Genomic DNA, 143,007 nt, shown 5'->3' with positions numbered 1-143,007 from the left:
CACTTTGGTGAAATGGACCTGCTTGGCTTACGCAGCCATCTACTTGCTGACCAAGGCATGAAGGCACTGCTGACATGATCATCGCAGAGGAGGAAAGAACCCTTCGCGTTCACAACGCGACTGTAAAGGAATCTGTCTTGGCCTCTGCAGAAATATAGCTCCCTCTCTAAACTGGTTTGAGTCACAGCCTGGTTTTTTCGATTTTTCCAGAACGCCAAGTAGCCCAGCCAAAAATACGAGGGACCTATTACGACAGAGGAAGTTCAAAAGGCACATACTTGTTTGATTCTTCAAGTAAAATTCGAGGCTTTCCAAGTGACTCCAGTGTCTTTGCCGCTCGACACGCATGCCAAGCTATTCCTCGATACGTGATCTCAACGTCATCTACGACGACGATGGAGTGCTGAGTGGGAGGAAGGCTCAGTGCAGCGGAGTTGTCCTACAACGTGAAGCATCCTGTTATCCTACCGTCGAGACATCCCTCCACAGAGCTAACGATCAGCGCAGCCCACCACCGTCTCCTCCATGCCGGCGCACTGGAGACTCGTACCGAACTGAGGGAAATGTACTGGATCGTGCGGGGCAGGCAAATGATGAAAAAGGTGCTTAAGAAATATCTGACTTGGAACAGTTTCAACAGCCCAGCTGCTACTTAGCCAGTCGCTTCTCTGTCTCGTGAGAGGGTGACACAAGCTCCATCCTTTGATGTTACCGGTGTAGATTTTGCTGGCCCGCTGAACACAAAGGATCAAGGAAAAAACTGGAAGTCCTACATCGTTATTGTCACGTCTGTAGTGACTCGAGCAATACACCTTGAATTGGTGACCGACATGTCCACCTCAAACTTCCTGCTGGCGTTCCGAAGATTTACCTCGAGAAGAGGAGTTTGTCGAGTGATCTTTTCTGACAACGCCAGAACATTCCAGCGCACTTCTAAGGATCTAAGGCGACTATGGACAACAATAAGAGGAGACGAAATTCACAACTTCTTCACAAGCCACCAGATCCGCTGGAAATTTATAGCTAAGAAAGCTGCTTGGTGGGGATGATTCTGGGAAAGAATGGTTCAGTCCGTGAAAACATTGTTGAAGAAGGTCTTGGGAAACAGCTACTGCAACTTGGAGTAACTCACAACAATCCTAATTGAAATCGAAGCTGTCATCAACTCTAGACCCTTGACCTATGTCTACACTAAGGCGAGCAAACCCGAACCTCTAGCACCATCGTACTTTCTAGTGGGAAAGCGACTGACCACTCTTCCTCACAGTGGTTCCGCTACAGAGTTGGCTCAGCCTCTTGGTCAACTCACTCGTCGCTGGCAATACCGACAAAGGATGGTCGACCAATTTTGGCGTCGCTGGCAAAAGGAGTACCGTACGAGTCTCCTGTCAGCACATGTCCCTGTGCCAAATTCGTCAAGCGCACTGAAGAAAGGAACTCTCGTTTTAGTCCATGAACATTATCTACCGAGGAAACTCTGGAAAACGGGAAAAGTGGCAGAAGTTCTTCTCGGACGAGATGGAAGAATCAGAGCTTGCATGGTGCGCATTCCTAGTGGAACCACATTGAGAAGAGCGATTCAACTGTTTTACCCCATGGAATACATGAACGAATGACCTGAAGCTCATTCCGAGGGGAGTATGAAGAAACTGCCAACTTTAGCCTCATTCTTTTCGTCAACGGACAACCCTGTGCTCCTCCGAACTCGCTCGGCAAAGGGCATCACTATCGAAGTAAAGATAGTTGTTTTGTTCACCTCAAACAGAGCAGTCGGTTCTTCTTTGACCTGCCATAATTTCCTCAACATAATCGTACTGGTGAGTAGGAGGTAGGTGGTCATTGTAGGGGACAGAAAATTTTGCATAAATAAGTCATTAAGATCGGCAGTGCACTGTTCCTTAGGTATAAGGATGCCTAGTGAGTCTTACAGAGTTAGGTGCTTATCATGTAAGGGGTAGATTACACCCTAAAACTTTTTAACCTTAGTCTTTATCATTGATGGACGTACGTTAGACAGAAAGTTAGATTTAGCATTTTTAGTGCTGTTACGTACGTGTCGAATGCCCACTTATAAGCAGACCAGTGTGTGGCAGTTGATGAGTACTGTGCGGAGCGATATAGGCATTTTTTGCAGTTACATAGGTACTTGAGATGGCATTTGTACTAAGGAGCATCAGAATTGGAAGTAATAATGCAGGGTGGAATGTACGTTTCAGTTAGTTCCTGAACTGCAGCGGTGAACATGACCCAATTGTGCTGAAGCGAACAATTTTCGAAATTCGGTCGGTAAGTGTTGAGAAATGCAGTTAATTCGTTATTTATAATGGTAAAGTTAGCATTTCTGTAAATATGTATAGTTTTTATTTTATTTGGTTTGGGGGTTGACGCGTTAATTGAAAATAGCAAGTAGGCAGTGATCGCTTGTACATGATAGGAGTGAAATCTCCAAGCTTGTATCAGAGTAGGATGTCAAAACCAGGTCAAGGGTACTTGGGGAATTAGAAGCTACATGTGTAGGTGTGTTACTAGTTGTGACAATGAAAAAAAAGCACAAATCTAAAAGCTTAGCTTGTGCCAAAAAGGAAGAGAGTAAAGAAGGTTGATCATTTCAGGTTATATTTGGAAGATTAAAATTGCCCAGCAGTTGGATGGGATATGAAGGAAATCGCGTGCGAACACAGTTTGTACTGTCATGTAGGCCATGGAAGAAACGTAGGTTGGCAGAGTGTGAGCGATAGCCCACACCTATGATGAATTTTTTGTGACAAAGAGTTACAGAAACCCAGACAGCCTCTAGATTGTCGCTCGTACAGACAAGTGAAGATGGAATGTCATTTGAAATTGCCGAAAGGACACCACCTCCTCTGTGTGCAGTACGATCGCAGCAGTAAACATGAAATTGCACAGCACCGTGAAACACTTCTGTGTCAGTGACATGCGCAGGCAACCATGTTTCAGTAAGTGCAATGATTTTTGCAGAACATGTGTCAATTGCAGAAGGTAAAGAATCATATTTGTTGGTGGTGCTTCTGACGTTAGAACATAAAACTGAAACTTGAGTAAATGAAGGAAATGAACCACTGCCCCTCGCGCTTTCCTAGATTGGAGGACGTGGCGGAACATAATATGTACGCACTACGTTATCACTATGTTCCTTGAGTTGTTTAATGTAATCTGAATTGGCGTTGTACATATATAATTTTGCATTCAGGATCAACATATTGCAATTTGAAAGGTTCAGAAAAGGCTAGGCTCTTACCGAATACTCTCAGTTTTCTTCGCACAGTGTGTGTAGCAAAAAAAAAATCATCACTTAGATTCATGTTATTATGCTTGAATTGAGCTGCACAAAGATAGTAGTTTTTCTTTGCTTTTGAAGTTTGCGAACTTCAAAAACAGGACGGGATTTATTAGGCGTATACGAACCTAGGCAGTGTGCACGTTGGATTGTGTCTGCAGGAAGTGGGTCAGTAATACTGCTAATTAATGTGGTTATATACGATTCTGTTTGTCGCTATGTCTCATTGTTTGAAGGAAGACCATGTAAAATTACATTGTCGCGGTGCGACCGATCTTCCGTCTCCTTTAAACGAGACTAAAAAAGAATATTGCGAATGCTAACTTCTTCAGTTGCTTTCGTTATGCTGGAAACTTTCAGGCAGACATTATCAACGTTTTGCGACTTTTCCTCTAGTGCGTCTAGCCTTTTCATAATACCAGAAACTTTTGATTCAAGTGATTATTGTCCACTTCTTATGGCCTTAACATCAGCAGAAATGTCAGCCTGGCCGTCGCAACGCACATACAATATATATATATATATATATATATATATATATATATATATATATATATATATATATATATATATATATATATATATATATATATATATATATATATATAGGAGGCATGGAGAGCTGAAAGCTACGTTTAGCTCTGAATTGGTTAAATTGATGATATAGCCATGGTCGAGGTAACCTTTCCTTGAATCTACTGTGTGTAAAGCACACTCACAATTGTTGACAGTTGCAATCAGCAGAGACCTAATCTCGGCCTACACAGCTATGTACTAAAGTGCTCAGAATGCATATTCAACATTCCACCATCTCGTTTTCTTGAAAGTGGTGAGCTGTCGGGCTACATTTTCAAGAACCATTGTTACTCATCAGCCTTGACTTCAAAAGGTGTTTGCCCCTGCTGCATCATCACCATCGCCCTTTCGTGGTTAGAGAAAGCTCCATTATAACTGTTGATGACATCTGGGCATTCTTTATAAACCTTGGTATTTAGAGGCATAGTTGATCAAGTATGTCTCTAAATACAAGAGGTTACAAAGAAAGCCCAGATGTCATCAACATTTCTAATGGAGCTTTCCTTGTCACTTTTACACAAAGTGTATGTGAACCTCGTTCACATTTGCATGGATGATTTGGTCGCGTCCACTGATTTAATGGTCACTGTTGTTGCTGCCCGATCAGAGCTAAATCCAAAATGTTGCATATCACCATGTCTACAAGATCAGAACTTGCTGCCCTTCATGCTGCTGTTGAATATATTGAACAGAAATCGCCCATGTAAATGGACAGAGGTCATGAATTCCAAAACAGCTGTTGAAAGCCTGCAAGGTGGCACTTCACCATGAGAATTATGAACAGTTAATTATGCCCGAGATCTATGATCGCAATGTTGGAAAAGGATGTGATGTTATTATCCAGTGGATGCCATGGTCATTGCAGCATTTTCGGCAAGCCTTTTATTGATGAAGCTGCAAGATCATCCCACACGATAACACACAGACCATGCTCATTTCACTATCAAGAATGGAGACAGGGAACTTTAATTAATTGCTAGTGACATATATGCAGGCTCTTTGAAATACTTAGGAGTATTCAACCATAGTTTGTGTAAGCTTGCTCTATCACTCAAGCTGTGATTACCATATCGAACATCTCCTGGTGTGACAATACACTGCTGTGCCACCTATGATTGGGTGTAGTCTTCACAAATTCACTGTCCTTCCTTATTGAATGTGACCACTGTAACTTCGAAAACACCATTGACCACTTCCACTGTCAGTGAAACCACTTTAATGTCCAATGTCAGCCCTTTAGAGTGTACCCAGCCAACTGGATAGTTGGCCTTTCACAGACGCTAGGATCCTGGGTGCTTAGCCATATCAACAAAGAAAGCTATACATGCTCTAATAACTTTCTAAAATAAACGAATCTGAAAAGACACTTATAGACACCCTCTGTCTTCTGTGCAACTGAACTGTCTCCACTTGCCTTCTTTTTTTTCTTTTAACCCCTCACACCTTCACCGTATGCTGGGTAGTCAACTGTATGTAAGCCTGGTTAACCTACCCGGCTTTCCTTGTTCCTTTCTCTCTCTCTCTCTCTCTCTCTCTCTCTCGCTCAAATGTAAAGTCCCATTGAGGAAAACTAAAAACCACAAAAAATCTAGTCAGCCATACCAGTTGAAACTAAGATGCGACATGCTTAAACTATTTTAGACGTGTAAATGGACCTAAAATACAAGGACGAAAGAAAGGACAAGACGCACGTACCACATGCACTACTAATTCTTGTCCTTTCTTTTGTCCTTGTATCTTACGTGCTTTTACAAGCCTGCAATGCTGAACCAACTCGCCCAACTAGCTGCATTGCTTAAACCAATTCAAATATTCTTTTGGTTAATGTATACTCAGGAGTCCGTGCGATGATTAGGCAGATTCTTCTCTTGGAGAACTTCATCCGACCAAACGACAGAGAAAGGAGGGATGCTGATACGGACACACAAGCTTTGTTGGCAGTGGAATACATTAGCTGGACACATTGCTGCAAGCGTTGCATAGCGACATGCATTAAAGCTGGTGAGCAAGTTGAAATGCCTGACCTGCAAATTTTCTGCCAATAATTTGCCCTGTCAGACATCTGTGACGAAGATGAAGAAAGGACTGCTGGCATCTGGAGCAGGTTCTTGCTAAGTTCGTAGCAACTGCTATTACATTGGTGGACAAAATAAAACAACCACTTTGCCTCCTGAAGCAGTGTTCTCGCTTGTTGCCTAATCCAGGAATTAAGGACAGAAAAAGAGTGGCGAATGCTGCCGTCCAAGCTCAATTACAAGCAATGCGAAAGCAACCTTGGAAATCGAATCAACTGCATCATTTTGTGCAGAAATGGGAGAAGTAAAAACGTATGATGACACACAGGAGTGCAGAAATGTCTACACACTGGCGGAGCACCTATTAACTTCATATTATTGCTGCAACTGAAGGAAGCTGTGCTAAATAATAATAATATTAGGGGTTTTACGTGCCAAAACCACTTTCTGATTATGAGGCACGCCGTAGTGGAGGACTCCGGAAATTTTGACCACCTGAGGTTCTTTAACGTGCACCTAAATCTAAACACAAGGGTGTTTTCGCATTTCGCCCCCATCGAAATGCGGCCGCTGTGGCCGGGATTCGATCCCGCGACCTCGTGCTCAGCAGCCCAACACCATAGCCACTGAGCAACCACGGCGGGTGAAGCTATGCTAAAGAGAAAAGCAGCAGGGCTTGGAGCTGAGAAACTGCATGCCATAATCATAATCAAATCAGCTTCTGCTGTGACTGGCAGGAGTTATGTCAACATGTACAAGCGTCAATGACCAGGAAATTAAACTCCGCCAAAAAGGAAATGGACTGAACGAGACATTTGCTTGAGCTTTAGCAAAGTGTTATCAGGCATTTAAGCTTTCATGGCCTCAGCAATACAATATTGCTTATGCTGTAATGGGCTTTTTGTTGTGTATTTTCTTGTGTTAGTATGGGATTTTTATGTAGTTTTATAGGTGCAACAAAGCACTATCTTTTTGTTATAGTTTGTATTGAAAGTTTTCAATAATGGGAGTTGTTACTCTTATCCTAGCTGTATTGGGCGTGCCACGTTATCATAGAATCCTGCCAACCTTTCATTCACCTTTCCGGTGCAACATGTCCTAATAAAGCCATATGTTTACATTTGGTTAATACATGTAGGTATGCTTTTTCAGCTTCATATCAGCCGAGCTATGTCAACAGCAGATGCACTAATGCTGCACACTCTTGCTAACTACTTTGCATCTTGTAAGGGAATAAAGAAAGGAAACACAGGTCTGAACATAAAGCTTTTAAAGAGTGTATTTAAATATTTGTGCAACCTTCTTTTCGGAAGGACCACGTGGTGCCTACTGGTGTAGAGATGTAGCTTGGCAAGTAAGAAACTGACGTTCTTTCATCTAGAAGTAGAATTCATTGGTGTTTTGTGGGACAAGGTGCCTGTGTCTCAGTGAGCACCCTTTATGGCTGAGAATATTTTGCCATTACGTCAGCTTTGAAAACTTGTCAGAATCTTTAATATTGGTGCATTAGGAAATACCCCGACACAATATGAATGTAACGCTCAATGTCATTGAAAGAAAGGTGCTGAAAATAATTCGGTGAATACAGCAGAATGAAATGCAGGCCCTTAGATAGAAAATCAGGTAAGCAATTTACCAACCTTGTTATGAATGCAAGCAGCTGACATTTAATAGAATAAGAAAGGCCTGGAGCAAGTCTCTGGCTTGCAGTGCAAGACCTATGCACACCTATGATGATATTGCAGTATTCATGGCAGAGACAGGACCGTTCAACCTTGCACACTCTAACACTCTGTACATCTCTTTCAAATCGTCTTGCACCAACATGTACAAACTGCATGTTGCAAACAATAAAATCATTGTGATTGTCCTTCAGACAGTTTCCATGTTTATTGGATTCTCATTTTAACAACCGACATTAGACTTCCTCACTGAGAGCTGGGCGAGTTAGTGCATTTTTGAGAGTAGAAACAGTGCCCAAAGTATGAAGGACAATGAAAACGCAACAGGAGTACTGGCTTGCAACTGAATTTTTTATTCAGGTATATATACAAGAACAATACACACACACCAGGCAATGTGAAAAAGCAAGCAAATGGAGTGCAGGCTATTACTAATGACTGACATTGCTAGGAATTCTAGAAAACACAAGCAGAGTGACGTCGTGAGTGAATTCCATAAACTGCGACATGGTACTAAATCCATGCAGAAAGCCATGATAAAATGTAGATGGGCATTATGTTATTCAACGAATTCAACTATATGCTTACAAACTATGTATTCTAACATTTTACTTGAATAAGGTGCTAAGAAGATCAATCTATTTATAGCTACCAATGCCTTAGTCACCAGATTTAGAAAAGGGGGGTCTTTCGTTTGTTTCAAAGATGAAGGAACAATACTTGTTGTGAGACAATGCTGAGAAATAACATCGATACTGAGGAGTCCATTAGGAATAATATAATGTACCAAAATGCATTAGGAATTACATCAGGGACTCCAAATTTCTTAAATTTGCAGGCACACTTCTATATTTGAACAATATCATTAAGGAATACAACTTTTAAAAAAAACGCCACTACGTTACTATTTGCCATAGGAAATGCACAATGGACACCAATTGATAACTGTACCAGTAAAGTTCTACCACATGTATTTGATCCCTGTTGATTGCTTCAAGTCTAGCTGAGTTGCACAAGCCTTAGTGAAACTCAAGGAAACTTGGCCTTCTTTGTAGAGCAACGACAGTGGCCAAAAATGAAGCACACAAAGGTAGAGAGGATTTGGTCTAGCTTATACAGTGGGAGATCCACTGAAGATCCAGGTGCTGAACCATATTTTCAGAAGATAAACCATTTATCTAAACACATGCACAGGGAGGAAACGATTGCATTCCCATGCATGCGCTACATTATGACAATCACAACAAAACGCCATCGCATTACTATTGCGTCCACAGGTAATTTTCATTGCTGCTATGGAATGACTGTCTCACTGCACCACAATCTATAGCAACTAATACACTGCGCATTTCAAGTGGTTCATGAAAGCGGGTTGGGCACTAGCCAGACTGAAGCAGCGGCAGTCCACACTGTTCAACGCCCAGCCTCGTGTGAGTCACTTCAAATTCGTCACGGACACTTGCTGACATTGCCTTCAGGCGGGAACATGCCTTTCTGTTAGATTCCCGTTTCACGTCCAGGCTTTCGTTACTAAGCTTTTGCGTACGTAAGGCGACGCGAAACGTGTGAAGGAACTTTGTTCATCGACAAAAGACGCCCTTACATTGCAAAGTGATTTAGAAATGTTTATGCACCCTACATCGATCGTCAATGCCGGCGTGCGTCACTTCTGCGTTTTCGAGCTCGTGAGCAGTGTCTCAACGTGGTGTTCAAGGCCAAACGGGCATCCGGCTTTACCAGAAGGCGTAAACCCTACTAAAGATAGCGCTACATATGACACACCCTGCAATATACATTATCCGTATCGGCACCATATGCAGTCGGCGCTATGTTACCACGACTCTTCGAAACAGACAGTCCGAATCTGGCGACATGTGGTGCTGTTTCGCGGATGCAGTACAGTTCGGTCAAAGCTTCTGTAGCTTCGTAACGGCAACATTATTAGACACACACACCACAAAGCCACAAGGAACCATAGCGACCGGATGAATGGATGAATGGATGTTATGAGCGTCCACTTTGGAACGGGGTGGTGAGTTGCGCCACCAAGCTCTTGCTATTATACTGCTTAATGTCCTACCTAAGTTAAACAATAAAAAATAAACACTATAATCTTCCACACCCAAATTTTCTGATCCCCTATTGCTAACTGTGCTTTTGTACGTCTCCGTTTTTTGTCGTTTCCCTACTTTTCGTCCACCAATCCTCGTGCTTGCCTAGAGATGTCGGCCAGGGGGCTCTCAGACGTCTAGGGGCCCAACCACATTCAAATAGATCCAATAAAGTTTTATCCATCCATCCATCCATCCTCCAATCGCATCTTGCTAATGCCTATTGCGGACATGTTTACTTTTCCACTGCTCCCGCGGAACCCAAGGGCTTCAAGGAGGTCAGTGGTGCCTGTAGCAAGCGTGTGACGCCCCCTCAGGTATAATGTTCGTTCGCCGCCAGGCTCGGTGGCCTGCTAAAGTTCGGCAGGCAACATTGGTCACCGCACCGCAATAAACGCTGACGAGCACGGCTGCTCGGCGGTCAGTCATCGTTCAGCACCACTACGCTGCGGAACGTCCGTCTATCGCAGGCTGCCTCGAGCCCTCCCTTGTTCACGAACCCGTGTGGATCGTGACACTGGCGACGAGGATGGCGACGAGTACCCACGGAGCGTCCCACGCCGCCGCGAGTGGCGAAACACGCCCCCCGTTGCTGCCGCCACGCCGCTGTACGGAAGGCTCGAGCCGCTTGAGGGAGATGGGTCCGCCTGGCAAATTTACGAGGAGCAAGTCCACTTGTTCTTCCGGGCAAACGACACACCCGAGGCCAAACAGCGGGACATTTTCCTGGCCAGCTGCGGGACCCGCGTCTTCAGCCTCTTGCTCGACCTTCTCAAGCCAGCCACGCCGCACGTCAAGACGCTGGGTGAGCTGCTCGGCATACTGCGCTTGCATTTTAACCCAGCACCGTCCACATTAATGGAGCGTTTCCGCTTCAACAACTGGCGCCGCCGGGAAGAAGAGACCGTCGGCCATTTCGTTGCTGTGCTACGAGGGTTAGCGAGTGCCTGCGCCTTCGGGGATTAACTGGACTCGCTGCTCCGGGACCGTTTCGTCTGCGGAATCAACAACCCCGCATGCAGACGCGACTCCTGGAGCTTCCCGACCCCTCTCTGGACGATGCCGTGAAGGCAGCGCTGGCAATGGAAGCTGCCGCGAAGGACGTCGACGAGATTGCCCGTGCGACTGGCTCACCGTCGGCAGAAGCGGCGGTCAACGAGTTGGCGACAAAGGGCAGTACTTGCGGTCGCTGTGGTGGTGCCCACTCCCCCTCACAGTGCCAGTTCTCTCAAGCACAATGCTTTACGTGCGGGAAAACTGGGCACCTCGCACGTGTATGCCGGAGGGGGAGGACGAACAGCAAACAGCGGCAGCAGGCTGATTCAAGCCCACGTACCTCAGAAGCCCGCGGCCAGGGTAGCCGTCGCAAGGGTATGCGGCGAGGGCGTGTGGCAGCAGGTTCAAGTTCTTCCGCGGCCAGGCTCCACGTCGTGGCCGAGAACCCGCCGATTTTCGACATGTGGCACACCGGCTTTGTGCCGTCGTCGGTGCCGCCGTACATGCTGACCGTCGAAATCTGCGGGCATCCCATTTCCATGGAGCTGGACACAGGGGCCAGCGTGTCAGTAACGGCTGGGAAACTCTTCAAGCGTACTTTCCCCGGCGTGTCCGTCGACGCTTTGGGCGTGATTCTACGCAGCTACTCCGGGCAACTCTCCCAGGTCCAGGGTTAGGCACAGGTCAGCGTTCGCTTTGGCGACAGGGAGGCAACCCTTCCCCTTTATTTAACGAAGGGGTCGTCGCCGACGCTGCTGGGCCGAAACTGGATTCATACTGGGCGTTCGTCTGCCAGAGTACCAAGAAGCCAGCCTGCACGTGGTGCAAGACGTCCCCAACCTCCTGACCGAGTTCAAGTCCCTGTTCCAGCCAGGGGTGGGCACATTTGCCGGCACGGCCGCTGGCATCCATGTACCTGAGGGAGCCCGGCCACGTTTTTTCAAGCCTCGCCCACTGCCGTTCGCCCTGAAGGGCGGGGTCACCCAGCAACTGCAGCGGTTACAGCGAGAGGACATCCTGGTACCTGTCAAGACATCTGAATCGTACCATCGTACCAGTCCTCAAGCGAGACGGCAGTGTCAGGATCTGCGGGGATTTTAACGTTACCATCAACCACGTCGCTACCGTCGAGAAGTACTCGCTGCCCCGTATTGAAGATCTCTGGTCAGCATTGTCCGGTGGACAGAAGTTTACCAAGCTCGACCTCAGAGATGCTTACCAACAGCTGGTGCTCCAAGATGCCTCCCGGAAGTATGTCACAATATCGACAACTTTGGGACTCTTTCAGTACACGCGCTTACCGTTTCGCGTGACCTCGGCCTCAGCCATATTCCAGAGGGAGATGGACAACCTCTTCAGGGGCATGAGGCACGTGGCGGTGTACTTGAACGACATCCTGGTTACTGGCAGCGACGACGGGGACCACCTGCAGAACCTGCACAACGTCCTGGCACGACTGCAGGACGCCGGCCTCAAGCTCAAGCTGGAAAAGTGCGTTTTCCTAGCCCCCAGCGTTCAGTACTTGGGACATGTCATTTCCCAGGCAGGCCTAGCGCCGGCTCCCCGCAAAGTTGATGCTGTGCTCAAGGCGCCAAAGCCCCAGAACAAGGAGCTTCAGAGCTACATGGGCCTCATAAACTTCTACAGGAGTTTTCTAACGAACCTCTCGCAGCATCTACAGGCGCTTCATCTTCTGCTTCGACATGGTCAACAATGGGTCTGGAAGAAGGAGCAGGACCAGGCCTTCCAACGCAGCAAGGAGCTAATCACCAAAGCTCCAGTGCTGGTGCACTTAGATCCTCCTAAGCCTGTTGTCCTTGCCGTAGATGTATCACCGTACGGTGTGGGAGCCGTCCTGGCACACCGGGACAAAGATGGCCAGGAACGCCCTGTGTCGTTTGCTTCTCGCCGTCTTCATGCTGCAGAGCAATGTTACAGCCAGCTAGACAAGGAAGGTTTGGCCCTCATGTTCGGTGTCGAACGCTTCCACCAGTATTTGTGGGGCCGGAAGTTCGAGGCAGTCACGGACCACAAGCCGCTGTTGGGGCTGCTGGGGCCTGACAAGGCAGTTCCTGTGCAGGCATCACCTCGAGTGGTACGCTAGGCCTTGAGGCTGGCAGCTTAGTTACCAGCTGGTTTACCGTCCTGGAAAATACCTGGGACCTGCTGATGCCCTGATCCGCCTGCCCCTGCCAGAGATGCCTGATGCTGCTCCAGAACCTGCTGAAGTGTTCAGGCTGGAACACGCGTACCCGGAGGTGCTCTCCAGATCTGCGATATCTCAAGCGACCAGCCGGGACCCAGTCCTGTCTTAGATGGTCAAGGCGGTGTCCCGTGGAGAGGAATTGGTGCAGCAGGCCTATAGCCACAAGACCGCTGAGCTGAGCTTGCAGCAGGGCTGCCTACTGTGGGGTTCGAGGGTGGTGATCCCACAGTCTCCGGTCCAGGCTTCTGGAGTTGCTGCACGCGGGTCATCCAGGGATAGAAAAGACCAAGATGGTGGCCCCGTCCCATGTTTGGTCGCCTGGGCTGGACCAAGACATCGCTCACTTGGTGCAGAGCTGCCAAATCTGCCAGGAGAATCGGCGAGCCTCTCGTCGTGTGGAAATCACCCCCTGGCCGTTCCAACAGAGACCCTGGTCCCGCCTACATGTGGATTTCGGGGGACCCTTCAAGGGCCATTACTTCCTGGTGGTGGTGGACGCCTTTTCGAAGTGGGTGGAGAATCTACCTGTCACCACTCCATCAGCAGGCGCAACCATTGCAGCGCTACGACAGGTCTTCGCCCCCCAGGGGTTGCAGGATGTCATCGTGTCCGACAATGGTCCCGTTTTCGCCAGCACAAAGTACCTGGCCTGGCTGACGAAAAACGGAATCCGCCGGATGATGGTTCCGCCATACCATCATCATCATCAGCCTGGTTACGCCCACTGCAGGGCAAAGGCCTCTCCTACACTTCTCCAACTACCCCGGTCATGTACTCCCCGCCGGGGCGTCTGCGCAAGCAGGCGTTTGGTGTGTTGCGACACCACGTACCCGAGCACACGAGGGTTGGACCCTCCCGTGTGTAGCCGTGCGCGGCTTAGCCGTGTCTGGGGAAAAGGCGATCCTGGGGGTTGAGTCGATGCTGGGTGTTTGGACCTTTAAGGCCCCCCGGCGGAGGCAACACACTTCTTCGGCCTCAGCTTCACATAGACGGCACCTCCAGACTGACCCACCTGGAGGAAATCGGCAGTCGCCTTTTCCTGTCTCTCTCTTCCTACTACCTTCGTCTTTCCCTTACTTTCCACCTTTCCTGTCTCCTTCTCTCTTCTATTCACTTCCTTCTTCTTGGCGGCAAGGGTTAACCCTGTGTGGCTATCCAACCTTGGGTACACCATATTTGGTTATAGTGGCGGCGTACGACTGGCGTCGTGCAGACTTGCATGCAAGCTCTGCCGCGTCCCCTCGTTGGGCTCCGTGGTGGGCGGTCGGCGCTGTCGCCGAATGTATACATTTTTTCATTGAAACTTCTTTCCCCTCCCTTGCTGATCGCCCTCAAAAACGAGGGCGCACCGAAGATGTTTTCAAGTTTTTTGGACGCCAAACCCAGAATTTTCCTCACTTCCACGTTATTCATTCCGAAAAGTCAAACAAAGCAGTGCGAAACATTTCACCATTCCTTGTTTCAAAGTCCCTGACTGATGTTTTTGGTCCAGGATACAAGGTGTCGAGGATGGCAAGCGGCGACCTCCTCTTGCAGCTCCGCGATGTAAAACAATATGAAAAACTACAGCAACTAGTGTCATTTGGAGAGACCCCCATAACAGTAACCCCGTACCGTACAATGAACACCACCCGCGGCGTTGTGTCAGACGATGACTTGCTGGAGCTCACTGAGGCTGAACTCTTGGAGGGCTTCAGCAAGCAAAATGTTATCAATGTCAAAAGAATAAAGATGAGGCGAGATGGTAAAGACATCCAAACGAAGCACCTAATAATCACCATTGGTTCAAGCGTCCTGCCCGAGTAAACCGAGGCCGGGTACATCAAGCTTCGTGTCAGGCCATACGTGCCCAATCCACTGCGATGTTTCAAATGCCAGCGCTTCGGCCACAGTTCGCAGAGCTGCCGAGGCCGCCAAACATGTGCGAAGTGCAGTGCCCACGAACACACCTCTGAAGCTTGTGACAATGCTCTCCACTGTGTAAACTGTGATGGGGAGCACGCCGCGTACTCGCGATCGTGCCCATCCTGGAAAAAAGAAAAGGAAATAGTAACAGTTAAAGTAAAAGAAAATATAAGTTTCAAAGAGGCACGCAGGCGGGTATCTTACCTGCCCAAGAAAACATTTGCCGATGGGGCGCGTAAGGGGGCAGCGTCACTACGGCCTCCGGCGGCTGTCCGACCCACAGGCAGTGAGTAGGCAGTTACGCCATCTGCCCCCGCGGCGGTTGCAGCTAGCGCTGCTCCGCCAACCGAGGAGAAGGGACCATCGACCCCGAAGGTGGGCGCCGCCGAGGCTGCCTCAACCTCCCAGGTCCCTTCCAGCGCTGGCAACGGCCGGCGCAGCCAAATTCCCCAGGGAGCCCCATCGACCTCCGGGCTGGTGGGCGCAGGGGTCTTGCCCTCCAAGGCGGGACCCTCGCTGGTAACTTCCCGCTCGCAAGAGCACGTGTCCGGCGCCTCGCAAGAGGCAATGGACACTACACATGTCCTCAAGGCGCAACAAACGCCTAAGGAGCGGCGAGGCTCCCTCGAACGCTCCAGAAAGGCCAGAACCCCCGTTACAGGGCCTCGAAAGAGCTCTGTAACCTAAATCATCACCTCCCTTTCCGTACACACAGCACTTATTTACTTTCAACATGGATACACAAATCATTCAATGGAATGTCAGAGGTCTTCTTAGGAACCTTGATGATGTGCAAGAGATTATACACAAACACAATCCAAAAGTGCTGTGTCTACAAGAAACACACCTAAAAACACAACACACAAGCTTTCTCCGACAACATGTTACTTTTCGCAAAGATCGCGATGACGCAATCGCATCATCGGGAGGTGTTCCAATTGTAATCCAAAAGAGCATAGCATGTCAACATTTACAGCTACGAACGGCCCTTGAAGCAGTGGCGGTTCGAATAGTTTTGCTTAACAAACTTATCACTATTTGCTCGATTTATATACCCCCACACTACAAACTAAACAAACATGAATTTCAGTCCTTCATAGATGAATTGCCAGAACCCTATGTTGTTCTTGGCGATTTCAATGCACACAGCACCTTGTGGGGAGACTCTCGTATCGATGCGCGAGGGCGTCTCGTTGAACAGTTCCTTTACTCTTCTGGAGCGTGCCTTCTAAATAAGAAAGAACCCACATATTACTCTCTTGCAAACAGAACCTTTTCGTCAATAGATCTTAGTATAGTTTCCGCCTCTTTACTGCTCGAACTCGAATGGGAAGTTACGGGCAATCCTTACGGGAGCGATCACTTCCCCGTATTGCTAAGAACATCTAAAGAAAATGAATTTCCTCCACAAGCTCCTAGGTGGAAGATTGATACAGCAGACTGGGAGAAATTCCGAACTTTAAGTAGTATTTCATGGGATGACGTGTCCTCGTTAGGAATTGATGCTGCCGTGGAATATTTTACAGCCTTCATAATAGATGCCGCAGCTAAATGTATATCACAAGTAAATGGATTGGCATGCAAACGGCGTGTCCCGTGGTGGAACGACGATTGTAGGATCGCTCGTAAGAAACAAAACAGAGCGTGGGGGTTGCTGCGCGCCTCCCCCACTGCGGAGAATCTTATCAGTTTTAAAAAAGTAAAATCCCAAGGCAGGCGCATCCGCCGACAGGCCAGAAGAGAGAGTTGGCAGAAGTTTTTATCCGGTATCAACTCCTATACAGATGAGGCCAAAGCCTGGAACAGGGTTAATAGGATAAAAGGGCGACAAACATATTCACTTCCTTTGGTGAACACACAAGGTGAAACACTGAAAGATCAGGCAGACTCACTTGGAGAACACTTTGAGAACGTGTCGAGTTCAAACCATTATTCGCAATCCTTTTCGAAATACAAGCAAATAGAAGAATGCAAGCCAATAATACGAAAATCCAGACAGAATGAACCTTATAACCGGCCGTTCAGTATTGCTGAGTTGAGAGCTGCCTTGACCACATGCAAAAGCTCTGCACCGGGACCTGATAGAGTCATGTACGAAATGATCAGAAACTTACACACTGACACCAAACTTGCACTACTCACGCTTTTCAACGCTATTTGGGCTACGGGATACCTCCCATCCACATGGAAAGATGCGATTGTGGTCCCTGTTCTTAAGCAGAGTAAGGACCCTTCCTTGGCTGCAAGTTACCGTCCGATAGCTCTTACAAATTGTCTTTGTAAGCTTTTTGAAAAAATGGTTAACCGCAGACTTGTGCATTTCCTTGAACTCAAGAATATCCTCGATCCCTTTCAGTGTGGCTTCAGAGAAGGGCGGTCCACAACCGATCACCTTGTGCGCATTGAGGGAAACATTCGCGACGCCTTTCTACATAAACAATATTTCCTATCCGTATTCCTCGATATGGTGAAGGCGTACGACACTACGTGGCGCAATGGAATCTTGAGAGACTTGTCGGGAATTGGCATCTGTGGCAATATGCTCGTCCTAATAGAAAGATATTTGTCCAACCGTACATTCCGCGTGAAAGTCGGCAATTCATTGTCGCGACCTTTTATACTGGAAACTGGTGTACCTCAAGGTGGTGTACTTAGCTGCACGCTCTTCATCGTGAAAATGAACTCCCTTCGTGCTTCATTACCGCCAGCCATTTTTTATTCTGTTTGCGTAGACGACATACAGATAGGCTTCAAATCCTGCAACCTTACTGTATGTGAGAGGCAAGTTCAACAGGGCTTGAACAAAGTGTCCAAATGGGCAGAAGAAAACGGTTTTAAAGTTAACCCCAACAAAAGTTCTTGTGTGCTTTTCACAAGAAAGAGAGGGCTCATTGCAGAACCCAGTATCGAAATGAATGGTCAGCGAATTCCTGTGAACAAAGAACACAAATTCTTAGGCATCATACTTGATTCGAAATTAACTTTTATTCCACACATAAAGTACCTCAAGGTCAAATGTTTAAAAACAATGAACTTACTCAAAGTGTTATCCCACACAACATGGGGCAGCGACAGGAAATGTTTACTGAATCTTTACAAGAGCCTCATCCGATCACGGTTGGACTACGGTGCCGTGATCTATCATTCTGCAGCCCCGAGCGCGCTAAAGATGCTAGATCCGGTCCACCATCTAGGAATCCGGCTGGCCACTGGAGCTTTCAGAACAAGTCCTATTGAAAGCTTATATGGAGAATCGAATGAGTGGTCACTTCATATCCAGAGAACATACATCAGCCAAACATATTTTTTGAAAGTCCACTCTAATCCTGAACATCCCTATTTTAACACCATTAATGATATGACATATGCGACACTGTTTCATAATCGTCCCTCCGTAAGACAGCCTTTCTCGCTGCGTGTGAGGGAGCTTAGTCATGAAATGCGTGTTCCACTCCTCGAACTTCGCCTAATGCATCCAGCTAAGCTGCTACCTCCTTGGGAGTGGCAGCTCATACAATGCGACATATCTTTCATGCAAGTTACGAAACACGCTTCAGACATTGAAATCCAAATGCATTTCCGGGAACTCCAGCACAAACACTCCTGCACGGAGTTCTACACAGACGCATCGAAGTCACACGACGGGGTGTCCTACGCAGCCGTCGGGCCATCCTTCTCGGAAACCGATGTACTACATGCGGAAACTAGTATCTTTACGGCTGAGGCCTACGCACTATTGTCGGCTGTGACACATATCAGAAAATCAAAACTCCAGAAAGCAGTCATATATACGGATTCCCTTAGTGTTCTGAAGGCCTTGATGGCATTCTCTAACCACAAAAATCCGGTAATTAACGAACTCTATTCTGCTCTGTGTAAAGCGTATATAGGTAATCAGCATGTCATTATATGCTGGGTGCCAGGTCATAGGGGCATCGAAAGTAACGTTGTGGCGGACCAGATGGCCACGTCAGTTGCATCACATTCTGCTAATCACACCGCTGCAGTTCCTGTCACAGACCTGAAGCCCCTCTTACGGAGGAAACTACGGAACCAGTGGCAACGCCTATGGGACACGAAAACAAATAATAAGCTCCACGTGATAAAGCCACAGTTAGGATTCTGGCCTTCCGTAACAAAATCACGCCGGACAGATGTCCTATTCTGTCGTCTAAGAATAGGACACACATTTGGCACACATAACTTTTTACTCACCGGAAACGAGCCTCCAACCTGCGGTAGATGCGGGGAGAGGCTCACCGTCCTCCACGTCCTTCTGGAGTGTCGGAAAGCCGAATATGAAAGAAAGAAACATTTTCCCATAGCATACCGGCAGCAGATCCCCCTTCATCCACTAATGTTACTCGGCCCAGAACCGCTATTTGACACCAACGCGGTCCTAAGTTATCTGAAAGATGTTGTGTTTCATGTTTTTAGCCCCACATGTTCGTAGCGTCTCCTCTCTTCAGAGGATGGCGCTGTGATAACTATTTTGAATAGCACATGCCTCTAGGCCCTTGTGGTTCAAGGGCTCTGGCGAGGCAGCAGTGCTCCAAGAAATTTTACCATCTTATATATTATATATTTTGCATCATCCTTCTACGATGGATGTTAATGTTCATAGTACTCGTCATTACTCATCGCCATAATTTTATAGCACATAGATTTTACGCACTTTACAGCGACTATTTTTAGGCCACTTTACAGCCAAGTCACATCTTCGTCACAGAACTCATCATTCCACCGCGAAATCACTAACACTGTCTTGGCGCTCTTTGGCCATATCTGGCCCTTGCGCCACTAAACCACATACATTCCGGTCATGTACTAATTGTGGCCATGTTGTCCCTGCAAACTTCTTAATCTCATCCACCCACCTAACTTTCTGCCGCCCTCTGCTACGCTTCCCTTCCCTTAGAATCCATTCCGTAACTCTTAATGACCATCGGTTATCTTCCCTCCTCATTACGTGTCCTGCCCATGCCCATTTCTTTTTCTTGATTTCAACTAAGATATCATTAACTCGCGTTTCTCCCCTCACCCAATCAGCTCTTTTCTTATCCCTTAACGTTACACCTATCATTCTTCTTTGCATAGCGCGCTGTGTCGTCCTCAATTTAAGTAGAACCCTTTTCGTAAGCCTCCAGGTTTCTGCCCCGTACGTGAGTACTGGTAAGACACAGCTGTTATAAACTTTTCTCTTAAGGGATAATGGCAACCTGCTGTTCATGATCTGAGAATGCTTGCCAAACGCATCCCAGCCCATTCTAATTTTTCTGATTATTTCAGTCTCATGATCCGGATCCGCAGTCCTAAGTAGATGTATTAGTAAGTAGTCCTAAGTAGCTGTAGATGTACCTGTCCTAAGTAGATGTATTCCCTTACCACTTCCAGTGCCTCACTACCTATCGTAAACAGCTGTTCTCTTCCGAGACTGTTAAACATTACTTTAGTTTTCTGCGGATGAATTTTTATACCCACCCTTCTGCTGTGCCTCTGCAGGTCAGTGAGCATGCATTCCACTTGGTCCCCTGGGTTACTAAGCAAGGCGATATCATCAGCGAATCGCAAGTTACTAAGGTATTCTCCATTAACTCTTATCCCCAATTCTTCCCAATCCAGGTCTCTGAATACTTCCTGTAAACACGCTGTGAATAGCATTGGAGAGATCGTATCTCCCTGCCTGACGCCTTTCTTTATTGGGATATTGTTGCTTTCATTATGGAGGACTGCGGTGGCTGTGGAGCCGCTTTAAATATCTTTCAGTATTTTTACATACGGCTCGTCTACACCCTGATTCCGTAATGTCTCTATATGACTGTTGAGGTTTCGACTGAATCAAATGCTTTCTCGTAATCAATGAAGCTATATATAAGGGTTGGTTATATTCCGCAGATTTCTCTATCACCTGATTGATAGAATGAATATGGTCTATTGTTGAGTAGCCTTTACGGAATCCTGCCTGGTCCTTTGGTTGGCAGAAGTCTAAGGTGTTCCTGATTATATTTGCAATTACCTTAGTAAATACTTTGTAGGCAACGGGCAGTAAGCTGATCGGTCTATAATTTTTCAACCCTTTGGCGTCCCCTTTCTTATGGATTAGAATTATGTTAGCGTTTTTCCAAGGTTCCGGTACGCTCGAAGTCATGAGGCATTGCGTATACAGAGTGGCCAGTTTCTCTAGAACAATCTGCCCACCATCCTTCAACAAATCTGCTGTTACCTGATCCTCCCCAGCTGCCTTCCCCCTTTGCATAGCTCCCAAGGCTTTCTTTACTTCTTCCGGCGTTACCTGTGGGATTTCGAATTCCTCTGGACTATTCTCTCTTACATTATCGTCGTTGGTGCCACTGGTACTGTATAAATCTCTATAGAACTCCTCAGCCACTTGAACTATCTCATCCATATTAGTAATGATGTTGCCGGCTTTCTCTTAACGCATACATCTGATTCTTGCCAATTCCTAGTTTTTTCTTCGCTGCTTTTAGGCTTCTTCCGTTCCTGAGAGCATGTTCAATTCTATCGATATTATACTTCCTTATGTCAGCTGTCTTACGCTTTTTGATTAACTTCGAAAGTTCTGCCAGTTCTATTCTAGCTGTAGGGTTAGAGGCTTTCATACATTGAAGTTTCTTGGCCAGATCCTTCGTCTCCTGCGATAGCTTACTGGTATCCTGTCTAACGCAGTTACCACCGACTTCTATTGCACACTCCTTAATGATGCTCACAAGATTGTCGTTCATTGCTTCAACAGTAAGGTCCTCTTCCTGAGTTAGAGCCGAATACCTGTTCTGTAGCTTGATCTGGAATTCCTCTATTTTCCCTCTTCCCCTAACTCATTGATCGGCTTCTTATGTACCAGTTTCTCCCGTTCCCTCCTCAGGTCTAGGCTAATTCGAGTCCTTACCATCCTATGGTCACTGCAGCGCACCTTGCTGAGCACGTCCACATCTTGTATGATGCCAGGGTTAGCGCAGAGTATGAAGTCTATTTCATTTCTAGTCTCGCCGTTCGCGCTCCTCCTCGTCCACTTTCGGCTATCCCGCTTGCGGAAGAAGGTATTCATTATCCGCATATTATTCTGTTCCGCAAACTCTACTAATAACTCTCCCCTGCTATTCCTAGTGCCTATGCCATGTTCCCTCACTGCCTTGTCTCCAGCCTGCTTCTTGCCTACCTTGGCATTGAAGTCGCCCATCAGTATAGTGTATTTTGTTTTTACTTTACCCATCGCCGATTCCACGTCTTCATTGAAGCTTTCGACTTCCTGGTCATCATGATTGGATGTAGGGGCGTAAACCTGTACAACCTTCATTTTGTACCTCTTATTAAGTTTCCCAACAACACCTGCCACCCTCTCGTTAATGCTATAGAATCCCTGTATGTTACCAGCTATATTCTTATTAATCATGAATCCAACTCCTAGTTCTCGCCTCTTCGCTAAGCCCCGGTAGCAAAGGACGTGCCCGTTCTTTAGCACTGTATATGCTTCTTTTGGCCTCCTAACTTCACTGAGCCCTATTATATCCCATTTACTGCCCTGTAATTCCTCCAATAGCACTGCTAGACTCGCCTCACTAGATAACGTTCTAGCGTTAAACGTTGCCAGGTTCATGTTCCAATGGCGGCCTGTCCGAAGCCAGGGATTCTTAGCACCCTCTGCTGCGTCACAGGTCTGACCGCCGCCGGGGTCAGTTGCTTCGCAGCTGCTGGAGACTGAGGGCCGGGGTTTGATTGTTGTGTTCATATAGGAGGTTGTGGCCAAGTATTGCACCAGGGTGGCCAATCCTGCTCTACCCCTACCGCCCTGCTTCAAATGGCGCAGCCGAGCGGGTGGTGCAAACTATCAAAGACAAGCTCAAGAAGTGCCACACTGGGGATTTCCAGACGCAGATTGCCCGGATACTATTTCAGTACCGGACCACGCCCCACGATGTCACTAGCCGTGCCCCCTGTGAGCTCCTTGGGTCAGATGGTCAAGACACCCTTGGACGTCTTGCTTCCGGACCTCCGATCCACGGTGCTCTTGAAGCAGCTGAAGCAGAAGCTGGCTGCTGGCTGAATTCGCCCGCTGGGTAGACGTCTTCACATTCTAATAAAATATGCTCCGTCGTTTCCCTAGCTTTACTGCAGCAAGCACATGCTTCTTCTTCCTTCTTATATTTCACTTTATAGGTGCGTGTTCTAAGGCATCCCGATCTCGCTTCGAAAAGTAATGAGCTTCCCTTTGAGTTATCATAAATTGTTTCTTTCCTGATTTCGTTTTTCCTCTTAAGTAGTTACTCATGGCAGGTTTACTTTCCATTGCCGCCACCCATGAGATTGTTTCAGCCTTTCTGACTTTCCGCTTGACAGTCTTTGTTGCTGCGTTGCCCACCCTACAGGCCACATACTTGTTGGTAAGCTTCCTAGTTCGTTTCCTCCACTGTGAATCAATGTTTTTCCTGTACAGATACCTGAACACTCTCCCAGCCCATTTAATTTCTTCCATATTCCTCAGGCGTTCTTCATACTCAATTTTACTGCGAGCTCCCTCACTTAAAAACTAGTCCAGTCTATATCACCCTGCACAGCTTCATTTGTAGTCTTCCCGTGAGCGCCCAATGCGAGGCGACCCACTGACCTCTGGTTCCCGTCGAGTCCTGATTGTACCACTGATTTAAAGCAAACAACCGCATTTCCAAAAGTAAGTCCTGGAACCATTACCCCTTTCCACATAACTCGGAGGACCTTGTACCTATTGTATCCCCACAGCGCTCTGTGCTTCATTATGGCTGCATTTCTCTTCCCCTTGACTGTTATGGTTTTTTCCTGTGTTTCCATATATCCATTGCCTTCGTTTATCCATATACCAAGGTATTTATATTCTGTTACCCGAGGTATTTCTTGGCCCTGTATCTCCACTGTCTCTTCACTGTTTTCACTAAATACCATAACACCTTATTTTCTAACACTAAATTTAAAACCTAAATTATTGCCTTCCTGTTCACAGATATTAGCCAGACGTTGCAAATCACTTTGCTTGTTAGCTAGCAACACAATGTCATCCACATAAAATAAACCTGGGAGCTGCTGCTCAACTACTGTACCCGCCTGTTTGTATGAGAGATTAAACCCGATATTACTTCCTTCTAGCGCCCTCTCTAACCCCACCATGTACATCATAAACAGCAGCGGTGATAAAGGACACCCCCCTGTCTCAGTCCCTTGTTGACATGAACTTTCTCCTCGCTTCTCATCCCTTCCCATCCAACGCAAACGGTATTTTCTAGGTAAATCTCTCTCAAAAGCTGTAGACAATCGTCACCTAAGCCTTCCCCTTTCGGAATATCCCACAAGATGTTGCGGTCTACGTTGTCATAGGCTCCTGTAATGTCTAAAAAGGCCACATATAACGATCTGCTTTCTACTTTTAATATTTCAGTACACTGAGTAGGAACAAATAAGTTATCATCTAAACGCCTACCTATTCTGAAGCCATTGTGAAGTTCTTCCAAAATGCCATTATTCTCTGCCCAAGTTTGAAGCTTTAATTTGATTGCCTGCATTGCTAACCTGTATATTACCTATGTAATGGTCAACGGTCTATACGAGTGAATTCTATCTTTCTACCCCTTGCCTTCATAAATTAAATTCATTCTAATTTGTCGCCAACTGTCTGGTATTCGTCTATCTTTTAAAGTTTGTTCCACTGCTTACCACCCCCGGACCTTCCCACTGCGTCCACGCGCGACGCGTGTAGGCGGCGGCGGTGGTCATTTTCGGTTTTAAAACCCAGCAATAAACAAATGGTTTATCTATTTAGGCGCAGTATATTTAACAACAAAATGATATTGTTAGCATTTTATGTATTTTCTATGAAATTTTTTGTGTGACGTCATGATGCGTGCAGCAGCGGACTCCACTTGGGGTCGTCTGCTACCACGTGTGTGCACGCAGCCTCGGCCTTGTTTTTATGTAGCTCTATGACTACTAGCCTTCCCGCCATGCATTCCACAATATGGCGCGCAGAGTGGAGTTTTTGTAGTGGAGCATTTGTCGTGTCGTGCCATGAAGAAAGTTCAAAAGTCGTCATGGTCCTGATGCTGCCGGACGGCTTCATTTCACAGAAATATCACGCGTAGATGTTTCTTTTTTTTTTCATCCTGTACAACTGCGCCGAACACGCGCCTGTGACGCGCAGAAACTTTTCAGTAAGTCTGAATCGTCCTGCTAGTTACCGTGTATACACGTGTGGACACACAACGCTGAAGCAGAAGTAACTGATTCAGCGGGCCCGTCTCCTCAGCGACAGGCTGGCGCGCACTCGGAAAGTATACCCTGGTGAGTGATGTTCATCAGAGATCGTACGGCGCAACAGTAGGTAAGTTTTTATTTCAATTTTTTCTTCCTTCTTTTCCCGCCTGCTTAGCCTAGCGAGGGATTTCGTTAAGTACTGTAACCCTGCTCACTCTTTAGTACAAGCTGTTATGCATAGCCTTGTGCGGTTGCCCGGCGTTTCATCGACCAACCTTTCTAATTATTGTTGTCTCATCGTTGCGCACTTCTTGCGCGTACTACGCCGAAGTGAAAATAGCGTGAAGCAGCCGACCAGCATCGCTGCAGCCGCTGAGAAGCCGAGCGGCGGTGAAACTGATTTTTTATTGTACGTGCCTTCCGCGCCGACGAGGCCGGCTCTGCAAACAAAACATCCGCTCGTTGCACAAACGTTCACGGCCGTGGCGCTGAAATCGGATCCTCTAGTGCAGTGCGACGAGTGCCTGCGATGGTGCTTCCTCGACGAGACTAAATTCCAGAATTTAGCAGACGCGGAGGGGTCTAGCTTCACGTGCAGGTCATGCGAGGGCGTCAGGGAAGCCGTCCAAAAACTGGAAGGGAATTGGGCGGCTAAGTCAAAGCAAGCGGTCGCCAGCTCGCCGCCGGTGAATCGGCGTAGCTTTAGTGAAGCAGCGCAACACGCCCCGAGTGAGGCGACGCTGCAGCCACAGGAAGCTGGAAAGAGCGGCACCCACCTTGAGGCCGCCACGCGGAAAAAGCAGGAGCCCAGGGGACAATGCCAATTGTCGAGTCCGAATCACGCGGAAAAGGACACAGGGAAGCAGGGAAAGGTACGAGAGAGTGAAAGGGTGATTATCGCTGTCGACTCAAACATGGCTGGGTGCTCAAAAGCAATTGTGGAGAGGGTGAAAGGCGACAAAAGAGTGGCGGTAGGGACAATTCCAGGGCGGACACTGAGTTCTGTCATGGAGCAAGCAAAAGAAAAGCTCACGGAAAATGCCCACGTGCGCAACCTTGTCGTAGTAGCAGGTGGGCTAAATGACGTCCTAAACGGGAAAGGGCCAGGACTAGCCCAGCGCTTGGCGAAGGGGGTGGACGACTTGCACGAGCTATGCCCTCAAGTGCAGATCATGGTGTGCACGGTGCCGGAGGTGCCTGTGCATGACAGTCACGTACATAGAGCCGTAATGGCTGCCAATGAGGCAATATGGAAAATGAGCCGAGAGAAGGGCTTCGTGGTTGTCGAAGTAAACAGGGAAGTGAGAAGTTGTGGTTTTAAACGAGATAGAATCCACTTCAATTACAGGCTAGCACGAAAAGTGGGCTGGCGACTTGGGGGTCGCGCTGTTGCTTTTTTAGGGGGCCCGCGGGCACTCAGGAGGTCAGAGTAGGTAGTAATGAAGGTCCCCTAAGGGAACCTCAGAAGAGCATCACCTTCGATAACAGAAAAAGGAGGAAAGCAAGAACAAGAGCTCGCCATGCAATAGGCTACATAAACATGCAGGGCGGCAGAAGAAAGGAAAAGTGGGCAGAGATTGAGGAGCAGTTACATAGAGAACAAATAGGGGTGTATGCGGTTACACAAACGCACCTTAGAAACTCAGAAGAGCCGCCAGTTATTGAGAATTATGTATGAGAAGGGGGGGGGGCGCAACAGAACTCAGCCGGAAAGAAAGGGAGGGGGAGTCGGAATGCTCATCCATCAGGGAGCCAAATGGGAAAGAGTAAATTCATCATGTCAAGAGCATCTTTGGTTACCAGGTACAATGAATGGGAAAGAAACTTGGCTGGGAGTTACGTATTTGTAAACCGGAAAAAATTGCACAGAGAAGAATAAAGAGTTAGTGGAATGCATGAACACTGATATTAAGGGTTTCGGGAATGGTGCTGAGATTGTCCTATTAGGTAACATGAATGCCCACGTACAGGATTTAGATGGCTATACCGACAATAACGGGAAGTCACTGCTAGACCTTTGCGAGCAACATAACCTCGTGATCGTGAATACAGGGCCTAAGTGTGAAGGACAGATCACGTGGGAAGTGGGAAACCGGCAATCGACTATTGATTACTGTCTGATGACAGAAGGAATTCATGATAAGTTGAAAGAAATGGTCATCGATGAGGAAGGGTTTAGCAGCATAGGGAGTGACCATATACGCATCATTTTGAAAATGGGATATGTAGTTAGGAAAGAGAGCAAGGAGCGCAAAATGGCCAGTCCAAATTTGAACGCTGAACAAATAGCAAATATAGTCACTAGAGTTGAGGAAGAACTTGGCAAGTGGCCAAGTAAGGAGTGGGAATATGGTGAGCTTCTAAGTGTAATAACGACAGAGATGCGGAAAGAGAAACAACATGTTCGTTGGAAAGGAAAAAAGAAACCGAAAAGCTGGTCGAACAAGGAGATACGAGAAGCGATCGCCGAATGACAGAAAGCATCTCGAGAGCACAGGCAGGCAAAGAAGGCGCAGTTGCCACAGGATGAAGTAACCAGTAAATGGGAAATATACCGGGAGAAAAAGTCTATGGTTCAAATACTGGTGCAAGCAAAATCAAAAGGTGAAAGTGAACGTTGGTTGTCAGAAATACGTGAGAAAAAGAAGGCCGCACATAGAATATATTGGAATCACATAACATTATTAGGCAGGAAGTCAACAACAATACAACAACATATCCTAGACGAAGATGAAAACAGACTGGAAGGAGAAGCAGCAATAAATTAAATCCAAAAAGTAACAGCCAAATCTTTCCAAGGCAAGGACGAGGTTGTATTTGAAGAAAAAAAGAGCATGAAAGAGACCCAAGTGGAAAAGGAGCTGGTGCTGCCAAATTTAGACTGGAAGAAAGCGGAAGAGAAAATTCCTAAGTGCACAGCCACAGGGCTAGACGAGGTTCCCGTTAGGCTGATAAATGAACTGGAACCAAAAAGTAAGGAAGCTCTGGTGAAAGCAGTGGAAAAAACTTTAAAAGATAGACGAATACCTGACAGTTGGCGACAAAGTAGAATGAACTTAATTTATAAAGGTAAGGGGGAGAAAGACAGAATTCACTCGTTTAGACTGTTGACCATTACATCAGTAATATATGGGCTAGCAATGCAGGCAATCAAATTAAAGCTTCAAGCATGGACAGAGAATAATGACATTTTGGGAGAGCTTCAGAATGGCTTTAGAATAGGTAGGCATTTGGATGATAACTTGTTTGTTCTTACTCAGTGTATTAAAATATCAAAAGCAGGAAGCAGACCGTTGTATGTGGCCTTTTTGGACATTACAGGAGCCTACGACAACGTAGACCGCAACATTTTTTGGGATATTCTGGAAGGGGAAGGCTTAGGTAACGATTGTCTACAGCTTTTGAGAGAGATTTACCTAGAAAATACCGTTTGCGTTGAATGGGAATGGATGAGGAGCGCGGAGAAAGTTCATATCAACAAGGGACTGAGGCAGGGGTGCCCTTTATACCCGGTGCTGTTTATGATGTACATGGTGAGGATGGAGAGGGCGCTAGAAGGAAGTGATATCAGGTTTAATCTCTCATACAAGCAAGCAGGTACAGTAATAGAGCAGTAACTGCCAGGTTTATTTTATGCGGATGACATTGTGTTGCTCGCTAACAAGCAATATGATTTGCAACATCTGGCTAATATCTGTGAACAGGAAGGCAATAATTTAGGTTTTAAATTTAGTCTTAGAAAATAAGGTGTTATGGTATTCAATGAAAACAGTGAAGAGACAGTGGAGATACAGGGCCAAGAAATACCTCGGGTAACAGAATATAAATACCTTGGTATATGGATAAACGAAGGCAATGGATATATGGAAACACAGGAAAAAATCATAACAGTCAAGGGGAAGAGAAATGCAGCCATAATGAAGCACAGAGCGCTGTGGGGATACAGTAGGTACAAGGTCCTCCGAGTTATGTGGAAAGGGGTAATGGCTCCAGGACTTACTTTTGGAAATGCGGTTGTTTGCTTTAAATCAGGGGTACAATCAGGACTCGACGGGAACCAGAGGTCAGTGGGTCGCCTCGCATTGGGCGCTCACGGGAAGACTACAAATGAAGCTGTGCAGGGTGATATGGACTGGACTAGTTTTTAAGTGAGGGAGCTCGCAGTAAAATTGAGTATGAAGAACGCCTGAGGAATATGGAAGAAATTAAATGGGCTGGGAGAGTGTTCAGGTATCTGTACAGGAAAAACATTGATTCACAGTGGAGGAAACGAACTAGGAAGCTTACCAGCAAGTATGTGGCCTGTAGGGTGGGCAACGCAGCAACAAAGACTGTCAAGCGGAAAGTCAGAATGGCTGAAACAATCTCATGGGTGGCGGCAATGGAAAGTAAACCTGCCATGAGTAACTACTTAAGAGGAAAAACGAAATCAGGAAAGAAACAATTTATGATAACTCAAAGGGAAGCTCATTACTTTTCGAAGCGAGATCGGGATGCCTTAGAACACGCACCTATAAAGTGAAATATCAGAAGGAAGAAGAAGCATGTGCTTGCTGCAGTAAAGCTAGGGAAACAACGGAGCATATTTTATTAGAATGTGAAGACGTCTACCCAGCGGTCGATTCAGGCACAACTGGCCTCCTTGAAGCCCTTGGGTTCAGCGGGAGCAGTGGTAAAGCAAAAATGTCCGCAATAGACATTAGTAAGAGGCATTTGGAGGATTGGTGGAAGAAAAGTAGGGAAACGACAAAAGACGGAGACGTACAAAAGCACAGCTCACAATAGGTGATCAGAAAATTTGGACGTGGTAGTTCATAGCGTTCTTTTTTATTCTTTTTTCATTGTTTAACCTAGGTAGGATATTAGGCAGCATAGTAGCAAGACCTTGGTGGCGCAACCTACCGCCCCGTTCCAAAGGGGACGCTCATAACATCCATCCATCCATCCTACAATAATCTATAATCTGTCGTACAGATTAGGCGGAAAGGTTATTGAGCAACGACTACCGGGTTTAATGTATGCGGACGATATTGTACTGTTAGCAGATAGCCAGGAAGATTTGCAAACTCCAGTTAATTACTGTGGAGACAAAGGAGACAGTTTAGGTCTCAGTTTCAGTGCAGCAGATAAATCCAGTGGGATGTTTTTCAATGATACAACTGATCAGGAGCTTACAATAAAAGGCCATGAAATACCCCGAGTGGCCGATTACAAATATCTCGTGGTATGGATAAACAAAGGGCAGATGTGCATGGAAAAGCACGAACAGTCTTTCATAGCAAAAGGGCGAAGAGATGCCGGAATAATGAAACAGGGCATTGTGGGGGTGCAACAGGTAGGAGGTACTGAGAGGTATTTGGAAGGGAGTAATGTTGCCGGGGCTTACTTTCGGGAATGCGGTACTGTGTTTAAGGTCAGAGGTTCAGTCGAGACTAGAAGTAAATCAGAGAGCTGTGGGAAGATTAGCACTAGGTGCCCACGGTATAACCACAAACGAAGCACTACAGGGGAATATGGGCTGGGCATCGTTCGAAGCACGGGAAGCTCAGAGTAAAATCCGATACGAAAAACGTCTGAGGAAATTGGACGATAATAGGTGGGCAGCTAAGGTATTTAAATACCTATACAGAAAGAGTGTTGACTCATAATGGCGGAAAAGAACTAGGAAGCTAACCAGTAAGTACGCCAGACACGAGGACGAAGAAAGACAGAGCATTAAACGACAGGTTAAAAATGTGGAAGGTCAAAATTGTACAAATGCAATGGAAAAGAAGCATAGTGTGGAACTATATCGATACTGGAAACAGCAGATCAGAAAGGAAGCGTTTTATGATAACTCAAGAGGCAGTGCCCTACTCTTTGAAGCTAGGTCACTATGTCTTAGAACGTGGAGCTATAAAAAGAAATTTAACGAAGAAGACACATGTACTGTGTGTGGTAAATATGTAGAAACAATGGAACACCTCATACTAAAATGTGATGCCGATGTCGATGCGGCCACAGTCACGCATCCTGAGGCCCTAGGGTTCAGAGATAACAATAGTCATGTAAATAAACATGCGGTGGAAATTAGCAAAAGGCGATTGGAGGATTGGTGGCTCAAAAGCAGAGAGGTGACATAAGGGTAAAAGGGTAGGAAGATGTATTTAAAGAAAATCGGAAATTTTAATAATGCACAACACAGGTAAACAAAAGTAAAAGGCAAAATAAAAAGCTGAGCATGGTGGCAACTGCCGTCACCCCGTTTCAAAGGGGATGCTCCTACTTTCCATCCATCCATCCTACAGGGCTCCCCATTCCGCTGAAATTGCTGCAGAACTGCACCAAACGGCACTGGAGGAAGCATTGGTGATGATCCGCATAGGTGCGTCCTTAGGGGATGCTCTAGGAGGGTGGCATGTGCCAGGACATTCTTGGCTTCTTGGAGGGCTGCATCTGCTTCGGATGTCCACTCCAAGATTGCAGATGGTGCCTTTGGAGCCTTCAGCATGTCAGTCAGAAGTAGAATGATGCTGGCTATATTAAGCAGGAACTGACGGTGGAGCTTCAGAAGCCCGAGAAATTCGTGGAGCTTGCGAAGCAGCGTTGGGCGTGGAAAATCCCGCAAAGCTTGAACCTTTCTGTCCAATGGCTTGATTCCCTCAGGTGTGACAAGGTGTCCAAGCAATACGACGTTGTGAACACCAGACACATCTGTCTGTGTTGATACTCCAGCCAGGTTCCTGGAGCTGCGAACACAGCAACCACAGATGGCCAGTGTGCTGCTCTGGTGAAGAACTTGCCACCAGCAGATCATCAAGATAGGCAACAACGAAGTGCAGACCATGTGTGACTTCATTAAGGAAGTGTTTAAAATTTTGGCCAGCATTCCGTAACCCGAAAGGCATGCGGACGTACTCGAATGGGCCAAAAGGTGTCGTGATGGCAGTCTTTGCTATGTCCGCTGGTTCCACAGGAATTTGATGATATGCCTTGACTAGGTCAATCTTGCTAAATGTGGTTGTTCCAGCAAGAGTGGTAGCAAAGTCGTGAATGTGTGGAAGCGGGTACCGGTTGGGGGTGGTGCGAGCATTCAACGCACGGTAGTCTCCACAAAGGCACCAATCTTCGAGGTCATGCTTGGGCACCATGTGCAGGGCAGATGATGCCTAACTGGAGCATGTGGTCAAATTCTCTGCGAGCTGTGGCGAGGCGCTCTCCAGCAAGGTGTTGTGGCTTGCAGGACATTGGAGGACCAGAGGTGACAGTGTGGTCCGTCACAGTGTGTTGCACCAGAAGTTCCAGGTTGCTAGGTTTGCTAAGTTCAGGAAATTCACTGAGGATTGAGGCAAATTTAGGTGTTGGAGAATGCAGAGCTGCTTGCGTTGAAGCAGACAGAGGTGTGAGGATACCTTGCATTGGAGACGCTGGTCGTACAGACCACAAATTGACGAGAGCGGAGATTCACATTCAAACCGAAATTGATAAGAACGTTCGCACCTAGTATGGCGAAGCACACGTCCGCGAGAATGAAAATCCACCGAAATATGTGACGCAGGCCCAAGTAAATTGTCAGCGAGTGTTAGCCATATGTTGCGATTGTGGATGTATTCACAGCTTGCAAAGGCGCAGCCCTTGGACAATGTTGCCAGTCGAGGCGGAAGGCAGCAATGACACCTCTGCACCAGTGTCCACTAGAAAGTGATGACCTGTGGTCCTGTTTGTGATGTAGAAGAGGCGGCTTCACGTAGTGGTTGAGCCACGTGCCGGCATTAGTGACTTGTTTCTATGTTTCCCTGCCAGCAACAAGGCTGTCAACATTTGGCAGCGCTGACGCTGAAACTGGTATGGTACCAGCAGCAGCCATCGAAAGTGTGTCTCGGGCAGGAATGGGAATGCAAACATGAGCCACCCTTAGCCAATCGAGAGCGACTAGGTGTGCCCATCTGCATTGCTGTCATGGTGTCCATCAGCCGGTCAATTTTCTTCTTGTGGCGAGATTGTCGGGCCTTGAGGTCTGATGTAACAGTGGTTGAGGACACCGTGGAGCTTGTGCCAGAGTAGTCATTGACAGTTTTTCAAAAGGCATATCATCCACAGCTACCAAAACCACGATGTGTCTGAGGCAAGCGTTGCAGAAAAAGCTCACTCAATATAGGGCTCTCGGAGTCTTGGGTACGGTCGCCGAGTAGCTGTTGCATCTGATGTAATAGCTGCGACGGTCAGCGATCGCCAAGTTCTTCCGTGTTGAGGAGTTGCTGCAAACGGCTTCTCTCCAACATGGTTTTGTGTGGGAGCACTGAGGCCTTGAAATGGTCGTACGGTGCGACCAGATGTGGGGCTCTCAGGGCGTTGAATTCATGAGCCAGCTTGGAGGAAAGTGCTGAGACGGCGTGCAGGTACATCACGCGTTGCGATGTGATGCGTCGCAGATCGAACAGGGTTTCTTCTTGCATGAACCACATGGCAGGATTCTTCGGCCAAAACGGTGGCAGCTGCACTTGGGCATTGGAAGTGGCATCCATGGCTGCGACGGGGCAGGGATGTAAGCTACGACTGTTGACTGGGGCTGAGGAGCTGGGGCGTCATTGATGGACGCTGTAGTGTTCGTTTCGTCTTCCATTGCGTGTGCTTGCTACATTCGAGTCACGAAGCTATACGGGCGTGAAATGTGTCCGCTGTAGAGACGCATGCAGAGAGAAGTAGAGCGAGGTTTTGGGTGCAACCGCCGAGCAGCCGAGCTGCGGTGAAACTGATCCTGTATTGTGCTGAGGAGGCCAGCGCTGCAAACGTAAACATCCGCTTATGCAGACGTTCACGGTGGCAGCACCGGAATCAAATCCTTTACATGGATACTGCACAAAGGCTGTGTCCTGGTCCAGTTCTTATATCTCGATAGACCTGGTTGTCGTTTAACCTTAGAATATAACCTTAGAATGATGCAGTGCATACTATGGAGTATGCCCCTGCCGAAAGTAAGGTCCTTCGATAAAAGTTTATAACCCCCTCACTAGAGCTTGCTCTCTCTTTTCTACTTCATTCAAGTCTGTGATTGGTGCATTGCTTGCATGTGATGTGCTAAATGGCTAGAGGTCATATTTAATATATTGCAAAAGGTTCAAAACTATTGTGCATGCACTAATCATCTATTCAGATTCTTGCCGATGCCGGTGTTGCGCGCACCCGGTCGCTCGAGTGGGTGCGTTGCATTCAGTAGGTTGCTGTAACACCCTCGCTGTGTTCACCCAAATAGCCAACTAGTGCTCATTTGGCTTGGCTCCCATTGGGATTTTTAAAAGACGGCACTAGTGCACTTTGGACATTACTTGTGAGCGACTGTAAAACACGGAGAAATTTTTTCGAGGTGTTTCTGCATTATATGTTCCATATAAGTGGTCTTAATCACAGACGGGGTTAGTTTGTTTGGCTGGTTAGTACATGTGCAAGCAGTCTTTGTGATTGTGATGTTCTAGAGTTATGGAAGGTCGTCGCCCCATTTGCAAGTAGTACTTGTGTTGATGGGACGTCACTCAAACACTATACGATCAGAGCAGAAACAAGTGCTATAATCTCCCCTGGTGGTCGCATAAGTGTCATCTCGAAGTATTGGCCAGCGCATGCTGGGAGCGCGTGTTCTCTACGGATGCGTGCTTGCACCAACTTTGACGATACTCTGAGTTGGGACCTATGAAAGCAGTGCTGTGTTGTTTTTGTACCCTGCTTAGTTCGCCTGTTTATATACTCGCCTGAATGTGTGCTATTGTGATTTGTAAGTTCCCCCTTCTGTCTGTACCAGATACCTCACATTCAGCCGCTTGTCGCCTGTGGTAATTTTATAACTGTTGCAGAATTTTGTCCCGAAGTTGAATACACTTAGGAAGGAAATAGTGAAGTTTTACTCCCGAAACATGCTTGGAAGTCCATAGAATTTATAGTTTAAATACAACACATATGCTTATTTAAATATTAGAAGAATTTATGATTTCATTAAATTGAAATTGCAGGTAAACAGAATTCAATGAATTGAAGATTTCATTCTATATGCACACCAAATGAGTTCTGCAAAGTAAAACAATTTGTTACATTAAAGTTCAATATATCGAGGTCTAATTGTACTTACATGAAATTGATTGAAATAGGGGTTGATTGGATACAGGGTGTGCATATTCACACACCTGCTGCTTCCTTGGTCAGTCGTTACATTCTAGTCTACTCAGGCAATAAACCAAGCAACATTGTTACTGTTTTCGAGCAATCCATATATCAGAAGCACACCAAGAAGGTGATCTAACACCTCCAGGCGTATGGTGACTTTCTCTTTCAAAAGGAAAAAAAAAAGTAATAGTAATAACGTATACAGTGGCATAGCAGAATAAACAAAAACAGGCAAAAAAGCAGTCTCTTTAGGACAGTGCTACTTTTTTTTTCTTAATGCGGCAGTCATGCAAGGTGTTCTAGGTCACTTACAATATTTGAAATTCATTATGTGACTGGCCAGTCTGTTTACCCTAGCGTTATAATGGCCTCATATTCTTGTAAAGTTAGTCATATTACTTCGGTATCCTTATTACATAGAACTCCTGAAATGTTTTATCCTAGCCACTGCTCTTCCTCATCCACCAAGCTTTTTCTGCTTAAAAGTTCTCCTCAAGGCAATTATAATTGCCCCATTATTCAGGCAGAGAAACTGTGAGACCCACATGCCCATCACAAACTAATTTTCACTTGAACATGGCCTGACATTCAAAACATTGCAGTTGAGAATAAGGGAAGCTAGAATCGGCACTGGTGAAATGTGAAGGTTGTTGGCAAAGGTGCCCGCAGTGTGTGAGGCCGCAGTTTATGCAAAGATAAAAAGAAAATGTATTGAGAAAAATTATATAAATTTTACATTCAATATTGTTGTTTTATTAATGCTGTTCTTGCTTTAGTTATCCTTCATTTTTTTTTAGTCGCAATATGTGTTAAATGTCACAGCATTGGATACAGCATTGACAATGTATCGCGGGTGGGGGGGTGTCCTCATCTGGATAGTTCATATTTAATTCATACAATTTGCATGGCTTGTTCGCGTTGCCAACACCTACCTACTATATTACTTTGCCATTAAAACCTTCACAATTGCTTTTCTTGAAGAAAAAAACAAGCAGTCTAAAAAAGTTCCTTTTTATCATGCAATATAGTTCTGTCGCCTAAAGCTGTGTGTTCTCGAGACACAAGTAAACAGCTAGACGTTAGCTGCATAACCTCTTACATTTGCAGCAATTTCGAATCTGTTGTGACAAAAAGATATCTTGGTGAACATATTACTGTGGATGCAGAGCAGCACGAGTAGGGCTTCTTTTATTACACAAACATTTAATCGCCTTGCAGAGAATGTGTACCACCTAGATCAAAATCATTTTATTGAGATATTTCTGTATCACATGCACGTGGCAGGAGCAGGAAATGCAAGTTGACTCTGCCCTAAAGCAAACATGTGCATGAGAGAGTGCTTAAAGCATTACTTGTTCAAACCGAAATGTTGGTCTCCAGACTTCACGACGATGAGAGTAAAATGTGCGGTCACTTACCCTGTATTCTGAAACCATCTGTGGCTGGAAGCTCCACCCCACCAAGCTGAGCACAGTGACACCCCTCAACTGTAGATGACACTGTGCTTCACAGTGATTGACATGACGTTTGATTAAAGCTGAGCAACCGCTTCTGTTGTGGAGCGGTGCTGCTAAGAACTTTCTTGAGTCCAGGTGGGGTGTTCAGTCAAGAATACGGGAGTTTAGTCATCTTTACCTATCCTCGAGCCCCTTAAGAGATTTCATGCAACATTTAAGTTCAGCCTATCTATTTTCTTACAGCATAGTTATTAGAGGTGGTACAAAACATTCCATTGTACAGTTTGTATAATTCTTTGGGGACAAATCCATCACCATTCTAAACAGGAATAGGCTCAATAGGTTCAGAGATATCATCTATAGTGTTTCTGTTCCAAGACCTACTGCTATCACAAGGCACTACAGACATTTATTGGTGTAGCCATAAATTTATCTCAGGGGGGGGGGGGTTCCCCACTGGCCAGTACCACTTCCTCTTTCCCACCATCTCTCTCTCACTCACTATATATATATATATATATATATATATATATATATATATGCGTGTGTGTGGCTGTGTGTGTGGCTGTGTGTGTGTGCAGGTTTCACATCACGCCAAGGCAAACTCCTAGCAGTCCCCGGACAGGAATGCTTTAGTAACGAGGATGCACATTTTTACCTTGCCAAAACAATTTTGCTTAACTTCTGACAAAAGTTTTTCATTGCCAATGCATGCAGCCACTGCACTTCAAATTATGCTATCATGCTCATTTTGTTTTTAAACCTGATTATATTTAAAAGATATAACATCTTGTTTACAAATAGATGCATTTATATAATATGTGTTATGACCTAGTAGGTTCATTACTTGGGAAAAAGCGAACTGTGCTAAAAACGGGACCTAACAAAAGCATGACAGTGCTCTGTCTTGTGTCTTCTTGTTTGCAGTCCAGACTTGTTGCAGCCCAAGTAACAGGGGAGATCAGCATTATTTTCCTACCAGATTTGCTAGTGAGTGGCTCAGCCATGGCTATGTATGGAAGAGAGCGGGCTTTATTTTGCAAGTCGCCTATCACTCAATTGCAGGCATTATGGGCATGCTGCCCTGACACCTGGTTATTCTAAAGACTGCAAAGCAGCAAGCAGCACATGCTATGACAGGGCAGGTGAGCCTCAGCTAGGGCAACTGGCCACGGCCGTCTGGTGTTGAGCGATCGAGCAGTGATGAGATGATCCCCCTACGTCAATAATTTTTCACTAACTTCATTCTTGGTGCCCTTAATGCGCATCACCACCCTGGCCCCCCCTCATCATATCCATCTCCCTACTCCCAGGAGCTCCTTGAAACTCTCTTCAGCCAGTCACTGTTGCACTCTTCAACATTCACGGGGTTGTTGAGCAATGCGGCGGCCTCTAACATTCCTATATTTCTGTTCCTGTGTGGACATCAAAGCCATTCATCTAGCTCCTTTCCCGCCTGTTTGTTGTGGCGGCTTCTTAGTTTCCCTGGCCCAGCATCCCCGTCCTTGAAATAAATTGCTGTGCACAAATCGACTTTCTGTAGGCCTTTCTTTCTTGTCCAGTCTTTTTTCCATGTTTTCATTCTTAGCACAGTGTACAAACTAGCCTGAGAGCAAGCTCTTCTGAAGTTGATTAACAGAATGAAAGTCAGAGTCAAGGGAAAGTAAAAGAAGAAAAAGGGGAGGGGGGGGTGCTTAGTATGAGTTTCCTAAACAAGCAAGTTGCAATATTTCCGGAATGCTTTTCTTCTGCACACTGTGGTCGATGATTCGGGGAAGTACCAGAAATTAAAAGCTCTTCGATGACGCAAAGGCCTGGTCCAAGTTTTAAGCATGTGCTTGTCGCATTTTTGTCTGTGTGGAATTTTTCTGTGTGGAATTTTAACTCTCATCCCCCTCAGTAGTTGTGGTCAACAGAATCTGAAATGAGGTAGAGATGCACCATGGGTGGGGCCACAATAGTCTGCCTGCTACAGGCACTGGGCAAACCCTTTCTCCTACTTTTCTCTCCAAAAGTGATGCACTCCTTGTGCCCATCTGGTGCAATGAGTGTAGTCCTAGACATAGCGGTCCTAAACATTGGATTCAGGGGAGGGGGTTCTACAGCTCAATTTTTTTTTCATTGCCTCTGTGTTTGCACCTCAAATATTCTTGCAAGCAGCAATGTCAGGCTATGCATCTCCTATCCACTGAGTGTCTCATCAGTGGGGCATTTTGTGTGTGCAACCAGCGATTGGCACAAAGCAATGGCTGGTTGTTCTTCGGAGAATGATAAAGTCATCATTCTTTCAACAAAGAAAAATGTGCAGTTGCTTGAGACAGCGTTTTGCATGCTTGTCGATTTTCCCTTCAATAAAGCATTTCCCTGCTCCCGTAATCACTATGTGCCTGACATAGGCACGCATGCCTGGTGTGAGCAGCGATGTGGTTGAACTTGTGTGTTCACTTCAAAAACACCTTGACACTGGCCGTGAACGAAGCTAAGGCCCCCAGAATTTACTGGAATCTTACATGTACAATATACGATAGCCCGTAGGGTTACACCTCTTGAAATGGGCTTTCTTAATTGCCTACTAGCCAGTATATCCCCTGCATGGGAGGCAAAATGTCGGAGTAAATTGCCCTAAGATTCCCTATTGTAAGTACTGTAATTATTGTAAATACATTGTCTGTGCTTTTTTTGCTCCCCACTCCATGTTTTTTCCAGTTCGGTTCCCTCATCATTGCACCATCCCCCTTTCTGGCCAATGTTCAGGCATCAGCTATCGCCAGTACAACCAGCAAAATTGTCTTTCTTTCTTCCAACAAGCACAAATGCTTTTTCACAATCAGATGCGAGCTGATGCAGATGCTTAGTAAGCTAAACATTTAGCCTATTTGTTCTTGGTGGGACAGCAAAGACATTTTGTGCATGTACTTGGGAGAGGGGATCCCCCCCCCCCCTAGCTTCGGACCGACACTAGCCCTCGGCTAGCTTTCACATTCAACCTATCCCTTTCATTGATGTCGCTCTTTCTGAGCCCGTCTCCTGAAACTTTCAATTCCATAGGAAAGGAGGTACGGGGTAGGGATTCAACACCTCAAACCTCCCCCCCCCCCCCCTAGCTAAGCCAATGCAGACATTATTTAAATGAACTTAAAAGGTCAATTTCTCCACTAACATTTTCTAAAATTGTATTTTAGCAATATGCTCATTCCATAAGTCAGGTATGTCACGACAGAACACTTCATCTTTTCTGACAGACATTGCTATAGGGTTGCTTTCAGGACCACTATGTGATGTATGTAGAGTAAAACTGGTGAAAGGCCCCAACAATCTCTGACTAATCGCAAAAAGTGCCGCAAGTCTCATTTTAGGCTTAACTGTCCTCTTTTATGGGGTAAATAGTAATAGTTGCTAAGGATGCTGGTTGCTCTCTGATATAACCTTGGCCAACATGCATCTTGGCTTTCAGTGAGAAAGGACAGCTAAGGAGGAAGACTTGCCCCATAAGTTAAATATACCGCTCCAAGTGCACTCGAGCTTAATGTCCCATCTGCTTCCACTGCCCAGAAGTAACCTTTCTGCTGGTAGATTGCAAGTGTTACACTTTTTTTCCTTTCATATAGGCAGTTCCCACACATGGATGTTATTTCGCATATTGTATGGATATCACATTTAGTCCGTGCATTTTACGTTCATGCTTAGTCACGGCCACCACAGTCTGTCCGTTTACCACTTCTTGTTCTTCATGTTTATAATCTTTTGCCTCCATCAACTTTCTGCATCACTATTACGCACCATCTTAGAAAATCAAGTACTTTGAGACTAGGTCATGCAAACTTTGTGGAACTTGTAGTGTGGCTACGGCGGCCGCATTTCGATGGGGGCGAAATGCGAAAACACCCGTGGGGCTTAGATTTGGGTGCACGTTAAAGCACCCCAGGTGGTCGAAATTTCCGGAGTCCTCCACTACGGCGAGCCTCATGATCAGAAAGTGGTTTTGGCACGTAAAACCGCATAATTTTTTTTGTAGTGTGGCTGAAGGGTGCAAGTATGACATTATAGCATTTATGCTAAGATTCTCAGCACTGACATGCATGCATTTATATGTTTAACTTTATCTGGCTAACCTGAGCAATGCATCATGAAAGCATTCATTATGTTCTTATGCATCTTGGTAGAACCAGTTAAAATTGGGTGACACAATAATTGGTTCTGTGTTCATCTACTGCTTCCTTGAGCATTGGTGTATGATATCCTCAACTACGTTTCTGTATTTTCTGTATCATCATGCTCAAGTACAGTACACATGCACATCAGTATTGCACTAGTGGAAAGGCTTCAAGGCTTCTCCTAGGCATTCATTAGCGACTCTATGTATCCCTACAAACCTAAATGAGGAAGCAAATAAAGCTTAATTCAAGCTTGCAATATAAAAACAACCACACATTTTGGCAGGAAATGTTTATTTTCAGCATTTATGTTCTTGCTGGCGTAGAAATGATGCTGGCCCACTCATTGATCAAAGCATGTGCTTGCTGTATGCTGCTGAACACTCCACATAGTGTCAGATGATGACTGCCTGGATCAAAAGATGAAATGGAAATGAGGCACTTTGTTTTAGCTTAAAAGAGAGCAAGATTGAGGCATTAACCTGTAAAGAAACATGCCGACAGAAAAGGCTAGTTGCAAGCAAACTCACTAAATGAGGAAATACTTTTTGAGAGAGACTTTGAGTCATAGTGTTGATGGTGTTCTGTTCTGTGTAAGTATTACCTAATGCAAGAATATTGCATCCTACAAAATTATTTGGTACATCTAATCAACTGAAAATGGGTAGCTGTTGCCATCATACGGGTCACAACTCCATTTATTTTCATTGTGGCAGAAAAATATGTGAACTCATTTACCCTCATCACCATATTTCACTTGCACAAAGCTTTATAACCATGAATGCTTTTATGTTTCATAAAAACTGCCCTAGGACTGTGAGAGATGCCATAGTTATAGACTCCGGATTTTCACCACTGAGTCACCCTCCTCCTATCTCCCCCAAACCATAGCTAAGAATGAAATATGCGACCATGTGCTCAGCAGCAGAGTGCTACAATCATGGCATCATTGCAGGAGGTATCAGCAGTGGCTTCATTCAAAAATTGTTAAAAGCAAAGGCCACAAAAGCAACAGCAAACATGAACATTGTTGTGAACCACTATTAGTGCCTATTGGTCCATGGGAATAAATGCCTGCCCCATAAAGTAAAGAAGCTTTGTATACCTTCATATTATGGAACGTTTCTCTATCCGCCACCTGAGAATGCGCACTCTAGCGGTCAGGCTTCGCCGAGAGGCTTTCAGTACTGTGAAAGTAATGCAGGCTGTGTTAAACAGCTGATTGCAATTGATGAGAGTCTCGTATAATTGAATTAGTCCAATCTATTTCCCTGTAAGGATGGATATTTTTCTTGATAAAAATTAGCAAATGTAATTTTTGTGTTAATTTATCTCTGCCAGTAACAGCAGTTGGCATGCTGACCTGCCTGCTTTAGCTTTCAAAATACTGAGAGCAGCAAGTACCACTTTGTACTTGCTAAGGGAGTGGAGTTAAAATATGTAAAAGAACAAAACTGCTTATAAAACCTTGAAGACATTGGCAGAAAACTGCAAGAGGCAGTGCTTCTACCACATCACATTGTTATCACAGCTAGAAAATGAGCAAACCAAAATATTTGAGATAAACAACAAAATGTCAGCTGAGATAAAGGTTGCACCCTGAAAGACTACTATTCTTGAAATTTTTTCAACACCCACCATGGTTGCTTCAGTGGCTATGGTGTTGGGCTGCTGAGCACGCGGTCGCGGGATCGAATCTCGGCCACGGCGGTTGCATTCCGATGGGGCCGAAATGTGAAAACGCCCGTGTACTTACATTTAGGTGCACATTAAAGAACCCCGTGTGGTCAAAATTTCCAGAGTACTCCACTACAGCATGCCTCATAATTAGAAAGTGGTTTTGGCACGTCAAACCCCATAATTAAAATTTTTTAAATATACTTTTGAATGTATAGCTTCAGTGTTCAGCTTAATTGTTGTGCACAACTTATCACAATATGCTATACATTTAGCAACACCTTCCAGTTATATTTAATACATCACCTCATTCATAATAATTGTATTGAAGCATGTTAGCTTATCGGAATAATGAACATGGCTGAATTAAGATACATTTGAAACAAAGAAAGGCCAACTGTATGTTTTCTTCAGTGCCTCCAGTGTAAAGGAGAGGCACTGTTTGGGCTAGTGCATTCATAAAGTGCTGACAAATCTTTAAGTGAGGCTTGAACATCAGAAAAATACAGTCACATTGTCAATGTAATGCAGAGGCTGTTTTGCTAGATGTGAACCATCCTTTTCTTAGATGTTTGCTTGATGTTCGTGCTTGAACACAATCGGTTTAAAACATGAACATCTAGCACTCATCTAATTCTAATGTCCCTGTTTAATTACAAGTGAAATGCAGAAAGGGTCTTTAACCCCCATTAGGGACCAAGAAAAATCTACGCAACCAATTCTGTTTATTTTTGGTGTACGATGTCTCTTTAGTGGATAGAAAAAATTCCTTCAGTATCGAGAAAATATCTTTATTCCTTCAAAACTTACAGAGGTGTACTTTTACAGTACGCTGGGTTGTTCCCATTGCAAACAAACACTTGCTCCATGCTGTTACTTAGGTGCATGAAACTTGTTGAAGCACTCGTGTTTCAAAGTGTTACATTGCACTTCACACATGCCCACATCGACCTTTTGTGGCAATATTGGCACCGCAGCTGCTTTTCTAATTTATCTGGAAAGTGGCCTCCCTTGTCAAGTACAATGTCTCCTGCAATGGAAGCTGGCTGTTTGCGAGTGGCATTATGTTTTGTGCTTAGACGCAGGTAATACCGCGTGACATTCCTTTGAAACGCAAGGAGGTTGTCTAGCTCATCTGCAACCGCTTGGTAAAGTTTCCATGCATTCACCACGGCTACGTTAAGCATTTGCATAAACAAAAGCCACCATCACTTCTTGCCATGAATGCCAACTCTATAGTTGTTTATGGCTTGATCTAAGAGGTCTACGCCTCCCATGCCGTGGTTATAGCTGCTAAACAACTTCGGTTGCGGAACATTCACCCTTTCGTGAACTGCAGACAACCACCGCTTTACAAAGGACGTGAGTTCAATACCGTCGTAGTTTGTAGCCATTGTTACAACACTGCTGTCCTTCCACTTTACGAGAAGAACCTCACCGACGGGGTCGAAACAATTTAAAAAATTCTCCTCTTTGCTTTTTTTCCATTTCTTTTTTAGCTGGAAGAGGGGACTTCATATGCCGGTTCTCGCGAAGAGTGCCTGTTGCTTTAAACCCCTTTTCATGCAGATTTAAAAGGAGATTCTGACTGGTAAAAAAAATTGCAGAAACAGACTATGTGGTCACTAGAATCAGAGATTGTCTCAAGCAGAGAGAGAACAACGCGAGTTCCCAGCGGATTCTTATCAGAGTTGAGAGATTTTCCACAGTAGGTATCAAAACCATAACAGTAGCCGTTAGAACTGCATACCATCCAGTTCTTGTACCCAAAGCGAATTGGCTTGCCACACATAAATTGTTTGGCAGGATGGTGTCCAAAATATTTTACCATAGATTCATCTATAGAAAGGTTTCGGTGGAAGATACCATGCTGCTGAAAACTCTCGTTCAGTAGGTTCATGAGGGGTCGTATTTTGAACATCCGATCAGTCGTCTCCCCAATCACGTCATTGTTGGCTAGGTGCAAAAATTTTTTTATCTCAAGAAATCTATTTCGGCTCATGCACTTAGCTACGTAAGGCACTCCAACATCTTCATCAACACACCAGTAATGTTTCTGACGAGGGAGCCTATGGTAGCCAGACAGCAAAAGAATACCGATTAACTGCTTCAGATCATCCAAATCGAGAGCAAAACCGTGTTCATTTTTCTGCTTTGCATACTTGCCAGTCTGTATATGAGTGAGTATTTGATCATCAAGAATGGTGCTGAATACTTGACTCGGAGAATAGCCGTTGTAGAGAGACCGCAACATGGCTTCGCACTCCGCTGCCCTGTCAGTTGAATTCTCCCAGGTATATTCAGGTTGATTCCTGGTCCAGTTCACGGCAGGAACCATTGCATGCTTCAATGCAAGGGTGCACTCGTCATCTTCTTCGTCATTTCGATACCACTGAACTTCGAGTTTCTCTGCAAAAGATAGTTTGATGTAAAGGACTTGCACGATTTCGAAGGCTATGTCTCATAGTCTGTTTCGCTGAAAACAGGAAGCCGTGACATCGGTAAGAACCTGCTCCCACGCAGGGTGAACTGCACCTCGAAGGTGCATCGGAGTACACTCGGAGACATCTGCGCAAACTGATGCAAATATTCACAGTGCACACTGCTTCCCCTCCCACACTGAATCACCAACCTTCGTGTATTCCAAGCCCTGTCCTATTCTCCCCGCTTCAGCCCCGCTATATACCGTAGAGGCTACTATGGATGAAAATAACGAAGAAAAATAGTCTTTGTTGGTGTCGCGGTCATTGACGCCAAACAAGGAGAATATGCAAAGTGCCTAACTAGGCGCTACCGTACTAAACAGAAAAAAAGTTCTTACCAGAAACATCATTCACTGGCATAGTACTCATGCAGTCTTCGTCGCCTTCCTCTTCATCTATTTCTGCTGATAGGTCTGTAGGGATTATGACCACATCAACATCATCCCCAGCATTCTGAGCAATATCTGCTGCAGCCTCGAGTGCTTTGCTGAGCCGACAGAACGGTTTCTTGCCGAAGAAAACACCCGGATCCATAGTATCGGCTGCCTGCAAGAGCGACTGCCATTGTGCACACACGAAGTCCCGCTGTACTATATATATAGTGCAGCAAGGTTTTTTCTTATATAACACAAAAAGCGTGAAAGATATAAAAGCTTCACAGCACTCACTGTTTACTACTGCTCTTCTTGAAGCTATCTACAAAAAGGTTTCATGAAATATTGATTATTCTAGCCAGGAGAACAAGTTTACGAAGCGCTTACCTGTTCGGTTGGCAGGAATGAAGATTGGCGATAGTTGATCGTAGACATATACTCCTAGGAGCGCTACGAACACGCTTGCTTGATTTGGGAGTGTTGCCTGTCCCCATGCCGGCGGAATGGCAAACTACTCAAAACGAAATACTCGTATTCCAATTAAAAAGAAATGGAATTGTAGCTGCACTTTTAAAAGCACAACGGTCCCAAATGGCTTAAATAAGCGTTGAACTGATTCAAAGAAAATGTTAGAATTAGATCTACGCTAAATGTTCATGCTTGAACACGATGGGGTTCATACCCATGGGATCATGTTTGTGGGTGTTACTTTCCTAGGTCTAAGAAACCACTGCTTGATTTTTATTCTAATCATTCAAAAGTCTCAAAACAAGGGATAGCATACTCAGCTCTCAGTTGAGCTGAATCAGTCATGTGCACATAAGCCATACAGCCAAGTTTCTTGCAGAAGATTGAGAGGCTAAAGCAAGCTGGTTTTCCCAGTCAAGTTCCATCCAGAACTTGTGAGGAGTTTTCAAAAGGGCTAAAGAATCGGGCTAGTACAAGTAAACAGGAAAGTAAACAAAAAAGGAAGGTTTGCTGTGGTGCCTTGCATTCATGAGTTGTCGCATTGTTTGAGGAATGTTGCCAATAGATATGGGGTAAGCACAGTGTTCTCAGCTCCAGAGAAGCTGTCAAGGATTTTCCCACTCACTAGTAGGAAACTCAAGTTGTGCGATAATAGACAATGTGGTTGCGACATAAGCGTTTGTCAATGTTTGTACTTTGTGAGACTGGGAGTGTTCATCAAATTTCAATCACCTGTGGAAAATCATGTGGGACAGAGTGGGCAGGTGCCTCAATATCTGATTAAAAGAGCGCAATAAATATTTAAAGAAGTCTAGTGCATCACACATGCAGCTGTGCATCTATGTTGAGATACAGACGTCCTTCTTAGACATAGATACCAAACTCTCAAAATAATCGAAACTTTTCATTTTAAAAGAATAGGAGATGCATGCATGAGCCAAGCTTCAGTTCTGCTGTCAGACAATGAATATGCATATCTGCTTAGTACGTGTGCTCACCCTACTTAATCTGTTATATAAAATTTTTTTGCCTTTCTGTTCTTTTTTCTGGAAGATTTTGATGCTTGAATTTTGCTTTCTTTTAACTTTGATGCTTTGTTAACCATGATATTTTTTTCCTCACCATGTGTTCCTTTGGATTCTGTGCATCTCACAATCGCTTATATACAATATTTTTCAATAATACCTTCAATTGAGAGTCAGCGCTCAATCATCCTGTGTATGTTGTCTACGTCTTCGTCCTTTCGTGCTTCAACAATTATGTTATCATGCCAACTCGCCCAACTATCAGTCCTATTGCTCTAGATGTTTCTCGTTTGAGGCTGATTTTCACTTTTTACCAGAGTGACTCCGCTTTGGCTTCACTCTTGGAACTGGCAATGTAGTTGAAGGGAAAGGCGGCATTTGACCATCAGCTAGACTTGTTATAATGTGCCCACGCCTTAGGCACTTCTCAAAACTAACTGAGCATGGTTCAGCACCAGATGCAATAGTGTATGCATTTGCAACAGCAAGAATGCCACAGTCATAGCCATTCCCTTGGCATTGTGCTGCTTTTGCATCCACATCTAGATAGCTTGAAGAGAGATTCATTATAGTCATTACCTGTTGCACCACGCTAAGTAAACTGTTCTGATCAAGTGAAGCATACAGGAAGATGGTGTCTTTCGGGGCTACATAATATTGTTACGGGGCTGTTGCGAGTCTATAAAAACTACATTTACAATATATATACAGGATGAGTCAGAATAGCCAAGATGGCTGACCACTAACAACATGCAGCAGCCAGCGTTGCCGATCTTCTTCTTCCTCTCTCTTCTCTCTTCTTTCCATAACAATATGTCACTGTGATCCAGTGCCCAGGATTTGGAATGTGTAGAATTTGGACAAAGGTAGCCTGCTTCATGAATTTCAGCTTCTGCACAAGCAGAACATCCTGAAATTTACATGTGTTTGGAAATTGTTGAGAAATAAAGAATTGTGCTGCATTCACGATTTGCATCTGACAACCACAATGTGCTGTGCAAGGCATTTAGTTCGGAGGGAGTGATTTTGTAAGGGTTGCAAGTAGAACCACAGATAGCCTGTGTAATTGCATCGTTGCATGAGAACACTGTTTTACATTTGACATGTGGCAGTGAGGCTGCACTAGAGCTGTTTGTAACACCTGGACATCTCTTTTTTTCTGACTGCTTTGTATTAAATGCTGTCCTTTTCTTACGTGGTCGGCCACGAGCCAATTTTACAAGAAGAATGGTTAGCACTCACATATTGCATGATCATTTGAAACTATTAGCAAATATACTTTTTGTTGACTTTCTAATTCATCAGCACAGTAATCTTGCTGTTATGTGTATCTGCAGATGACAGTGGAGTGCTATCATCTCTTTCTGCGTCGCTCTGCAAAATGGTTACCCCTTTATCACTTTCCAAGCTTTTTACTTCTTGTTCGCTGCTCTGTACTGTTTCAGTGAAACTGGAAAGTTGTTTCTTATTTGTGCCATAGGTTGTAAGATTGTGAAAAAAGTCCTCGCACTCAGCTAGTTTTTCTCTCCAGCTCATTTTTGCTATACTGCGCCATTGTATTTGCAGCCCCTTTCGAGATTTCCATGAGACATGCATGTCCACGTTTATATTTGGATTCTAATGTATCACGCTTTGACTCTGCTTTTTTCACTGCACTCAGTTAAAATGTTTACTCCATCTTGTGGCTTATCCATTTTAGTCTCCACAAAGTCAGATTTCAGCCAGTGTTGTGGAATACATTCTTTGTCAAAAAATTTTTCGTTTTGCTTTGACCTGGCTACAAGAATATGCCTGCAAGGCTGCCCATACTGCATGTTAAATGTACATGTGCACATTGTCAATCTCTTTGTGACTACATAACATTTATTGTTCACAGAAACAAAATGCTGATCACCAGACATTGAACAAGTTGCAGGATTTTGTATGAATGTTTCATATTTCTTACAAACCAATCCCCGAGCATACTACGTACATATTGTAAATACTTCCATGTGAAATTCGCTCACCTTACTTGGTTGCAAAACTTGGTTTCTTTATATTGCGCATGACTGACTGCAAGGGCACTGTGAGTTGCTAGTCTATGAGAGCTTTCACAGCTTCAACTAAGTGCATTTGTCGTCTTAAATATTTCTTTAGCTTTTGGTTGTGGCTTTCCATCCTATTATTAGCATTATTTCCTAAACTGTACACATCTGAACGATAAGCATAAGCCCACATATTTTTGCAGCTGTGTCAGTTTTTATAAAAATAGTTCAGTAGCGTGCTGTCATTCTTTAGGGCTTCTTTCAAATTCAGTAAGTGTTGTTGATATATGTCAACACTATGTACAAACACTAGTTTGACAATTGTATCTTTTATGTTAATCTTGTCAGGCTACTTGAACTGTTGTGCAGCTTTGTAGTGGAGATATTTTAGCACATGCCACAAACATAATAGAATCCTACAGTCAGGCAAGAGTTGTGTAATTATGTTCATTTCCTTTAAGTCCTTATCCGTCACAGCAACTTTACACTTAGCCTTTATAACGGTTTAAATTCAGAAATGTTTTGAGGATGGGATTTCAGAATTCCAGATGTTTCTTGCTGGATAAATGTATAACATATAGGTCTGCCATGATTAATTCCATCTTCACGCAAAGCAACACATCCCCTTCTCTGTTAACATTATAGGTTCCATCAAAGAACAATATGTCTGGATACTTTTCTGCTAATTGAGCCATATGTTGCAACTGTAACATTATGCACAGATCATTCTGTGAATTTTTTTTTTTTTCAACATGGAGTTGCCATCCTGCTGTTTCAGAAAAATATTTGTCTATTATCTGCGGAAGCACTTCATGATGTGTGCTGTTTTCATCTTTTGAACTGTTACAGGCTTTAGGTTTCTGACGTCCTGTGAAATAATGTGCTGTCCCGTTATTTTTAGAATGACTTCCCTTATATCTTCGGGATTTGCATTATAAGAAATCATTTCTCTTTGTTGGTCTTTCTCTGATGAAGTTAATGCACAATTAATTATGTACCACAGGAAAACTTCGGGGCCTTTATTATGGTTATGAGCCTCTGTCATGTTCACAATTTCATAGAATGGTTGAGGCATAGAGCATAGTACAAGTTTCAGGTCAACTTTGCAATCTGTTCCATTGAAGTGTTGGTTTTGGGCAAATACTCTGACCTCTAGAACTTGGGTACCCTGCATGGCAATAGGCAAAAGTAACGTCAGTGTACGGAAATTCTGCTTCGTTAATACCTTTGTCAAAGAAAATGGATTCTTACCTGACCTTGAGATACGCATGGGAAGGAACCCTTTATTTTTCCATTTCTAATAGCTAGCTGAAAACTCTTTGTAGTTGCTGAACTTGTTACCTATGGAAAAACTTCCTTCCCCTATGAGAGTACAGCCCTGTGTCAATCTCACGAGCTTACATTTTTTCCTGCGGTGACCTTTAGCTTTTTTGCTGCAGTCCAATGGAGGGCTATCCGGTATGGTCACTTCTACAGTTGCCTCCACAAAGCTTCCATAAGGCATGGAGTAGCGGTAATACCTACTACTCCCCTGCTTTCAACTAAAATTTCAGCTGTTGACTGCATGCTTATTTGTTTTTCTGCAGTTTGTTTGGCCAGTGATTCAGCATTGGAATGTTCAAGCATCCCACAGACAGAATCTTCTGTGGACTAAAACTGTACCTGTGGCATTCTTGTAGACCTTGTTACGGTTTTTAACAGTGCCAACTTCAGAACATTGGGCCATGACCTCAACATCTGCTATGTTATCCATTGACAGTGCAGCTTGGCCTTTAAGGCCAAAGCTATTTTTCTGTCTCTCAGGTGTCTCTAGGTTACCTTGTCTTAATTACAGCATCATAGTTTTCTGTTTGCTCTTCAGCTTTCGATTTCAGCAGGATTTTTTCACTTGCCAAATGGCACTGCTCTGAGGGCAGAGATTCTGAGAGCTGTGCCACACTGCAACGTTGAAGTCTCGTGTAACTGGTAACTAGGGTACATTTAGAAGCAGCAGCAACAACTGGAGTCTTGCACACTTTCTTGTGTACCCAAACACCACCAACAAGTGCAGGAGCACGTGGAGTGCATTTTTTTTTATTCTCCTTCTTGGTGGCATGTCGTGCTGAAGTGACACCCGTTTTTTTTTCATTCTTCAGTGCATCTTGACAAACCTGCGAACTTGCGCAGTTTTGTTCAACCTGATTTGTTGTGTGAAGTTTGTGCTGCAATTTCACTGCTCTCCCCAAGTTTTTTAGCTTCTGACTTGACGATCACTTTATGTGCCTTGCAGCGCTGCTCTGCAGCTGCCATCTCTGGTGACTGCACCATGCTGTGAGCCTTGAGTACCCTGCAGCTAGAATCTGGGCCCTGTTTACCAGCAGCTGAGGGGTGTGGCACAGTAGCGGGCACAACCTTTTGCACCTTGTGGTGTACACCCACAGAATGCCTGTTTGCTGGTCGCTGAGCTGCAGCACTCACCGAGGGTCTGATGTATGCACTTGCGCACGTCGAGAGGGCAGGGTATGCGATCGCAGCGTTCGACTCTGCCACCCTTGGTGCCACTTCAGTTTCCTTACTCTGGTGGATGTTGGCAGAAACTAACCTCTGTACAACTGCGGCCCAGATGTCACTGGCATTGCATTTTTGGGTGACCACATTAGCTACTGAGCTTCCAAGAACAGGAACGTTCTTACTTTTCCAGTATTCAGATAGTGCACTGGCCTGGTCACCATAGAAGTGCCGCAGCTTTTCATGCTCCTTCTTCACCTGATGCTGCCACCATACCTCCTCATGGCTTTTGTTGGTGCCGTTGACCATGGTCGGTTGGTATCACACTGCGAGTACCCCAGCTGCTGAATATACAACTACTTGTTCACTTTACTGCCACATGCATTATTTGAAAGTGAGTGTGTAAATCTGTGTATGCAAGTAAAATAAAGCTAACCATAAAAAACTATATATCAGTCACCTTTAAGGGAAAAAAAGAAATTTGCTGTTGTTAAGCTTCAGTATTTCTTTTACTGATTATTTGTTTTATGTATCACTTTTTTATGTTATTTTTGAACAATAAAATGACAGAGCATTGAATGAGTAACACAATGTAGAAATAGTGGGCACTAAAAGGCAGCATGCCTTGCACACAACTTTATCATTGGTGTCACTTGGCTCATTCAACAGATGCCTTCCTGCAATCCACAACACCTCCACCATTTTTTTTATGCCTTATGCAAGTAGCAGTACTTAATTTTATCTTAGCAGTAGTTAACTTGATTTAGAGAAAAAAAAATGTATGATGAACTGGGCCTCTCAGTCCAGGAGCCCGCTGGTCACCTGTACCAATGCAGAGTTGATGTAGGCAGCTAGGATCGCTTAGTTATTGTGTGAGGTGGCTTTCGTGACTAACTCGGCTGTAGGGGGTAGGGCTGCTGCAGTGTTGTTGATAACAGCATCGGTGAACAGGTATTTGTGGGGGTTGGTTTGTTGAATGCACTTGCTGCAGTACATGATGCACTGTTCTCTGCATACAGTACTTTGTTTCATTGGGGTTCCATTTGCCGTAGTAGGGGGGCTATTGTGAGCAATGCTCAGGCATTTTTGCCAAGCAGCTTGTAGCAGGCAGTGGTGTGCCGCAGGGTTCGAACGCCGGTGTTTGCAGGATTCTTCTGTCTGATGTTGTTCAGTCTAATTTTCTGCCTGTGTTTGTATGTGCTGATAAACTTTTCTAGGATGTTGTGGTTACTTGCCTTGTCTAGCAGCGTACTCGTGTTAGTCATTTCTGTGACTGCAAGTTTGGTGGTTTTGCAATGAGAGTGTTGAGCTTGTCGTGCTGCGCCTTTGTGAAGTTATTGTATGGTGCATGATAGTGAAGTTGAGACAAGGGTAAATCATCACGCAGCCGCAGCATGTCTGTCCCGTGAGGTCCTCGGTGTCGATTGAAAATACGCTACATCATGTTCCAAGACTTGTTCACCTTGCTTAAGCAAACGTTGGAAAGTGGCCACACCTACTCCACCTTGCTGCATGCGTAGGCCCAGTACTTTGATATTATGTATTTGAGGAATGTATTGTTCTTTGTTGTGTAGGGTGATGGGTGGGGGCCTCCAGCGCGTGCTGTGCACAACCAGCAGCAGACAGACTGACAATGAACTTTTATTGAGGTCCTGAGGGACTAGCCGGTGGAGACCCGTTGGGGCCCCCAGCTCGCCGCTGGCTGCTCCCATGTCGGAATCAGGAGGCCAAGCCTCTCCGCTCTTACACGGGCCCTCTGGACGGCCATGGACTGGATCCATATGGTTATGTAGTCGGCGTGCAGTGTCTAATGTATGCCTGGCATGTGGAGTAGAGATCCGAGTGTGTGACACCTTGCCATGTTGAACAGTGTTTGGGAGAGCACTCACTGCTCCTTGTGGTGTGCCCCTCTGCGGATGTGGGTAGGGGTGAGATGTCATGAAACCAATTTTGAGGGCGCACGTACGGCGTCAGTAGAAGACCCGCATGTAGTTGTATGTCTTTGTGCTGCAGTTGGTGAAAGAGAGCTCAACAAGCATGGCATTCCGGGCCGCGTTGTCAGGGGCTTTCTTCAAATCTATGGCTAACATTGCTTTAAGTTGGGAGTTGCTGGGATGTTTCATGCATCTGAAGGAGATCTTATGCAAGCTGTGAAGTATTTACAGGGTTTCCTCTCTGAATGAGAGATTTTGGTGCAACTCCTTTGCTCATCTATTCTCGCCCAGTACGATCAAACCACTTGCTTCCAAAAAGCTGCCTTTGCAATTCACATACCATCGGACGGTTCCAGCGACTCCACTTGCACAGGTTGGAGCAGTGAGACGACACTCGAGGAGACTTGCGATCCAACAGTTAACACGTGGCGCCCACGGTCACTGTTGAACAGGTTGTGCACCCGCATCGACATATGCAGTGCGGCAGCTCCAGCTCGCTCCAATTTGTCCGTCAGTTGTCTCGTTGGCGCGCTGCCACCTCCTGATAAGACAGCACGACTTTGCATTATGCCCCAATCATTTCTGAATTAACTGCACATGGCTAGCGTCATCCTAAGCATGAAAATGCTTTAATCATCACTTTTGCGATATTTGCATGAGTGGCAGTGGACTCCTCGCCGTCTACAGACAGCAGCTAATTTGGCGACGGCCGGTGTGGACTCTAGCTCGTGTTTATGTAAACGTGCACTTGGTACACGCCATCAAGCCACGGCCACGTGAGAACGCTGTAAAAGTGCGTGCTTGCGTTTGAGAGCGCGACATCCACAACATAAGAAATTAAAAGTCTTGAAGCAAGGTGCGACCAATCACATGCCATGTTTCACTGAAGCAACTTATCCTGGCACGGCGACGGAGCTGATGCGGCTTCACTTCTGCTGGGAAGGAACATATCGCTTCCACTCCTGTAAAGTTTTTAAAACTTCCTTGCATGGAAAGCACGAACCACTTTCATGATGCACATGATACGTTTGGGAAATGTATTGATGCAGGACTCACAAAAATTGATGTGTTGCTAAAATCGGTGATGAAAGGTTTGTGATGCCTGCAGCTATTATAACAATGTCGTCAAGTAGTCCCACCATGCTCCATGGGATTCTTGTTGACAACACTTTGAATATTTTCATTCGCTGTATAACACGCTCTACATGAACTCTTGCTGATGCTATCTTTTGTGTCCTAAGTGAATCGCCCTTTGGCATCTGCTTTTGTTTTCTGAATCGAGGCCTGAGTAACTAAATTAAGTTGTCAGCACAAATGTCATCTGATATCAGGTCTAGTTGCTTGATGGGGCAGCTTTGCTCAAACAGGACCTTGTCTGAGGTGCAGCCTCCATATCCTTGGCTTATGTGGGCACTAAGACCACTTGGTGTAACAGTCACCATATATTTAACTGTGAAACCTTTCTTATAGGAGGGTAGGTCTGTAATGCACATCGCAAACAGTTGGGCTGGCCAATAGGAATTAAGGTGCAATCTGCAATGACACGCACGTTACTGAAGTGTTTAAAACAGACAGGCAAATGTTCAACATCTTTTTCTTTTGGTGGCACAGCCACAGTTACTTTAAAATTTCAGACATCGACTGAGCAGTCTCTGCAATTATGTTGCTACATGTAGTTAGAGAACAGTTAAAAAGGTGACTCAAGAATGCAGTGGAAATATTATGCTTCAATTTCACCAATTTCACTGCAATTGTTTTTACACATAACAGGTGCCATCCTGAAAGTAGATGAACTTTTGTGTAGCACATCACAAGAGCATTCAGAACATCGAATGATGGCAGGCCTGTGAACGTTTTTACGTTGCTACTATTTATTGTGTCCACAAACTTCTGTGGAAAAGAACCCGATGTCACTTGGACAGCCTTTCTTTCTGTAAGCCTTGTCCCTGAAGCCATTTCTAATAGGAAATTTGCCACATCTTTTTCTTCTCTTGAGTACTCTGCCATTAATGTCCGAGCGCCAGGCTGGCAAGCACATTCCTGTCACAAAACAAAAGCAAGAGTTATAATGTCTGACATAACTGACGCGAGATGCAGCCTCTTTTTTGTCATTCCAATAATGCACATCAATGTGTTCGATTCAATGTTGGAAGTAGGAAACCCCGGGTTTTTGCATCGGTTAATTTGCACCCATCACACACAACAATGCTTTCGCGAAGTAAATCCAGAAAGCATGCCGCCGGCTAGGTAAAGACAGCTACCACAACACATACATATACAAAAAGAAATTACCATATTTCCTTTGTCACTTATTCGGTACATGCTGCTGTTGTCAGGGGATGCGAGATTGTCCTGCAATGCCAAACAGAGTTTAATCCCAAGGAATTAGTGGTGAAGCAATGTGTGCACAAGTTGCAGGCAGCCAATTTACCATGGTGGTCGGGCTGACAGGTGCATGGGGCAACGCCTTTGGTTCTAATGGGGAGGCAGCAGTTTCTTTGCTTGATTCATTCTGTAATGCATTAAAAAGTGTTGACATTATTTATTGCATGCTTGTAGCCATGGTGTATGTACCATAAGCATATAAGTGCTGCGCTATGCAGTCAAATTAACTTACTCTGGCTGACCGATACGCATGTCGGCGAAGTCTAGCCAGTGAAAGCTCTTTCATACAAGCATCCTTGTTCTCATCATAACATGATGTCCTTGGCAGGTTTCCAGTTGGTATTGCATTTTCTTCAGCCGCCGTATTTGACTTGTTACATCTGAAAAAATAAATGAATTGTTTATGCTTTATTGTGTCTCATTATGGGCTGCACCCAGAATATTTTTGTTTTACCTCAGAAACAAGGCCACAATATTTATAAAAACGCATTTCGAAGGAAATGAAGCACAGGTTTGAGTGTGCAGGGCTATGCAACGTTGTACACCGAATGTAGCATCTGTAAATTGTAGTTGAAAGCTGCTCATAACACAAAGTACACAGGTTCAAACGCCACCACATGACCAGAGTATTTTTGCCACTGACTTGGGGATGATTTAATAATACAGATAATGCTAGTTTAGGTACTAATACTGCACATATATATGGGACATGTCACTAGACGGCGGGCGCCGTAAATTTTCCTCGCAAGCAGCAAACGCGTGTAAAATTGACATGTGGCTGTCGCGTAAGTGGCAAACTTCTGCAATGAACATGACAGGCTTGTTGTAGGTGCGAAATACCAGTGTCATATGGGCACTTTTGAGTGCGTCGGAGATTCTCAAGTGCAAGTGGCAAATTCGTAATCAGCCGCGCTGGGAAGTGCCCGTGTGCAGTGCGCCTGTGCTGCAAGTTCATCTGCACCACACGTGATATTTATTCCGCTTTAGCATGCCACATACATGGCATGTTTACACTCAACACTTCCCAAACTTGCTAGTACATAATTCTTAAACATTTGAATCTCCAATGCCCGTATAAGTTGCGCGAGGCATGCTGGGCATCAAAAGCCTCCCGAGTTACACCGAGTGTAATCAACGAGTGCTGAGGAGACGTTCCTCGCAGAAACCGCTGTGAAACGTCGAACGTGAGCTCTAATTACAGCCAATGTGGTCAACGAGCGCAGAGGAGACGTTCCTCGGAGAAACCACTGTGACAGGTCTCGAACCTGTGCTCGAATTTCGCATTGCGGCTAACACATGCAGCAAATAATGCACAGCCCAATGGCCAGTCCTAGCAATGTGAAACGTGTTTACATAAGGTGCCTCAGCGACATGTATAATGGCCATGCACAATGGTCATGTATTAGGTTCGAGCTCACAGGTTCAGAATAGTGTCTCACCTGGTAAGGAGAAATTATCCCGTGCAAAATGCCGTGAGCAAACAGTCATTGTCAGCGTCAAAGCCCTGCCGATGCGGAGGTTAGGGATCCACCTGGTTCTGCGGCTTCGGTCTTTCGACTCGGAGGGAAATGCGTGAAAGGAAATATCGCTGTCCTTCCATCTCGCTGACACGCACTGAGGAACACAGCAGAACTGCTTGGCCGTTCGCTTTTTCTTTGCTAGCAGCTCCATTCTTCCGTCCGTGACAGCAGCCTCTACAACACACACAGTGACTGTACCTCTGTATAGCGTTCCTCCCTACTGCCGCTAGGTTTCGCATGAATTGCTGGAGTTGCGAATAAGCGCGAGCAGCGAGCACTGTGTTGAAAGCCCAGTGCAAAAAGCAGGCACACACCAAGCCTGTGCGCCTGCCCCAAGCTGAGCCGAATCAATCCACAGAAAAGGAAAGCAGCGACAAGCGATCGTATGAAAGCCCAGTGCAGAAACCAGGCACACACCAATCTGCGCTCAGAAAAGCGCACGCAAGCACTCCAATCCAGAATGCAGAGGAGGAGGGGGAGTAATCGGTGACTCTAAGCTCAGGGCTACCAAACATTATATGCCTATCCAAGGCGACCGAGTAATTGCAGCAGGGAAATTTCTCCCATTATCTGTAACAACGTGCACTGGCACAGTACCTGGATCAGGAAGTGCCCACTCCTCCACCATGCTTTTCAGAAAGCACCAAATTTCTGGGTGTGGGAGCGTCTGCCATTTCTGTACATGCCAGTGCGTGCTGTTGCATCTGGGTCGCACGCCCCAAGGGTAGCGTTGGCCTGGCGGCCTGGGGCACAGCTGGAAGCATCCGAAGGTCCTGGCAAAGGATGAGTCGACTGCTAACAGAACAACTTGTTTATTCTAGCATCGCAAAAGAGCGGCCGGTCAGATCGACCGAAGTGTAGAGACGGGAGAGCACGTTACTCGACGGAAGAATTCGAAGCCTCTCTCTTGGCGTCAGGGGCAGCTGCTTTTATACTCTCGGAGTCGAGGGCAAGAAGGAACGGCTCGGGATGAGGCACACGTGACGGCAGTGCACGGACACGTTGAGACGAGAAGTGACGCATCCGCCGGGCCGGCACCGGTCAGACCTCCTCGCTTGACAGTTGGGGAGCTCCTCTCCCCGGCTGCCGCGCTTTGACAATCGTAGGCACCAACATGCACACACACACACACGAAGACAGGTGGCATTGAAACATGCCTGGACGCGCTTGGCGGGAAGCGTTGCGGCAGCGCTGAACGGGCCAAAATGTCAGCCGCTTTGAACGAAGCCCCGGCGTCCGTTGCATCGGCGCCGGCTATACCGCGCGTCGTAGGCGAAACGTAACAGACCGCCCCCCCGGGAGAAGGAGATCCCGATGGTCAGAGGACTGCATTCGCTGTCCGGTGGGATGTCGCTCGATGATGCTCATAACCGAAGTAGGTCGTCCCTCGGCGTTTCTTGAGCTCAGCGCACAAAGAAGGCCTCGTTCTCACGTTCAGGTTCACACAGGACACTGCAAAGTGACTTCGGGAGAGTTGCCATTTTTTCTCCCTTTCCCAGCAAGTGTTAGAACTACGCCGAAACTCAACTGCTCAGTCAGCAAGCACGACACAACCCTCACTAAGCCATGCCAGGCTCTTTCCCCTTTTATACTACTGCCTAGTTCCTTACAGTAGTCTAGCAGCACTCAGAACGCGTCCACAAATTGGAAAATTGCACTAGAAAGCACGTCATCACTTTGAAACACTAAACAAAAGCAATCTGTTAAAAATCCTGGCTCAGGTAGAAAACATCAGTAACAAACAACTTTGAGTCTGATTCCTACGTTAAGGGCCTCGACTTAAGCCATCGGCGTTACCTTTGAGACTCCCCTTTTTGTAACGCACCTCAAAGGAATATTGTTGCAAAGCGAGGCTCCAGCGCAGGAGGCGACCATTTTTGGAAGAGATGGTCTGCAGCCATTGGAGAGGGCAGTGATCCGTCTCAGTGATAAACCTCGAGCCGGCTAGGTAGCATGACAATTTCTGAACGGCCCACACGAGACACGAACACTCTTTCTCGGTGGCGCTGTACGCCTGCTCACGACTGGTCAGCTTACGACTAGCATACAGGACGGGGTGTTCCACTTCTCCATTTTCCCGTTGGCACAGTACAACGCCCAGGCCTCGCTCACTAGCATCGCACTGAACAACGAACCCTTTTGTGTAGTCTGGCGATCGTAGCACAGGCTGGCTTGTTAGGGCGCTCTTTAGGGCACTAAAAGCTCTTTCCCTTGTCTCGTCCCAGATGACTGTTTGGGGCTCTGTTTTTCTTAGAGCATCCGTCAGGGGAGCCGCGATATCAGAGTACCTGAGGATTTACCTCTGATAGTAGCCGGCGACACCTAAGAACGACCGAATATCGGTCTTTGTGCGCGGTTGCGGGAAGTCTCGCACAGCGGCCACCTTTATTTCATAGGGGCGGCGACGACCCCGTCCAATCATGTGACCGAGGTAGACAACCTCGGCCTGTGCTAACTGGCACTTGGGAGCCTTGACTATCAAGCCCGCATCGCGCAGGCGGGTTAGCACTGCTCGCAAGTGTGCAATATGCTCAGACCAGGATGCGGAGAATATCGCTACGTCGTCTAAATACGGTAAAGCGAATTCTTGCTGTCCCCGCAACACTTTGTCCATGAGGCTTGAAAAGCAGTATGGCGCGTTCTTCAAACCAAAACTCAAAACTTTAGGACGGAATGTTCCCATTGGGGAAATGAATGCCGCATACTTACTAGCCTCTTCTGTAAGTGGAACCTGCCAATAACCCCTGACAAGATCTAGGGTGGAAATAAACTGAGTGCTTCTAACTTTCTCAAGGCGCTCCTCGATGTTAAAGATCGGATAAATTTGATCCTTAGTGATGGAATTAAGCCTGCGGTAGTCGACGCAAGGACGAGGTTCCTTGCCCGGTACTTCAACTAAAATCAAAGGGGAGGTATAATCACTCTCACCCGCCTCAATAACACCGAGCTATAGCATTTTCTTTACCTCAGCCTCCATTATATCGCGCTGGCGGGGCGACACCCGGTACCTTGGATCGTACTGGCTCTGGGGAGGTAAGTTCTATTTCATGAGTAAGGACAGAAGTCCTACCAGGCCTCTCAGAGAACTGACCTTGAAACTCTTGTAAGAGCTGGTGTAGTTCGGTTTTCTGCTCAGGCGACAGTGGTGCTTTACTGATTAAGTCACTAATGACTTGATCGGTGTTTTCCCTGTTCGTCACTGAGCCTAGTCCCGGAAGCTCTTCGGGAACATTTACCATCATGCACACCACTGCTTCCCGTTCTATAGGGTTTGAGCAGATTACAGTGGTAAACTTGCTGTGCTTTCCGCTTTCCTGGCAGACTCACCACATAGTTAACTTCCGACAGTTTTTGAGCAACCCGTGCTGGGCCCTCCCACTGCACATCGAGTTTGTTTTTTAGCGATGTGCGCAATATCATTACCTCATCGCCCACCTCAAAACGACAGGCCCTGGCTGTCCGATCATAATAAACCTTGGCCCTCTGCTGGGCCTTTGCCATTGCTTCACCTGACAACTCCTGTGCCCTTCTTAAGCATTCGAGGAGCCTGAGCACGTACTCCACCACGACTGGGTCGTCGCCCCTGCCTTCCCACGAGTCTCGAAGCATGCGAAGCGGAGACCGCAGCGAGCGACCGTACACCAGCTCAGCTGGCGAAAACCCCGTAGCCGCATGCGGCGCAGTCCTTAATGCAAACATCACCCCAGGCAAACACAGCTCCCAGTCAGTTTGTTGTTTAAAACACAATGCTCTCGACACACGTTTCATGACGGAGTGGAGCTTCTCAACGGAATTCGACTGTGGGTGGTACACTGAGCTGTGTAACAGCTTTAGCCCGCACCTTTCGAGAACTGCTGTCGTCAAAGCGCTAGTAAACACTGTGCCCTGATCTGACTGGATTTCCGCCGGAAAACCAACTCGCGCAAATATGGACAGTAGTGCATTGACTATCTCAACTGAGCTGAGTTCTTTAAGCGGCACTGCTTCAGGGAACTTTGTCGCAGGGCAGATCACAGTCAAAATGTGTCTGTACCCCGTTGTTGTTACCGGCAGAGGTCCCACTGTATCAATAACGAGCCGTCTAAAAGGCTCCGTAACGATAGGTACCAACTTCAACGGCACCCTCGATTTGTCCCATGGTTTGCCCACCCGCTGACAGGTGTCACATGTCCTCACAAAGTGTTCTGCGTCACGAAAACACCCTGGCCAATAGTACTCTTGCAAGAGACGGTCCTTAGTCTTCTTAACTCCAAGGTGTCCGGACCACAAACCTCCATGCGACAAGCGCAACAGATCCTGACGGTAGCACTGAGGCACGATCAGCTGATCGAACTCCACTCCCCTGCGGTCTAGATACTTCCGGTACAGGACCCCACTCCTTTCCACAAAACGAGCATTTTTCTTGACGATACCTTCCTTGACATTGCAGCGCATGTTTTCTAGGCTGCCATCCTTTTTTTGCTCGGCTATCAAAGCCGACCGGCTGACTTTTAGCAACCTATTAAGTCCATCTGACGTAGGTGCGATGAGCAAATCTGCAGATAGCTGTTCTAACTTTCCCGTGTCGGGCATTTTCTCTCCAGTATATGGTGCCTTCAACGCTACGGGCTCAATTTTATTCAGTTCGGACGTGCTTTGAATGTCAGCTTGCTGCGCCTCCGACCCTTTCTCATTGTTCGACAACGTCGGTCCCGCAACTACCGCCTTTGCAGCGAGCTCCCGAACTCTCGATCTGGTTAAGGCCTGAATGCTAGCCTCACCAAACAAAAGCCCCTTCTCGCGCAGGAGGTGATCGGACCTGTTCGAAAATAGGTACGGGTACTGGGGGGGCAGCATAGATGACACTGCGGCCTCCTTCTCAAGTGCTCCGAAAGGTCCTTCAATAAGTACTTTTGCTACAGGCAGATACACGCTATGAGCTTCCACGGCTTGCTTGATCCATGCGCACTCGCCCGTGAACATATCTGGTTCTACGTAAGAGGGGTGAACTACATCCATTGTAGCTGCGGAATCACGAAGCACTCAGCACTCTTTCCCGTTCACGAGGAGGTCTCGCATGTAAGGCTCGAGAAGCTTCATGTTCTCGTCAATGCTGCATAATGACAAAAACACAACTTTTGTTTTTGTTTCTGGACACTGCGCCGAAAAGTGACCCGGCTTCTGGCACGTATAACACACACGCGCTTGCCTCGTCTCGAACCGCTTTCTGCGTTCGGCTTCGGTTGCCGCCGTCTCCTTACATTCGGTCGGACTGCTTTCAGTCGCATCCGCACTACGTGTCCCCCCCCTTGCTCTCATGGGCGTGAACTTCGGCCTCTCAAACTTGGAGCCAAATTCACCCTTTTGACCGTCCTTAGCTCCGCGAGCCCGACGCGTCACAAACTCCTCGGCTAGCTCGGCGGCTTTAGCCACCATACTAACGTCTGGCCTATCCAAGACCCAGTACTGCACGTTCTCAGGTAACCGACTATAAGACTGTTCCAGCCCGAAACACTGCAGAACTTTCTCGTGGTCACCAAACGCTTTCTCTTCTTTGAGCCACTCCTGCATGTTTGACATAAGCCTGTAGGCAAACTCTGTATATGACTCACTTCTGCCTTTCTCATTTTCCCGAAACTTCCGACGGAACGCCTCCGCTGACAGCCTGTACTTTTTTAGCAGACTCGATTTCACTTGGTCGAAATCCTCTGCCTCCTCTCTCTTCAAGCGAGCGACTACGTCGGCCGCTTCGCCGGGTAACAAAGTGAGCAAGCGCTGTGGCCACGTTTCCCGAGAGAACCCGTTTCTCGCACGTTCGCTCAAAGTTAACCAGGAACAAACCAATGTCCTCTCCAAGCTTAAACGGCCGCATCAGATCAGTCATTTCGAACGATACTCGTTCTCCTGCACCGTGTGCCTGACTTCCATTACGAGCGCGTTCCATCTCCTCCTCGAGACACTTCATTTCCAAAGCGTGTTGACGGTCGCGCTCCTGTTTTTCTTTCTCTTTTTGCTCTTTACGTTCGCGCTCGTCTTTCTCTTTTTGCTCTTTTCGTTCGCGCTCGTCTTTCTCTTATTGCTCTTTTCGTTCGCGCTCGTCTTTCTCTTTTTTTTTGCCATCTCCCTCTCCTAAATGGTCTCAAGGCATTCCGACAGCTCATCATCCTCAGCTTCTAACTCAAGAATAGCCCTTAGCAGTTCTGGTTTTCTGAGTTTGTCTGAGACATCCAGACCCAACTCTCTTGCAAGCTCCAGCAATTTCGGTTTGCGCAACGACTTCCAATCCATGGCTGCTCTGAATGCTGCTTTCTCTACTGCCTACTAGTGTCTTGCCGCAAACTAACCCGGCAGCAACGACAACCACAATTACCAGCTCTGTTTCTGACACTAACAAAAGCCTGGCAAAACTCAGAAGAAGAAAGTCCTGCACTCACCAAACCTCGCAGCCAAGCCTGAAGGCTGCTTATCAAGCTTTTCTTCTTCGAAGCGTAGAGCTCCGGAATTATTGCTCTGGAAAGTGCTGTTCGCAACGGCACAACGTACTTGGGAATCGCAGCGTTCATAACCGCCACAAAGTCCGGCTCCTCAACAACACTGTAAGAATGCATCCTTCACCTTGAAACGATAAGCTACTGAAGGCTGTTGCGCTCTGGCTTAGCGACAGCAGCAGACTTCACACTTTTCCATGCACAACATTCTTTTTTGCATGCCACGAATACATCGGGTGTCTCTTTAAATGCGTCGTTAGAGTTGTCGTTGAGTCACTAGAGTCGGCATCTTCAGAGTAGCGGGGCATTCGAGACACTGAGCTTCCTGGCCTGGGGGGACCTTGACAAAAAAGTTGCATATCGGGTTGGCACTCGTGGACGCGTTAGCCATGTCACTTGACTGATTGAAGCAACTGATGCAAACTGAAATTCAAGTGCGCAATGCGATCAAACCTGCTCACTACATTCATGCCACACTGTAACCAAACAAACAATAAAACAGGAGCCTTGACTACCTTGACGAACGTGCGCACGTGATGGCTACGACAACCATGACGACAACACTCTGAATGTGGCTTAGCTTGTCTTAGCTCCACATGTAGTCAAGGTCAATGCCTCCTTTACTATATATAAAAAAAGGAGGAAAGAGACGCTTATATTCTGCAGTCCATCAGGGAGCACGGCACAGCGTCGTATGGGGGAGGGGGAGTAGAAGGTAAGGAGAAAAAAGGAGAGAGATGGTTCAGGGTATAGAGTTTCTCACTATATTATCTAAAGGGAAATCTGGTGCTGCTGCGCTGTGGTATGCATGGGAATTCCGGTATATTGTGACTTCGGATTGGCATTGTTCTCGGAGAGCCAGGCAAGCACTGTTCCATCTGTCACAATGATTAATTTTCTACTAAAACAGCACATAAAAACTGTTTTAGTTTATTATTACACAAAAACATGGTTTGTTTAACTAAGAGAACTTGTTGCATGTACAATTATATGATACGTCAAAAGTATCAGCGGGCCTCTAAAGTTCGAGGATAGACGGCGAGATTCGCGCTCGCTTTAAAACAGTTTGTCGTCTGTTCTTGCTTTTCTTCGCTTGGTCATGCATTGTAAGCTGATGCGAACAGAGGTTTTTTGAAAAAGTGTTTGTTACGTTTTCCCATGAAGGACGGTTTTATTGATGTGAAGTTACTAGAATTTGGTGTTAGTTTTTGGGCAGGCATCCTCATCATAATGCACTCAATGATCCACTCATCATCATAAGTGACGCCCTTCTGCGATTTCCGACGTGCAGCAAGGAAGCAGCTGTTGACAGCCAGCTGCTGCTTCATAGGGAACGACTTAATATTGGACTCAAAAGATTGTTGATTAAGTGTCTCATTCATCTCTTTCATATGTGCCACTTGTGCCTGAGCAGTCGCCAATTTTTTCTGCGTCCTTAACAGGGCACGAGATACACTCTGGCGCTTGTTTTTTTCACTGTAGGTCACCCTTTTTTTCTTTGCATGCTTCGTTGATACTTGCACTGAGCACAAGATTCCCGTTCAGACTCTGTAAATACTTGACATTTCTCTGCAAAAAACATACCTTTATGTATGGTGTAACTTCCACCTCAAGGATAAACCACATCCATCGCAAAGGGCTTTTGAGGAGACTTGAGAATCAACAATTTGGCCTCTTTACGATTTGTAAGCACATGCTTTGCCTGCTCTCTTCCTCTCACGTAAACAGTGGATATCACTGATCCTCGCTCAGGCAGAGGCTTTCCAAATGTTATCATCTTTTGGATAAAAAGGCTGCTGAAATTGTTCTCTTCGGCTTCGCAGCAGGCGTAGGCCAGTGTGTCAGATGGCACATGTGGCACCTGCATCCACGTCACTGGAACAAGTACTCCGGAGAACGGATGACGACTCTCGTGAAAGCCTTGAGTCTGCTGCTCGGAGGTGTCACTATGAGATTCAGCAGTGCTCTGTCCTTCACTGTCAGAGTTCCAACTTCTTCTCCCCATGGGTATATCTGCATTTTCAGAATCACAAGCATACTCCTGGCTCTCCTAGTTGACGCCTTCAATAGCGGAGTCGAGCTCGGCCACCTCCGGCTTGGTCCGCTTGCGCCGTTTAACAGCAGGTTCCTGTTCGCAGATATCTCGTCTTTCTCTTCGTAAACTGTTTGGGGAGAAGTTGCTTTGGATAACCATCAAATATTGTCGGAATGGCACCGCGCTTCAAACGCGCTTTGTCGCGAGCAAGCTTGTTCACGACTCCATTCACCGTGATCCTGAAGGAGCACTCTATACAGCTCTCCTCAAAGTGTTTCTCACACTTTGGCTTGCTGCATGGACTAGCGTTTCTTCAAACTCTCAGTTCTTTCGGTCCTGGCTTGTGACACCAAGGGGTGGTACTTGCTCGCAATGATCAGTTTGGTAGTGCCGGCGTAAATTATACTCTTTGAATACTGAGAGAGCTTCTTTACGGTCGAGGCAGACCGCCTTATCCTTACATTTAACAAAGAGATAATCATCTGTCCACCAATCTTGAAATGTTCAATATTCCTAAGCTATTTTTTCTTTCCTTGCCACCCTTAGAAAAGGACATGTCGACGAGAAAAGCACGCTGAAAAAAGAATTATAATTATAAAAGCTAATACTAGCAAGCAAATCATGCATTGAATACAATATTATTTGGAAATTCTCCTCTCATATTGTTGACAAGTACCTTGAGAAAGTCGGACGGAGGCAACAGAAAAATGTGCACCTTTCTGCTCTGGCAATCAGCTATCAAAACGAGCGCTGCTAGGGACAGTCATAAAGAACGTTCCAGCAGTGGGATAGCGCCATCGGTTACTCGTCGTTCGAACCGTTTTCGCGCCTAGTTTCTGCCACTCTCACGGGGTGGCAGCACCGTCACACGTTGGATCCGCACAAGAGGACGAGACAAGTAGAGATGCCGCGAACTTTTTACAACAAAGCTGTGAAGTGCTAGTTCCCCCACTATAGTGTCCACGGACAAGCAGCACATCGACACAAAACTCGAGCCAGTTCACCGTCGTCCTCACTGGCGTACGATGGGGAGAGCTGCCCATTGTTTTGGGGGAGGGGGAGGAGTAAACCTTGACATACATTTAGAGATTCTTGGATGAATGTCCTTCCCTGACCTAGTATTTCCACAAAGAATCTTTCTTCCCCCTTTTTTGGACTTGTGCAAAGAAAGGAAGTGAAAACGTCTGAATAAGTGATGGGGGACAATGACAACTGGAAGTGATCTTCCTTTGTTCCTGTCTAACCCCATTTAAGGTCAAAATTGCCATGTCGGCCTTCATATAGGAAGTGACAAGAAGGGGGTGTGCTGTGATTTCGTGCCGGGGGCCACAGGTTGCTGGTCCCTGCTCTATAATTTCATCTAGTTGGTCTGGTCTTTCGGTATTTTTTTCTATTATGTTTTCAAACCAGATGTCTTGCTCTAACTCTTGAAGCAATTTAAATTCTCCCATCTTAGTTAATCATTTTTCTTTGCTGGGATTTTTATTGAAAGCTTTCCTTTGTATTTGTGATCTGACTCTCTTGGTGTCTCCCAGTGTGTAAAGATTGATTGCTATGCAGCTGTTATATCATTCCAGCTCCGTCTGTTTTTAGTTTCAAATGTAGGAGAGCTGTGGTTATTATGTTGAGATTGTTTTCATCTATAAATTATAATAATTCTGTACCCGTCTCGTCTGTTATTTCTCCTCCCCATATTGTGTTCTTAGCATTAACAACCCCAGTGACTGATATGTTCATTTGAGTTTAGTTGTACGTAACTTTTTATTATTTTAATTGTATCTTTTAGTTGCTCTTTTGGTGGGATATAGCAGTTTATTATAATGAGTTGTTTTTTTCACCCATTTTGGTTATGATAATTTTTTTTAGTTGTTTGATTGCTGAAGACTTCGATATCCTTATGAATAATAATGGCAGCCATAGTGAATTATCTGATAATCTGTTCTTTCGGGAAAATCCAATTATTTTATTATTTAATGCATACAGTTCTCGTATTAAGGTAATGACCTGTTTAAATTCAAGAAAGTTATTGTGAGTGTTTGTATAGCTTTGACTGATCTACCAAGGTTAACTTGGATTAGGTTCAAGTGGTTCTCTTGACTCTCCACTTCTGCGAGATTTGCCACCTGGCTTAGGTTGAAATAGAAAATGACAGAGGAATAAAGCAGAAAGTATAACAAACAGAAAGTGAAAAATGAATAGTGTACTTAGAAAACAAAGGTACAAACAAGATACAAAATGTGTGGAATTGGGTTTGTTAATTGCTGAAACCTATTTCCCACTTGATCTGATTGTACTTCATCTTATATTGTTGTCATTCAAAACTCTGCATGGAATGCATCTCTCACGTCCTCTTTTGCAAATTTGCATGCTGGGCGCTCCTTCTATCGCACTTTGCACTTATCATGCTGGTGTGTTTCTGCATACTTCGTGCACCTTGGCGATTTGGCCGAACATTAACGTTGTGTGTGGCCAAATTTCGGACACCAGGAGTATCTGTGGATGAAAATATTCGGATATACAGGGAAACGATCCCACTCCAAGAGGACTTTTCCCTTGATTAGCAGTTCTTTCGCCATGGCCCTGTCTGAGACGCAGATAGTAACCACTTTTATGCCCTTTTTTTTGCTGACCTAATTACTTTGATTTGTTCCACACCTCCGTTGAGGTTGTTACAAGGCATTACAAGTCTCTCTGGAATTTTGTGAACTGAGACAGAGCACTCAGTCCCCACAATTTTTAACTCTGGTTGTTTTCCTTCCGAGATTCTTAGCTCTAGATGCCTCAATCTTTTTGTTTGCTTTGACACTTCCTTACAATTGTTTTAAGCCCTTCCTTCAAACTGGAGGAGATTGCCATCCTTCCACTTATGGGCTTGGTGTTGACATCATTGAGGCCAAATTTTTCTGGTTGGAAGTGTCTCATCTGAACTTTCTTTGAACTAGGGAGTCTTCTTAGTTCAAAGAAAGGGAAAGGAGGGAATGGGCTGTCTTAGCTGCAACGTTGTGGCAAGGCGTGAAAAGCAGCAGGAGTGGCAAAGGTTGCCTTCTCCTCGCTACTCTCTGTGAGCGAGAACATAATCATTGTGAACCACACGCATCTGCTCCGAAGATATTAGAATGCGTATGCATTCCTGCACGGTCAAGGATCAAGAACAAGTCTTTCAAGTGTGAAACTTCTAGTAGCAGTTATGGGCTTTTGTCAGGCAAAGCAGCACTTTACATTTCATGCGAAAAACTCCTGATCGCCCTTTGCAACCAATCAAGCCTGCAGTTAGAAAGAAGTGCTTGGTCCTGAGCAACTGGCCAATGAACCATGCCATCAAATGCGGGATTTCTTCTCATGAGGAACGTTTATCTGCCAAAATGTCTTCAACTTCGTTGGATGGCCTCCCTTGCTACTTCATATATGGCATACAGCTGGTGAGGGCCTCCCAATTTGCAGGTGGAAGTGCATGAGATCCAGTACCTTTGGCTGCCATGTGTGTATGTCGTCCTGTAAGCACTCTATCCAAGTCTACAAAATGAAATATCGCCCTTAGAGTCTTATTGTTTCACACTATCTTGATGTGGTAAAGGCTCAGTAGAGAAAATACATCTTGTCAACACCTCGCATCTTTCGATTATACTTGGCGATGACCTCGGGCTGTATGAAATACATGTTCATGCTTGTTTTGTCCCACCTCTTAACATTCTCTTGATTGCCTATGCTGACAGAGTTAGATGCAACAGACAAGCATTGTTGTCTTTGCTAACTATCACAGCATCATCACTTGTAACACATTCAGCACAGTATCTTCACAGCTTTTTTGTGATGTCGGTGTGGCCACCATGATCACCACGCCGGGCACGTTGAGCACGCCGGGACAGCAGCCCGACGAAGGAGACACGGAGGCAGGCAAGGACCGAGGCTAAGAGAGAACTTTATTCAGAGTGAGGCCACCTAAATAGGCTCAGCTTCACTATCACAGTGCCTCCTGAGGGCAAATTAGTTTCGGTTCCGAAACTGAAACCTCGATATAACATCATCCCCCTCTTCTTTAGAAGTGAGGGCAAGAATTTGGCTGAGAGGTTCACAGCAGCATGTACCATCCGCTGAATGTGTTTCTTCGCAAAGCCCGAGGGGTGGCTCAGGGCCCCTTTAATGACGTCGTTCTGGCAACTAAGATTTGAAATAATATGACTCTCTGAGGAAGTTTTGTTTTTAGGTCAATTAGCTGTCTTGGATTGGCTTATAATTTTTTTCATGGCAGTTAGAGTTATGCAGCTTGTTCTGGTTCAGGAGTCCAAGTGGATTGGGCTCTAAGTGGTCTCGTCCCGGTATCTGGTGCGTTGTTGTCTGCAAAAAAAAATATCTGGTTTTGAAAATTCCGAAAGGTCCTTGTGAAACTCGAATTCATTTATTGTGTCGTTCCTGGAACAAAAGTTTAGACCCTTGCTAAGTATGCCTATTTCTTCCCTTCTTGCATGTTTTTGAAATGTCTACAACATCAGACTGGTTTAATTCTTTGGAGACTTCAGCCACGTCTGGTATATCTTGGTTCAAGCTTCCTCTTGTTTGTATCAAAGGTTCTTTGTGATTAAAGCTCGCTTTCTTCCTCTGTTTTCAAAGCAATTTTCTACACTATTTCGTGGTAATGTTCTAAATCTTTAATCTTCTCCGGTGTCAGAGCTATGTTCTGAAGCCTGTGGCTTCCAGTTTTTTGCAGGGTTCCTTGAGTATATTCAGAAGTGAGAGTGGTACATTGTTTAATGTCGTTTGCCAGTTTGCGCAATGGTGTGCTGGGAGTGTTCCTAGAGCTGGCATAGCCTTCAGTGTTAGTCCTTTAGGGTTTATATTGTGTTGTGCGCAGTCTATGAAAATTTCTAATGGAAGGTGTAGCTCGGATGGTTCTTGGTGTATTTTCTAGCCTGTAGAAATTCGGTGCTTCATGGCTGTGAAGGGTCATTAACTTGCAGTGGCTGTCGTTTATTTGGCTTTTGGCAGGTAGATCTGCGTGGGGTGTATTTCTGTTAGGCAGGCTTCTTTCCACATGCCTCACTTATTTCCAGCTCTGTTTCTGTTTGAGTCTGCGTGTGCAAACAGGCGTATGATTGTCTGTGTGAATACTTCAGTAGTAGATTTTGCATTGTCTGCAACAGTTGTCTGTTTGCACGGTTGTTGCTTTTGTCATTGGAGTAGTGTATGGTCAGTGGCTCATTTCACATTTCGCTGTCGTGTGTTCCTGAGGTGACTGTTGTAGTTGTGTTGCTCAGCGCGGTCAGAGTCAGTGGATCTAGTTTCTGTGGTAGATTTAATAAGTGTTTCTCTAAACTTGTCCTTAATGAAGGATTCGATATGTTGTGAAACTAGCTGTATTCCTCCATGGTTTAGGTGGAAGCCGTTCCAGGCTAGGTGTGCATTGTGCCAACATTCATGTGGAAGTGCTCCAAGTTGAAGATTAACAAGTTGAGTTTGTTGGTCTCCTCATTGTGTTTCATGAGTGCATTAGTTTGGTGGATTAGTGGAGTGGGGTGGTGTTTGTGTTGTAAGTGGGTAGCAACAGTTGTCACAAATGTGTGCGTTTGGGCGAGCAGCTTCTATTGTGCGAATTACGGCGTTCATAGACTCTATTGTTTTCGTAGTGTTCTGTGTGTTGAAGTTGTTTGTGCCTACACTAATAACGAAGTTTGTGGTGTCCACTGGCTTATCATAAACAAATGGGAGAATCTCTTATGTTTGTTCCCCACTCAGATGCAATTATGTATGGCACGTGCGGGCCTGGTGGGAAGTGTTCCTTCAAGTACAGGGTGCCTGTACTGGCTGTCTCCAAGGGTTGCTACATTGGCGAAGAATAACAAGGGGCACTTACCCTGTTCCGTCATCCTCAGCTGGTGTGGAAATCCAAAATCAAAAAGGAGGGCTGACAGATGGAGTAGCACACGTGGTTTGTTATAAACAGGGATAACATGCCTCAGAAAGGCTGGCCAATGTACAAGCCTTGTCAGACATGTTACATGGAAGACTCATAACGATATCCTATTCCCCAGTGCCAAACTGTTCCTCTTGCATTAATAGGATGTAAGGGGAGACGAACTTTACAATAATGTTATGGAGGTGCAATATTTGATCAAAGTACCAGACGCTATTGCTTCGCAACAAGTGGGGTACTTTACTTTCATTCAGAGACAACCTACACATTGAGAAAACCATGAATGTGAGCACTAACATCCTTGGGAAACAATTTCTGAAGCAATTCCTTGTAATGTTCACACACGTGAGTCAGGCCCGAATGAAACCAAAGCCTGTCACACACGCAGCACACACTACCTAAGTCGTCCGGGATGATATGTTATGCTCACCACTGTACACGTTTCTGATGCACAGTCGTTGCTGGGTGGGTACATTTGTATTATTACTTGCTGAACATATTTCATGCAAGCCATGCAGAATTGCTGTTGCCTGCTATATTTAGCTAATGGGTAACAAAGGGAACACAAATGGAACACACTTTAATTTGCAGGGCTCACTTGCTGATCATTTTGCTCATGAGTGTTGAAATGTGACCACATACATCCATTCTAGGATGGGACATCCCATGGTACTGTTTCAAGCTCATGAGATTTTATGTATCTTCTAGCATGTGTTTCTCACAGCAGAGTTGTTTCTCTTGTAAAGAAGGAGTGAGTAGTGCTGTGGGTACCAATACTTTAGATTCCTTTCAGTTTGCAAGCTCCCCCAAGTCGTGCGCGAAAAGGTGACCCCCTTTTGTTTCCACTCACCATGCGGCGCTGCTGTCGCTATTGGCCCGAACCACTCACGCTTGGCAGCTGTTGCGGAAGCCTTCTCTGCCATTGAAATTTGCTAGCCCTCTCTGAGCTGTCATGTTGAAACTTCAGTCTCATGGTTACAGAACTGTTTGGCCTGAGCAGTAAAGGTGAGATAAAGAGCAGGCTAATGCAATATCGCAAAGAATGGATTGCTTAATTTCTTCACACTTTCAGCGTTTACCCCAAACATTTGTGTGTTTGTTAGAGTAACGCTTATTTGGAAGAATGCACAAAACAATGAGGAAAATCTATAATTAGCTATGTTTCATTCCGTTTCTAGGCCACAGCCACGAAATTTCGTGAGTGGTTAGTCGAAAACTTAGTTGAAAGCGTGGAGGAAGTAGCTACAGAAGATGAGCTTTTTTATTTGCAGTGGCGGCCTTTTCTCTGTTTTCCAGCCGGCGATTCACATCTCTCGCATAAAAATGCATGTGTGTCATAATGACAAAATGCAGCACCTGGCATGTAAAAGTGACCATATGCTCTGCATATCCAAGTCGAGCAAGGTTTAGCAATTCCAGCTCGTTCAGCACTTCCCAAAGGATATCCTGCAAAACGGGACCTTCTTTTAAGGAAATAGAAACTGCTTTGTTTACACTATTTGTAAACTCTAGCATTCTTTAGTTGGATGCTTAAGGCACCTTTGCTTGAAGCTCTTGTACACTGTAAGGTATGAGTCGCTGCCAACAACTGGCACTGGAGATCTGATATCTTCCATGTAGGAAGGGCAAGTTGTGCTCTTGGAGAATTTGTGCACCACATAACCTGAAAAATAGTATTAGATGCTTTCATCCACGTCTCCCTTGAAGTAAATGTGGTCACTGTCACTGTCTTTGGGCAAGTCAGCTTCAGAAGTTAACTTGAGCATTCTGGACTCAATCAGTTCATCCAGGCGAGCTTGCTTCCAATGGTGTGCTTCTCACATCTTTGAACTAGAGACTTGTAGCAGGGGACACGTCATCAGCCACTCCTGATCATAGTGTCTCCCAAGTTCTCACCTTTTCGCAGGAATTAAAGCAGTCTTGAATGCCAGCTGCTGCTTTTGTGGAAGCATGTGAAGAACTTCATCAAATTTTGCGTCACTGAGTGATCACAATTGCTCTTTCATGGCAAGAACCTCTTCCTTCACCTTTTTCTTTTCAAAGTAGCATGAATTGCTTTCTGCCTCATAGATTTCACTTGGGTGCTTTTCGGTCTCGGTTTCGTGCTTGTTTTCTTCGTGCACTGCAGAAAACGATTCGCAAGCATTTTGTATTCAGGGCAAGTTGCGCCCAAGCACAAAATTGTGCATGTTTTTCGTCGCCAGGTAGGATCATCCTGAGTAGCCACCGACAATGACAGTATATGGGGATACAATTTTGCAGGGCAGCCCTCACACAATTTTAACTTTTTCATGTAGCGAACGAAACACTTGACGTTTTCAAATAAATGTATGTCTCTGATTTCATTGTTAGCGCACACTGTTGACGGCACAGGTCGACCATCAGCACTGACTGAAAATTTAAGGCAGCTTGTCACTAAATGGCCTTGTCTACTCTCGGAACAGCATCTTCGAGTATCAGCTTGTATAGGATAGCGAAAGTGTCGGAAGAGTTGGTGGACCAACCTTCTATCTTTTGGCTTGTTTCTGCCATTGCCAGGAGTTAGTTGTACAGTGACGAGGTTTCCACAGGTAAGGGATGGGAATCCTCGTTTTGAAGGTCCATCGGTGCTGTGCTTTGGTCGCCATCATCTTTTTCACGTCGCTTCACCTTAGAGGCAGTATGCACAGCCTGTGTGTTGCGTTTCGGCATGGTTTTTGACAGGTATTTGGGGCAGTTGGGAAACAAGCGTGGTATGGCGTCATTTTTCAGTACCCATTTGTCACACAGAATGATGACAGTGTCACCATTAATGTGGTGCACAAAAGGTTTTACCACGTCCTCGTCGTGAAAGTGGACATTGCACACAGCACAGCAGCTTGAAAGCTGTCTGTCGAGCTGGGGAAACAGGTACTGCTATTCTTGGATACGTGCAGCATCACTGGGCGGCCGGAGGTGCCCAGTGATGCTGGGCCGGAGGTGCCTTCGAGTTGTAACCGCTTTTGCGGCCAGGCACGAAGCACCGTGGCATGTTCGCTACTCACTCAGTAGACATGGCCAAATGGCAATTTTCACGAACCCGCAGACTGTAAACACCCACATGCGAAAAGGTACAGCTCGCTACTTCGATCAGGTGGCGGCGACAATGAGAAGGGACCGCGCTAGTCGGGCAGACAGCATGGCGAGTGCCACCGAGCGGCAGGAACCAGAAGAGCGACACTCCGCGCGCCGTAGCTTTCAAACTGAAAGGGAATCTAAAAATGTTGGTTGGTACTGCGATCGCTCTAGTTGGTGAGACAAGCTTGGACTGTTGGCAAGCACAAAAAGCTCAGACTGTTCTTTGTGAGGCTGCTTCAATTACTTGCGGAAGTATTCACAAATCTCCTCATTACAATTGGCAGAAATGCTGAATAGCTGCTTGCATTGCAGCTGAGGCTGGAGTTGGCCATGACTAATACTGTGGCGATTCCTGCCTGCAACAAATTGTGGCTGGACAAGAGCTCGCATACATGTAGCAAGTGAACAAGCTCAAACGACAGTATAAACACCTAGCTGTCTTAATGTTGCTTAGTGCACCTACTGCCAGGAATACTCGTTTTCCAACCATACGGTGAGGCACAAGGCCAGTGGTGGGAATACTACACCAATTATGCCATTCTGCGCCGAATGGAATTTCTAGCTCAATGTTGCTCCAAAGCGTAATTTTTTGTTTGCCCAAATTGCACTGCTGCTGTGCCGCGATGTAGTTTCGTTGGTGTGAAAATTGGGAAACTAACATGCTGTACAATGCGAAGTATGGCACTGCTCCATTCATTGGCCACATTTATTTATGGCGTTACAGCCAGCAGCCAGCATGATTGCCGTTGTGACAGCCGACAGAATCGTATTGATTCCTATGTTCATGTGCCAACAGAGAGACATGCATGAAGCTACAGTGAGTTGTGTGGCCACACTGACTTTGTGACTGCGTGATCAATGCAGTAGTTTTGTGCATCGAGGGCTGATGTGCAATGGAACTCCGTAGACAACAAACTAATCAGAGTCTGAAGCAACCACGAACAGCAAGCCAGATGCAAGAAGCAAGAAAAGCGTTTATTCCCTAATAATATTTGGGGTTTTACGTGCCAAAACCACTTTCTGATTTTGAGGGAAAAGCGTTTATTCCCGAACAACAGCATGTTTATATGCGCTCACCAAGGGGGAAGGGAGCTGTGAGAGAGAGCAAAGGAAGTGACAGCGATAAATACGCCAGGCACGCAAGTGCCTTGATAAGGGAACAAAAGATCAGATATATGAAAACAGAAGATAACACGGGGCCAGCACCGTGGACACATCAGGTAAAAATTCTGGTAGTAGGTTACTATACCCAGGAACGTTCTTAACTTGGACACCCCACGAGGTGCCTCAACATTTAAGATAGCCTCCAGATTTTCCCGTTGTTGTTGACCTTTGTTGCTGATCTTATGTCCCAGGAATTCCACCTCCTCCTGCTGAAACTGATTTCTCTCTATTCAGTCGTACCCTGAACTCACAGAATCTCTGCAATACTTCACGCGGCGTGGTGACATCATTGAGTTTTTTCCCAATAATTACATCATCCAGCGACTTGTACTCCTAGCAGTCCTTGCAGTATAGTTTCCATGTGATGTTGGAACAGTGCTGGTGTTGAAGCTACACAGAACGGTAGGCAGGTGCAGCAGAAGAGTTCTGTCAGTGCATTCAACATCATGAGCAGATGATATTCTTTGTCTAGGGCAATCTGATTGTATGCCTCTCGTAGGTCAATTGTTGTGAACACATCGCCTCCGTTCAGTGGTGCTAGGATGTCCACTATACGAGGAAGAGGGTATTGTACACTGTGGCATGCTAGGTTGACTGCTGATTTAGTCTGCATAAGCGAATGTTGCCATTTCATTTAACTGCAGCCACTACGGGTGGTGCCCACTTGGAACTAACCTATCAATTTCGGCCTCGATCTTTGGACGCAATGCATACGGCACCTGATGTGCTTTGCAAAATTTGAGAACTGCAGTATCCCTCAGAGGCAGATGAACAGGCGGCCTTTTTATGCTTCCTAGCTCGGGTTTAAACACGTCGGCAAATTCTTCCAACAAGCTGTCTTTACCACTGTCACCTCCAACGTTGGCTGTCACTTCATCTTCATCGGTCAAAGTGGTCGTGCTGAGCACTGGCTCCCCCAGCAGTTGCAACGCTCCTATGATGTTACGGACACACAGGTTTGGACCCAGACATCCCAGCATGGTTACGACGCCCTTCATGGCCCTTGAATCGAAGGACACTGAGTTGCAACTGGCCACGCTCCGACAGTGGACCGAGAAAATATGTTAACTTCAGCGAAGACTTCTACAATTTCAGCCATGTAGCTTTGTGCTGCTCATAGGTTGGCCAAGTTACAATGGAAGCCAGAGATCCTGTGTCCATCTGCATCATGATCGGCACTCTGCCCCAGTGTAAGGTGCGCATTATTGGCTTTACGGCACTGACATTCCCCAGGAAGTTATCTGCGATTCCAGCCAGAAAAAGACCTTCCGCCTGGGGATCGGCAACAGATTCATCAAGGGTTCGAACTGCATTTATTTCCTGTTGTTGCCACATTGTATTTCCTTTTTTTCTGCCACTTGGACACGTCTTCGTGATATGGCCTCACTGATGACACTGGTAGCACCCCGACGAATGGTATCGACATAACCCAGAACTGTGCACTGTATTTCTGCAGCTGAGGTATGGGGAATAGACCTTTCCACAAATTGCAGCGCCGTGCCATCCCCTAGCGGATTCGCGCAAAGCATGATGGGAGAACGGAGCGATCGTCTCCCCCTTTTTCTATGCTCGCCTGCGGGCTGCTGTCAGGTGTTGCGTTGTTCTGCCGCAGTTTTCTGGCCTTGTGCGCCTTCTCGTGCGTGTTGTTGGTGTTTCTTAGTAATATCTAGCAGTGGACTGTAGTGGTGGTTAGCTGTCTTTCCTCACGAGCCCGTCAGATGTAATTGCTGCAGCTACCTTGTACCGTTTTGACACAGAAAATGATGCCTCGACAGTGGCTTTGAGGTACACCTGCCCACCAGCTTCGCAGAGCAGTACATCGTGAACCTTCTCAGCTTTAAACATACTACAGCCGGCAACACAATGTTTGGAAGCAGATAGAGCCCTCTCGTGTTGCAAAATGGAGTTCTCCGCAAAACTTCTGTACAGACTTTTCAGCTGTTTAGTCCACGGTCCTTTCGGGAGACTCAGTGATAGTGGCTGAACATTTTCCACGGCTTGCAGTGGTGCCTGGAAGATAGACAAATCAATGATACCTTCTAGGAGTAACCATTTGATTACTTATGTAAACGTAGATATGAAGGTTTTTTGCAACTAAACTAAGTCACTGATAAGCAACGAAAATTTCTTTCAAAGCTCTACGATGGGAGGCAGTAATATGTATACTCTAGGCAATCAGTGAAGTGAAGAAATTCTGCATGCCATTGAAAACCTGCGAGGTTAACACAAAACTTCATCAGTAGTTTACTTTCTTTCAATGCTTCAGCACTTGTAAAGAAACATTTTACTTCACTACTCTGCAGACACCAAGAGCAAAGAAAACTATCTGTACATTTATAGAACAAAAATTTTAACAATTTAATATTGTTCTTGGTAGTGGAAAGTAACTTTTATTCGCTATTGCAGAACTGACGTCTGAATATTTTCACTCAAAATTAATTTCTGCGCTCCCTCTCGGTTTGAAAGTTCACATCGTACTTGGCTCGCGATAGCATTTCAAGAGCCACTGTCTCGACAGTGACACTTCTGATGCAAGCATCGTACTTGTATAATCGCAGCACGGTGTCGCGAACATGGACAGAACCGCACAGAGTTTTTCCATGTTCCGAAAATATCCAGCCTACCTGCCTAACCTACTTTCATCGCACGTAACATGCATATGAGCGCGATCTTATGCGACATCACATCACACGCCCAAGTGGTGGCTGAAGCGCTAGCGGCGAAACCTTCGCCCTCCTCTTGCACGGACACTTATTCGCGTCGGAAAAGGTAGTTATAGCATTCCGAATATATGGCAGCAACGTTGCACACTCATTCAGTTGCTGCTGAAGTGGAAACAACACAACCGCGAACGATCAGTACCAGACCAAGCTGTCTGATGACTTTTCAACAGCAGCAGCAACGAAACACAGACCTGCAAGCTGGGCATAATCATTTCGAAGTATGCATTTATGCCCCATGTACAGCAGCGGAGCATTGCGCAAATGTGTGGCGAGGGCTCGACGTAACATGCAGTGAGCAAACGCCGGTCTTTGCGTCTACTTACCGTGCTCGGCTGGTGATCCATGGCGGCAGAACGCAACATCCAACTGTGTCATGCCATGCAAAGGAACAGCAGACACAGGAAGACCAAGAAACAGCGATGACAACGACATGGCTGAGAAAGCCTTTTCGGTGGCCGAGCGCAGTCAGAGAGGCGGACGGAAAGACGCGAGCGCGGCGCGGCGGCGCTCCGTTTTCCCAGAGTGCTTTGCGCGGCCGCTTGGTGGCGCGGCGGAATTTGTGAAAAGGTCCATTCACCTCACAACCATTGCACCGTGCACCTCATCTGCTTATCGTGTGCATGGTTTTATCCTCAGGTGCACTTTGAAGGATCTTCAGGTGTCCCTCTGTCATCTCCACCGCCAACACGAGTTGCTCTGCTTCGCCTCTTGTCATGGATTGTTTTGCGAGCAGTTGACGACGTATCGCAAGATCTTGAAGACCGCAAACTATCAGGTTACGGAGCATCCTGTCTAACGCAGAGCCGAAGTTGCAGGTGTCCGCTAATTGCTGAATAGCTACTAAGATATCCTTGACTGGCTCATCTGGCAACAGGTTACGCGAAAATAATTTGTGGGACTTGGTTATCTCGTTAAGGCTAGCGGAAAAATGCTGCACGTCCAGTGCTTCGCTGTACGTTAGTTCATTGACCTTTCTTGGTGCACGCCATCCGCTTATGAAGGTCATGGTGCGGATGCTAAGCCTGGCCACCAGCAACATCTGTTTATTCTTGTGATCCGTGATGCCATTGCCTTCGAAGGAAGCTTGCAATCTTACTTGATACTCCGTTCACTCGTCAGCAGCTTCATTGAACTGGGGTGGGCTTGCTTGTCCCACCATTGCTTCCAAGAATGCGGCCTGAGAGTGGAAGGGGGCGATTAGCCCACCTTCGTTGCCACTGAAGCAATCAAGAATGGCAAGCCAGATGCAGCGAGCAAGAAATCCATTTTTTTTTTGTTTGCCAAACAACAGCGTGTTTATATGCGCTCGTCGCCGAGTAGAAGGGAGTTGGGAAAGAGCGCAAAGGTAGTGATAGCGATAAATACACGAGGCATGCACGTGCCTTGATAAGTGAACAAAAGATGCAAGTGTAGACACAACAGAGTTCACTGTACTTATTCCAACATTCCATCCTAGAAGAACAAGAAAGAGACTACTTGGCAAACTTCAAAAACATTTGCCAGCCCACTGTAGTACAAATACGAAAAAATTTTGGAAATATGTGCTGTCACACTGACGCTGGTGTTTCGGTGCAAAATTTAGTAAAGAGAACTGTGACCTTCATTTGGTCCTTAAATAATCTACTTATTACCACAAAGTTGAAGAAAATAGATTTTTGAAAGACACATTTTGTCACATTTTAGTGACCTTGCATAAAACTGTACAGTCATGGACAGCCTAAGCTGAAACAAAATAACAGCAGACGACAGATACTAGTGGCAAAGCCTAGCTGCAAGAACAGAACGCTGTGGCGAGATGAAACATGGGTTCAGGACACGGTGTAAGAGTAGTTTAGGTGAGAGAACGCCCGCGCCCAGTGCCCTGTCATAACATTCTACTTTTGGAGGCAGCCAACAGATGGCGCGACCAGCTTTTCCCCGCTCTGCGAGCGCCCGGGCCACAACGGCACGAGCACTATATGTTGCGTTGGGCCTGTATTTCCTTGAACTGCATGGTTAACTGGCCTTAAGATTTCCTCTTCTGGTATTCTACTTTGGGGATGTAAAGTGTCCTTTATTTACACAAAAACATTTCACCTCTTTTAAACAAGGCGTCGAAATCAGTATACAAGGGCCTAGCGCAACGTGTCATTGATGGCATGCAAATGTGTTGAATAAAACACTGTCTTTTATTTTGCATTGCAGGCTTCATACTAACTCTGCCAGTTATTAGATATTGCTTAACATTACCCTGTGCAAGGAAAAGACCCATACCAATGCCGAAAAGCTACACGGGCGCACCGCCTCTGATGTTAGCGTGATATTACGATAACATGAATTATATCCATACTCGCCCCGCAAAGATAATGAAGACGCTTCACTGCATGAAAGTCAAAGCTCTTAGAAATTTATTGAACAATTCTGACAGAAGCACAAGTCCGGAAACAACTGGTTAATGTGGGAGAATAAAGTGAGGGAAAATATGGCATGGCAAAGTAAATTTCAGTGCTCATGCAGTCGCTTCGAACCACGGGCTCACACAACTTTTGACAATTTTCGCAAGTCCTGGCTCTTTTTGTCTTTCTGGCTTTTCAACTGCCTGCAGTATTGACGCATGCGCAAGCACACATAGTAGTGGATCAGTTTCGCAAGCATGTCTTTTTTGTGAAGACTGCATGGAAATGTAAACTGGAACTTTTTCAGAATGGCATCAATTGTCCTATCGAACGCATGCCTGTCACTCGCATATCTTTCAAACTTCTGCTCACAGTATTTGAAGAGATCAAAAAGATGCATATTCGGGTGCGTCAGCCTGCCTCTCGTTTTTAAATTCACCAGGTCGGCTTCAGGCACGTTTGCGATCCCTTTTGTTCCCTCAAGCGCCTCCTTGCAAATCGTACAGGAGGCCTCATTTGCGAGTTTTCTTGAGACAAAGCCAGTGACGTAGTATATGATGCAGTCTACAACGTCAGCGTCGCAGTCGTTTAGCTCAAATATGTCATCACATTCCCAGCTGCCTTCTTCGATCAGCCCATCAAGCTTCTGTTTACCCGTCGTGGTTGCTCAGTGGCTATGGTGTTGGGCTGCTGAGCACGAGGTCACAGGATCGAATCCTGGCCACGGCGGCCGCATTTCGATGGGGCCGAAATGCGAAAACACCCGTGTACTTAGATTTAGGTGCCCGTTAAAGAACCCCAGGTGGTCAAAATTTCCGGAGTCCTCCACTACGGCGTGCCTCATAATCAGTGGGATGACCAGTTGGGGGAAAAGGTTCGTGTACTCAAAACGCTCTGACGGTTCTCTTAGGCAGAGCCTCCGAGAACCCGATTGAGGACAAAGCCGTTGGTTTCGAAAACACACATAAACTTTTAATAAACCAAGAAAGAGGCATAAAATAAATAGGAGGAAATAAAAAGCATAAAATAAACAGTTAAACAGACATCACGGCAGTAGGAAACACACTTGGGGCTAGTATGAGGTTAACTAGTGCGCGAGTCCGGGCTTGCCACGACGGCAGGGACGCATAACAGTCTTGATGCGGAGACGCGGCGGCAAGTTGACGAAAGGAGTTGCGCCGGTCTCATTAAAGGTCGGGGTGTGGGATGGTTGACCGGGCGAATGGAGCGCCCTCGCTCTGGCTTGGAAATAGAGGCAGGCGGCTTGGCGGCACGACAGACGGGGGCGGCGTTCTGGCCTGGCAGCTGGCGTAGAACTCAGGCCCGTAGCCCGACTGGTCTCGTCTTGCCCATGGGCACAGAAGCTCACCAGCCTTGAGGAGCTGGCGGCACGCTCGGGTAGACGGGCGACGCCCCGGTCGGGTGAAGTCCTGGTGGCTCGGGTCCGGAACCCGACGACCCGTCTTCAACTCCCGGTCCGGTGGTTGACCTCCTCCTGGCGTCGCTTCCTGGAATTCTCCCTGCGTCTCCCCTTGCGTCTCCCCCTTCTGCCAGCGCGCCTCGCCTTTTTCTTCTGCTCTGGCCGGTTAGTCATTTTCCGATTGGCTGCCTGACGCCCCGTGATCTTTTCTAATTGGTTGGCTTTTCTTCTTTTAGTTCCTTTTCTATTGCCGCGCGTTCACGTGCCGGACGCTTTTCGGCGTTGTCGTTTTCTCCTTCCAGCACGGAGTTCGCCTCGGCGCGCGCACTCCTTGTCATCTGCTATTGTCCGTCCCGACCACTGCACCATGTCGCGCACCACACATCACAATCAGAAAGTGGTTTTGGCACGTAAAACCCCATAATTTAATTTTTTTTTTAAGCTTCTGCTTCAATTCTTGCAGTTTATTTGGCTGCTCCATACCTGAACTCTGATATATCTCCCTTAAATCCGCCAGAGTAACAACGGCAGCCTGACTGTTATCAGGCGCTGCACAGTTTCCAAACTGCGGAGGTTTTAGCAAAGAATACATGCGTAGCATGCGGTATAACTGCAAGAATGTGGGAAAGGTCGGATGTTCATTTTGACCTCCCGCCTGTCTGACTATTCCGAAAGAGCATTCTAAGGGGTCCTGGTTCATTTTGGCCGACAATACGTACTTGAAACCGCAGTCTTTTAGAAGGTAGGTAGAAAGTTGTTGGACAGATTTCAGCGTAACGCGCGAACCTTCGGCAGTCGACTGGGTCAAAAAGAGGTCTTTTGGGATGTCACCGTTTACAACCTGTTGTTCTCATGTGTCGAGCCAGTCAGATGCAGTTTGGAGAGTAGTGAAATCTGTGCTTCCTGGTCGAATGCCCCCTGCAGGGTACCGGCGGTTTAGCGCGTCGAACAGGTCGTTTAAAAAAAGTGTAAATTTAGCTGTCAGTTCCGCATCAGCCAACCTTGGCGCACCCTGCATGCATAAAACATGATTCCTTTGGCAACAGAATTGCTGAAAAGCTGTGTGGCCAACTTTACCCTCATCTTTAGCATGTTTGACGGGTTTACATGGTTGTAAGTAAGCTTGGGGCAGACTCGAAGCGCACCAGTGTTCTTGCTGTCGGCAACAAACACAGTGTCATAGCATGACCATCTAATAATGTGGCGATCCTTTTTGAGAACTTTCTTGTCGTGCAGACAGTTCCTAATGCACTTAAAGAGATGGGGTGCATCGGAAAAAAACTTATAGCTTTCTTGAAGTGTCCGTTGGGTGCTCAAAGCATTTAACCACTTGTCCGAGTATTCCACTGATGCTGAGCTGTTTCCACATTGCGCGATTCTTGGAAGCGCTGTCGCACACAACTTCGTCGACAAACAAGCCGGCTTTCTCCAAATGTATAATACACTGAATCAAGAGCTGAGCAAGGATCGTTCCCTTTGTTGACCCTTTCGATGCAAACGCAGCCACCGGCTGTAAATAAATTTCTCCGAAAGGAGAAAAAGCAAAAACAAGAGCATGATCCGCCAGCTCACTGCTTTGATTTTCTCTCTCCCCATGATCGACGAGAGCAGCGTAGGTCACCATTTTTGAGTTTACAGCCATTTTTTCCTCACTTGAATTTCATCCATTATCAGCATTCCTCGGTGATGAAAGGGAGTTTTCTTAGAGAGTTTCAGCTTGAAGGCTTGGAAGTTTTCATCGAAACCACATTTCAAGCCCACCATGCTGATGTACTTGCTTGCAGTACTAACACATGGAAAAGGCCAAATGTCGTAGCTTCGCAAAAAAGAGTACGTAGCAGGGCTGCGTATGTGTAATAGGAGACACAAGAGAATACAGTCATCTGTGTATCGCCGGTTTCTTTTTGTTGTGCTGCTGGCAGCTGAAATGCATTCGTGGGGACGGCATCCTTCGACAGCAGCGGCTTGTCACGAGGAATGCGCAGCTCTTTGCCATCTATTATGTGCACAAAGTCCCTGATTACAAAACGCGGTTCAAAATGGAGCTCGCATACTGCACAAGACTCATCTAGCTTCTTATCTGCACGGTGGAGATTCCTCTCCCACTCCTTTCGCCGTTCTTCATCATGTGGGACGCTGAACAAAGACGCCTTTGTCTGCATCCTTCGCACGACTGTATCCAGTTCGGCACCCATGCGCGAAACAGTAATTTCGACGGCGGCCAGGCATTCTCACGCACACATACTGCACATTGAGCCAAGCGCCAAGCACAGCACAGGCACAGAGAGATATTGCCACGCATACAATGCCGGCGGTATTTGCAGTCGAGCACCGACAACGCCGAACCAACCGAGCTGTACCGAGCGCACCACCGCAACCGCAACTCGAGGCAAGAGAAGTTTTTCAGGTGAAACATGCGTCAGCGCCCCTGGCGGGCATGTGGGAAGTCTACGCTGAGTGCGCCGCTCCGTTGCGGCGCAGAGATACGACAGTGAGCCCACTGCCCCCTTCTAGAACACTGTAGGTGTCACGTAGCTCCGGTGCTATGTGGCCAGACTAGCAGAAGGATTCGGCCGAACACGGGTGCGTTTTCGGGAAATTTCTGTTTCGGTCATACATTCGTACAAAACCATCAAAATTCGGGAGTCTCCCGGACAATTCGGGAGACCTGGCAGGTATGTTATCGTGCTTGGAGTCTGGCAAGGGCCGCAATGCCACAGTTTCACCACACACCACACAGTTCACAGTTTAAACATAGTTTCATTCAGCTAACTAGGAAGTATGCTCAATTGCAAATTACAAGCAAAGTTGTTTTCTTCCGTGCACTCCTTTGGACTTTTGGACTTGAATCACAGCATATTGTCGCTCGCATCAAGGTTTGGTTTTATTGCCACCTGTGTATATATAAATGGCACTCCGTCACAGCTGCGTCAACAACGTCTGTGGCTTTAGAGCAGCGGTGTAAAAGCCCTTCGGCAGTAGCTCTGAGTATGTATGACAGTGTGTGACATAGTGTGTGCCTAATATTTCTTTGTATTTTGCATAAATGACACATACATAATTATATTGTTAGGCACATTCCCACACACTGAAGCACGCATCCTGCCGACCATGGAAGAATGCGCCAAAAAGATGGTGAAGACGACAATCAGAGTAGCACTCATGTTGTTGTTCTGCCATCTAACCTGCGGTTGTCTCTCTCTGTGTATATCTTGTAGCATAACTGCGAGTCGGCCTAGTTATAACAGATTCATCTTAAAAAGCGCTCGTCCTTGTGTTGCCCCTATTCTTCGTCCCTGTTTGTTTGCACACAAAAAGTTTTAAGATGAATATATATTGTAAATACAATTTCCTATCCCTTTTGGCTACTCTCATCCCCGTGGCATTTCGGTGGGAAGTGCTGGGTATCCACACGATACAACGAAGCTCCGCAGCGGCCAACGCTTGGCTTTCTCCACGATGGCGGAAGAGGGGTCAGCGCCCGCTGAGGCGACTGCAACAACGGTCGTCCTGGCTCAGCTAAAAGACCCAGGCACATTCTGCAGGACTGACAGTGTCGACATCGAGCACTGGCTACCCCTGTACGAGTGTGCAGGTAAGAATAATCACTGGCATGAGACGATCATGTTGGCAAAGATATTATTTTACCTCAAAGGAACAGCAAAGGTGTGGTTTGAGAATCACGAAGATGAAATTAGGAGCTGGGATGTATGCAAGGAAAAGATGCATTCCCTGTTCGGCAAGCCTGCAGGTAGAAAGGCAGCAGCAAAGAAGCAGCTGGCATCTCGTGTACAGACAGCGACAGAGTCGTACCTGACTTATATGCAGGACGTGCTTGCCCTTTGCCACAAAGCCGATGATGGCGTGACGGAGTCTGAGAAAGTGCCTTATGGGTCCAATCTGCCACTTAATGATCACTGTGAGAGAGTCTTAACGCCCCAAATTACTTGTGCAGTTTCCCGCACAAGTGTTGTGGCTTCTTGTTTTCTAAATGTTTTGCAGCTTGCACAGGTATTACAAAAATGTCGTTGCAGAAGTCAAACTAAAACGAACGACAAGGAAAGTGTGAACAAGTCTGGAGCAAATGATGTCTTCAGCATGCTGCTTCACCACTCAGAAGTTGGGGAAAATGATCGCAGCACTGCTTGTGCTCATGCACAGTTCTGTTCCGACATTTCTGAACCTGCTAATCAATATTACAAATTGATCAAAAAACCTCTAATCTAGGAAAAGGCAGGGAGCAAGTGCCTTAGCCAGAAAGTAAAGCTTCTGAAAGCAAAAGCAGGATAAATATTTACTTATGACATGCTGCGAAGTGTCAGTGGATGGCCCCCTAAGCTCTAGTGAGCATGGAGAGTCAGTTTTGGGGCCCACATATAATGTTAAACTATACACAGCTACAAAAGGCTGAACATAAGAGTAGCAGATATACGCAACAAGAGCCAAATAGGTGGTTATGATCAGGAAGTATTCATACAGCATGCAACACAGATTTACTCTCTATTATATCGCTTGTTCTGCTTAAAATCAGATAACATTCATGCAGAAACTTACCACATCGTCTGGCGACTCGAATAAGAGCCCGCGGACGCCAGTGAGGGCCAGAGTTCCAGAAGTCTCAAGGACGCGTCCCCGCCAGCCAGGGAGGCAGCCGCCGCCTGTGCTACTGCAAGTACAAACGCACCTTTTAACATGGGCGGAGCACACCACTAAGCATTCACTCGCCTTTGGCCCTCCCTTACCAAGGTGGCATTGTGCCACGCCTTGTGCACTTGTTTCCGCCACCAGTCCTGCCACTGCTCAACTGTCTCGGAATTGGGGCCCTCGGCATTAAACGTGGCTGCCAGTTGCCCCCAGAGCCGCTGCCTGTCGGCCACCGTCAATCCTGAGCTAAGCACACATGACCGACATGCTAGAAAGGGATACTCCTCTGTAAAACAAATTAGCAACTCTTTCTGACATTCCGGCACGTGGGCCCAACCCGCCGCTGTGGTGCGACGATATTCAACTGCTTTATGGGCAACAGGCAGACTGAGAGAATGAGCGCAACGGCAGGACCTACTGCTTGCGGATAACCCTTTGTGTGCGTACCCTGCGTACACAGCCACGGTGGAAGCAAACCTTAAAATGCGGGCCAACGGCATCAGCTTGAAACAGGGCAGTGGCTAGTGACCCCACGTAGCAACCAGTGAAAGTATAACCACTAATAAATTATTTTACTGCTGAGATAGCACTGTTTCAGTAATATTCAAGAATGATAATAAAAAAGATGTTTTTTTCATATTACATACAGGGTCCATTATGAAAGTAATGCGCATGATTTTGTTATGACCGGACTATCCATGGCAGTGCGGTAAAACCGGTTGGGAAATGTGGCAAGGGTTCTGCCCTGCCAAGCAGCTGGTCGTCTGTCTACTCCGAGCAGTGTGAGCGGAAAACAAACCTGCAAATGCGCAAGGTCTACACGAAGCTTGTGCTGAAAATGTTGATGGAAGATCTGAAAGAACTTCATGTTTTGAGCTGTCGAGAATTGTCGGATTTGATTCTAATTGAGCCAGACTTTCTTAACTGTGTCGTACCCAGAGACGAATCCTGGATGTTCGAGTACGACCCAGAATCGAGAAGGCAGAGCTGCGAGTGGCACACAAGATTATCCCCCTGCCCCAAGGAAGTGCAAATGAGCAAGTCTCGCCTAAAAACGATTCTCATTGTCCTCTGTGACGCCCGAGGAATCGTTTATTTTGAGTTTGTACTGCAGGGAGAAACTGTCAACTCAGCAAGAGAACGAAACATTGAGTCGCGTGCGTGAGGGCTGACATCAAAGACGCGGTCAAGCTCCACCACGACAACGTCCCTAGCCACATGTCCTTGATGGTTGCCAACTTCTTGGCCCAGAGCAACACACCAGTGGTCCCCCCTTACCATCCTGCCTTGGCTACAGGTGATTTCTTGTTTTTGTTTCCCTGACTGAAGTGACCGCTGAAACGAAAGCATTGGGAGACCGCGGGAAACATCCAAAAGCATGTTGCAGTGTTCCTGAGAGACAGTATAGCAACCCAGGACATCACCATCTGAAGTGTGGTGCAGGCAGTCTATGTGGAGAAGCCCGTGCTGAAGCATGAGTAACAGGAGGGGCCGGGCTGCGTATTTTTCAACCTCTAGTATGTACAACGGGGCATGGCACTATAGGCCAAAGCAGGTCACATGACTTCCGCTGCTTTGAAAAAAAGTCTGCTAAAAGCTAAGTGTGCTATGGCGTATGTAATGTTAAACAAGATTTCGTAAATCACAAAAATACTGTACTCGATGGCCATTGTTGAATTTAATGCCTGTTGGAAAGCTACGACACTTATGGCACCGCAACGTCGCCCTGGAAAATGGTGACGCCCTAGTATGAGCACTGCTGATCAAACTACCGAGCGTAGGTGGAGCGCCCCAGCCTGCAGAAAGCGAAATGTGAGTAAACTTTTACATCATTAGCTGCGCTGTCTCAATCGGTACGCTTGACTGTGCTTCTAGAAAGTATGATGAGTGGGCTTGTTGGTATGTTACTTATGTCGCTTTCGTAGCATTTGCTGTGTTGACGCCAGGTACGCTTCAGCACGAGTTAATTGTTGGTCGCTGCTAGCTCGTGAAGCCCAGGAAATGAAGATGCAGTTTTTATAATAACAACAATAACTAGAGAGAGTCAACGTATGCAGCTGCTTATTTAGATAGTCGCTCTCTCTTAACCGTGGGAAAGTGCAACTAGGATGCTGGGCAAGTTTTGCACTTTTCTGTTCGCGCTTTTCGAGTGTGCAAAGAGGACAAAACACGGATAATGGGACACATGCATGCAACATTACGAACTATTTGAATTAACCTTAAACAAAACTTTTATGGTGACACTTTCTTTTACCTCCTTTCTGTGTTATCCGCATCATGCTTATTTCAGCTTCGGTGGCTATTTCAAAAAGAGAACGAGAAACCCTCGGTTGCAGAGGCAAGAATCTTTATTTGCTGCATAAAGATACTCTGAATTAACTTCGATCATGCCATTCAGAATAACACTGACAAATTTAATTACTTCAGGTCACTTGTTACTCAATCACCTGCATTGGCTATTTTAGAGTTACAAGAAATATGAAAGGTTGTTAAAGACACAATTAAGCTTCTGCGGAAAAGATTTGCTGACAGCCAGCTAAATGTGCAAGATCAGCTGTAAAGCCTGCTTGAATACCAGCCAGTGTGCCCTTTGGCTTATATGTATCGCCTGTGTGGGCACATCAGAAGGTTAAAAGCTATTGTTACAAGTCTCTCCACATACTGCTTGATGTTGTGCCATGTTCAAATTCTGCAAACGAATGTAGTCCTTCAATTTCATGAAACACATTATTCATCATGAGCAGGCAGCAAGGATTCTCAAAGGAATCAATGAGTCTGCCTCAACGAAATCTGCAGTCTCTTCTGATGTTCTTCAGTGCACAACTTTTGGTGCAGGTAGGCTCTCGGTGAGACCAAGGTGCATGTTGCTAAGAAGAACAGTGATAAGCCATTGACATTAAAAAAGTGCTCCATTTCACAAAAAACAGCTACCTCTTAAAGCTCAGTATAGGCAGATGCACCCTCTTCTTTTTTGCGATTCTGCTGAACCTAGTGCATCAAGCAAAACAATAAAAAGAAGACTGCTCAACAAAGCTGGGAGATGTTTTGATCGCATCAAGCAAGGGCCTCTGTCAAGGAAACGAAGAGATGTGAAACGTAGTCTATGTTAAAACATTGATGGCATTAGTACTGCAGCAAATAAATGTTATAGCATGGTCAACCAAGGTTGATCATGAAGGTGGTACAACGTCATACAGTTTCTATATAACGATAGCTGGTACGAGGAAAGTACAAGTGAATGTGAGCCAATTCCAAAGACAGTGCCTCAAAGCACGAGCTCCAGAGAAACTGCCCCATGACACACTCGCCGCACATCTCAAAGGGCTAGTGGGCTTCGGCAGATTAGGAGTCTCGAAATACTTCTCCCAAGTCGAGACTATTATCTCGACCAAGGCAACTGCATTGTATGTCTTTGTATGGCAAAGGACAACATCTTTGAGAATTCTTATTGAGACTTCCGAATAGTTATGTGTGTTGTGCCCTCTTGTTGCAAGATTTGTTCGATACATCTGTACCCATTCCTTTTCGCAGCAAAGAAATGCCTCTACTCGGTGGACATAGCCTTCATGGCCAACAGTGCGGAGGTGCTCTTTTGCTGCTTGCAGCCGGCTCTTGTCCTTTGCATAGAGTATCTGCAAATTACAAGTAGGATCTCACTCAGGACATTCACGGTTATACCCCACCCTGAGTGGGGATGAGGAAGAGAAAAAGAAGGTGCACCTAGCAAGTGGAAGTTATGGCTTAAAAGGGTGAGCGAGGATAAATAGAACAGGGGATGGTGTTTAGCTGATATATAAAAACGACAGGTATGGGTGCTGCTGTTATTTGTAAGCAGGGCTGAAGAAAACAAAAACAGATTCAAACATGCTAGCAGGGGCTGATCATACAGTGGGCTTACCTTCCGGCAAAATAGGAAATAAAGGGAATTAAGATTAAAATAAACATGGTAGACGAAATCAAGTTTCCCAAAGGCTTGTTCAGTTGGGAGTAGAAGTACTAATACAAATCTTTTTCAGTAGTGAGGGAGAGAGAAATCTGATTGACTAAATAATAAATGAAACAATCACTTTATGCTTGGTAAGATAGCATATTACTAAAACATGCCTTGTGAGGTAAGAAAGTCAAGAAATCTAGCAACTTAGTAAATTACAAAAGAAGATACGATCAGCTGTGGTCTAACGAGCTATCAGACCTAATGGCATAAATGCTTCAGAGGTAACCAATGAGTCCATTTGTTACACTAATGGACAAATATAACCAGCAGCCCTTCATTTTTCGCAGTCTGCAGATGGGCTTAGAATTAGAAGCATTGAATCATTGAAAACAAGCAAAACCCAGATTTTATAATAATATATATAAGCAACTTTTCTTTTGCTTCTAGAAACAAGCAATACTGCTCACAAATAGTAGGTCCCCTTTTCCCTCTTGTATTTGATTTCTTACTCTCCCATTGGAGCGGAGATATTTGCAATGGGGCACTGCTGATTATAGTCATTAGTATGAGCAGATGGACATATTCTACCAAGTTTCCATGGTGAGTGCTGTTGCTGCAGGCTTATTTTAGTTTATTTTCCCCTCCTTTTGAGCTCGGCAATAATAGTTGCGTTATGCATTTTCTCATGTTCAACATACAATCAAGCTTACTGAAATGCAAGAAAGCCTGTGACAGCTACCATTGCAAATGCACATATGCCCCAAAGGTGTCAAGTTTTTTTTTTCCTGAAGAAAACACATGCAGTCTCACTGTCGACGCATGATAGCTTTTAAGTCCTGAGGCCTGTATGCCTGAATACCTCAAGAGCAGCCACTGCTTCATTTTTATTGGTAGTGGACTGTATGTTACAAGTGGAAGTAATTTCTGCTGCCTTGATGAGTGTCATGATGTATGCCACATAAATTTTTTTTTTACTAGGACATCATAAAAAAATGTTCATATCCATTGCACTTTACTTCATTTCAACACCTCTTGGTATGTACGACAGTCACCTCATCATGCAATATTTAAGTGTTCATTTCTGTACCTTCTGGAAGGCAGCCATCAGTTGACGTCTGTCTTCTTTGGGGACTTTGTTGCCTGTTGCAGTCAGCCAGCGCCATTCTGCTTGCAGCACATGAAACTGGCATAGGAGCTGTTCTGCTGTGGGCCACGTCTTTTTCAAAGCATCCTTTTCGGGACGGGAATTGTCCGACATCAGTACTAAGGGAGCCTGCAATAAGGATTGCATAGATTGCAAATATATTCTAACATTTAGATGTAGATATCTAAGTAGGATTTCTGCTGGCTATTCCTTGCTAATTTTCCTCCATAACTCTATTTCATTAAACTAAAATATTGAATGTATGGTATAAGAATGATGTCTAACGGATGTGTTGTGCCTGTGCTTGTACAGAATTTATAACATTTTGAAAATTTGATTTTTCAATGCATTTATAACACCTCATGCCTGCTGTCTGGGCTCTAATGTTTGTTAAATACAACACCATTACAAGGACACTCACTGCCATACGTTGAATGGTTTATTCACCTAAATGACAATAACCAATTGCAGTTAGAGTAGCAACAAGTTTCGAGCTCCACCTGCTAGGCTATTACCTTTTCTGCTATGAATCCATTTGTTCATACCAAATGCTATAATGCAGCTGGCACCGAACTTAGTGGACGTGTGTCAGTAAAACTATGGTCGAAACATTATTGTAGTGGCTATTTCTGATGCTAACTGTTGATTCAAATTGTGAATAAATCAAATTATTGGAAAAAAGAAACTTCACCCATCTTTTGAAACTGTATATGCAGTAGCAACTGCTGACAACACTAAGGTGAAAGTTAGAACAATGTTGTTAACACTTGCTTCGTGCCATGCCCATCATTTTTATGTCACACGATTGAAACCTAAAACCAAAAAGCTTGCTCTAATTCCCAGAGAGTTTTATTTTTCCTATCATTTATAGAACTTGACAAATTTAAGCCATTATAAAAATGCAAAATGCAAAATGAAAAGTGGGGGACACCAAATGAAAAGTGGGGCCAGGCTTGGGCCTCCACGAATGTAGCAGCCACAGGTAACTGGCGTGGAAGACCGAGAAGTGTTCTCATGGCTGTGTTGTACTCCAGTAGAAGCTGTTTCCGGCGTGTTGGCATTAGGATTGCCAGAGGTAGCACAAAGAGAAACACGGAGGTGGTGGCAGCATGGTAGAGTCGGAGGGCCCATCAGGATGTGGAGCCTTTCCCTCGCTGGAGTAGCCTGCTAAGAGCTGTTCTCATCCTGCGAATATCCATGTGAGATGGTGGTCCATCTGGAGCCCCAGGTATGTGACCTGCTTCCCTGATGGGATGGGCATGCCTCTAGCACGAGCTTTCCGACAATGACAGGGGCAGCAGCTATGGGAAAAATGAGCAGGGCCTATGTCTTTGTGGGAGAAACTAGAAACCCGATTCTCAGGAACTAAGCAGCTACTGCATCCAGGGATCATTGCAGTGCTGCCCGAATCCTCTGCAGGTTCCATCTGGGTGCGTGTCCATTGGACGATGTCATCTGCATAGACCGATCACTGTGTAGGAAACCTTGGGTCAGTGGGAGGGCTGCAAGAAGTGAAGTCAGTGCCACATTGAATAGAAATTGGCTCAGGAAGGAGCCCTGGACGATGCCCATGGCTACCTTGCAAGGGTAGCCATGGGCATGTCTTCAGTTTACACGCCCGTAGTCGTCAGCCTGCGTAATGGCTCGCATTGGGCGAGCAGAACGCAGGATTCGAAGCCTGCTTGAAGGCGAGGAAGTCCTAAACGCTGGTCATCTTGTGAGTGCACGTCGACCTCCGTGACTTTTGAAGGCCTTTGCATGCAAACTTCACAGCTTCGAAGCAAACCACACGAGCTGTGGTTTTAGTTTTACCGCGACGGTGTTATGAAGAGAAGTGGCCCTGCTTTCTCTTTGCTATTCTATTAATTCGACCACTCTGAACGGGTGCCATGACCTTTTATACGATGCAGTGCTCTCTGAAAGTTGTTACTTGGACCGCTTGAATAAGTCGCCGCGTCGAGAAAAAAAATATTCCTGGTGTTGCGCGACCCAAGTCCTTTACATCAACGGCGTGAAAAGCAGCCCTAAAGCAGCGTGTTGTGAGCTAAAATTTATTGTCTGGTTAGCCCTGCCTGTGTTCCCAGAGCTGGATGTTGAACACGAGAAGTAAACAAAAACCTCTTTTGTGAGCTTTTTGTAAACAAAAACTGCTTTTGTGAGCTAATACGATAACCGTTCACCCTTGTAATTTAGTTATTGCGCTTTATGCGGGCTGTGCAAGCTACAGTTTTGCATTAGTTCAACAGCCTACGTCAGTCCTACCGCGTCTTGCATATAGACAGATCAAGCGATGCACAGCCGATATTTACCGGTCCGCGGCAATGCTCGCTTCGTTCTTCCAGTTTATAAAATAATATACACGCAAATCAGCTGAGGGTTCGCTACGCGAACACTGCACAGTAGTTTAATGTTTGTTGGACTAGGATTTGTTAACTTACGTGTACAGTCATGCGCGCCTGTGCACACGTTGCAGCCGTGCATCGAAGTGGCAGACGACAACAAGCACGAGTTCCAGGTCCCTCTACGCCTGCGTCACTTTGCTTCCATGCACAAATGAGAGACTCATCTCTGTTCGAAAATTGTGGAATGTCAAGCCGGCGTTGCAGAGCACGAACTCATGAATGAGAACAGGAACTTTTGAAGCAGGTACAAGGCTTCACGGAGAATGTTTGCGCTGCAACGTAGCCGCAAAGGCATGGGTGGCAAAAACAAAAGCATCAATCATCTTACAACACATTTGGGTTAAGATTGCGCATTATTTCTTTCCCTGCACATAAGTGGTATGCCTGCGTCTTTATGAAGGTGTGTACATCTATTCGCGATTTCAATTGCTCGGAATCGTCAGTCGTGTACGTCTATTCACGATTTCAATTGCTTGGAATCGTCAGTCATCTGCCGTATTCCAAAAAATGACCTCCAGCATGAAGTGCGTACTGCAGACCTTCATCGCTTCTGTGACAGCTTTGCCGATCCGCAGCTTAATAATCAATTTCTTCCTTATGGGTGCAGTCGGTAGGAATGAGTGAAGGCTCACATCACCTACCGCATAACTTTTGCATTGCGGCACAAAGCAAATGCAGTTACTTCTATGTTTGCTCATTCTGAGCACGTTAAGTGTCCTTCAGGATCCCACAGGAGTTTTGAATGCATTAAAACATCAACCACAAGGGAAGGAAAAGCATAGACAACATCAATACGCTACGCTAACGGGCAGCAGCCAGCAGTGAGTATAATCTTTCGATTGTTTCCGGCCGCCGCCGCCACCCGACGGCGCCACCATCAGTGAAAGTTGCGAATAGAGAACGCTAAGCGCAACAGGCATACAGAAACTCGCAAGCGGTGTTTGCTCTTCCATGAACTACTGATACTCCCCGCTAGCGCCGCCGTTCTGAGGGTGCCGCTGCAAATGGAACGGCGGTGCTTTCATCAACTATCGACACCCCCTCATGTGTTGTGTGCACTGTAAAACTCTCAAAAATGTTGAAAACCCCTTCTGAAAAGCGAACAAACATGCGGGATAGTGAAAAGCTACAGGTAGGGCCATAGGGCAAACATAAAATTGTAACTACGTTGTAGCTCCCGTTGGTCTCACTTTTTTTGGCGGTGCCATGTTTTCGTTTCGATTGTAAGTCAACCCCCCCCCCCCCCCCCACTTCAGATTTTCAAATTTAAAAAATGTGGTCGATTTACAATCATCTAAATACGGTAGTACTGTATGTCTATTGGCCTATTAGTAATGTACTTGTCTATGGGCACTCTATTGGCCTATTAGTTTTGTATGTCTATTAGCATTTTATTGGTCTATTAGTAGTGTATTTGTCTATTGGTAGTGTTGCCTACTGGTCTAAGCACATTGTCCATGCATCAAAACAATGGTGCTATACAGCAGTGAGGACTGCAGTGTAGCAACCAGTCTGTAAAAAGAACAAATTCTATTTGAATGTCGGCATGTATTACAAATATTTACAAAATTACTTTTTCATCTTCATGAGATCAGAAATTTGTTCCAGCAGCAAGCTTTCCGAGCATGTTGTCTCCTTGTAAGGTCATCTTCACTGCGTCACTGCTTCTCAAGGTAGTGCCTGAAAGAAACTAAAGTGGGAAAGGCCAGCAAGTGAGAACAAAGATTTAGAAGTACTACTAAAGGGACAAGTATGTGGCACGTTAACATGAAAAAAAATGTCCCAATCCCACGCACTGTGAAAACAATAAGCAAAATTAGGTGAGCCAGCACTAACAGCTAAACATGGTAAGAAATCCAGAGCGGTCTTATGTCACATCTCTGCGTGCAGTGCATTCAGTGAGGAATGCATCTCGCGATCACCCTTGGTCAGAACAACATAACTTGCAGACATTTGCGGAGAAACACAACAGTGTTAACACCAAACGGATAACAGCATCTAAACCTTCATACATCACAAAGAAAGCTTCACCAAACAGCCTCCCTCCTGCAGCCAGTCTTGTCACACACTTGAATGGAATTCCACAAAAATGGTTGCAAATTATGGCATGGCTTCGTGGGGTTTTTTTGGGGCACTTGCTCCAACACCACCTACCACAGTGCAATGTTTCAATTTGAAAAATACATTGCTGCTAGGCAATCTGGCATATGCACCATGTGTTTCAAAGGGCTAAATTGCAAGAGGGAAATGGGTAAGGTTGCTATACTGCAGTTCTGTGTGCGTCTATGGCATAATGGACAGTGCATCTGATGCTGCACTGGAATATGCAGGTTCAAATCCCACCACCAGACCCATAATTTTTTAACTGAGTGACAGCTTGTGCCGAGCCATTCAGGCAGTAAATTGGCCAATTTATGCCACCATGCCAAGCTTTGGGAGGTAGGCAAAGAAAACTTTAAATTGAAAAAGTATTGTTAAAAAATGGTGTAAACCTCGAACACAGAAGCCCTGAGCAGCTACAATCAGAATAATACATTAGGCAAATTGCAAAGGAACATGTCGCCGACTTTTGAAAGAACAGACTTAAGGCTGAGTTGTGTATAAGAAAACAAGCGTGCCTTCTTGGACACCAATCAAGGCACATGATTGAATTAAAGCATACCTTTTAGTTCATCATACTTGAATGTATCGAGAGCTGGTTTGGCTTCACTTTTAGTGTGATTCGATGCAGCACCCATGGCACTGTTACCCATGAGGCCTGCAGTTGAAAAAATCTGAATGCAGGCCTCACGGACAAAAAATGCCATCTTTCAGGTGCTGCATCAAATGGTCATGTGCTGCTTTTGGCACTCACACACAGCACCTGAAATAAAGCAAAGTAAGCACTAACTGCAGACTACCAGTTTCAGCAATGAGCAGTTATATTATGAGTAAACTCGCAGGTCAATAGTGCTCTGCAATTCAGGAAACTGGTGCGGCATTGTAGCTATTCTCGCACCGACATGCTGCTATGATAATGCACCTAACTTACTTTGTATGAGCTTAATATAATCTTGAGGAACAAAAATGCACCCTTTCTTGATGCCTAACTAGCTTTGTCAATTCAGTAATTGAAAGGTGTGCAGTACACCTGTCACATGGTGTACCTAGGGGTGTGAAAAAAGAAGTTAGACAGTCAAACACTGAGTTGCCATATGTCAAGAAAAGAAGGCTGGGTGCACAGACCAGATCTGGATAACAGCAAGAAAGCCAGATGCACATTCTGAAATGTTAGTCCATACTGTAATGCCCACGAAATATGTAGGAGGCATTTTGCGCACGTTGTCTCCCACTGCTGAAATTAATGGTGCAGTGACAAGTGGCCACATGGCAATAGAAATTTCTTCATCCCTGGTGCAGCTGGGGGGCAAGTCTGTATCCACTGTAGGTGTAGCACAAGTGCTAGGCGGCACCTCATTTCCTTATGTTGGATACAAGCCGGGCCCTGCAGCAACTTGCTGTTTCTATGGCCGTGTTACTGGTGCTGCCATATCTCCAGTTGAATTCTGCGCCATAGATGGGATGCGGCTTTCTGTGTGCATTAAGGAACACATAATGATGTTTCCGTATTGTTAAAATGCTCTTCTATTTTACTCTCTTAGAAACAGTGTACATACATGGAAACCCTATAAGTACAAATGAAATATACGCAAAGAAGATGAAAAACTTGTGTCTACAATTTGTGCTATGCAAATATTAAAACATAAAATCCAAACTTGATTCAAAAATTTTGCTGCATAATGCGTTCTCAAGCATATCCAGTCTGCTCTTCAGCTTCTTATTTTCTTTCATGAGGTTTTCGTTTTGTGCTCTCAGTGATTTGTTTTCATTTCTGAGACGTGTCACTTCTTCCTCAAAATCTGGCAGTTCATTCTCTGCAAGAAGTGACTTGGCTTCGGAAAGCATCCTCTGATTTTCTACCAGTGCAGCTTTTTGCTGCCTTCCTGAATATCTGTTGTGGCAAACAGTGGGTGTGCATGCATAAATTAGGCATCCTTGTGAAGCCAATTAAGGTTTCCAATTAAATTTGTCAAATATGCGAAACAGTAGCACTGAGATTTCCAGGTTGGGCATATATGAATCAGCTCCATGTGAGCTATGAGCAGTTTCTTTCAACAAACAATCGATATATCCGTATTACGCCCAAAAAATTCTTCGAGATAAACAGGAGCAAATACATAATACCTATGGGTGGGGAAGTCGGAGTGTGGAAAACTTTCGACTTAACCGATATTTCAAGATGAGAGTTTGAGTTAACAAGGGTTTACTTACTCGCACACGACCCCATGCATACCAATGAAACCCATCATGTCATGCATTGCGAACATATTTCTGAAAGAAATAGCCCCAGAATGCTTACACATTAAAAGGTGTTTGTTGATGTAGGCCCATCTTAACTGACCTCCAACATTGAGTTGGTGAAACACGATGTGAGAAACTAAGATTATGGATTAGAGACTAAAATAATATGCGCAAGGGAATTATTTTGGGTGAGGTATGTGCAAGGTAACATACTTTACAACGATTGATAATTGCATTTCAAAACAAATTCAGAGCTCATATGCAGGCTGCACTGCTGGATGTTCTTTGGCATTTGATACTGACCATCCTATACCGTACACCCGTTTTTGCCAATGTCGGCTTTCACCATCACTGCATGAAAACCACTATAGAACTCGACTGAACAGCTTCGCCATAATAACCTTACCGCTGACCATGCGAAATTCTGCAAGAGCAAGTACACAGTTGAAAACAACTTACTCTGCCTATAAGCATTCAATGCTTGAAATCACTTTCTGGTACTTTGTTAATACAAGGTACATGCACATCATTGTTAGTCATTCCAAAAGCAGTGCAGTACTTAATATTTAAATTATGAGGCTTCCAGTACAATTTTGTCACACAAACTGCACAGGTAAAGTTGCATTACATGCAAGAGCCATGCACTTTGTTACCACAGAGGCTTCTACAGTTGCAAATTTACCAGATGGTTTAACTTGTACAAATGTTAAGCTGTTGAAGTTGTATGGATCTGCCAAAAGAGTTGCTGTGGATTCAAACATTTTAATGTGAAGGCTAACATCTGCTCTGTGGTGTGTGCACACACAACTTTGCTGACCACATTCACACGGAACAGAGATGTCCAATGTTCGACCAATGAGAGAGCCCAGCTTGATAAAAGAATTGCATCTCCTTGACTTATCTAAATCTGCTGTGCAAAACGAAAAATGACCTGAGCCAATTCCTTGAAATGTACCCTACCATTGCATTTTCGTCCCCTGCCATACAAAAATATTCCATCCACATGCACACAGCTCTGTCTTAATCTGTAGCCCTTCAACAAGTCTGGAAAGTGCTTATGAATGGAACTTGCTCTTTTTCCTGCAGATACCTGCTGCGAAAGAAGAAAGAACGGAGAATTTATGTATTATCTGCAGCCCTGCATATCATGTGCCAGAAACAAGTTTTCCTAATCTTCCATTCATTGACTCAAAAGGATACAGCAAGTAACCCCAGAGCGGGCCCCATTCTTTAACGCTATCAACTAAATGAATGAGCAAACAAGCATTGTATGACATGTTCTCTTTGCCATAAAGCAATTCATACTCTTTCAAAAATTTTCGCATCAGTTTTCAATAGGTTGATCATTTCCAAGGAAATTTTGGGAGCAAGCATACAGTGCATCATCTGTACAAATTTAATCCAATTTTGAAAATTTCTAGATGGAATGTAACTCGTCAAAATAATGGGGGAATAAAATAAGAGCCTATTTCTCCATTCTGAGGATTTCCATCGCTTTGATTCTGAAAGAGGCCGTGAAAGTCGCGACAGTTCCCATGTTAAAGACATTGCCATCAGCTTAGTGCTGACCTCCTCCAGGCACTAGCAAATTCTGAAACCTCTGCATTTTTCAGATTATAGCCAAAGCAGTGTTGTTGCCTTCACAAAACCTGAGTATACGGCATGAATATAATCAACAACAATGTCAGAACTGAAACTAAAGTAAGCAAGCATGGTCAAGCCACTCAATCCCTTCGCACCATAACTCACTTGCTTTGGTCTAGTTTTGGCTTTTTGTGCATGCTTTAGGAAAGAGTTATGTGTCCTGAGGCTTTTGGAGGAGGACTTTGTAGGGTATACATGACAGTGTCCTTTACCTTTTTCTATGACCTTTCCAGGATCTTCACACCAAGTACATCCATACTTCCCATTAAATTGAGTCATAGACATGACCTTGCATCTAGCAACACTGTCAACAGCACATGGCCCAGGAAACACTTTTGATGTTCTTTCAGACCCATGCCTGTCTATCCAGGTCACGCCTTCCCTTGACAATTTGTTCATTGTCTGCACAAAAGGGAAGAAGGTGTTCATAGCAGGCTTTTTTTGCCCAAACCACAAGCCAGCAAGCAAAACCTGTGACACACGGTCTTTGTACTTAAGCTCATTCACCTGCAGCAACAAAGGCCACATTCCGCAGCCTGAGCTTTCATACAAAGGTACCCCACCCCATCAGTATTGAAAGTAACGGTGAGCACTCCTGGACTGAGTGGGAGCTTCTGATAGCCTGGGCTCTCGCTTATGTCACTAATGTCAAACGATGGCATTGGCTTATCAGATGTGCTGCGTCGTCCATGTGTTTCAGCTAAGTCTCAAAATCTAAAGTGTAAAAACAAAAAAAATTCGCCAATAACACTTTAACACGGAGCTTGGCTTTGCAATGAGTGCACTCAACTTCCACAGTATTTTCTTCGATCATGCCAACGTATCCCATGCACTCATTACAATAGAAATGCTGTCTCTTTGTATCACCATAAGTAAAGTTCTTAAAGAAGGCATACTTTGTTGATGGAAATCTAGTAAGATTAGGCAAGTGTGCCTCAACAAGTTTTGCACACTCTCAGTGGCTTCCTTTGATGCTGAATGCCACAAGCTGTGCGCCATATTAGCAGAACGCGTTCTGCTTTGCCTATTCTTGCACCAGGGTACAGCGGATCATCGTGCAAAAATAAATGTAGGCAAAACTTAATACTGCAATATTTGTCAGTATTGAAAGTGTTTGGAAATTGCAGAAATAGATTAAAAACAAGGCATTGTTTGAAAAGCCTAAAAGAAATTGTCCGTTATAGCAAACAAAAACAGTACCTTGCAGAAAGAAAACGGATTAAGCACAGTAAACGAGTGACCTAAGTGCTGCGTATGTGTAAGCAGATTCTTACCATTCTTGTCTGTTCCTGCTGATCTGTCCTTTCATCATTTTCGCCTGATGAGCTTTCCCCGCTGGAAGATTCCGACGAAGACTTGTCATCTGACTTGCCGTTGTTGCACCACTCCGAGTTGTCGGTCTTGTGACATGAAAGGCTCAATGCCGAAAGCACATCATCCTGACCAGATATTGATACTGCCGGGTTACGCGGCTCATGCAATGCGGACTCGTTCCTGTGAGCCTCAAGCACTTCTGCCAACACGCCGCTCTCTGATTGCTGTGGATGGTGATAAAGAGCGTTGGCAGAGGAAATTCCATCTTCCTGGCCTTCCCGTTCTGCAGCTTTTTTAAAACGATATTTCGACCGCTGTGGCACTCCACAACTTGGATCTAGGAGATACCGTCCATACTTTCTCTTGTATGGCATTTTGAATAGCTAGCATGGATCGTGCGATTCGACCAAAACAGATTGGATTGACAGCCAAACCAGACAGAACTAACGACTCAGCCTTACAGGCACAGAGGTTACAACGTTACAACTCAAGGGAGGAAATGCCTCAATGCTTTAGCGACATGTAGATAAATGTATGAAGTGTGCTCCTGCTCTTTGAAGCTGGATAACAACCAGCGCCACTAAACAAGCAGCTTATTGTTTATTTTAATTTTTTAGAACTTTAATTATTATTATTTTGTTGTACAATGTACATGCTGGCCACGGTGTATTGTCTTTGAGATCTTACATTAACTTCAAGCGTCTTTTGCCGTGTGCTTCCATGTTTTTCCCCTTACAAGTGCGAAGGACGAGAAATACAGAAAATGTTTGTCTCATCCTTTTTGCTGTAAATAACACTAATAACACTATTTAGGCCTTACCGACGCATCCGACACATCTTTGTTGTCCGTATGGCACCGATGCGGCGACCTAAGTGGGATTCGGCATTGTGTCAGTATTTCATGGACAGGTTCCGCGGAATCCGGAGTGAGCAACCTGTCACACACACAGAGATGCCATTGAAATATTAGTGCAATTGATATGCGCAATATTATCAAAGCCAGCAATAGTGAAAAAGGAACAGCATCAGGTGTGTGTTATGCCGGCATGGCATCCAAGAAGCCACGCCAGGCATGTTGCATGGGCGTGCCAGGACGGCGGCCTGAAGATAGACGCAGACGCAGAATCCAACGCTACTAGCGTTGCACCTGCACAATGTGCTCCATCGCCATCCGGGACATAACAGTGTGTTTATCATCGACAAATGTATATGTATATATGTATGTAAATCTATAAATGTATATAGGAGCGTAATGTAATGGAATCTTGATTCATTTTTTAACCAGAGCGGAGTGAGCATAAGTTATCATAGGTCAACATTAGATTGGTTTCGTAGTGTTTAATGTCCCAAATCGACTCAGGCTATGAGGGACACCGTAGTGGAGGGCTCTGGAAATTTTGACCACCTGGGGTTCTTTAACGTGCACCGATATAGCACAATACACGGGCACCTTGCGTTTTGCCTCCATCGAAACGTGGCCACTGTGGCATGACGCTCTTAAGATTCCTGTGCCGTGTGCAGTAGAGCTATGGAAACAGTGGTTGTCACCTGGCAACCAGTATGTTCCATCACAGCACGTCTGCTGCCTGAGTGAAAGTGACAGTTTGTTTCCTTTCGCCATCATTTGCAGGCACAACTGCCAGAATGCAGTTGTCAACAGTGCAGTTGTGGCAACATGAGACGCATGGAGCGCACTCTCGGCGAACTGCAGAAACTTGCTATCCAGCTTCAGAACAGAAACCTAAGGCTTGAAAACAAGCTTGAAAGTGTAGAGTAAAGACTTCTCACAGTAAAAATACTGCGTGATCCAAGCAAATGCATGTATTACATCGGACTTCCAAACATTGCAGTTTTCCAAAGCTTGCTGAACTACCTAAACCCCCTTGCTAAAGAAATGGCATACTGGGGTTCGAACCAGAATGGCGAAAATGGCCTCCGTGGCCCTCGAAAAGATAGTGAATTGGAAAATGAGTTCTTTATGAAATAGCTTAGGCTGAGAAGAGGAATAAATGGTGTAGAGCTAGCATGCAACTTCCTAATATGTGAAAGCCAGGTTAGCCGCATCTTCACCACATGGGTGAATCTGCTGCAACGAAAGCTCAAAAAACTGACTACACTACCTTCTCGGGAAGCCTTGTGACCATACCTGGCGAAGTCATTTCGTGACTTTGCGGACACAAGATTGGTTCTTGATGCAACTGAAGTGAGAATTCAGCGATCATCGTCGCTAAATGCCCAAAGGCAAACATTTTCACCACACAAACATTTCAACACATTCAAGGTGCTTGTGGGGTGCACCCTTGATGGATACATAGCGTTTATTTCCCACCTTTGGGGTGGGTCAGTGTCAGACACGACGATCCTGGAAAGCAGTTGATTGCTCGGCGAGTTAGTAGAAGGAGATGCAGTCATGGTGGACAAAGGTTTCACCTTCTCCTATATACCACCTGGAGTGACAGTGTACCGACCACCATTTCGTCAGCGTCACCAAAAACAGATGCCACCAGCTGCAGTCCATGAAACGCGGCGCATTGCCTTTGCAAGAGTCCATGTTGAATGGGCTATGGCACGCATGAAAATTTTTCATGTACTTGACCGGCCATTCCCAATTTCCATGATTTATATTGCTGACCACGTGTTTCAAGTGTGCTGCTTCCTCAGCAATTTTAGGAATCCGCTCATAAGAGATATAGTGCCTGTATAAGCATGGAAAACAGTTTCAGTGCAGAAACTGTTGTTTCTCTTTCTTTGCTGCTACTACTGTGTTACGATTTTACTGTTTTGTGAGGAAATAAATTGGTGAAAACAGTGTAAAGTGCAAGTTGTTTCATTTTCAGTCTATTCAGAGAAGGCACACATGTGGCACCAAGGAATGTTGTCATGTGTGCCGCCCTAAGACATATATAGATAACACATCCTATGACACATACAGAGCACACATCAGCTGACACATTGAAATGGCTTGTGAATTCCTAATGTTTTAAACGCCGTGTCAACACAGTGCACAAGCAACAGTAATACAGCATATAAAAGCACATGATTTTGCTGTTTCCTTCGCATTATGTGCACTTTTTTATTTTAGCTTGGATACTATAACCTCCGAATTGTTTTCTGAGCTACTCTGCTCTATTCTCAATTCGTAGCATTGCATTTATCCTTCTGTGTGTGCACAGCTGCTGCATTTTCGTCAAATTAAGCTAGTCCACCTTCCTACCTCCAGTCTCCATCTCTTACAGTGTGCCAATCACAGCCGCAAAATTGCTTCAAATGTGCGATACTACAAAATGTTGTAATTGTATTGATTTTCTGCTTGCCACACTTGCCTTCAGCGAGATACCACACCTGCAGCTGCAAAAACCTTCCCAACCCAACTTCAGATTACTTTAGCTTTCTGATCGTGAGGCCCTGATCTACAGGTTTGTCAAACATAAAAAAAAAAACCTTGCTGCAATTTCTTGTAAGACATACTGTCTGGAAGTGTACAGCTTCCCAAGCCTCTTCACACGTTCAGTCACAATCTCTGGGACCAGTCCATGTTTTACAACCAGGGTTTGTACAGACTCAAAAGGGGAAAATTCAAGGAATTTCAAGGTCCAGTTGGAGTATTTTCAAGGACTCAACCCAATGCTACATGCAGCAGTTTTCAATATTAGGTACAAATTTTACTGAACAAAGTCGAAAAAAAAAACATTTCAAGGAACAGCTTGTATTGCACTAAACCAACATAATATTACTGAACGAAGTAGGAAAAAAGCATTTCAAGGAACAGCTTATATTGCACGAAGCCAACATAATATTACTGAACAAAATCGAAAAAAAGAAAACATTTCAAGGAACAGCTAAGTCCCAGGTGAAAATTTGCAACTGGGATGCTACGGGTCCCAGTTCTAATGGTTTATTAGCCAATTCCCAGCCGGTAGTGGGACCAGTAGCTACTGGAACCAGTAGGTACGTATGCCAAGCTGGCCGCAGCAGCCAACATGCCACAGGCCTCAATATATCAAGAGATGCATAATTGACAATGTCGGACAGCTTGCCAGGTTTTATTACAATTTGAGCCGGCGCTTTGATTTTAAGACATCCTGGATCTTCTCCGACAGCAGGCAGCCCAGGTTCAGGACTGTTGATTCCACGTCTATGTTCTTTTCTGCACTGCAGTGCTTCAGCGTGGCTGTGAAAAGAGCAAATGTAGAAACAGAAACAGATTAAAAAGCTCCAGTGACAGCTGCCACAGCACAACTCAGAAGAAGCTTAAATGGAAGCTGCAATTAAGCTAGTGTATGTGAATTAAACCACTGGCACTGTTTGTGGCAGCCGTCAATACATTGCAACTTGGCAACAGTTCGACGTTTTCTAAATATTTTTTTCATCATTCACCTGCAACAACAGCAACCTTCTCGGGTGTTAATGGCTCTTTAGCCAATTCGCCCAGGCATTTTTTCCGTGGCGCCACCATGCCTGCGACGCTCTTCTTTTCTAAAACATCCTTTCCCCACACAGCTTCAGCCGTGTCCTTCACGACAAGTGTCGGCTTGACGTAGCGCATGATCTTGAAGGCAGCTTCAGACCACACAACTCCCTTGGCAAGGTGGAACTGCGAGAAAAAGCAATATAATACATACAAAGTCATAATGAGGCAGCAGACCATGAGGAAAGTGAAAGAAAATATTATGAATGAGGTTTATTGGGGTTCGTAGCAACTGCCGGTTCTACGATGCACGGAGCACAGTCCCCGAGCTCGAGCCTCTGCTGCACGCTTGATGCTGCCGATGCTGCTGACTGCGCGCACGTTCATCATCTTCCTTACAATGGCCCCGCGGAAATAAAGGAGCCATCCTGGCGACTTAGTTTTCTGGAAAGACGGTAGAATTGTGATACGGCTTGAGACGCTGAACGTGAACGACTTCGCGGTTACGACGTCGCATGTCGGACGGCGGCGTTAGCGGCTCAACCAGGTAATTAACGGGTGATGTTCTCTCGAGAACGCGATATGGACCGTCGTACTTCGGAAGGAGTTTTGAAGCGAGCCCAGGCGTGCGGTGTGGCACTAACAACCAGACGAGAGCGCCCGGGAGAAAAGTGGGAGTCTAGTTCTGGGCATTGTGAATGGCTTTTTGGCGGTTCTGGTCGTCCAAGGTGAATCGGTGGGCAAGCTGGCGACATTCCTCTGCTTGTCTGGCGGCTTCCGAGATCGGCAGGCATTCGGATGGGTCCGGCCGGTAGGGCAGAATGGTGTCGATGGTGTGCGAAGGATGACGGCCGTAAAGAAGGTAAAAGGGTGAGAATCCGGTAGTGGCCTGAGTCGCGGTGTTGTAGGTGACAAACGGAAGAACTAGGTCCCAATTAGAGTGATCAGGTGAGACATATATGGCGAGCATGTCACTAAGAGTTCGATTAAAGCGTTCCATGGTACCGTTAGTCTGTGGGTGATAAGCAATAGCGCATTCAGCAAGCAGTTGTTCGATGACTTCAGATGAGAAGGCACGGCCTCTATCGTTTAAAAGTTCACGTGGACCTCCATGATGAAGGAGAAAACGGCGAAGTAGGAAATTGGCGACCTCCTGCGCTGTAGCATTTGGTAGAGCAGCAGTCTCCGAATAACGGGTTAAGTGGTCTACCACAACGATTATCCACCTGTTGCCGGCAGGAGTCAACGGAAGTGCCCATAGAGATCTATGTCCACGCGATCAAAGGGCATTGTAAAGGCTGGAGTTCACCGGCGGAGTTGTGCGGTGGCGCTTTGCGGCGTTGGCACTTATGACAAGAGCGGATGAACTTTCGAACGAAATTATACATTCCCCGCCAATAATAACGGTGTCAAAGTCTTTCGTAGGTCTTGAAGACTCCCACATGGCCACACTGAGGGTCGAAGTGGAACGAGGAACAGAGCTCTGACCGCAAGATTCTCGGAATGACGAGTAACCAGGTGCGTCCCTCTGGGGCATAGTTGCGTCGATATAGTAGCTGGTCGCAAATCGCAAAATGAGGCACTCGGCGAAGCGTACGTGACGCTGGAACTTTCGACGTATCCGAGAGAAGGTCGAGCAGAGATGCAGTCCAGGGATCATTATGCTGTGCAGAAGCGATAGTGTCAGCGTCCAGAGAGGATAATGTGCACTCGCAGGGGGTCGTGACTGGCCTTCGGGGGAAGCGGTGATTGGGATAGCGCGTCAGCGTCGGAGTGCTTTCGCCCGGAACGGTACACCACGCGGATGTCGTATTCTTGGATTCGCAGTGCCCAGCGAGCAAAGTGGCCCGATGGATCTTTGAGCGTCGACAGCCAACATAGTGCGTGGTGGTTGGTCACTACGTCAAAAATCGGCCGTGTAAATATGGGCGAAACTTGCCAAGCGCCCACACAATGGCCAAACACTCCTTTTCTGTAACGCTGTAATTGGTCTCTGCCTTGGTTAACGTGCGACTCGCATATGCGACGACGTATTCTGGGTGGCCTGGTTGACGCTGTGCCAACACAGCGCCAAGGCCTACACTAGTTGCATTGGTATGGATTTCGGTTGGCGCTTGTGGGTCAAAATGGTGAAAAATGGGTGGCGTCGTGAGAAGACGACGCAAGGTTGTGAAGGTGTCGTCACACTCTGGTGACCATGATGAGAGATCTCTAGCGCCAGCAAGGAGCTGCGTGAGAGGCGATATAATTGACGCAAAGTTTCGAACAAATCGCCGGAAGTAAGAGCAGAGGCCGATAAAACTGCGTAGCTCTTTCATAGTAGTAGGTTTTGGGAACGCAGTAACAGCATGTAGCTTCTCGGGATCCGGGCGAATGCCCTCCTTTGGACACGACATGGCGTAAAATTGTTAGCTGACGAACAGCAAATCGACACTTCTTCAAGTTAAGTTGCAACCCGGCGTTGGTCAAGCAAGTGAGTACGTGCTGGAGGCGGAGCAGGTGTGTTGGGAAATCAGGGGCGAACACCACTATGTCGTCAAGATAGCAAAAACATATTTTCCATTTGAGGCCACGCAGAACATTATCCATCATTCTTTCGAACGTAGCAGGTGCGTTGCAAAGTCCAAAAGGCATGATGGTGAATTCATACAAGCCGTTTGGTGTTGTGGCGACGAGCGACCACGTAGACCGTTAAAGTCTCGGGCTCTCGCAGGAGAGGAAAAACCGACAGTCCGTCTCTTAGCGTAGCATTCTTTTTAATGATCTCTTTCGGAACGCTAGCCGTGCCGGAGCGCCAGCCGCTCGAGCCTCGTGTAGACGCGAGCGTCTACGTCATCCCTCGTGCGACGCCGATGCTGCTGCCGCTACAGAGGGCTCCCCCCCTAGAGAGGAGGAAAGTTCGACGAACGATGGAAAGTCCACGTGACGCGGCGTGTCTTGGCGTTGGTCTTGGGTGTCACGTGCACTGGCGGCGGCGAAGGATGCAGCAGGGTCGTGTCGCATACTGGTGGAGCTGATGGCGTGGGTGCTTCTATGTAGGCGGGTTTGAGACGTTCCAGGGCAATTGTGTCTGATCGGCCGTTGACGTTCACAACAAACGTCGTCGGACGACGCTCTAGAACACAATATGGCCCGGAGTAGTGTGGTTGCAAAGGCTTCCGCACGGCACAGTTACGCACGAAAACGTGGGTAGCAGAGCTGAGTGCGGGAGAAATGTACGGGGACCTTGCTTCTTGTGAACGTGTAGGCACGGGGCGCATCTGGCTGAAGAAAGCTTGCAGTTCGGCAACGTAGTCGGCAGGTGATGGCATAGGCGTTTGGGGGGTGGCGACAAAGAAATCGCATGGAAGGCGTAGGTGGGTGCCGTAGACTAGCTGAGCACAGGAGCAACCTAGGTCACTCTTGAGTGCGGCTCTGATGCCAAGTAAGACAAGGGGCAAATGTAGGACCCACTTTTCCGGCGATTCATGTGCCATAAGGGAGGCCTTGAGATGCCGGTGAAAACGTTCAACTAGTCCATTGGACTGAGGGTGGTAAGCAGTTGTGCGAAAACGTGTCGTTCCGAGTAGTTTGAGTAGCTCGTTGAAAAGTGCTGAGTCAAACTGCCGACCGCGATCTGTGATTATTGTGGATGGGCAGCCGAACCTTGCGATCCACGTAGACATGAAAGCTGCTGCAACAGTAGGCGCTGAGATGTCAGGTATAGGTGTAGCTTCAGGCCACCGTGTATAACGGTCGATGCATGTCAGTATGTAGCAGTAGCCTTTCGAGGGTGAGAGAGGGCCGACGAGGTCCAGGTGTACGGTGTCAAAACGAGCATCCGGTGGAAGAAAAGACTTGGCAGGCGGAATGGGGTGACGCTGGATCTTCGAACGTTGACACGACAAACAGCAGCGAACCCAGTCGCGAACTTGCGCGTTGTTAAACAGTGTTCTTGATGGGCACTTTGTGACTATGGGGTAACATAGGTGTTTGGGAAGCGAACAGATATTTAGAATGTACGAGCTTGTCAGCATGGCTCTTCTATCTGTAAGTCATGGTTCATTGGTTTCTACATGGAGACTGTTTATGGGTGATGTCCTGTATGCACCAGTGGAGAGACGCAAACCTAAATTATGTACTGGATCTAGCCGTTTCAGGTACGATGGTCTTGCTGACCCATACACTATACATCCATAATCCAGGGTAGAGCGTACTACAGAACGGTAAATTTGTAAGAGACAAGTCCTATCGGCTCCCCAGTGTTTTCTCGATAGCACTTTGAGTATGTTCAGGGACTGAGAAGCTTTCTTTTTCAAAGCATTTATGTGAGGCAGGAAGGTGAGCTTCCTGTCAAATGTTACACCTAGAAATTTATGTTCATTTTTTACAGGCAGATCTATTTCGTTCAAATGTAGTGTGGGATCTATTTGTATGCCTCGTCTGAGTGAGAAAAGAATGGCCACCGATTTCTGTGGGGAAAACGGAAACCATTTCTGTCTGCCCATGTTGCTAGTTTGTTTATTGTTAGCTGTATTTGTCGTTCGCATGTTGATATGTTCGAGGATGTGCAAGCTATCTGGAGATCATCTACATAGAGAGAATACATAACGGATCTTGGAATTATTTTCCTGATAGAATTCATTTTTACAATGAAGAGTGTTGTGCTCAAAATACATCCCTGAGGTACTCCATTTGCCTGGATAAAATTCCTTGAAAGGGTTGAGCCAAGGCGGACATGGAATGTACGGTTAGACAAGAAGTCCTTCAGACAGTTCAACATCCTGCCGCGGATGCCTAGTTCAGCCAGGTCCTGAATGATCCCAAACCTCCACGTTGTATCATATGCCCTCTCTAAATCGAAGAAGACAGATAGACAGTGTTGCCTGTGTATAAAAGCTTCACGAACAGTGTTTTCAAGACGGACAAGGTGGTCGGTGGTGGAGCAAGCCTTTTTAAAACCGCATTGATGGACATCTAGGAGCTCCCGGTCTTCTAACACAAATGTTAATCTGATATTCAATAAATTTTCAAAGGACTTTGCTAGACAGCTAGTCAGAGCTATGGGCCTATAGCTGCTAGGAAGTGTGAATGATTTTCCGGGTTTTAATAAAGGAACAATAATGGCCATCTTCCAGGCTTCGGGAAGTTTCCCCGATACCCAAACTTTGTTAAAAAAATTTAAGAGTGCTTCCACAGCCGGTTCGGAGAGATGAGCTAACATATGATAATGTATTTCGTCTGGGCCAGGTGCAGTTTGCTTACCAGCGGACAGTACTCTATTAATTTCCTGAACTGTAAGTAAGTTATTATAGGGTTCATTTGTACCGCCACTTGTCGGCAGTCTTTGTCCTTCAGCTGTGTTTTTGTATTTCAGGAATGATTCTGAATAGTGAGATGAACTGGAGACCGCAGAAAAATATTCACCCAGAATATCTGCCTGTTCTTCTATATTTGTCTGTGTACCAGGGTCAGAGAGAAATGGAACCGTGAATGGGGAGTAGCTGCCATTTATCTTTTTTACCATCTCCCACATTTGTTTTGATGTAATTGTGCTATTTATTGAGGACACATAACCTTGCCATGAAGTTTTTTCTGCATTACGGCGAATATACCGGGCTTTTGCTCTGAACTTTTTGAACTTGATGAAATTTTCCTGCGTTGGGTACCTACGAAAAATTCCCCAGGCTTTGTTTTGTCTCCTTTTTGCGTCTCGGCATTCTTGTGTGTACCAAATTTTGTGATTCTCTTTTACTACTCCTGAAGACTGAGGAATTGCCAGGCGTGCAGCGGTTAAAATACAGTTGGTGATAGCTTCATTCAGTTTGTCTATGCTTAAATCATCTGAAACTATTTTATCTAGGCTGGCCCTTTCTTTAAAAAGTGCCCAGTCGGCTAAATGTAACTTCCACCGTCGTGGTTTTGTTGGGATGACTTGTGGTGGAGAGGTTAGGCTGATTAATACAGGCAGGTGATCGCTGCCGTATGGGTTGTCGATGACATCCCATTTAAAATCGCTAAACACAGAGGGTGAACTAAAAGACAAATCTATGCAGCTCATTTCGCCGGTGTTTAGGAGGCAAACATTATTACTTAAAATAAAATCTTCTAAAATACGGCCTCTCGCATCAGTGTGTGCACTTCCCCAAAAACCGGAGTGGGCGTTAAAATCACCAACTAGCAGGTACGGCTCTGGTAGCTGTTCTAAAAGGGTTTCTAAATCATTAAGTGTTACTGTTAGGTGTGGCTCAAGATATATATTGCATATTGTGATCGTCTTAAAATGAATGACAGTGACAGCAACAGCTTCGTATTTGGTTTTAAGTTTGATTTCTTGGGTTGCAACACCAGTCTTAATTACAATAGCAACACCTCCAGACAGTCTACTTGCGTGTTCTCGGTCAGACCGAAAGACATTGTACTTGTTTAAAATGTTTTTCTGTTTGGGACCTAAGTTGGTTTCCTGTAAGCATAAAGCCACCGGGGACAGTGTGTTTAACAGTTCTTTTATGTCACTGTAGTTTTTTTATTAGTCCTCGGCAGTTCCACTGTATAAGGAACGCCATGTTTGATGAGTATAGTTAAAAATTAGGATGTTGGTTTTCGGGGTGCCAATACTGGGGTTTTTTCTTTTCTTTTTCGCTCCAGGGAGCTGTGCTTCTGCTGCAGCAGAGGCGAGTTTTGAGTTATGTCCATTGCCTCGCTAGAGGCTCTGGACTTCCGCGGTGAACCCGCGGGTGTACGATTTGTGGGCTTCTCTCGACTGGGGGAAGACTTGCGGGCGGCCGACTGAGAGGCCGGCGCGCCTTTGTTCAGAGGTGGCAGAGCAGGCTTCGCTGCGTCTGCCGGGGGCGGGAGTGGCCCTGCCTCAGGCTTTGCCTGGGCGGTGGCCGAGGCCTGGTGTGGTGTGCCGCCCCTGCGCACCACATCGGCGAAATTTGTTTTTGCTTTGAATTGAAATGTTGAGGAGTGTCGTTTTCGCGCCTCTTGATAAGTGATGTTTTCCGTGGTCTTGATCGTTATGATTTCTTTCTCTTTCTTCCAGGTCGGACATGATCTCGAGTACGCGGGGTGATCCCCTTCACAGTTCGCGCACAGTGGTGCAGCGGTACAGTCCACAGATTCATGAGCATTTGAGGAACATTTGGCACATGTTTGGCGGCCACGACAGCTCTGAGAGCCATGGCCGAATCTTTGGCATTTGAAACATCGTCTCGGATTTGGAATGTATGGTCTTACAGTTATTCTAAGATAGCCTACTTCTATGGATTCGGGGAGTTGGCTGGAGGCAAAGGTCAGGATTATGTGTTTTTTAGGTATTGTTGTCTTTTCGGATTTTGATACGATGGACTTCGGTGACATTCTGGTCTTTCAGACCATCCAACATCTCTTCTTCAGAAAGGTTCAGGAAATCGTGCTCAGATATTACTCCTTTGACTGTGTTTAGTGAACGGTGAGTAGTTACGGTTACCCGGACGTCTCCAAAGGACACTAAGGTTGGGTGTTTCGAGTATTGTGCTTTTTCTCGGATTTGGAGGAGTAGGTCGCCACTGGCTAGCTTCGTCACCTTGTAGCCAAGGCCCAGGGCGTAAGTCAGAGATTTTGGTACTATGAATGGGGACATTTTTCGAGCTGGTTGATCTGGATCTTCACTATGTATGACATGATACCTGGGAAAATGTTCGTTTGTTTTTTGGAAGCATTGGGAAGTTATGTCCTCGGTCCGCACTCTTTTTGGAGTGCGATCATTTTCTGAGAGAGGTGGAGCCATAAAGTGCGTTTAATGTTCGGTTATGATGCCAGCCGCCCACCATGGAGCCCAACGACGGGACGGGACAGGAACTCGCAAGCAAGTTGTGCCCACGCCAGCTGTACACCTCAACTATAACCTAATACGACATAACCAAGGTAGGTTAGTCACACAAGGTTAACCCTTGCCACCTACGAAAAATTGAAGTGAACAGAAGATGCAAGAAGACAGGACAGGTGTGAAAGACGAGGGTAAAGTAAAAGCGTATAGAGGGAGAAGACAGGAAAAGGTGACTGCCGATTTCCCCCGGGTGGGTCAGTCCGGGGGTGCAGTCTACGTGAAGCAGAGGCCAAAGAGGTGTGTTGCCTCCGCCGGGGGGCCTTAAAGGTCCAAACACCCGGCCTCAGCTCAACCCCCAGGATCCCCTTTTCCCCGGACACGGCTAAGCTGCGCACGGCTACACGCGGGAAGGTCCAACCCTCGTGTGCTCGGGTACGTGGTGTCGCAACACACCAAACGCCTGCTGACGCAGACGCCCCTGCGGGGCCTTCCATGATGAATTAAACTTCATCAGCTCATTCAAACACTCATCCAACCTGTTTACGTTCTTCTCAAACATTCACAGGTTATGCATCTTTTCCTGCAGGAACTCTGTGTACTCCCCCAGTACAGTGTCTCTTTGGTGCTCAGGCACTCATCTGGTTTAGTACACATTTGTCATGGGTCCAGAGAGGACAAGCTCCTAACGATCGGGAATCTCAGTGGACTTCTCAAGCACCTTCTTGGTCACACTGATGAAAAAGCGTTTGCATTGCATGCGGAACCGGCACACGACCTTCTGGCTTGCCTTAGTTTTCCTGACAGTCTGTTCAGCGGCATGGCCTACATCCACCTTTTCAAGTGGAGTGTGGTTCTCAGTGCTTTGAATGTCCACCATCAGCAGACCAGTGGCTCCTTTTGCTGAAGACAAGACCAAGCACTTCAGAAACTTCGTCAGTAGCTTCCTGACCACAGTTTCCAAGTCCCTTGCAAGAAAGAACACCATGGGCTGATCCGTTTGGTATTCAGCGAGGAATGGCCTGAGGGTCATGGCCACACCCAGTGCAAATTGAAGCTTTGCTAGCGGTAAGTTATCACTGGCAAACTCACACAAGTTGTGAAATGATCCACACTTTGAGGGGCTTACTTCTTCCTTGCAGCTTCAATAAACTTCTTAATGTCACACCACAACAGCAAGACTTCTCTATCACAGGCACATTCTCCAACCACCGGTGGGCAACAAAGTTCAGGGGAAAAGTCTCCTGACCGGTAACTGCTGAGAAGTCCTCCTTCCTTGCAGGAGAACCATGGAAAAGCACGCTCAGACTGGAGAGCAGACAGTCAAGTCCCCACTTGCTGTAACACCTGCCCTATAGGCATTGTGCATGGTGTGGAGGCCACAAGCCCCAATGTCCAGACATTGAACTTGGTATGCTTGATGCAGGTGCTCTTGGAAATTCTTGAGTACCTTCAGGTTAACATTGGGACCATCCATTGAAATCTGAAGAATTTTCTCAAGAGGGAAAGGCTCGAGCGCAGTCAGCAGCGTTCCTTGGATGTCCTCGGATGTCGAGTGCACCATAAACACCGAGGTATAGTGCCGCGTTGCCACATTGTGAGACGAATTCCGAAATCGGATGTAAACATCCAATTGTTTCCGTTGGAGATAGTCGTTTGTGGACTCGTCGAAGAGTACCACGTAGTAATCGCAATCTTATATCTCCCGTTGGAGAGCAGATAAGAAGGGCCTCAGACCATGGCACGTCACCTAGGCAAATTTTTTCTCTCTGCAAGAAAATGCTTTGGCCACGCCACTGTCCGGGAACATATGCTGGAATAGCTGGCCTGCTTCCGACGACGACCAATAGGAGAAATGCGATGTGACAGCTTTCAAAGTCCACAATCTCCACGTTCGTCACCAGCTCGTGTGCAAGCATCGTCTAGCTTTCCCGATTGCAAAGGAGGTGGCACGGCTGACTGTTGCCCTGGACTTGGAACTATGTACAGTCGCGGTCAAAAATACGCGGCCCACGGCTCCAGTCGGCGGAGCGGCCGCGAGCCGCACCGCGGCGCTCGCGTCGGCGCTGCGAGAGTTTGCGCTCTGACGACAGGTATCTCCCTCGCTCTCGGGCGGATACGTAACACGGTTGATAAAGTTCAAGTGCATCGTTCAGCTGTTTCGCAGTTGACGGTCAGGGCGAAAGGGGGCTCCCGTTTGCATGAAGCGTCGCCGCGCTGGTGCCGCTTCGTATCTCGTCTCCCGAGTGTGCGGAGCCGCTGCTGCGCGCGGCCGCTCAGCCGTTCGTGAAGGGCACGGCGCGATTCCTGCTAGCATCGTAGTTGGGTTGACAGCTGATGCATGTAACCCGCCGTGGTGGCCTAGTGGCTATGATACTGGGACCCGAAGGACGCGGCTTCGATCCCGGCGGTTGCTGCAGTTGAGGCGGAATGCTAACGAATGCCCGTGTACTGTGCGACGCACATTGAAGAACCCCAGGTGGTCGATGTTTCCGGAGACCTGCACTATGGCGTCTCTCATAGCCTGAGATGCTTTCGGACGTTGCACACTACGAAACCAAAAAGTCATGCTTACGCGCTGTCCGCTTCCGTCTGATCCACCGCACCCGCGTGCTCAAGGCTTGGGTACCAGCATGCATGCACCTCGTTCTCAAATAATATGCCACGGTCGTTCGCTCTCTTAAAGCGGTAGCATGCGAAGAGCCGCCGCATTTGTGAAATCAATGCGCTTGCATTAAAAGCCCCATGTGGAAGAAAAACAGGGTGCGCAATAGGTAGCTACAGGAGGTTCATTATTGTAATAGATAAAAGGGAGGCATTACATGTAAACCATTAATATATTCACCGCTGGCAGCGAAAGAGAAATCTACGAAAAATAATGATCCCGCACGGGTCCAAAAAATGCACTGGGGATTATTAAGTCTGAAGGCGAAAATCACTGCGTAAAATTGATTCGAAACTGCGGGGGTCGTTTGGGTACGGGAGAATAACGTGAAAGAAGTGTTATCGGAATCTTAAGATCTGGGTCAAACTGAAGAAAATGTCCAGAAGTGATGAAATTTATTGCTAGTGCATTGACAATTAAGGCTCTTAAGTGTTATCTCTTACGGGTGCAATGTATCGTCATCATGAATATGAAGAGAAATAAATTGAGATGTTTGTGCCACACCGGCGAGTATAATGGTTTTAAATAGTGCATCGGCCTCATACAATGATAGTCGGATATGAGGTTTTTGAAGGTAAATATGTCATTTTTGAAGGCCTGGTAGAAAGTGTGACTGAGTTTCCCGACCTTTGCACTTACTTCTTTTTTTTTAAATGATTAAATATATGCTGGCGTTTACCTTTTGTTCGGGATCGGTTTTTTTGTGTGTGATATATGGTAAGAAAAGGTGCGCTTCTCCTGCCCGCTTGTATTTAAATATTGCTGAGTATAAGTGTACACGTTTGGTAAGTGTACACGTTTGGTAACTGGCGATGATAACAGTATTTAAGACCAAAACAAGATGGTGGTTTTTCGAATGCATCGACTCTACGTAATAAATGGCCAGAAAGTGTAGGCTATGCGAATAATTTTTTTATGCGTGTGTTTTCAGAGCGATGATGATTGATTGTGGACACAGCAAGGGTATTTTAAGAATTTTTTTTAATGTGGTTATTCTCGCACATTTTTTAGCCGTTGATCTACCGGCTTCACGTACGATATTACTTCTGAACAATCAAATCTCAAGCCTGCCTAATGCTTGGTGAACGCCCCCCCGGCAGCGACCACATCTCGAAGCCGCCCGGGAATGGAGGCGTACAATGCCGGAACGAGAGCGGGGAGCGAACGAAGGTGGTCCCATTCTTCTTTGACTGCCCTCCACAAATCCTCTCGCCTCTGAGCTGAAATGGAACGACGGGCCAGTCGCCTTTTCATTTGTCCCCATACGTTTTCGATTATGTTGAGGTCTGCCCCCTTTGGGGGCCATGGCAATACTTGGATGCCAAGTTCTTGAAGCGTTTTTCCAACTTTCCTGCGTAGCAATGAGGGAAAAAAATAGGAGAGTCACAATACGCAAAGGCAGGAATTAATAGAGGAATGAAATGTTTGATTAAGAAACGGGATATTTCTTTGTGGAAAAAAAAGAAACGTTAGCGGATGTGCTATTCTCTCGTGAGAGCCTAACACGCTGGAGTGATAGTCAGGCAGTGTGTGTGCGCGTGTGAGTGTGCGCGTGTGCGCGTGCGTGCGTGCGTGCGTGCGTGCGTGCGCGCGTGCGTGCGCGCAAAATGTGAGAGCACTTTAATTACCCCTCCCGTTCGTCGCAATTCCAGGAGCCTTCCACATCGGTGCCTCGCATAACCTGAGCTGCATCGGGACGTTAAGCCTCATTCTCTCCATCCCCCCGACCTCCGCGCACTCTATCTTGGAGTAATGACAGGCTAAACGTGCTTTGCATTAGGAACATAGTGAATCGATTTTATTGAATCCAAGGTTTACTAGAAATGTGCTGCAAGTGTCTTTTCCTTCGTTATGGTACACATAGCTGTCTTCACTTAACCACCGAGAATGTTTACACATTAAAGTCCTTTCACTGTTTTCTTTCTGTGGGAGGTGTTTAGAGAGACGTTGCCAAGAATTTTCATCACGGTGCAAATAAGGTTATAATCTCTAAATACGACAGAGATTCTCCTTACCTCGCGGTGTGGATAGGGCTCCTGTCTTGCTGAAAAATATATACCCCATCTTTGAATGGGCCTTCCAGCGCAAAGGGAACAAGGACTTCCTCTATAATTCGAGTGTATTGGTCCGCGGTCAGGTTCCCATCAATAAGATGCAGCGGTCCAAGTCCTTGCCAGGTAACGGCGCCCCACACGCTGATAGAGCAGCGCCCACTAGCTGCCACTTGTTGGATGTACTGCTCGTCGTATCTGTAAAATGTGCGTTAATTTCACACTGAAATTCGCATTGACTGCGCAGATCCAACACTTGTAATAAATCACTCTGCTTACAAATGAAAGACGCCTGTGTATTTTACAATAACAGTGCACGTTAAAAGTACCTTACGCAGTCTAAATTAACTCGCAGCCTGACATGCAGCATCCCTCAGAGCTCATGTGTAGGCTTCGGATGTTGAGCTCCACAAAGCAGCGTAACCAATGCACCTTGTAAAGAGAGACAGTATTCGTAATGTATTCGGTTACACAGAAACTGGCTTACCTCGTGCCGAGGAGTCTGTGCGAGAGAATAAAAATGTGCGAGAATAACCACATTAAAAAAAATTCTTAAAATACCCTTGCTGTGTCCACAATCAATCATCATCGCTCTGAAAACACACGCATAAAAAAATTATTCGCATAGCCTACACTTTCTGGCCATTTATTACGTAGAGTCGATGCATTCGAAAAACCACCATCTTGTTTTGGTCTTAAATACTGTTATCATCGCCAGTTACCAAACGTGTACACTTACCAAACGTGTACACTTATACTCAGCAATATTTAAATACAAGAGGGCAGGAGAAGCGCACCTTTTCTTACCATATATACACACACAAAAAAACCGATCCCGAACAAAAGGTAAACGCCAGCATATATTTAATCATTTAAAAAAAAAGAAGTAAGTGCAAAGGTCGGGAAACTCAGTCACACTTTCTACCAGGCCTTCAAAAATGACATATTTACCTTCAAAAACCTCATATCCGACTATCATTGTATGAGGCCGATGCACTATTTAAAACCATTATACTCGCCGGTGTGGCACAAACATCTCAATTTATTTCTCTTCATATTCATGATGACGATACATTGCACCCGTAAGAGATAACACTTAAGAGCCTTAATTGTCAATGCACTAGCAATAAATTTCATCACTTCTGGACATTTTCTTCAGTTTGACCCAGATCTTAAGATTCCGATAACACTTCTTTCACGTTATTCTCCCGTACCCAAACGACCCCCGCAGTTTCGAATCAATTTTACGCAGTGATTTTCGCCTTCAGACTTAATAATCCCCAGTGCATTTTTTGGACCCGTGCGGGATCATTATTTTTCGTAGATTTCTCTTTCGCTGCCAGCGGTGAATATATTAATGGTTTACATGTAATGCCTCCCTTTTATCTATTACAATAATGAACCTCCTGTAGCTACCTATTGCGCACCCTGTTTTTCTTCCACATGGGGCTTTTAATGCAAGCGCATTGATTTCACAAATGCGGCGGCTCTTCGCATGCTACCGCTTTAAGAGAGCGAACGACCGTGGCATATTATTTGAGAACGAGGTGCATGCATGCTGGTACCCAAGCCTTGAGCACGCGGGTGCGGTGGATCAGACGGAAGCGGACAGCGCGTAAGCATGACTTTTTGGTTTCGTAGTGTGCAACGTCCGAAAGCATCTCAGGCTATGAGAGACGCCATAGTGCAGGTCTCCGGAAACATCGACCACCTGGGGTTCTTCAATGTGCGTCGCACAGTACACGGGCATTCGTTAGCATTCCGCCTCAACTGCAGCAACCGCCGGGATCGAAGCCGCGTCCTTCGGGTCCCAGTATCATAGCCACTAGGCCACCACGGCGGGTTACATGCATCAGCTGTCAACCCAACTACGATGCTAGCAGGAATCGCGCCGTGCCCTTCACGAACGGCTGAGCGGCCGCGCGCAGCAGCGGCTCCGCACACTCGGGAGACGAGATACGAAGCGGCACCAGCGCGGCGACGCTTCATGCAAACGGGAGCCCCCTTTCGCCCTGACCGTCAACTGCGAAACAGCTGAACGATGCACTTGAACTTTATCAACCGTGTTACGTATCCGCCCGAGAGCGAGGGAGATACCTGTCGTCAGAGCGCAAACTCTCGCAGCGCCGACGCGAGCGCCGCGGTGCGGCTCGCGGCCGCTCCGCCGACTGGAGCCGTGGGCCGCGTATTTTTGACCGCGACTGTACCTTCGCACCGAGCTGTTGGCTGCAATCTTCATGATGCCAGCATGCTTAGCACTCTTCATATGGCTCTTTAACGCTGACTCGCCCATGTTGGTGATATCGAAGGTCTTTCTACAAGGCCTGCATCTTGAACGGTGCTCACTCGTCGTATCTGGTGTAATCGAGTTGTTGTGAAGCCAGGCGCCTTGAAATTTGCTTTTCCCAGGCATTTGCTGTGTGTTCAGATGTTTCAGCCGCAACAAGTCGTGTACAGAAGCGACGGCACAATGCAATGCCGCCAGCCACCATAACTGCAGTGCCTAGAATACTAGACACTGTGCCATAACCAAGTGCCAAGATCGGATTAGATTGAATCCGCTCAAGTTGGCTGCAGAGCCAAGTGGCTCCAATGTGGCTAACCGTCGTGCAACATTGGCTATATTAGCACAAACTGATTTTTTACGCCTGAAATGCATATATTGAAACGTGATACTGAAAATACAAATATTTTAACTGCGTTTTTTTATTAATAGTCATTTTCATGTACTATGCTAGGAATTAAAGGATTTTGAGGGGGGCAGCAAAAAGTCCAGGATTTTCCAGGGCCTTGAAAACGAAATATTCAAATTCAAGGGTTTTCAAGGACTTGTGCGCACCCTGTTACAAAGTGCAGGAGGGCAGGCTGCATATCCTGCTGCCAAAAAGATTCATCGAAGCTCGCATGCTACACATGGATGCTTGCAGGCATTCCAGGCTGGCTGTCTTCAGTCGAAATGGCAAAATCGCACCACTTGTGGTCTGGAACAGTCATTTGGCTTTGTACTTGGAAATAATGTGCATGGTCCTTCTTTAAAACAGCCCCTCCATCTACCATCTCGCAGCAAAACCTTTAATCTTTGCAAGCTGCTTCAGTAGTCATTCGTTTCTTGGAAAATGGGCATTTGGCTTGAAGCAAGCCCTCTTCTTGATCAATTTTGACAACTCTGTCGGGTGATGCTGCCACAAATCTATATTTTTTGTGCACGTGCAATCCTGTGTTTTTCACTTCAACAGTGTAGCCTCTCGCTTTCATCAGCAGCACATAAGAATGCACTGAACAGTCTTCATGCGTCCGCCCATATGCCATTGCTTTGTCATTTGGGTAAAGCACAGTCCTCAGCAAACCCTCTGGTTTCGTGACGCGACATAGTCTCTTAAATAATGTTAAGCGGCCTGTTCTTTCAGCAAACCAATTCTTGTTGGCTTGTCCGAGTGTGCGGGTGCATATGCGATGTCTTTCCTCACTGGCTGTCGCCTTCAAAGACTTGTAGTGAAGAGCCACAACTTCTGTGGCGTGACTGCCCCACAGGTCTTACTCGTCACCAATTTCCAAACGTACATTTGCGGCTGCTTCCGTGACCAGCTGAGTTTCGCGGGGGCACACGTATCGCACTGCATGTAGTGTTGGGCACGCAGTCACGAGGCCTGCCTTCAGCTTGCAAATATCAGCATCAGAAGTCACCTTTTGGCTCGGGTTGTAATCGCGTAGCCGTTTTGGATATGGAGGCTTGTTGATATCGTTCCTATGGAAAGGAATTTCCTGCAGTGGACGTTTTCCTGCCGGTTTCCTTGCTGAAATGAAAAATTGTGCATTTCAGGGTGTTTTTATGCACTTTTTGTGTATAAATAGAGACAACAAGCAGGCCCCATAATCATTTACTGCTTTTTGCCAAAGGGTTTTATCATGCACCACTAGCAAGTTGAGCATGCAAGTGTGCAGTTATTTTCAGTTTCAAAAACCATGACCCAGAAGCTTAACTAAAGGAAGTATTTAGCAAAAAAATGTGCAGTATAATAGCAGTAAATACCATGCAAAGCAATATTACTTCGAAAAAGTAATTAAGTTACATTACCAATTACTGATCTCAAAAAGCAGAAATTATATTACAATTACTTTCAGAAGGTAATTGCAATTACTTTTTAATTACTTATTAGTGTTCATATTCAAAAACAACTTTGGACGCAGCTCCTACAGCCATTTCGTATTTCTCAATTTACTTCATCGCAGGGGTAGCTCAGTTCCAGATTCAGCACCTAAATATTTGCCTTGCTTTGAAGACAGTGTGCCCTTTGCACGGCCAAATAGCAGTTCTACCGATTCTTTTTGGAGCAACCCTGTCTTGTGTATGGTAAAAAACTTTAGTCTTGGGTACAGCTAAAAGTTGTTAAATCGCTTGTCGGTATGTCTGGGTCCGCATGAAGCGCCAGAAGCCATCTATATTTCCCTTTTGTCAACTCCAGCTTAGCAGTCGAACACGCCCCTACGTGTTCAACTTCATTGCCTTACCGGCCCAGGCTTTTCACGTTCCTCCTGCTTTCAAGATGCCCACCCGGCAAACAAGAGACCAAATCTTTGCCAGCACTACAAAGAGCAAGAGTGCACCCTCTTAAGAACGGCCCGCGGAGGCGCGACAACGGCGTCACCTTTTCTTGGAAAGCCACCGTCATCCTCTAGCCAAACAACGTCACTAAGTCTACTGTGTACCACGGACAATGCGCCGCGTCCGCCACTCTGCGTCGCGGGATTGCCGAGATGAATTGGACGAACCAGGCTTTATGACTGAACACGCCACCGCCGATCTGGTCTGCCGCGAGGGGGGGAAGCTACTGAGGGAACGTATTTGGCGGCAACGTCCCATGCGCCTTTCCGGACGTAAGCCCCGAGTTCTGCGAAGACAGTCTGACGTCGGTGGGGACCGTGAACCTGTGCGGAAGTGTGTGTGTGTGTGTGTGTAAGCCCTCCCGCAGAGAGGCGGCTCATCTACGATGACTGGTCGAACGTTTCCCTCACCCATGGATCGAGGGAGGACCGAGTGTTTATAAACCGCTGTTGTGCGGCTGCTCAGTGTACTTTCTCTCGCAGTCGTGCTAGACTGATGAACGGCAACGTCCTTATGTAGATACTGTAAATAAACCCATATTCCTCGTTCTCGGTGAGAAGCAGTCCTTCCCTTCAACAACGTCCTCAGCGTGGATAAGTTGGACGACGGCATGGGCCAGCTACCATTAATTCATGCCCGACTCCAATCTTGACAACTGGTCCTTACACATTTTTTCTGGTCACGAAACTGCCGCCTCAGTTTCATATAGAGCCAGCGCCCGCCGCTAGAGGCGCAACCGTGCATGAGAGGGCATGCGAACGCCGCTACCGCTCTGGTTGTGTGTGGGGCAGCCTCAGTATTCTAGCTTTCTCAACCATCGCTTTAGTTTCACGTAACTATTTTTAACATTGGCTATGCTTAAATTACTGCCTGAGCGCGTCTTCTGCCTTAATATGAGCGCCCGGGACGAAAAAAAAGCTGCTCATAACATGGAGCTTGCGGCGGTCTCAGACCCCCCCCCCCCCCCCCCCCCCAAAAAAAAAAAAAAAAATCTGAGATTTTAAGAGCCAGAACCGTGAAACGATTATGAGGCACGCCGTTGTGGGGGACTCGGGATTAATTTTGACCACCTGGGATCCTTTAAAATGCACCTAAATATAAATAAACCGGTGTTTTGCACTTCGCCCCCGTCGAAATGCGTCCGCTGTACACGGCCGGGCGGTCTCGGTCCAGATTTCTTCATCATCGCCGTTCGCCTCAACACTTCGGCGGGCTTCGCTTTCTAATATTTGCCTGAAATTAAACACCGCGCATTCGCAACAAAGCGCCAGTGGTCTCACTCATCACCAGATGCAAACATATGGGTTGTTGCACCCCCGCTTACACGTAAGTGCCAACTCTCCGTTGAGCATAGCGCCAGATTGTTCGCCGAGCACAGCTGTTCACTTTCTGTTAAACTGTGGCAGAGAAGGACTCTGACTGTGGGCAGTATCTTATCAGGAGATCAAAAGAATGAAATTGTTATTGCAAAGGGCTGCTGCCATAGAACACTTAATGACAAAGAAAAGGAAATTGATCTGCTCCGTGCGCTTAAGATTTCTATGCAAACCGATGCCATTTCTGAATGAGATTTACGTAGGATTAATGCAAGAAAAGTTCCCTACTAAACGTCTTCGGTGCGACTTTTAGCAACGGATTAAAGCGAATGTGAAGTGTTAGGACCTGCACAGTTGGAACTAGCTGTATTGTAATTAGGCAATTGTAGCAAGCAGTCGTTTAGAAGCATCAGTAAGCCCAGCACTTATTCACGCTGCTCGTGGTTTCGACGCAGAAACGACGAGACTAGGTATTTTGGCTCTTAATGTGCAACTATTTACAATATGTTAAAATGCTGCAATAACCTGTCCTGATATTATCATGATCTAAAAATAAAAAGAAAACTATAATTCAATTAAGAATTAAGAAAAAAAATAAAACGTGTTGATGCAAAAACAACATACTAGCACGATCATTTATTTATGTAAAATAAGCGGAGCGAAATACAGACAGCACAGAGCCGTCCGGTCACGAATGGTCCACCATTCACAATGCAAGAAGTTTGTTAAAAGCATGACACTAATATAATAAGCATAAAGGAATAACATCAAACGTGAGAGATATGAATTGGGGTGCAGGAAACAAACACCAGCAAACGAATGGCAATAAATACAGAATGCATAATCGATTATTTCTATAAACAAGAAAGTGTAAAGCATAAGCATTTCATAACACATAGCAAAACAACTCTCAAACGAACACAAGTAGCCACATCACAAATACAGCAATTTTTTTTAATGAATTGTTAGAGATACCACCATTCTACTTCTTCAGCTGTTACTTGCAACACGTGTTCGGCATCGTTTTCCCACCCCACCACTTCAACTAAACAGCCCAGCACTCGAAAAATAGCGCAGCACATGCACAGAATGCACCCGCTCACTCAGCTCGCTTCGCACTGCGTACGCGTTTCGGTACTCGAACGATGCCCTCTGTGGCACAGTGGCGGCGCGTCGCGGCACCTTTGGGCAGCATATGAACCTCTCCGATAGCGTGACGGCGGAGTTTCGTGACCAGAAAAACATGGAAGGACTCTGCAACTGGTTACGAGCGGTGGGATTGACCTCCCAATCCTTACAACCCTCGATATAGAAGTAATTTATTTTCGCTCCCAAATTACTAGATCACAAAAGTAATGAATTAGTTTACAAATAATCAAGTAATTAAATTGGTGTAATTGCATAACAGTAAGTTAATTACTGTGACGTATGGAATGATACAAACCTTCTGAAGGAACAATCCACTTGCATGGCAAGTCCGTGCGTGATGGCTTGTTTTCACACGGCACAGCCCCCTGGTCAGCAACGGTGAGTAAGAGGCCGGCAACATGCTGGCAGGTCTCACTCAACCTGAAAAGTAACAAGTATTTGTAGTACCTAAAGATATTGAGTGCAATCGACCATTGCATCGTATTCTTCCGGTGCGCTTTAACATACTCAAGCGCAGTGCACAATGCGTACGAAGTCAGGACGCCCGAGGGTGACCTGGTCTCCTGTTTTTATTTATTTTATTTTATTTTTTTATAATTGCGCGATCGTCGATCGCACACCATATAACGGCCATTTAACCACGGAATCACCAAGTGTTTTGACAACCGAGCAGCCTCCTGGACTTTCATTACTTATCGCACGACCGTCGATCATGTCATGTAAGCGGCTTAGAACCACGGAAATAACCAATGTTAGTGCAAGCGTGAGCCTCCTACGCTACTGCCGCGCTGTGCAATATTATAGAGAATCGGAGAGAGAAGCCGCATTAACATGCATGTATGTGCTAAAAATAGGATACTCTCCTGCGCGCAAAGCATTTCAGAGTCATTGTAACTGTCCCTGAGTCACCGGAAAAGGTCAACGCCTCCCCTAAACCGTACTTACATTTCTGCACGGCGATAGCCGCTTCAGCAGTCGCGACGGAGGAATGAAGTGTAGCTGGGGCAAGCTAATGCCCAGAAAGTTTGAAAAGGAACATGTTGCGGCAGAGAAGGTCGTGTTTTGCATCAGAGTTAGCTGATTTTTCGAGCTTTGCAAATGATAGCTATTCGGCAAGTCCCAACGGTTCAGTTCGGCTATATTGCATTTTCAATAAACAGCTGAGTAAAAAGTTTCTTACGCTACAACACAATTATAATGTGCGCCAGCGATGTTGCCCGAGGCTCGACGGTACCATGCAGACACGGTGTACGCACCTGGTCGCATAGATGGTTTGCACGCCGCCCGAACAAGGCTGAGCTCAGCGTCAGCCGTGTTGATGTTCAACATTGCGCTTGTAGTGCGTTCATAGGACGATTTAAATTGTTCACAAGTCCATACGACGGGGCGCCCTGGAGACTCGCCCACTGCATGTCCTTGTGACTTCGCGTGGTTGGACGAGTAGAGCCTTGGAGGGTGGTGTCAGAGATGACGGCGCATGTGAAACGGTGTCTGCTTTTTCAATGTGCGCTGGCATCAGCCGATCAAGTGATGCCACTTCGTGATGACCGCGCACGTCGATAGTTAACTGCTTCTCACCTCGACGCCGTACTCGGAATGGCCCGTTATACGGTTGTTGGAGTGGCCGATGAACTGCGTCGTGGCGCACAAACACGTGTGTGCACGAAGCGAGTTCTAACAGTACGTACACCGCGCGTGGCGCTGCCCGTTGCAGTGGCGTAGTGCGAAGGTTTTCCATTCCCTAGTAGCACGCTTTGTTGCCTCAGTGTGGCCACAACGTTAGCTTCTAACATTGCCTTAACGTGGCTAGCGTCCTCTTTTTGCAACGTTAACGCAACATACATAAGACAACGTTGAGAAAATATTGCTCCAATGTTACATCAACTTTCAGTCAATGTTAAAGCAACTTCTGGAGACAATATAAATGCAACATTGCTACAACTTTTTATTTGCACACATGCAACGTTCCCACGACAATGTCACTGCAATATTGCCGCAATGCTGTCATAACATTTCAGAAACTTTGAGACCGCATTCTAAATCACTGAAATATTTCAGCTATCAATGGTTGCTGGTCAATAAAATAATCTCGTGAAAGGCTAAACAGTCTGCAATGGTATCCTCATACCACAACGGTTACGGCAGTTTAAGGTCGCAAGAATGAGCAACTGACCATTACTCCTTGCTACACAGTGATGCGGTGCTGTGCTATAGAATACAAATACTTACAAGGCTGCACAGCACAACACATTGTTTTTCCATACTTTTCAGACCGCTTACTCTAAACAAGTTCTTTATGTAATATTCATCAGCTCTCTACTAGTGCTCTTGATCATCTAGATGCTACAAGCTGCCGTAACCTGAAGATACCACTGCACGTGGTTATTCTGACAATTAGAATGATTTATATATATGGGTGCACATCACAAGTAGCCATCATTTGTTTCTGATAACGCTATTTTATTTGTCAAGAACTGAATCAACTACACTAGCATCAAGCTTCAGACTGCTGTATAACTGCACTTTAGCTTGGCATACAGCTAGTTTCACAAATATAACTTAGAAAAAGGAAGCAGACATATAATACACTTAATATTACATGAACACATTAGCACAGCTTGAAAAATGTGCCATGTGAGCTTACATTTCACTAATATGATTTATATTATTTAATTACTTTATAAATATGATTATATTATTTAATTACTTTACAAAGAAACTTGCAACAATCTACAAAACAGCACACATGCAGCCTATTTTGGCTACTCAGGAACAAAAACCATAGCTAATGTTTTGAACAGTTACTAGGCGCATTATCATAGCATGAAAACACACACACCTCTGAACTTGCATGTTACAAATATCAAACACTTCAGTAAACTATTTACACAACAAGAATAGCATACCTTGAAAATATGCAGTACCTAGACTTTGTATTTCACAATATAAGGAATTCATTACGTGCAGAAACTTGCAAAAAATATACAAAGTAGGAGTGCAACCTAGTTGGCCATTCAGAAACAAGCAGGGGTATTATGAACAATACAGTTAATTGTTGGGCTAGTTAACATCCTAAATTTAAGTTTATAGTTTTCCAGCACTACGGCATACACAACACATGAGCCGCCACGGTGGTTCAGTGGTTATGGTGCTCGGCTGCTGGCCCGTAAGATGCGGGCTCTAACCTGGCTGAGGCGGTCACGTTTCGATGGAGGCAAAATGCTAGAGGCCCGCAAATGCAATCTGCACACAAGAAATCTAAAGAATGAAGGCAGGTTCCAAATTTGTCGAGCACTGCAGTGACTGCACACAGATTTTCAAGTGTGAAAATCATTAGCAGAAGCAGACCACAAACCACATGTGAAGTGACAGAGGCGCATTATATTAAAAATGCTGGTTCACAATATGTGAGCAATACTTCAGTTGCATTATATAACATAGAAATAGTGTTTCTTTAACGTTTTTTTTGTGATAAAGTTGTGATATGTTCCTTTTTCCTTGTACGGTGTGCGCCTGCGCTGGACTGAGGGCATTTAAGTAGTGTCTGCATCATTAAATAACCAGTTGTCAGTGAGCGCCATGTTTTATCCTTCTTCCCAACTTAAGTAAAACGGCGAGATAAGCGAATTTGTACATACTTGAAGAAAACAGTGCAGCAACAGGGACAAGACAGAAGACTGTACAGGTGCTGACTAGCAACTGAAGGTTTATTGAAAAGGAAAACATAAAATATACTCCCTTTACAACCTAGAGCACGCATGGTCTACACCAACAACTCTGATAAGCTGTCAACTTCAGTCATGGTGGTCAGCTACAACAGGTAACAGTCATGAACGAGGACGGATGGGGTGATTACGCATGTGTTGCGGACCCCATCCGTCCTCGTTCATCACTGCGAACTGTTGTAGCTGACCACCAAAACTGAAGCTGACAGCTTATCAGAGTTGTTGGTGTAGACCATGCGTGCTCTAGGTTGTAAAGGGAGTATATTTTATGTTTTCCTTTTCAATAAACCTTCAGTTGCTAGTCAGCACCTGTACAGTCTTCTGTCTTGTCCCTGTTGCTGCACTGTTTTCTTCCAAGTCTCCTTCATCCCTTGTTTGGCCATGTGCCGTTGCACTGGAAAACTACAAATTTAAAGTACTGTCAACATTTGCCTCAAAAATTCAGCACATCTAGAAACTTCTTGTCCCCTTGTCCCCTGGTGGCCTCCAGCTGCTCATGATGATGGTCTGATTCATGACATCAAAGGCGAAGCTGCATCCCTGCAAAAAAATAAATAAATATGTAAAGAACCAAAAATTTTCTATCATAAGCATCTTGGTGGACACACTTCCAATAGCAAAACCTCTAACAACAAAAAGTGCAACATTAAGTGCAGGTTGCTGACACTGCTCAAAAATATGGATCAAGGATGAGGAAAAGTAAAATAACATATATACTTGCACTAAGATATCTTCCAAATTAACAAAACACTTCCTATTTTGTCTGCCCCCAACTTAAAACCAGAGGTTATTTAAACTCCAGTAATGCATGCAATAAAATGCACATATTTATTAGGAAATATTTAGTGTTGGCGCCTCTAAATTGCTGATCTATAACTGCCAATCATTAAAGTACTGAACTGTCTCTTACCGTTTCTTCTGTCTTGATGGTGCATAACGGAGCCATTCGGCAATCGAAAGATGTATTTGTGACTCCGTGGCCTGTGCGAAATTGCTTTTCAGCGTTTCTGAAAAACAAATGAAAAAAAAAAAGAGAATGAATCATCAAAGACAAGGCTACATTGGTTGGCTTGGAGAAGAGGGTTAAAGTAAGATAAGAGAAAGCCTCATGGCTTGTGCTGAACAACGGCCTCATCACCCTTCGCTATAATAGGCAAAGCAGAAAACCAGCAGGGTGATGGCATGCCAGGAAAAGCCCATGCTATCAGTATAAAAAAATATACTGCTTATGTTCCTTACACAGGAAATGCATTCAGTGCTTCAAGCCTATGCATTGTTAACTGACAGCTAAAAATCATGGCATGCTGAAATGCGAATGTGCGTATGCATGCTACACATGAGAGATATATAAATATAGCACCTGTGAGGACTTGGAGCAGGTATAGCCCAATAAATGGCCTTTTTCCTTTTCTCCCAGTCAGAGAAAAGTCCTGGGCCAACGTGTCACACATGCATCTCCGCATAATTTTGCGTACAGAATCTTGCACTGATGTGCCACCGATTCGCGATAAATGGGCCATCTAGAAAAAAAAAAGACATCCACATAAAATTTCATGCATGTGTACTTGCAGAGCAAAAATTTAACTTACGAGGTCTGTCCTGTTTTTTTCATCATGAAGCTGCCACTCCAATTCTTCCAGCCTCTGATGAGTTGCCAGGGGAAGCAGTTCAAGAATGGCACTGCTGACAGGTTGTGCACACGGTTGTTTATTTTCTGTGATGGCTTGCTCTATCCTTTGGATGGATTTTTCCAGGCCATCTACCTGAGCTCTTATTCCCTTCACCTCCTTGAGCAACTTTCCAAGCATGGCTAAAACAAAGAAGAGAAAAGTAACTTGACCAAGCTAAAACATTTCACTGTAATGGTTTTAATCTTATGTAAGCAGTAACCTAAGTATGTCTTCATTCTTTCTACAAGCAAAGCAATCCACCTAAGAAATAGTAGTAACAGTTAAATAAAGGATTCCTGCCATTTCTTTCTTTAACCAATAATCTGCAAAGGGCCTAACTTAAGTTGCATGAATAACACTTTGCATTTCCAATACAAGAACACCATGCAGAAACATGCACACGTAACTTCACAGGATCCTTAACACAGCCAGAGTACTCGTGCTGCAATGAAAGGTATAAGAAATGCAGATATAAAACAAATTATTCAACAGTCAGACTTAAAAATGGTGAATTAAACATATGCAAATATTCTACTGTTAACATAAGTGCGTTTTCCCAAAAAGTATTGACTAAATTTAGGGGATCTACAATAACAGTGAACATATTTGCTTGTAAACGCACTGAAATAAATTAAAGACCTATTGCACTTTGAAGACTTACTATTTACATTCCACTCCCACTTTTGCTATAGCTCCACATGGAGCTGTAGAATATTTAAGTAAATGAATAAAATTAAATAAGATTAACTTATGGCAATGACCAATATGTGATCATGTGGCTGCTACAATTGAACAGACCAACTTTTCCATGCTAAATTGTAACACCATGGTTGGATGCAACCTAAGTGCAGTGAAGCTCCGCCCACATTTGGGACCCCCACACCGAATTCCACTGCAAAAAAATGTAGTCAACTGTTAAAGCTTTTGTGACCTAAACAAGAAGCTAATCACCAGACGAAATGATAAGACCAAGAATTTTGATGCTCATGCTTGCTTGATAAATTAAAACACTAAAAGCTGCTCTCATTTACTGTACTGATTGGCCAGCAGAGTAATATAGAGAATGTGAACCATGGCCCAGTGTTACCAACTTCTTTTTAAAATTGTATCCTACTACGGTAAAGCTCACAAATGCGGCAGGCACCTGCATATGACACCAACAGATGCATCACCAAAATTAAACACATTCAGTAAGGCAATGTTAGAGCAACACTGTCTATAAAGTGCCTAATGTAGAAACATTCGCATGATCATGCAACCTGCACCTTCCCTGTATGGCGGCCAGAAATAAAGGTTTGCTGTCGTCTATCTATACGCTCCACTTATGAAATAATCAACTATAGCCCTTCTATAACCTTTACAGAATTAAAAAGCACCTGACCAGACTGTACATAAAGTTGGACAAATTCTTGCGACCTGCAACTCATGTCGCAAGCATAATAAATGATTCCAAAGGCTGACAGCAGCCCCTACCATTTTGGTCAAGCTTCCTTTTTTCAGCAAAAGAATCGCCATCATCTAAAGCCACTTCCCGGCTAGGTGGGGCCTTTTGTATCTGGGGATCCTGTGAAGCAAGTGACTGGGGCTTGAACCGTGAAAATTTCACAATTTTTGGCGGTGGTGGTCGTGAAACAAACTTCGCAGTTTGTTGCGAAGAATTAAAGCACTGTCCTCGTAGAGGAACAGGAAAGTCGATGCTCTCTTCATCTGAAGACTCCAGGCGCGCTGGTGGCCGCCTCTTCCGCCTTTGCTGAATTGTTTCAACATCTGAGGCCAAATCTGATGTGAATTCTGCTTGCTGCTCTTTTTGTCTAGCACTTTCATAGCTGCCTAAAAAGAATGAATGTAATATTTATTGCCCAAAAAGAAATGAAATGCAAAGCACTAGTTTTAAAAAGACAAACAAAAAAATTTATAGAACTGTTGAACACTGAGTGGTGAAAGAAATAACAGCATAATATAAAAATGACATGTCCAAATTAATATGTTTAGTATATTCATCTACTCAAAATTTGCCACCTTCACTAGTTTCAATACAAAAGCAACCAGTTCTGGTACTAAGAGTAAACAAATTGTAGATACCTTAATTATAAGGTTCAACGAAGATAACTTTCAAGCTCAAAGTTTAGCTAACAATACTGCCAAAAATTTACCGATCTTACTGATAGTACACGAACTTAAGCTACCAACTTGAACATGTTTTTAGAAACTTGGGCAAGAAGCTTACCACATGTCCACAACACTCGACATCTGTAGCTAGTCCAGTCGCTTGATGGTGGTTGTTGCTCTTTGATGGCAGTAGTTATCTTTGCGGTGCTCTTAAATGGTGGCCACCTAACTGTGTTTTCTGAAATCCACGAAGTGGGCACGACGGAAACTTCATCTTCATCTTCAAAAAGAACGATGCTGTATGTCTTCCCCCCTGAAATTATAAAACAAAGAAAACTGAATTAATGCGATGGAATCCTAGCCACGGTGGGTGCAGTTTGATGAAGGTGAAATGTGAAAAACATGTATGTGGCGAGTGATGTCAGTGCAGATTAAAGAACCACTGGTGGTTAAAATTTATCAGCAGCCCTCCACTATATGCCTCTCGCCCGCCTTTAAACTCACGTCATTGTGAATCAATTCATGTGCCTTATCTACCCTGATAGGCAAGTTTTATATTTTACGAAATCAACCAGTGATCCCCGAAAATATTGCCTTTCCTATTATTCAGCAATGCAACTGCTACACTTGTACTGCAGGTAATGATATGGTGGAATGAGAGGTTTAACATTTCGAAGCTGCACATGGATTTTTTAGAACACAAAAGCGGAAGGCTGCCAATTAATTTTTGACCACTCAGTGTTCTTTATAACATGCACTGACATCACACACATTTTCACTCCATCAAAATGTAGCCACTGTGGCAAGGATTCAATCTCATGACCTTGAGAAGAGCAGGTCCAATGAAATGAACAGTTTAAATTAGCAAGTATACCAGCACAGGCTATACTTGTCTCATTTAGTCCATTCATTTCAGTGGACCAAACCATGGCATGTGTGCAATAGAGGAAATACTGCATAATTATCTCCTCCGCTTGGCAAGCACATGCATTTATTTCTAATTTCATCAACAGGCCACACAGAAAGATCTTGTGAAAGGTCTTTAGCAGCAAAAACCAGGAGCTCTGAAGACGGCAATGGTTGCGAATACAAGTCAGCCAAAGTTGTGAAATAGTGCCCACAGATGCTGGCCCCCGACACCGATTGCAACATATTAGTTACTAATACAATGTGACCTTCTTTAAGCTGGACACAATTATCCAGCCTGCCAAGCTTTAGCACAGTTCCTTCAAACTCTAGCAAAGAGTACTGTCTGCCTTGAAACCCTGGTGGCACAGGTCCATTAGAGTGCTCTCCTGACAGTCTTGGGTATGAATTGAGAGAACCTGTGGAAACATTACTAAGAAAGCGTTTCTCACTGAGGCGCTTGATAACCTGCTGAAGAGCTCGAGCCTTCGTCCTTACTAGGGTCTTAAGTTTATAAAGGAAGTTTTCAAAAACGAAGGCTGAAAAGTCATCAAGAGGGCCAAATCTTCTGGCATCGTCAGCTAGATGCAACAATGAGTGCACGTTATAGACATAGATCCCCTTTCCATATAGGGAGCCAGCCTCAGCTACAAACTCTTGAAGAAGGTGCTCCGCCAAGTCCACGTTGTGCACTGCGTAATCTGGGCATGCAAGGATAGCAATAGCAGCACTAAGCTTCATAAAATGGTCGTAAAACTTTCTTTCCAAATTTCCTTGGAGGACAAGTGGTCCATAGTACAGTAGAAAGTTCCTAAACTCAACCGCTTTCCACTGCTCCAAAAATTGCAGTGATCGTGGCCTGCGCTTCATGTCACTTGGAACATACAAGTTAAAACTAGCAAGCATCGTGGATACATGAAGCTTTGACTGTGATGACATTTTTGAAGCTGATGGCTTTTTAGAAGCCCAATAACAAATGAGTAGTTTCTTCATTACTCCCAAACAAACCAGGTGCATATAGTCTAGTGGGAACTGTGTGACCATCCCAACACCAAAACACTGCAGCGGAGACTCGCTATGGTGGTGATGTTCTTGGGCAAAGCTCCTGAAATCTTCATCAGTGCGCAAGGGACTGTCATGGGAATCAAAAATGATTTTCCTGTCAAGTGCAGAGTATGCACCCTTTTGAGTGCACCTTTCACATCCAAAATAGGCTGTATGGCCCTTAATGCATTTGATGTAAGCCCTTGCTGGGGCATCACACACAAATGCATGGATTTTCACAGCATAGACCTTGCCATTGTACATAAGGCCCTCCTCAAGCAGCTTCCTTATTTCGGAGACAAAATCACTTAAGTACAAGGTCACATCTCCAGGCTTGCTGTCACCCTCATAGAGAGCAGCAACAAATGGAGAGGAGTGTGAACTTTCCTTTACAAGCACGAGAATCGGCCAGAATTGCTTTCTCGAGCTGCGGGAGAGCGGAAGGCCGTCTACGTTCACAATGAGTGACAATGTCCGACAATCTGCAGGAACATGTGCAACATGTTCTTCCAAAGAACGAGAAATTCCAAAATAGTGGCAACGACCACCGGTCATCACTGCCAGATCAGTATGCCTCTGCGTCTTTAGCAATGTTCTAGCATCCGAGGGTAACTCTGGATGGTATGGCTTGAGCACTTTAAGCAGGGAATTCAGGTGTGAAGCAGGCAATTTACTATTAATAGCCCATACACGCAAGTCGTACTCTAGACACTGAGTAGCGGCACCAGACTCAGGTGTCATCCTATCTTCACACTCCACCAACTCGTCATCGTCAGAAATCCGCGACAAGTCTGACGTTGCACTTCCTATGTCAGAGATGCCGCTAGAGGTGCCAAAATCTGACAAGTTGGAACTGCGGCTTTCATCTGCGTCCTCGCCTGGCACTGATAAAGAGGATAAAACGACATTATGCGACAAAAAGGCGTATTGATCCTGCTCTGCTCCTGATGCGCACAATCTGCTGTCACGACCATTATCAACAACGGCCAAACAATTTTCTAGTTCGCCGTGAACAGCCTCTGCTATTCTTCGGCGTCGTTGCCGAATGGACACTTCACTTAGTGAACGCTTCACTCTCTTCATGATGCAACGAATGTAGCACTTAAAACCATCACGAAGGGCATGGCTAAATTTGTGCCAACCAACACGTGTTACAGCACAACAATGAGTAGAAATCACTTACCACTGAGGTCATCCTCGGAGCAAGCCTGCGCCATTTCAGTTGAATTGCAGAGAAGCTACAAGAAAAAAAGCACAGGCACGGCGACTGCAAAAAAAACTATGCTAGAACAACAAAAAACGCGGACTTTGACACGACTGCCGCTGAGTGGCACGTTTTTAGATGAGCGCGCGTCGCAGGGCTGGCTGTCGCATGGAAGAAGGCATGGATACAGTGGCTACAAGGGGGAAGTGTGAGGAGCGCGCCCGGGCAGGCGAAGCGCTTTGGAAGGAAAGGGGCAGATGGCGCTGCAGCGCGCATACACGTCAGATTCTTCGGCTGCAGCGTTGGTAAACGCGTGTTTTATACGCGGCGGACGCAGTTTTTCTTTCGTCATGTTTCCATGGCTCTCACTATATTACAGAAATCGGTTCTGCTGGACACTTGGTTGTACAAGAGAGCCGGAAATATTACTGAGTTAATTCCAAATTGAGCAGAATGTCAAGAGAAAGCAGACTTACCGTTTCCATGTTGGATCGCCCAACAGCGTAGATTATTTCGCGACGGGTTGATTTCTGCTGTACTCGGACAAAGCACCACATGTTCAAATGCGCAAAATTTCTGAATAAAGCTTTATTTTGCTAAGCTGCTCTGGTAGCGGCAAAATAAAATGATTTCCTGGTACTTGGGAGTGAAACCTCTTCCAAACAGTCCTTAGGTAACCCGCCTCAGTTTCAAGTGCTTCTTTTTTTCCCGCGATGATTCCCTCTCTTTGTTAAGGGATTTCATGTAGAAATGAAGGCGTGTTAGCAGGAAAAACTTGGTGATGTGGTTGGTAATACTCAGCCCATGAAGTTCACAGCCAATCAAGACATTGTTCTTCCTGAGACAGCATGTCAGCTGATCAAGGCTGTCATAGTGCAGTTGGTTGTTGCTAAACCACATAGAAAAGGTGAGTTCTAACGCCTCTACAAACGAGAAAAGTTCGTGGGATGGGTAGAGCAGACCACCTTTGTCACAAAATTTGGTAAATGTCGAGAGTTCTTTGTTAGCATTCTCCGGATTCACGAGAAGCTGATCAAAACAGTCTTTGCAGTGAGTTTTCAGGATGGTCTTTCGTGCAACATACCCTGCAATGTAAAACACCAGGCGGCTGTCGCTCGTTTTTTCATTGTACACATGGTCAGAGAGAAGCTCAGATTTCTGGAGCCTTTGTGAAGCATCTTCTATCTGTCCTCTGTCAAGAAGTTCATCCACTTCACCGCCTGCTTCCTTCTCACCCAGCAAAAACTGCAGGGTGCCTCCTTCACAGTTTCCGCTGCTCGGCGCTTTCACTAAGTTATAAAAACTTAGGCAATTAACAGTGATGAGGAACTGGGTTGCGTTGGGGTGGTCATTACAGCCGGAAAACTGACGTATGACGCCAAACAGTTTTTCCAGGCTATCCTGACAAAGGCGGCTTGTCAGCAAGTACTTGTACCCAAGCTTGTCATGGACATACTTTAACAGATCTAATGTTGCATGGAGGGTAACCCTCAGTCCTTCAGCTGTGCTTGCTGACAAAAAACCTACTCTGGAAGGTGCCAAGGATCTTTCCCATTTGTTAAGGTACTCGATGAAATCTTTGATGTTTTTCTCTTGAATGGACCCAAGTCTTAGAGCTTCGGATGGAATACGTGCTGTCATCGCCTCTATTAGCTTGGCCATTGTGCTGACAAATGCCTCAGTTGCTGCTGGGTCACCCCAATTCCTTTGAATTTCATTCTTGTAAAAGAAAAGGCCACGAACGACTTCTGAGCTGAAAAGTTGGAATGCTAAGTTCACCCTCATTTTCTCAAAATTATTGGGCTTCACGTGGCATGCACTAATTTTTGGCATGACCTTGAGGGTGACTGCACATTTATCTTCCTCGTGTGCCACCCTGATGTGCTCAATGTAGGCAGCACCATCCGGAGTTTTGTAGAAGCACTTCAGGAAACCGTTCCTTACGCATTTTATCAAGTGGGGAAAATCTGACATAAAAAAAAGACGTCTTTCTTTATCAACAGGATGAGCAACCGACGACTTCACACAGCTCGAGGAACCAGATATTCCAAATATGCGCCACATAGAGCGGTTCCATGAAGCGCCATCAGCTGTCACAAAATCAACCTTCAGGCCAGCTTTTTCGGCAAGAATCACAGCTTCTAGGACGATTTTCGACAACAGAGCTGCCTTCACATTGCCCCTTGAGGCAAAAACACCAAGTATTTGATGCCAAGAACCGCTTAGAGGTTGAAACATGACCACTAGACCGTGATCACAAGGCACATGTTTCTCACTTTCGGGGGTGAATTTTCCTAAGTCCACAAGTCCCTCAATCTTTCCCCCTCCAACTACACTGAAACACTCCGACAGTTTCATCTCATCTATTATCAGGCCACCGTGGCACCTGAATTCATCCATGGTCTTCGTTTTCTTGCCAATCCCTGCAAGCACAAGGGAGTTGAAGCCAAACCCGCTCTTATACTTCCGCATATATGTCTTCAAGCAGGTTCTGTTCGGGAGTGTTAGTATTCCCTCTCTTCTGACGTGCTCGTAGAGTCTTGGACTCTTCATGCGCATTATAATGCACTCGAGTAGCCAATCTGGGTTGTATTTCATCCCTCTCAGTGATTTGCGACGAGCTGCCTGAAAACACTGCAGTACCGCGAGCCTTTGCTTAGGTGGAAGAGCTTTTAATCTGTCTTCCAGGACGCTCTCTTCCAGTTCTACACTCTGCCTCTCAAGATCCTTGATGGTTTGTGTGTAGACTGACAACTTGGCCTTGAGTCGCCGAACAGTTTGCGTTTGAAGTTTTTTCTTCCTTGAGAGTCTGGGAGCTGAATTCTGGCTACGACGCTTTTTTGATCGCTGGTTCAAAAGAGCTTTTCTTAGATGCTTGCACATCACACATGGCCTACTGTCATGCGCTACACCACGACACTTTATGCTTGAAATGATTGCGTCAAAAAAGTGAAATTTCTTGCTTCCCAACGCAAACGGAAATTCATCGACTGTGCCGGCTCCAACACAGACTTCCATGCTGTCGACCTCTTTCAAAAGAGATGTAGGATCGGTGGATGACAGCCCCGACTGGCGCACTCCCTTTAAAAAAACATCTTGTTTCACACAGTTCGCTTCTTGTGAAAACACAACCAGCTTGCTTGCATATAGGACCCGTTTATCCTTCCCTGGTTTGCACACACTGTAAGCCACAGTCAACGGCGAAGGGTTCAACGTGTGCATGCCCCACGAACACGACGGTAAAGTGAGGTCCTGAAACGAAGCTGTGCAGTACGGAACCTCCTCGAAGCCCACACTCACAGAAACGGCACTGTCTTCTGCACATTTCTTCTTGGCTGGAGCTGTGGGTTCAGGCTTTGCGGGCCGCTTCCTGTCAGGCGGCAGTTGCTTCGATAAATACTTTGGTAGGTTTGGGAAAAGCGTGGGCACAGCTCCAGGAAGCAACAGAGGCCTGCTTCTTTCGATTCGGACGAGCTCTCCATTCACTGTGTGCTCAAAGTACCTTGAAATGTACCTTGTGTCGAAATGAAGCTCGCACACCGCAGAGTTCTTCTCGAGTTGTTTGTCAGCACGCGGTATAGCCCGCTGCCACTGCGCCAACGCCAGTTCATTCTTGGGTACACCAAACAGCGACAGTTTCATCTTGCACGATTTGTAGCCAGTAGTGCACCCAGGCACAAAACAGTGGCTCTGTTTTCTGGGCATCACCACACATACAGCGCACAAGAAATAACTCACACAACTGCCGGCAAAGCCGAGAGAAACACGTGCAGCACAGCTCACGCCAGCGTATGCCACCGCGCCTTGCCCATCGACTGACGTGCAAACGTCGTCGAGCGCCGCCTGTCGGATCCTCCTCAAAGGCCTCAGTGGACCGCATACGGCGAGCGGCGCGCTGCTCACACTTCCCCCTTGTAGCCACTGTAGCATGGAAGAAGGAAATGGGCTCTCGGCTGTACCGCGATTTGGATTTGTGATGATCTCCATGGCCATTAGACTGCGGAGCGTCAGTGAAACCAGAACTCAATTTTTTCGGCAGTTTTTATTTAGACCGCCTGCTTAATAAAAAAACAGATATTTCAGCTGTTTAGAAATATTTTCGATACAGGTATATATTTTTACATCAGTGTGACATAGTTAAGTACACTTGCACTGCTCGCCAGCTGTATGCACACCACATGCAAGCTTGCGCTCGAAGCAAAAAAAAAAAAAAATTAATGTAGTAATGGTGAGGAGAAGTGATCTAGCTGGTACCGGCTTTTCTATTTGGGCTTCAGAAATAGCCCGAGAGGGCAGACAATTAGCCTATAGCATGAATGTTATAGCAATGTCATCGTAGGTGGTTCAACATTTATTCATCATTTGACAATATTGCTGCAATGTGAAAAAGACCACTTTAGAGCAACGTTATCAGCATGTTGCTTGGTAACATTGCAGCAACATTATCTAATGTTGAAGAATGTTAGCGCAACATAATACAACATTGGCAATGTTGTTGCAACGTTGCAGTAACATACTGTGCTACTAGGGTTATGTCTCGTAGCCTAAGTGCGTAGGCTGCGGTGGCTGTACAACCGTGTTGCGAGCTGCCCATGAAGAATTCTCCTGGAAGGCGCAATGTCGTTCCGTAGACCAGCTTGGCCGCCCTGCAGCCGATGTCTGTCTTGACAGCTGTCCGCATTCCCAAGAGGATAAGCGGTAGTGCCTCCATCCAGCTGCGCTCTTCTGTTGCGGCGAGCGCAGACTTGAACTGGCGATGGAAACGCTCTACCATACCGTTGCTAATCGGGTGGTAGGCGGTTGTTCTGATATGAGAAGCACCATGAAACGTGTAATGCTGTCGAAAAGTGATGATCCGAACTGCCTTCCACGGTCCGTTATAGATGGTGCACCGAAACGAGCAACCCAGTGGTGCTAGAAAGCGCGGGCAACCGTGTGAGATGTGATATCCGCTATGGCCTCCGCCCAGCGCGTGAATCTGTCAATGCACGTCAGTAAATACGCATTCTTTTGGCAAGGCAGCAGAGGTATGACAATCCCGAGGTGTACGTGGTCGAAACGCGCGAACGTTGCCAACGGGGTCACAGTATGTCGATGAATTTTGGCACGCTGACACGGTATGCATCCTCTTGCCCAGCAACGCACGTCTCGGTTGATACCTGGCCAGATGAACCTTGCTGTGAGCAACTTTTGCGTAGCTTTGATTCCAGGATGCGATAGCTTGTGAACAGAAAGGAAAATGCGGCGACGTAGATTGGCAGGCACAAAGGGGCGTGGGTTGACCGTGGAGGTATCGCAGCAAATCTGGTCGCCTGATCCCGGAATCTGCATTCACTGTAGCTTGAGGACCGTTTTTGTTGTTAGGCTTTTTAGCTCTTCGTCTTCTCTTTGGGCTGCCGCCAGCGCATCGAAGTTAACTCCTTCTGGAGCGTTGGCAACGTTTATAGCGCTCCGCGACAGGGCGTCGGCAAGACGTTGTCGTTCCCTTTTACGTGGCGGATGTCTGTCGTGAACTCGGAGATGGGTGCCAGTTGCGGAAGTTCACGGGCCTTCTGCGTGCCACCGTCCGAACGCATAGAGCAGAGAGCCTAGGTCAGCAGCTTATGGTCTGTTAAAGTGAAGTTGACGCCTTCCAAGAAGTGCCGGAAGTTGCGTATACTCCCCGCAGGGGCGTCTGCGTCAGCAGGCGTTTGGTGTGTTGCGACACCACGTACCCGAGCACACGAGGGTTGGACCCTCCCGCGTGTAGCCGTGCGCGGCTTAGCCGTGTCCGGGGAAAGGGGGATCCTGGAGGTTGAGCCGATGCCGGGTGTTAGGACCTTTAAGGCACCCCGGCGGAGGCAACACACCTCTTCGGCCTCTGCTTCACGTAGACGGCACCCCCGGACTGACCCACCCGGGGGAAATCGGCAGTCGCCTCTTCCTGTCTCTCTCTCCCCATACCTTCGCCTTTATCCCTCACTTTTCGATCTTTCCTGTCTTCTTCTCTCTTCCATTTACTTCCTTTCTCCACGGTGGCAAGGGTTAACCTTGTGTGGATATCCTACCTTGGGTACACCATATTTGGTTATAGCGACGGCGTACGGCTGGCGTCGTGCAGGCTTGTACACAAGCTCTGCCGCGTCCCCTCGTTGGGCTCCGTGGTGGGCGGTCGGCGCTGTTGCCGAACATACTCATTTTCTATGGCAGCACAAACCTCTCTCGTCTATGATCGGCGTCTGAAAAGATGCCGCACCGAAGTACCATTCCATTTCTCCTTTCGGGGCAACGCTCCATCCTTCCCCAAGTACTATGTAGTACATAGCGAAAGCAACATGCCAGTAAGAAAACTCTCACCATTCCTTGTAGCCAAATGCTTGAAAGAAAAAATCGGACCGACGTACAAAGCCTCCAAAATGTCTAGCGGGGACCTCCTCCTAGAACTGAATGATAAAGACCAAGTAGAGAAGCTCACTGACCTTACCAGTATTGGCGACGCCACAGTGACAATTTCACCACATAGAACACTGAACACAAGCCGGGGAGTGATATCTGAAGAAGACTTTATTGGACTGAGCGATGAGGAACTCCTTGAGGGTTTCCAAGAACAAAATGTAACAAAAGTACAAAGAAT

The 143,007-nt window shown here is 45.8% G+C and overlaps 1 pseudogene; it reads left to right on the top strand.

Moving 5' to 3' along the window:
- Nucleotides 1-24,788: 24,788 nt before the first annotated feature.
- LOC142576303 (uncharacterized) lies at nucleotides 24,789-111,149 on the top strand (annotated as a pseudogene).
- Nucleotides 111,150-143,007: the final 31,858 nt, after the last annotated feature.

This window comes from Dermacentor variabilis, chromosome 3, assembly GCF_050947875.1.
Source record: "Dermacentor variabilis isolate Ectoservices chromosome 3, ASM5094787v1, whole genome shotgun sequence".
In the NCBI taxonomy this organism is placed as follows: Eukaryota; Metazoa; Arthropoda; class Arachnida; order Ixodida; family Ixodidae; genus Dermacentor; species Dermacentor variabilis.
This window is presented reverse-complemented; position numbering and strand designations above follow the sequence as displayed.